Genomic DNA, 139,771 nt, shown 5'->3' with positions numbered 1-139,771 from the left:
GCCTCTTCCCCCCATGGAGGTGACCCTGGGTGAATCCAAAGGGAATGTCTGGTTTTGAGAGGGAGTAGATCTGGTTCAGGGGGACAGAAATCCTAAGGGAGATGTGGAACATCCCTAAGCCAGGCTCTTCAGGAAGAGGTGAGAACCAGGAATGCTCAGGAATGGAAAAAAAAAGGTGCTCCAAAGGTTATAAAAATATAGGGGTGGAGACAGAACAAGTGAATATTAATAGGACAGGAGTAGGAACATTTCTTCTAGGATTAATCCCTGCTTGAATCCAAGGATTTCTTTTATATCGTGGTGTGAAATGTGCAAGAGATGCACAAAGTTGTGGAATCACATCCTTGGAAGTGTCCAAGCTTAGGCTGGACAGGGCTTGGAGCAACCTGGAACAGTGGAAGGTGTCCTGCCCATGGCAGGGAGTGGGAATGGGATGATCCTTATATTCCAAGCCAAACCATTCTGGATTCAATGATCCCATACACAAGGTAATAATTCCATGGGGAAGGAAGAGAAACATCCATTTAATCCAAGCAGGATGGATCAGAGCAGCAGGATGGAGCCTCCTGGCACTGGGTGTCATTCCAGGAGTAGGGGCACAGAGTGGAAAACTTCCTAAACATGGAAACCTGCACAGGAGAGGGGAAAAATCTTCCCAGGGATGGATTGATGGATATCCAGCAGCACAGGGATCAGACCTGAGAGGGGACAGGACTTTGGAAGTTCTATTATGGCTTTTCCTTTGTATTGTTTTTGCTTAGGGTTCAGAAAAGTATGGGGGAAAAAAAAGTCTCTTGCAGGGACCTATTTAAAAAAATATGCAAAGTTTACCAAAAGTGTGACATATTATTGGAAATTTTAAGGGGTTTGGTTGGTTCTAGGCATCCTAGATTTTATTTAAATTGGATTCACTGGGGAGAGAAAAAAAAAAGGGAAAACTTTTTCCACAGATATGTGTACCTCCAGGTATTTAATCCAAGCTGTGCATGGATGAGAGGGGAATTTCTTGGGTTTGAGGCTTCCCAGACCCTTTTTCTCCTCACTTTGAGGAGACTGGGAAGACTGAGCTGGAAAATCAAGGAGGTAAAAGTGGGATAAACAGGGAGGGAAGAGGGGAATGATACAAGAAGCAAATCCAGGTCTCTGAGCTCCTTCCCTACCTTGGCTCCAGGGCCAGGAGGGGCCGATGCCAGGACATGAGTAAATCCAGGGAGAAGCTCGTAATTCCTATCGATTCTCCAGGAGGCAGCACGAGGTGGATAAAAATGCTTGTTCTATCATTTAGAAAAATGGCAATGTTATGATAGAAGGGATTGATTTTCCTCTTTAGGAATATTCATAAACACCGGTTCCAAGAACTGATAAATCCTTCCCCTGCGCCGAGTAAATCATTCCCAGGGCTTCCCAGAGCGCCGGGGGCAAGGGAGGATGTGATTTTTAATTCTTTCTGGAGGAGCTGGGAATGGAGGGAGTCTGGGGCTGCAGGTCACCCACAGCCAGACTTTCCTTCGGAGGGACATCAAAATCCCAAATTCCTCATTATTTTCCTGTTTTGAAAAGCTGGGAAAAGAGGCTGAAGGCTTCCCTCCCCATCCCTAGTTTTGATCCCACTAAATCAGCTGAATCTGGGTTTTTTTCTGGCTGAAAATTCCAGTTTTCTCCCTTTTTTTTGTGATGATATGGCAACGGGAACTCTATCTGGGATGTAAATCCTGATCCTTTCAGGAATTTTCCCTGGGATAATGCCATCTCATCGTGGCTTTTGTTCCTTCCCTTTACCCATTCCCAGGGACAGAACCACATCCCACATGCCTGGTGTGAGCCAATCCCTGTTTTCTTCCCAGAAAGGGCAGATAAAATCTTCTAGGATCAAGGAGATCCTCTCTGAGCCCATCCAGAAAACCCTTGGCACACTTGGCCTTCCCTTCCCACTTCTGGCTTAAGGTGGGATTCTTTCTCACTCCATGAATTTACAAGCCACCTCCAGGCTGCTGCCATCAACCAAACCCCACAGTTTGGCCTCTGGAGTGGTTAAGGAAGGCTGGAGCCACATTCCAGCTGCATTCCCACCTCCTGAGGTTGTCCAGGAGCTCACCAAGGAGTGTTCACATCCCTGGAAGTGCTCAAGGCCAGGGTGGATGGGTTTTGGAGCAACCTGATATCGTGGAATGTTGCCCATGGCAGGGTTTGAATTGGATGAGCTTTGGGATCCCTTCTAACCCCATAAGTCTGCAAGAAGGATTTATCCCAAGAAAACCTGGAAGAGCCTGATCCTGCTGTACAAAATTTGGTGGGTATGGGCATTGCAAGCTTAAATTAGCTTGGAATGGTTGAGGTGGATCTTGTCCATCTTCTTCCCTGTGGGAACATTGATCACCTTCCTGCTGGTGTTTCCAGGATTCTCCTGGCTCAAGTGCCCTGCATGTGGCCTTAAATTCCCACATTCTCTTGTCCCTTTTTTGTTCCATCACCTGTGGTTATGATCCAAGAAGCAAAACTCCTTGGAGATATCACTGGAAATTACCCCACAGGACCTATTTCTGATGGAAAGAAAGAAAAAAAAAAGATACAAATTAAAAAATCCTGTCTGTCTTTCTTCTGAGTATTTTGAGAAATATTTATAGGGGCTTGATGTGATTAATAAAACCAGGAACACTTTCATGGAGTGTCCATAGGAATTCCGCCTTTTCATAAGCTTTACCTTATCTCACATCACTCCATTGCCTGTGGAATTTCCTGGAACAGCAAAAGAAGGAAAAGGCAAAGCATCCTCACTTCTCCAGCTCACTCCTAACATCTTGCCTGGAGGGAAATACTGAAAATGTGGACATTTGCTGGATATTTGGATACCTGAGGAAGAGTTTTATCCACTGAGGGAAAAAAAAAAAAAAAGGAAAATCCATGTGTGTCCTGATAAAAAATATTAGCAATTTTTATTACCTTTTAGATTTTACTCCTGCACTAATCCATTTTAATGAGGTCAGCCCGCCTGGCTCCAGGTACCCGGACTAAGTGGAGCAGTTTAATGTCGGGATCAGGGATGAGGAGCACAAGGAAGGGGGGTCTGGATGTTGGACTTTATATCACCCAAAATTACGGCGTAAAAATTGACTCCGTTTGCACATTTTTAACTGGATTTGAAATCGACACCATGTGTAATTATAAAAAGGGATATATCTGCTGGGAATGGGATGAAGCACAGGATTTTCTGTAGGAAAAATTTGCTTATTAGTGCACAGGGAAGATTTACGGGATGATATAATTATTTATTGGGATGTATTTTGTGGAGAGGGGATCATATTATCCATATATTTCCTGCATTATGGCTCTGGACAGTCAATATTAATATTGCTGGAATTTACGATTGGATTTTAGAAAACCACTTTTCCCTCTGTTGTTTCACTCCTTTAGGGAGTAGTTACATGGATTGGGATATGGGAATATCAGGAAGATCTTCCTGAAAAACTGGAAATTTACAGCAAAAAAGGTTGGAAACAACCTGGAGACAGGGATTGGGGTGAGCCCAAATAGTTCCCTGTGACAGGAGCCCATCCCTCATCCTGTCCTGGAGGTGAAAAATGATCCATGGAATCATGGAATGGTTTGGGCTGGATCATCTTCACATGGGCAGGGACACCTTCCACTACACCAGGTTGCTCCAATCTCCATCCAGCCTGGCCTTGGACACTTCAAGGGATATTGAATCCCCAACCAGCACATGCTCACAGTTCTTCCATGGTCAAGAGGAAAACCAGAACTCCTCTGAGGGATTCCTGTTTCTCCTTCCTCCTCTTTTGCTCCCAGTTTTTGGAATTACAGCTCCTGGGGTCAGGCTTGGGTTTGGGGTCCACCTTGGGATTTGGGGAGCACCTGAGGCTTTCCAAGCAGCTTCTTCCAAACCTTGTGGGACAAGAAGAGGGTTTATTGCCATTGTCACATTGTATTTGTTGATACATCAGGCTGTCCCTCACCGTTGTCTGGTTGATATCTTGTGGGAGGGAGGGAGCCTGACAGACGTCAAATTTGATAGGGAAATTGATAAGCATCGATAGTGGAGATGGGAAAAGGCCTGGAGGGAGATCTGAGGATGGATAAATATGCTGGGGAGATGGATTTGGACAGAGCCCATCCGTCTCAGATAAGGATCAATACATCTATACCTCTTTGACACCCATCGGTTGTTATCAATGGCCACCCGACTTATTTGATCTTTTCTGTTTTGCAGGGTGCAGGAAATGTTTTCCCTGGATCCACACACAGGAGGAGGGAAGGAAGAGCATCAAATATCCAAGAGATTGCTGCTACAGAATCCCTAAATTGCATCTTTACCCACTCTCCTCTTTGCTCTGCTCCCCATCACTCTGAAAATCACCCTGAAATTCCACTGTCAGAGAGGTCCCCAAATCCTGGGACTGGGAGATGGGATCCATCTGTGCAGTTTTATCTGGGATTCTCAACCCTGGCAGCACCAAGTCTTGTTTTTCCTGTAAATCCCACGTAATAAACCCCTGGGAACTGTGCAACAAATTGCTTAAGTTGCTGTTTTCTCTCCAGCCTCTCCCCCTCTCCCTATCCATGATCCTCCCCCTGGCTTTGGCTGTTTATTGCCAGTGGAATCGATTCGGGATGGTTTCCCCCCCCTCCTCCTCTTCCCTCTGCCCCCATCTCCCACCCTCTCTCCTCGCTCCCATCACCTTTTCCCCCTCCCTCCCCACCTTCCCGGAGCTCCGGGGAGCCCGGTCAATCCATCACCGTGTCCCAGGCGTGTGACAGCCCCTCATAAATGCACCACAATGAGCCCAAATCAGCACCAGCCCAACCAATTTCGCAGAGCAGGAAACATCTGAGGAGCTGAATCCCAGCGTGCCGGAGACTGGAATTGGGAAATTGGTTCTACTCCTCTTCCGTGGTGCTTTTTAATTTTTTTTTTTTTTTAAAGCTTACCTATAGATTCTCTCCCTCTTTAGATACATATTTAAGGTAATACTCTCCCACTTAAATCTCCAGTGCTTATTCCACACGGACAGCGTGGCCCAGTTGCTCTCTCCCTCTCTCCCTCTCTCTCTCTCTTCCCTCGATTAGGAGAGGGTTTTATTGGGAAACTTGCTTAGGCTGCAGGAATGTGCTGCCTTCAGCAGATTGAGGCTGCAAGCGGGGCTGGGCTCCAGCTCCCCCTCCCAGCCATCCTGGGAGTCCCTGCTCTCTCCTTTCGGGGGCTCAGAATTATGGAGAGCCACTTTTCCCATGGGATTGGCCCATGTGGGGTGTGAGTGCTCATTCCCACCCGGAGAGGGTAAAGAACGGGGTTAATGCACATCCTCATGGAGTTATGGATGTGTGACCTCACTCTGGGAGTGCTCAGTAGTCAAAGGGCAGCAATTCCGTGGGGATTTTGTCATCCCAAAGAATATTTGTCCTGCTTGGGTGAATGATGACCCAAGCCCCAAGGACCTGGCAGTGGCATGGATGGATGTTCCCTTTTTTTGGAGGCACTTAAGGGACATGAATCCCACATGGAATTTGAAGGGGAAGCTTTGCAGATCTGGAATAACCTTCTGAGAGTGCCTGGTGTCACCTTCTGGTCACTGCTGGTGGGTGGTGCTGAGGTTTTGTGGTGCCAAACTGGGAATTGTTCCCTCTTCATGGCATGGAGGGGGTGCAGATGTTTGGGTTGAGGTAGCAGAAATGTGGAAATGTAAAATCACAGGAAAATTCTGCCTGCAGTCTGGAAAGCTCAAGATTAACACCCTCCTTAGAGGGAGAACTGTGTGTGGGCTCTTCCAGTGGAGGGACTGGAAACTGGGAGAGAAAAGGATTGGAAAAAACAGAAAAATGAGGTGGAGCTTCAAGAAACACTCAGTTAATGTTGGGATGATGTGGGTGCCTCACAAGGGTTAAAAAACAGGGAAAATAAAAACTGGATGGATGAAGCCGGGAAAAATCTGTGAAGGGCTGTGAAATACGAGACTGCCTCTGGCTCTGGAGTTGCAAACTGGACAGTTTGGAAAACAGGAATGGTATTTTAGGGAGTTCTCATTAAGATCATTTTGTGTTTTAGAGATCGTGGTGGGAGATGAGGTCCCAGGCCAAGCTGGTCCAGCATTTCTTAGGGAATAATGTGAATGCCATGAAATGTTTCTGAAGGGATCCAAAAGGAAAGGTTGATATAGATATATATAAAAACTATTTACTAGGGCCTGGAGTGACTGGAAAATGGGTGAATGACTTCCCACTGCCAGAGGGCAGGGATAAATGGGATATCAGGCAGAAATTCTTTCCTGTGAGGGTGGTGAGGAATTCCCATAGAAGCTGTGGCTGTCTCTGGATCCCTGGAAGTGTCCAGGGCCAGGTTGGACAGGGCTTGGAACAAACCTGGAAAAGTGGAAGGTGTCCCTGCCCGTGGAACTGGATGATTAAGATCCCTTCCAACCCAAACCCTTACAGGAATCCGTGAGCTGAATCCAAAATGGAATGGAAAAGCCTCCATCCATCTTTTCCTTCGCCAACTAAAAATAAACCAAATCATTTTGCAAATCATCCTGGGAAGTTGCTTAGGTGTGACATGGGTGGTTTTCCAAGGATATTTAGGGGTGGCCTGGGTGGTTTTTCAAGGACATTTAGGTGTAACCTGGGTGGTTTTCCAAGCACATTCACGCGTGACCTGGGCAGATTTCCAAGCACATTCGTGTGTGACCTGGGTGGTTATCGAAAGACATTTAGGGGTGACCTGGTGGATTTCCAAGGATATTTAGGTGTGACCTGGGTGGCTTTCCAACCACATCACAACCCCAAATTCCAGAGCAGCCTCTCACCCAAACTGCCGAATATTCTCCCTTCACCTCTTGCCACTCGAGCCATTACACTCGGAGCTTCCCTGAGTGCCCAAGGGCCTCTCCCTGGTGATCACTCATCCCAGGAAATTGTTACGAGGCAGATAATTAATTGTTGCGAGTCACTAAAAAAATGATCATTCTTTGCAGAAAATTACCCCGATGTTCTGCAGAAATGTTAATGCTCGCAGCCATAAAATGAATGGGGAGCTACAGCTCCAGCTGCCAGGAGAGCTGTGAGTTATAATCCCACCACTGGATGCGGAAAGCCCAAGCTTCCAGACGTTTCTGGAGAGAGGGAATGCATTTTCACTGAATAACAGTTTAATTTTATGATTATTTTTTCCTGCCCCAGAGTCCTCAGTTGAGTATTAATGACTGAAGCGGGGATAGGAACGGTTTTGCTGATCCCAGCTTGGCGTGGAGTGAGGCTTCATATTTATTTCCATCTGGCTACCGGGATTTTACTCCAAACAGTTGGATAAAAGGACTTGGGAAGTCATGGCAAGGCTGGTCAGGCTTTTAGGGCTATATTCCATTGCCTCCCAGGAATAAAGAGCTGGGATTTGGGAGCAGCAGGGAGACAAAATGAAAATGAACAGGTTAATTGCTGGGAGCTAAAAAGTCTTAATTTGCTCTCCAACAAAAATCCAGTGGGAGTAGCTGGAAAGGTGGTCTGGACATAGTCCTTGTCCCCATATCCCAATAAATCCAGCCTAGCGAGCCTTAGGATCTCTAAAGGTTTGGATTGGGAGTCAGGATAACTCCTGACAGTGCATCCAGCAGAGTTCCTGTGGCTCACAATGCAAACGCTGCTGATTCCAGAGCCCAGCTGAGGTGGGCAGGTGTAAGGAAGGACACAGAGTGGTTTTGGAAGGAATTTCTCCCATCCCTCTCCGAGATAAGACCTGACATTTTTATCGATTTCCATTTGTTCTGGAGCAGCATTTGCATCACTCACTCCCCAAATGGAATGAGGAGATGACTCAGATCACAGCTGCTTTCCCAAATGTGGTTTGGGTTTTTGGTTGTTTTTTTTTTTTTTTTTTTTTTGTTGGTTTTTTTTTTTTTTTTGGTTGCTGTTGCTGTTGTTCAAGAAATGTTCATTTCCCAAAGGATCAGCTCTTGGCTTTCTTCTTCCATGCTTGAATTCCAGTGACTTCACCTCCAAGAAATGGGGTGGGTTGGGTTTCCTGGCTGCAGGGGAGTCAGCAAGTGAGACAAACACCTCCTCTTCCAAGCTTTTATCTTCCCTGTTTTTCATGCAGCTGGGTTGGAATCCATCTGTGGACAGCAGGGTAGAAGAAAATTGTCTTTCTCTCCAGCAGGAGTCCAAGATCCAACAGATCCATGTCATATTCCAAGGAAAGCCACTAATCAGGGTATGTTGTTGGATAGATGGAATTTGCTGGATGTAGCACCAGGGGTGAGAAAAGGACAGGGAGCAGAAATGTTGGTGGAGAGTCCAGTTTGGGCAGAGGGGATGGATACCAAGACAGGCAGCTGGAATCAGGGAGTGACAGGGCAGGAACTTCAGGGAAATCCTGCAGGAATTCGGGTTGTTTCTGGGTGAGAGGAGAAATCCAGCCTTGGAATCCAATAAACAAATCAGCCGAGGGAGGGAAGGGTTTGGTGGGAAGGTTTAGAAGCTGACACAGCAGGAAAGATTTGGGTTGGACATTAGGCAAACGTTCCCAAGTGGAATGAGTGAAGGAATGTCTGGGAAGGAAAAGGATCTCCAAACACTGGGAGAGTTCAGGACCAGGTCAGGCAAAACCTTGGAAGGGCAACATGGATCCTGCTACTCCTCCCTGAGGAGAGGGAACGACTCCATGGAGTCATGGAATGTTTGGGTTGGGAGGGACCTTCAGGACCATCCAATTTCAGGGACACTGTCTGTTGCCCCAGCTTGCTCCAAGTCCTGTCCAACCTCTCCTGGATCACTTCCAGGGATGGGGCAGCCAGAGCTTCTCTGGGAATTCCATTCCAGGGCCTCCCTACCCTCACAGGCAAGAATTCCTTCCCAATATCCCATCTATCCCTGTCCTCTGGCAGTGGGAAGCCATTCCCTGTGTCCTGTCCCTTCATCCCTTGTTCCAAGTCCCTCTCCAGCTCTCCTGGAGCCCCTTCAGGCACTGGAAGGGGCTCTGAGGTCTCCCCAGAGCCTCCAGTTTGAACATTCCCTACTCTCCCAGACTGGATTGAGAGCAGATATTCCAGCCTTCTCTATGACCCTTTTAGTGACTATTCCATCCTCTTTTCCAGTTTTTTTTCCAGGCTGTTTTTGCCACATAACCAAAGCCCCAGCTAGAGAACAGTCACACCTTTGGTTTCTGCTGATCAAAGCCAGGCTCAGAGGGCTGATGGAGCTTCCTGGCTCCAGGACTGATCCCTCCTCAGTGCTTCCACCTCTAATGAGCTGTCTGGGAAGAGGAAACGGAGACAGGAAGGTGCTTTGCCATCCTGAGGTGACATAAACTTGTCACTGATGCCTCCTTTGATGGCCTCTTGCCAGGGAATGTTCCACAGGGATGCTCAGCTTGTTTGGGACTTGTGTTTTCTATCCCTCATCATTATCAGGCTTTGATGAGTGACAGCAACCAGTGCCACCCTTTGGAAAGAGAAATCATGGAAAGTTGCACTGGCAGAGGATTCATGCAGCAAGAAGCCCCCAAAATATGGTCCTGTGATCCATCCAGCTTCGTTCAGAGCGGGCAGGAATGCCCCAAAACCAGGGATATCACCCATGACATCCAATTAAAACAGACCTACTAAAAAGGAGCTTCTCTGCTTGTCCCATTCTCCCTGTCCAGATCTCTTCCCAGATGTGGCAACATTCCATGCAAATGTTGTATCCCTCTCTGCCTGCACAGATCCATGGGTATTTTCCAGCTCTGGATGCAGAGTCCCTGCTCCATCTCTGTCCAAAAAGGATACAGACACATTTGGGAGTGGAGGTCATGACTTCCACAGAATCCAGGAAACACATCACTCCTAAAAACTCAGGATATGCCACATGGAATTCCCCCCGGAATACACCAGAAGCATTTGCCAGTGAAAGTGATCAGATGTTTAATCAGGGACTTAGAGAAGGTGTGGGATCTTCATCCCTGGAGGCAACCAGATCTCAGCTGGAAGATCATGGGATCATTGAGGTTGGAAAAGACCTCCAAGATCGTTGAGTCCCACCTGTGACCCAAACTTGTCACCCAGACCAGAAGTGCCACATCCAGTCATTCCTTGGATACCTCCAAGGGTAGGGACTCCATCACCTCCCTGGGCAGCCCCTTCCAATGCCTGATCACCCTTTCCATGAAAAAATTCCTCCCATTTCCAAGCCTGAATCTTGCCTGGAGCAGTTTGAGTATTTTTTGTGTTGTCCTGTCCCTTATTCCCTGGGAGAAAAGGCCAAGTCTGAGCATCCTGTTCTAAGTCTAAAACTGAGTGTATCTTCAATGTTGAGAGCTTTAAGCAGAGCTTTGGACAGGAGATTGCCAGAGGTTCCTTCCAAATATGTTTTGGTTTCTACAATTTAGACAAAAAACTGTGGAAAATTCGAAACTGGCTTTTAGCTGTGAGATTAATGAGGATTTTGAGTGCTGGTCCTTCTCTCCAATCTCTGGGGTTAAAAACCATTCCCAAAACTCCTGCCTAATGCCACGTGTGATTCCATTCATCAGTTTCCATTTCCATGGGATGGAATCCCATTTTATTAATTTTAAATTGCCCAAATAATCATTACCCTCTTAATTGCCTGCTTAATGAAGACCCTGATCCCCAAGGGCTTATTGAGGCTTATCTATTCCTGGGTGACCTGGTGGGTATTGATTATTTGCTCGTTAGTCTTCATTAAGGATGGGTTTTAATCAACCATTGGAAGATAATCCAGAAGCCAGCAGAAGCTTTTCTTGGGACACATTTCTCAGCTCCAGATAGGACATCCCCAAAACAAATTATATTCATTTGCAGATCTTACAGGGAGAAAGCTGGATCTTGAATTTGATTTCCTGATATTTTTATGATCCCACCTTGTTTCTGCTTTGTGGTGTCCTCCAAAATGCACCAAAATCAGGAAAACATCCTTAAAATAGGACCTAAATTGCCGAGTTTGCAGCCTCTCAGAAAATTCAATTCACTTTCAGTGGGATCCCTGGGTTTTCCAGGCTGGATGTGACCAGAAATCACCAATTCCCTGTGTCCACAAGCTCTAATCCAATATTAAGGGAATACCAGTGCCCTTTGTTCCAGGAATGTTGTGGATGTAGAAAAATCTCCACCCTGGGAGAAAAAAGGAGCTGCTTTTCTGTGTCTCCCTTGGTCCCCAGATGGTGGGACAGGACCAGCATCCCTGAATCCATGGGACATGGAGGGAGGGAAGATTCTGCATAGGATTTGGGATGGTAAACACAGCTCCTGCCTCTGTTTTTCCTCCCCAAGGCACCTCTTTCTCCTTTTGCCCCCAGGATTCCAGTGTGGGCTCGGTACAGAAATATCAGTGTGAGATTTTTGTGGAATCTGGGACACCCTCCTGGGGCTGCCAGATGTTTTATGGGATCTGGAGGGAATTCCTGCTGGATCAGAAGCAGGAGGTCAGGCTGGGGAATGAGACTTTGCCCAGGTGAGGCTGCCAGGGAGGAGCTGGGCAGGTGTGGAGGTGTCTGAGGCCCCTCAAGAGAACCTTGTCAAGCTTGGTTTCCCACCTGGAAGAGCCAAAGATTTCTGGAATGTGGGTTTTCCACCCTTTCCTTCCCAATGGGAAGCACTGCCTTGCCTTGCTGCATTGGGGGGGTGATTTTAAAGGCAGAATGATGAAGAGGTGGGGGAAAAAAAGCAAGATTCTTCTTTTTCTTGGGGGCCAAATTAATGGAAAATCAATCCAGCCTCAAAAATCCATTAATGGTGGTAATGCACTGGTGACGTGGCAGGAAATCCAATAGTGGGAATTAAAGTGGGGCTCTCCCACTTTCCTGCAGGCACGGGAATTTGTGGGGATCGTGCTGGGGGCAGCAGATTCCAAAGAGTGCAGAAACCACTTTGCCTCTTTCCAAGATATCCTGGATTCTCACCCTGGTTTTCCATGGCAGCTCCCTCTGTGCCCAGAGCATCTGCTTGGAGGGTTGAAAATCCCTCAGGAATTTATTCCATGGGTCACTCAAGGCAGGATGGGATTAATTTTTAGCAAAAATCTCCATCTGGATGTGCCAGGATAGAGACAAACCCATCCTGATCTCAGTTTGGGGCTCTTTGGAATTTGGATCCAAGGTCTCAGAGTCCCAGAGTATCCCAGACACCCTCAGGAAAACAGGTCCTGGGCTGCCTCTTCTCCTCTGCTTGCCTTCCACAGGGATTGGATACAGCTTTGGGAAGGAAAAAAACCTTGGATCAGGGCTGGCCCTCTGCAAAGAGGTGAAACCACACAGGGAAAAGTCAAAATCCATGTCAGGAATCTCCGGGATAAACACCACATAGTGCCAGGAATTTCACCCCTCTGCCAGTTTTGGGACTAGATGGATCAGTCTCACCAGGGGTCATGGAGCAAATCCCAGTGTGTCCCAGCACTGTCCTACAAACCCAAGGCTTGGGAAGATGAGGTGGACTCTGGAATCCACTCTTGGATGAGCATCAGTCCCCACAAACATCGCATCCACATCCCCGCTCACTCCGTCGCTGATGGATCTTTCCAGTTCCACATGTAATGGAAGCTGCCTGGCAGGTCCATCCAGCCCCATGGAGGTTCCCCCTTTCCCCCTCCTTCCCCCAGCTCTGTCTGCTCCACCCCCAGCCCTCAGATCCCGGGATTTATGAGCCAGCCTTGCATTATGAGGTGAGTGACTTATCGCTCTGTCAGGGCCGGCGTTTTAAGACAGAATTATATGGGAGAGGGAAAAGATTTTTACCAAATTAATGAAAAATCAATCCAGCCTCAAAAATCCATTAATGGTCATAATGCACTGGTTCCAGATAGAGAGATAGCGGAGAATCCAATAGTTCCTGTTAAATACCTCTCCTGGAATGGAGCGCCTGGGATATAACTCATTCATTAGGCTGCCGATGTTTACTTTTTAAAGTGACACCAATCCCTGTCCCTGCAGGATTCCATGAAGAATTTATAAGCCCACATTCCCCCAGTGCCCATCTCCGGGGCCCAGCCTGGAGGAATTGATCCTCTGATCCCTTTTCTCCCCCTCCCTGGGACAATCCCTGCTGAGGCAGGGCTGGGATGGCTCCTTTCCTATATCTGATGTTTTCCAGGCTCCCCTAAATCCCAGGTTTCACCCCAAACTGCTCTCCCAGCATCTAATCTGAGCTGGGGTTAGAGTAGAGCTTGGCTTAATCTCCTGCCTGCTCAGCCTGGGACTGATCCTGCTCCCTGCCCAGCCTCATCCAGCTGTGGGGAATGGGGGTGGCTCCAGGGAACTGGGAATCAGTGCTGGTGCTTCCCCATTTCCCAGCTTTCTCAGGATGAACTGGGACCGCTCAGCCTGAAAAAGAGAAGCTTTGGGGTGACCAAGTTGTTGGTCCAGTTGGACCAAGTTGTTGGTCCAGTTCCTGAGGGGAATTTACAAGGAAGATAGGGCCAAATTATTCCCAATAGAAAGGAGTGACAGGAAAAGCAGGGGTGGGTTCAAGCTGAGAGTAGGTTTAGTTTAAATATTGGGAAAAGGCTTTTTCCTGGGAGTGTGGAGAGAAACTGGAACAACATTAAAACCTTAAAACCACCAGTTCATGCCATTCCTCCTCCATTGCTGATTCTCCATGCAGAGTTCCAGTCTTTTGGAGAGGCCTGATTATGGGAATTACATGCCACTGTGGTGTGTCCTGTTATCTTTAGGATGCTGAGCCCCAGAGATGGAAGAGAACACATTTTAATTCTGCAAAGTGCCTGATATTCCAAGGAGAAAACTTGTCTAAGGCATTGCTCAGCATGAGGGGGGGTGGATGGACCATTCCCACTGCCCAGCATATCCTGATCATGCACTGGAGTAGATGAGAATTCTGCTTTTCCCAGAAACTGAACCAAAGTCCAAGTGCTTGGCGAAGTGAAGTCAAAAAAGAGAGACTGAATTTACAGCTTTATAACAAAAATATTTCCCCTGAAGGGGGTCTCAGTTGTTGCTCACTAGGAGGATCCTTGGAGATCATCAGATGAAACTAATCCACCTCCAGCATCCTGCACTGGATGTTCCTGTTCTTTATCAGGCCTGAGAAAATCTCCTTGTCATGGAAAAGTGCAGAACTTTCAGTTCAGTCTTGTCCAGGAGCCAGAGCTGAGTTGTACTTTTGGATCTGCTCTGATCTCACCTCCTTTTGCTTTGCAGCTTTCCCAATCCCTGGGATTCCTGCACTGCCACAGATTCCTTCCTGATTTACACTGGGCTCGGGAAAGGGGGGGTCAGGACCTGGCACACTGGGATGCAGTGCCTGGATATAGAGTCAGGTCCACACATCGACGCTGCTAAATGTCATAATGCACCAGGCTTTTGTTTCCTTGGAATCTTTTAAAAAGCAATAAAAGGCCCCAGAATCCCGGGAGCACCAAACATCCAACAAAGTGACAGCCTGTCAAAGCTGCCTTCCCGAGAAAACCCTGGGCCCAGCAAATTTTAAGCAGGAAAATTTATTCCCGTGTCGCTCATCTCTCCGAGTGAAAAATGGCCAGGGCTCCTCTTTTGCATGAGGGCTGGAAAACTCCACAGTGCTCAAACAAGCGGAGCGGCCTCCAACAGGACCATTCATCATCCGGAAAAGGCAGCGGCGACAACCCCAGCGCCAAAAAAAATAAAAACTGGGAAAAAAATTAAGTTGTGGGTTTTATCCAAGCTTAAATGATCTCGGCCATTAATATGACACGACAGGCAGAGCACCACGCTTCCCTGGCTTCCCTGGTTTCCTTGGGATCTAACAGAGGTCTCCAGGACAGCGGCTCTATTACCTGGTCACCTTTGCTGCTGTGGTTTCCCGGTTCCAGGGGAGTTTTTCCAGGGGATTTTGGTCCCCAATGTTTGTGTTGAGCTTGTGTGGATTTCTAGGATGAGCACAGAGCAGGATGAGGAGTTGGGAAGGAGACAAGGGAGCAGTTTCTGAGCAGAGATTTCCACCCAGTTGGGAATGGATTTTTCTGGAGATGGTTTGGAGTAGGAACATCCCAGATTTGCTAATTTATTTTTTTTTCCACAAGCCACACTTCCAGCTTGACTTCTGTTGAACTGTCTGAGCTTTGGGATGTTCCCCCATTGCCAGAAGTGCTCAAGACCAGGTTGGACAGGGCATGGAGAAGCCTGGGACAGTGGAAGGTGTCCCTGCTCATGGCAAGGGTTTGGAATGAGATGATCTTGAAGGTTCCTTCCAACCCAAACCATTCCATGATTCTGTGACCACTCCTCAGCTTGGAGGGCACATTCCTTGTAAAGCAATCAGCTGTCACAGTCCCCTCTGTTTTCCTTGTTTGTATCCCATAGGATTAGTCCAAACAATCCTAGATCTTCTCTCCAAATATCCAGGGCTAAGATCCTTCTGTCTGTCTTGCTCTTCTCCCTCAAGATGCAGAATCCTGGAATTATTTGGTTGGAAAACACCTCCAAGATCATTGGGTCAGCCTGGGAGCAATCCCTACCTTGTCACCAGCCCAGAGCACTGAGTGCCTTGTCGAGTCATTCCTTGGATACCTTCAGGAATGGGGACTCCAAACCTCCCTGGGCAGCCCCTCACCACCTTTTCCATGAAGAAATTCCTCCTGATGTCCAACCTGACCCTGCCCTAAATGATCCTGTGATCCTGCATTTGGGAAGACGAATACGGACTTTTCCAGGAGGTGACAACGACACCTCCAGATGGTCCCAGCTGCATCCTGAAGGTCTGACCTTCCTGCTGGGCACAGGTGGGATTCTCCCTCCTCCTGCCCTGCTGGGACTTTTCCAGGTGCTCACATGGGACCCATCACGTGGAGCACATCCGTGACCACCTGCGGGACCATTCCTTGTGTGGCAGGAGGATGTGGATCAGGATTTTATTTAGAAACGCTGACTGATAAGAAGCTTAGATCCAGATCCCGTGGATCTTAATCCTCTGGGAGTTTTGAACGCAGAAATGAAATCAAAACCAGAAGAGGAAACTTTCACTTTCTTCTCTCTCCAGGAGCTCTTGGAATGGGTGGGATTGGTCCCTTGTCAGCATGAGGGAGCTGAGTTGATGGGAATTTCTGGTCACTCTGTGTCACCCTCACCCAGCTGATGTCATCACCAGGTCAGGGAGACTTGAGTGGAACTTCCTGGACTCAAAAAATCTTTTCCCAATCTTTCCTCATAGGCTAAAATAAGCACTGAGGTTGCCCAAAACCAGGGTCCTGCCCTTGTGACCCATCCTGTGCCTAGTGACAGTGACCTGAGGGGCTGGCAGGAGATTTGTCACCTGCAGGGCTACGTGCAGTGGATCTGTGGTGACGTTTTGTCTCCAAGCCGGCTGAGCTGTCCCACATTTGCAGCTCCACGTGGTGACATCACCCCTTCCACAACCCCACGTGAGCGTAAGACGCTTTCAGGGGCTTGCAGGGTGACGAAAATCCCAACAGGAGTCTGAGGATCAGTTTTACCAGTGGGACAGTTTCCTCTCCCTGGGTGGAGACACTTTCCCAACATTCCAAACATTTAGCTTTCCCACTTCCTCAAGCCCAGGGAGATCCCAGAGAGCTCCGAATGTTGCAGCCCAAACCTTGAAGTGCCACTCACAAGGGTGGAAGGAGAATCATGGAATGGTTTGGGTTGGAAGGGATCTTTATGATCATGGAATTCCAACCACCAACCATGAGCAGGGACGCCTCCCACTATCCCAGGTTGCTCCAAGCCTCATCCAGCCTGGCCTGGAGCAATTCCAAGGATGAGGCAGCCACAGCTTTTCTGGGAACTCCATTCCAGGGCCTCACCAATCTCACAGCCAAGATTTCCCTCCCAAAATCCCATCTAATCTCACCCTGTTCCAGTTGAAATAATTCCCTGTGTCCTGTCCCTCCATCCCTTGTCCCAAGTCCCTCTCCAGCTCTCCTGGAGCCCCTTCAGGCACTGGAAGGGGCTCTGAGATGTCCCTGGAGCCTTCCCTTCTCCAGGCTGGACATTCCCAGCTCTCCCAGCCTGGCTCCAGAGCAGAGGGGCTCCAGCCCTTGGAGCATTTCCATGGCCTCCTCTGGACCTGCTTCTTGGCCCACATCCTTCTGACTTTGGAGCTCCCAAATCTGGGATTATCAAGACTTCAACACCTTCAGGGCAGATCTCCAGATCTCTCTCTCCCTTTTCCCAGGATTTTACAGCTCAAATCCACAAAGGATTCTCTGTAGTTCAAGGTCTTTTCTTTGTCTGTCTGATCTTTTTGATCCCAAGGATTCCCTGATTGCTGGGAGGGCTGAACAGGGAACACTGGGAATGACATCATGATGAGATTGATTTTATATTTCTCTTCTGTTGTCTCAGATCACACAACAAAAAAAACACCAAAACCCAGCCCAGGTTTTCTATTTTAAACCAAATCTCTACCTTGGGCTTAGCACGCTTGAGAACACCTCATAACTTTTCTTTAAATCATAAGTGGAGCATTTGTCAAGACAAGAAAAAGTGGGAAAAAGTCAAAAGTATCAAAAATCAAAAGTATCATTCTAAGGTGTTGGGGAAGCTGAAAAGTTCCTCATTACTCAGTTATGGTATCAAACAGCCTTTTCCCCATCCTTATAAAATAATTCCCTGGATCTAAATTTAAACAATTTTAGGCCATTTTGTGGGAAATCTTGGGGAAAAAAATTTAACTGGTGTCTTATGAAAGTCAAATCGAGTCAGGTCTTTTTCTTTCTTTTTTTTTTTTTTTTTAGCTTTTCTTCAAGGTGATTTTCCCCTTTGGATTTTCTGGATCTTGGTGTTCTTCCTAAGGGAAGCAGGAACAAAGTCCTTGGGAACAGACGGAGCTCTTCCTTGGCTGCTTTCATACTGAGCTTAAATCTGAGGAGGAAATTCAAACAGATAAATTTATAGATAAGGATATGGGTATATGTGCAGGTATGTGAGCAAAACAGACTTAAGACAGGTCTTTGCTTTAGCTTAAAATATTAATATTTAAGCTGAGCTCCCTCTCCCATCCGCCTCATTCCCAATTTAATCCACATTAGACATGGGGGAAACTGAGGCACAGCCATTCTGCCCACATTCCCAGTGACCCTGATTGCTCAGCTCTTTGCCTGTCACCTTTTGGGGCTGGATCCTGGTCTTCTGGAGGATGAGCATCCTCCAATGACAAGGAACAAACCTTGGGAATGTCACGAGGCAGAACCGCTCGATGACGCCGAGCCCATGCTGGGAAGTCCCTGTGGCTCCTGAGGTAATTTCTAAGCAATTCCCGACCACTCAAGCATTTAAATCCTTTGCAGACTCAATTAAAAGGTTTTGGGGGAGTTGCTGGGGTGTTTTGGGAGGTTTTTTTGTTTTTTTTTTTTTCCCTAAAAGCCTTTTAAACACCACTAAAAAAGTCTTTCCTCATTTCTGCCGTGGGTTTGGCGGAGTGAGGACAAGGAAAGCCTGGGGTCATTCCAGGAGTCATTAATCCTGCTGGACAGGAGCTTTGTTGGCAATATTTCCCTCTCCAGCTGGGTGAGATCCCACTGCTCCCGAGAGCCTGGAGGAGTCAGGCCCAGCTTTGGGCCCAGGCTGGAGCAGCAAAGCTTAAAGTCACCCAACAACACTAAACTGGGCTTATCTTTATCTTGTGCTGTGAGGCACGACGGGGTAGAGACGGAAATTTCTCCTTGCTGAGGAAGAAATCTGTGGTTGGAGCAATCTGGGATAGTGGGAAATGCCCCTGCCCATGGAAGGAGGTGGAATGAGATGGGCTGGAAGTGCTTTCCAAGGTGACCCATTCCATGATTCTAAGACTTTTCTCCTTGGTGATTTAACTGGCCCCATAAAATGGGATCTTTCAGCTGTTTTGGCTTTCCTTCCAGGCTGTCATATCCATGTGGGAAATTCCCTACAGATGGCAGAAGGCAGGACACTGGAATGCTCTCAGCCAAACATCTCCTGGATTGGAGAGGAGGAAAAACTCTTCCCAAATCTCTGCCAATCCATCCTGGTGACCAGGCTGCTCCTTCATTCCCCCTCGTGGGATCAGTCTTGGAGCACTTTCCAAGCAGTGGGAAGATGCTGTGAGTCCCCCTTTGCTTCCTCTTTCCCACTTGGGATTGTTTCTTGCATTCCTGGCAGTTTTGGGTCATCTTTAGGAAAAGCAAAGCTTGATCCTTCTCCTCTTTCTGCTCATCACCCCAGTCCTTCCAGGATTCTGTCCAGAGCAATTCTCATCCTTGTCAATACTGCCTTGGATGGCCAGGTCAATCTGGTCAGAATCCACCCCAGAATAATTTCCAGGGATATTTATTTTTTATTAATTCATTATTTTATTAATTTATTAGGGATAAAATTATTTTATTAATTTATTAGGGATAAAATCAATCAGTCCATGAATGACTCATTCCCAGTTGACACAGGCTGGACCACCTGCATCCCATTGTGGGGTGACTTTTTGGGATAAACGAATTTTGTTTTTCCTTGCTCCACCTCAGTTCCCCCCCCACCCCTTTCCCTCCAAACATTCCTGTTTCCCATCCCAAGCCCTGGAAGGTGCCTCTAAGGAGCCAGCTGGGCTCCATAAGCCCTTAAGCAGCTCGGGGCCATGCCCACGTCGCTGAAGGCGCGGCTGGGATGGCTGAGGTGAGCAGGACAGATTTTCGGGAGCTCATCTCCCACCGGGATGCTCCAAGGCCGGGACAGACGTTGGATTAGGGGTTATTATCCCTCTCCAATTATAGCAACGCCTAATCCAGGGATGATGCTTTTGACAGGTGGAGATGAGGGATGGATCCATCCCTCCTGACATTAAGGAGCTTCCAGTGGCTCTGGCGCTGTCCAGACTTCCTGTTATCCACGGGGATCCCAGATCTGCTCCAGGTGAGGTCCTTGCTGCTGCTGGACCCTCACCTGGGGATAAAATTCCCCCAAAAGAGTTTGGAACAGAATTTCCAACAGGGAGAAACAGGAGGGATCAAATCCAGGCCCTTTTCCTGAGGAAAGTGGCTTTGGGACACAGCAGCTCCAAGGATTTTTCCTTCAGTGCAGCACCTGACGTGGCACTTTTGCATCTGTGTCCTAACAAAGCAGTGATTAATTAGCACTGGGATCCTCCTAAAAACAGCCAGCACATCCCAAACCCGGCCCTGGCTCCCTTGAAGCGGGGCTGGGCTCTCTCTTCTCTCCCTTCCTTGTTTTTCCACTCTGCCTTCCCTCTCCCACTAAATTAATCTCCATTGCTCCAAAGGTCTCTCTGGCACACGCCGCTGACCCAAGCTCAAATTGATTTTTTTCCCTCACCCCTCGCTGTTTTCTGCCAGCAAAGCACAGCGAGGATTTTATTTTATTTTCCCCACCTGGAATTATTTTGATTTTTTTTTTAGTTTTGGAGGGACTAAACTTTGACCCTTTAGAAGTGAAAAGGAATTATTTCCATTTGGGGAAGTGGGGAAGGAGCCTGGAGGGTGGGGGCTCTTTTTTATGGCTGTTTAAAGGGTGAAATTATCGAGGCAGCTCCTGGGGATTCATTTTTCCTGGTTTTTCCCTGCTTGTCCTCATCCAGCCGTGAGTTAAGGCAACCGATTTCTCCTGTTTCCAAACAAATCAGTGGAAAACCATCCTGTCCCGTGGCTCAGGGGTGTTCTGGTGGCCCTGGTTTTCCCTTTTTTTTTTTTTGGAAAATCTTCAAATTAGGGAGAAATTCCTTATTCAGAGGGTGGTGAAATACTGGACCAGGTTGCCCAGAGAATCTGTGGCTGCCCCATCCCTGGAAGTGATGAAATCCAGGCTGGATGGGAGTTGCAGAAACCTGAGATAGTGGAAGTGTCCCTGCCCCTAGAAAGGGGTGGAATTCCATCATCTTGAAGGTCTCTTCCACCCCAAACCATTCCCTCATTTCCATGACTTCACCATTCAAATCCTCTCACTGACAAAAATGAAGCTCCTCTGACAAATCCCTGCCTTTGAGGAGGCTTTCCAAACCTCTGGAAAGAGCTGGAAATGTTTCCTGCAGGTTTCCCTCCAAAGGTTCCCATGGGAATTTAAATTTTTCCATAAAAGAAGAAATGTTCCTGCAGATGTAGAGCAGGATGGTGGGATGGGACCTGATCCATTTCCACTTCCAATTTTTCCTCTTCAAGGAGGAAAATCCACCAGCATGGGCAGGAAATGTCTCCATGAAGGAGAAGGAAATAATCATTATCCCTGTTCCATAAATTAGGGATGAATTAAGAAAAAATCATGTTCATGGTGTGCCAGAGAATTCCCAGGATGTCCCTACAGCACCAGCTCCCATTGGGAACACAGAGACTGCCAAGGGAAAAGAGGTGGATGTAGAGAGCAGGAAAATCAAGGAATTACTCTGATCCAGTGGTCTCCAACTTGGATTTTTCAGCACTTTTCTAGGGAATTTTTCCTCCTGGGAAGTTGAAGAGGGATGGAGAGATGGATGTGGTGCTGGATCCAGCTTTACCTGCCTGGGATAGGCACTGGGAGAGGGAATACGCCTGCATTCCCAGGAATTCCTCCTCTTTTGTGGGGTCTCTCTTTCTCTTCCCATTTTGGAGTCTGGACACACTGCAGGAACACCTCTCATGGAGGAGCACGTGGGAGCTTTAATCCTGGATAAAACTTTCCAACATCCCACTTGCCGTGGCAGGGCAGCCTCCCTGCACAGCATTCCCAGGATGCTGCTCCTGGATGTGAGGCAGGGTGTTCAGGAATTCAGGAATGCGTTCCATGGGATGAGAGCAGCGTTCTCAGCCCTGGCATGAAACAGTGGATTCATCTTGGCCAAAACCCAGGAAAAATAGGACCCTATGGATCTTCTCATTCCAGGGGTTGGACAAGGAGCCAGCGATGCTCTTGGCAGAGGCACTGAGGGCAGTGTTAAACTGCATCAAAATCCAAGAACTTTTTGTCCAGGGAAGGGTCTTCCTGCTTTTTCTGGGTCTGAGCAGGTCTGAAAAAGGAGTGGGAATGTTTGAAATCTTGGCCTGAGCCCACCACGGGATTTGGGAGCAGCATCCTGGCAGGGACAGGACATTCAGCATCATCCCAAGGGTCAGCCTGGTGTTGGATTTCAGCTCCAGGGCCCAGGTGGGGAAGCTGCTCCCAAAATTCCTCTGCACAGCCAAGTCAGCAGCTCTGGAATTGGCTCCTCAGCAGGATCTGGGGGATGTCTCAAGGACAAGGCTCCCGCAGAGGCCACACGGGGCTGGGGACACCAGGATGTCACACACGGCACAGTGTGAGCAGGGTGGGATGGGTGGAGTGAAGGGAAGGCGAAAAGAGAGAATTTTGCAAGGAATTTTGGTTGGATTCATCCCTAAATTTGTATAGGACTGAATTTGGGATAGGTGGAACTGGGAAAGTGTCATCTCTAGAAGTGTCATGGGGACATTCGTCCTGCTGAGAAGCATCTTGGGATTGAGACATTCAGGAGACCCTTTCCTACATCCCTAAAGCAGGAATTCTGGGCAGAATCCCTGATCCAAGTGGTCTCCGAGATGGGACCTTCAGGAGGGGGAACCTTGGAATCAGCCATTCCCTAAATTGTGCTCCTTGCTGGGAGCTGGAAAATCCAGGTCTCCCTCCTGAGGTTCTTTACCCTTGACAGTTCACATTCCAGAATCTGGTGGTTTCAGAAAAGGGTTGAAACATCCAGATAGGAAATATTTTGGGATTCATCTCCCGGACAAAACAGATCCAGGTTTTGTGGTGTCCTCAGGAGCTGCTCAGGTTTCTTTGGCTTTGCTGGGCCAAAACCCCTGGAATGGAGGGCAGGAAAAGGGAGAAGTGGTGGCTGGGGAGGAGAATTCCCAGCAGGGCTGCTGAGAAATACTGGGATGAAAATTCCTGTGTAATCCTGGCCTGCAAATGAGGGGTTGGAGCAGCTGGGAGAGGATTTAGGGAAGGACTGAGACCAGGAGCTTCCCATGGGATATGGTGGAGTTGGAGGAATTTTGTCACCATCACATTTTTTTGGGATGTGCCCATGTCACAGTTGAGAGGATCAGTGCGGGGAGTCTCCAACAATCATGGAATGATCAAAAATAGACACAGCCCTGCTTCCAGAGACTTTGGAAAAGCTGGAAAATGGTGAAAATGGCAGCACATCCTGCCAGGTTAGAGCCGGGCCAGGCACTTTGGAATGATGCTGCAATCCTGGAGGAAAAAATCTGTGTAGGCATTTCCTCCTTGGAACAGGATCCCCAGGGAATGGTCACAGCTCCAAGGCTTCCAGAGCCCTGGAAAAGTCTGGAAAATGTCCTCATGGTGGAATTATTGGAGTTGTCCTGTACAGGGCCAGGACTCAGACCCAGTGATCCTTATGGATGCCTTCCAAATCCAGATATTTTCATTCTCCTCAGAAATTGGGGTGATGGAGAGATGGCAAACAGCAGTGAATTCTCCAAATGGAGAATCCCCTGGAAACCTGGCCTTTCCATCCCAGGAGAAGACACCTATCGCTCCAATCCCAAGGATCCCCACCTTTCCTGAGGTTTTCCATGAACTCATGGCTTGCTTTTCCATCACTCATGAGGATGTTCCTGGGATGGGTCTCTTGCATTTTTGGGAACAGGTGGAGGCATCACCCCCCCAAAGTGTCTCCAATCCCAATCCATCACCATCAACTCCAGGGATTTTGTGTCTCTTTTGCTGAGCTGGTTGGAATTCCAGGTGTGAGTTGGCATCAGGATCACATGAGCAGAGGGAAAACTTTCCTCTGGACATTGCTTCCCTTGGGTTTAGGATGGAAAAAACCAAAGTGGATCAACAAAAAAATTCCTCCTGCCCTGAGGAAATGTTGCTGTGGATTTTAATCCCAGCAAATTCCAGGCTGGATCAGGCCAGCCCCATTTTCACTCATTAATTAGTTAAAAATCCATTAATAAGGGCAAAAAATCTGTGGATTTACCTCAGGTGAGATTTTTTCTCATTCATCTTTATTTTTCCTGAGACTCTCTGTGTTTTCCATGAGAAAATGAAAAGGCCTCAATTCCCAAGATTTTCCTAAATGAAAACACTTCCTATCAAGTCACCAGAGGAAACCAGATGGTTTTTAAAAAATACACAGAAATAATATTATGGGATCATAATAACCTTGGAATGTCTGCAGAATTTAGGCTTTTAAAGTCCATCCAAACACCACTTTTTTCTGGGAAATTTCTTTAAACAGCAAATTACAATTCCCAGCTCTTTCTTATTCAAATTCTGGAGGGTTTTCACTTTTATTTTCATTTGTCTTTTCCTTTTTTTCCATTTAAAAAAAATTCATCTTTTCATTGGATATTCCTGAAGGAAATCCACCATGAATCCACTCAAATTCTACAACTGAGGGCCAGCAGGTGTGTGGGGACAATCCAGCAAAAATGCCACAAATAGATTCCTAAGAGGAAGTGAAAATCCTGATAAAATATTGGCTGTGATTCTCTTTCAGTGGACTTGGAATGTTTAACATCCAGGGAGGATCGTGGGGAAAATGTGGGATCATGATCTCGTTGCCATTCCATAAATACAGGACTGGGGAATGTGGTTGGGACTTTTCCAGCTGTGGATGTTTGGGATTGTAGGAACAGGAGCAGTGATGCTTGTGTGGAGATGTTGGGGAGCATCATCCAGACTTTTTGGGTGAAATCCATTAAAATCTGCTAGGGTCACAAAAATCCTTCCTGGTTATCACCAGTGAGACCTTCAGGGATGGGCACAAGGAAAATATTCCATGGGGAATGGTCAGATGAGGGATGAAATGAGTGGGAATGATTTGGGAAGAGGGAATGACTGTGGGATTCATTTCCCAGACTGGAAGGAGAGCATCTCCTGCTGCTGGAGGCTCTGGAATTATGGGATTCATCCCTACCTTGTGCCCGAGCTGCAGAAAGGATTTCAGATTTCTGGGATTTGCTGCAGGACACAGACCCCCCCACCCTCCCCCCAGTCTCCAAAATCCTGGATTTTCTCCCTCCAAAGCTGCTCCCAAAACAAAGCAGCTCCACGGGCAAACAGGGAATTTTGGGAGTGTGCAGATCCCCAGGATTATTCCTTACCATCCCCACCTTTCTGAGCCGGACCTCACTGGTCCTTCCCCTCCTAATCTGAGTTTTACACAGGAATTTTATATTCCAGGATTCCAAAGGATTCCAAAGGATGAGGAAAGTGTTTAGAGGACTGGGAGCTGCTCAGGGCTCCTGCTGTGGGGCCGGGAGTGGGGGTTGAGGACACTCCCGGGAATTCTGCCTCATCCACAGCCCATTTCCAGAGGCTTTTTCCAAGCTTTATTTACCTGTTCAATATCAGGGAGCAATTCCCGCTGCAGCCGTAACATTCCACGCTCCAAAGTGCAAACTCCACAAAATCCCCACTCCCTCTTAAAGGAGCACATCCCACAACGCCCTGCATCCCTCCGTGGGGCATCCATGCATCCCTAAAAACGCTCCATGAGGCACCAGCCAGCTGCAGGGACCATCTGCACATGGATTTGCACGCACAGCACTTTTCCAGGGAATTTGTGTGTGCTCGGAGTCAGATCCAGCCCCACTCTGCAGGAAAAGCTCATCCGTGGAAGCGAGGACTGAGCACACACAGGGAATTGGAGGGGTTTTCCTCAAATTCTGCCTGGGTGGGAATTCCAAAGTGCTCATTCCAAGCCTATCCAGCTCTGAATGTGTCCCTTGGAGGTTATCCAGGGAGATATGGAATTGGGATCCCACTGTGGTGTCAGGAAGTGAAGGAAAAACAAAGAACTACAAAGAAGGAGGGAGAAGAGGAATCTCAGAGCTCTCTGGGATTCTTCAGTGGGATCTGGTGAGTTTCAGGGAAAAAAGGGGCTGGAAAGGCACTGCCAGGATGAAGAGATGCCCCAGGGTGGAATTTCCATGTCCCCAGCAATATGTCCATGATCCATAGGGACAGACAAGGCTCAAAAGGCCTCACTCAGCCCTGGCTGCTGCATTGGGAACATCGTTCCCAAATCCTGTGGAAAATCCAGGATTCCTTGAGCCACCAGTGTGTGACATCCCTGTCCCTCCTCATCCCTGGATCGTATCCAGAGCAAAAAATCCCATCTCATCCCACTGTCACCCCAATTCCCATCCCTATGTGGGATCCTTGCTCCAGCTGCAATCCTTCACTGCAGCTCCATTCCCCAAACAGGTGCTTTTTCTTGGAAATCAGGATAATGGCAGGGTTTTCTTGGACAGGGATGTCCCCCCTGCCCTGCTGCCAGATGTGCTCCACAGCTGGTGGCTCCAGCTGCCGGTGGCTCCTCTCCTCGTGCCAGGCTGATGGATGGGTTTTCCCAGCAGGAAATTGCTGGCAGCAGCTCAGCTTGATCCATCAGCTGCTCCTTGCTCCCCATTTTTCCCTTTCCCAGCTGAGCTTGGCATCCTTGTCCTTTCCTCAAGGCTCAGAAAGGCCTGGGAATGGGGAATGGTGCAAGGAAAGGAGGAGCTGTTCCCAGGAAATTGGGACATCCTGGTGGGATTCGAGCTCCCCAAGGGCTTGATGTGGTTTCAGTGATTCCAAACCTGCCAGGAATCATCTTCACATCCATGTATTTATTCCCAGATTTTGGATGTGAAACTCAACACACCCCTGTTGTGTTGATGGGTTTTGCTTCCTTGGAAAACCAGATAAGAGGGGAGGGTTCCTTCTTTTCCCTCCATCCCTGAAGCTGGAAAATGGGTGGTGGAGAGGGGCAGAGGGGATGGAGAAGGGTTCTGCTGGGAGGATGCTCCCTGCTCCTTGGCAGAGCCGGAGCCTCAGGATTAATGCTTGTCCTTGCATTTCCGACGGAATTCTGTCTGCTCCAGAGGAGCCGGCTCGCCTGGTACTTTTCCTGCTGGAGCCAGAATGCTGGGACAGGGAAAATCCTTGCAAGGTGAGGGGGAAGGTGCTGGGGCTCCAGCTTGGATTCCTCATGGCATGGGAGAGCAGCTCTGGAGGTCGATGCAATGTGGATGCCAGCCTGGATTTGGAGGAGGAAAAGGGCAAATCCTTTCATTCCAAGGGAAAATGTGGAAGGGGCGGGATGAGGCTCTGAACAGCCAGATCTAGTGAAGGTATCCCTGATTATTGCAGGGAATTGGACTGGATGACCTCTAAAGGCCCTTCCCAAAACCATCCTGAACTCATGGAACAGGAATTGCACAAAATTCCAACCCAGCTTTGAGCCAAGACCCTCCTGTTCCCTCTGCATGAGGTTGAAGAGCCCAACTGGTCCTCCCAGTTCCCAAAAGCATCCTGGTGCCTCAGGAAGGGTCTCCCTGGAGAGGGAACTCCCAGCATCCTGCATCCACACAGAGATCCCTCTTTCCCACCCTCTCCCAGTGTTAGGATCAATCGATACCTCCGGATCTAAAGAGTCACAGGAGCGGAGTCCGTGTGGGCTTGGGCAGGGTAATGGATGGAAAAAGCCCGTTCAGTGAGAGGGAAAGTGGGAAAAAAGGAAGGAAAAATCAATGGGAAGATTGAGATGACATCATAGCACCATTATTATGTCATCAGCCCCACTCCAAGGATTTATCGCTCTGGCTGTGGTTTTCTTTGGAGCTTCCTGCCCTTCTCATTCCAGAGCTTTCCCAAAGCTGCTCTTGGCTTTAAAAAAACAGGGAACAGGGACATTCCAGACCTTGTGTGTCTCCCCACCCACTGCAGGTGTTCCCAGAGGAATTTGGGAAACAATGTTGCTGGTCCTTCCCTATTTTCCTTTTCACCTTTCATCCTTTGGGAATGAGCCTGGAAGCCTTCCTGAGCCTGACCTCTTTTCTCCAACCATGTTTTCATCCTTTTGCTTCATTTTTTCCTTCCTTTTCTTTTTCTGTGAAGAAAAACATGGAAAACAGAGCCCAAACCTCTTGGAATGGGCAGGTTCAGGGATCAAAATCCTTCTTTCCATCATCTGTTCTACTGTTCTACCTGTCCTGATATCGGGATAGAAATCCAGCTGGATGAGTTTCCCACTTTCCCAGTTTCTTTTCCCATTATTTTCTGCTCAGTTTTGCTGGGAAAAACCATCAGGATGACACAACACCTGCAGTGTTTCCCTGTGGATAGGGAAGGGAAAAGACTATTTTGGGATACCAAAACCACAGGAATATTGGTGTTTGCCTCGGCCTGATTTAAAGGAAAGATTAAAAAAAAAAATTAAAAAAAATCAGGATAAAATCAACACATCCCAAAATGGGTAATTAAGAAACCTAAGTCTCTGTAGGATCATTATCCGAGCAGCATTCCATGTGGATGGCAATTTTAATGGCTGTTCCAGCAATTTAATATCCACTTTAATATATCTGTGTTTTCCAGCACACAGAGCCAGGGCAGGGAGGCAGATTTGGGCTCAGCAAGGATTAAATGATGGGATTGTGTCCCATAAAAAGCCGAGGGAACAACTCCCATCCCTCAGCCTGGTGATTAGGGAAGATGAAAGATAAGGGGCAGCAGCAAAGCTGCCCCCCATGTGCCTCAGTTTCCCATCCCTATGGAGCAAATCCAAGGGATTTAGGGGGTCCAAGCCAACCAGGCATGGAAAAAGCCAAATTTTCTGGCAGGGCTGACCTGAATCCAAGGAAAACCCACCCAAATCCTTGCATGCCACAAAAACCTCCCTATTTTCTCCAAGCTTTGAGTCACCTCCCACCCCAACCAGTTCCCACTGTGGGAAGAGACACTGAATTCCCAACTCTCCCAGTCCCACATGCTGGAAATTTTTGATCTTTGCCAGGTGGCGACTCCCTGGTTTTCCTCACATCCCACACTGTGGGAACAGCTCCGTTCTCCCAGTTAAACCTGGATTTGTTATTTGATCCCGAAAATTCAGCACTTCCAGGCTGCTCCAGGAGGTGTTGAGGCTGCACATGATTTCCAGCAGGGTTGGGCAGCATCCAGATGTGCTGGGCTGGATTTGGAATCCAGATGTGTCAGGCTCTGGATTCCCATGTGGAGCTCAGCATCCAGATGTTCTGGATTCACTTTCCAGCTGTGCCAGGCTCCTCAGTCCCACACGAGACTCAGCACCAGTTCAGGATCAGCGCCCCCCATCATCCAGATGTGCAGAGTTCAGCATCCAGCTGTGCCAGAGCCATACCCAGCTGTGCCAGAGCCATACCCAGCTGTGCCAGGCTCCTCATGCCTGTGCAGGATCCATGCCCAGCTCAGCATCCAGCTGTGCCACATCCAGCTGTGCAGGATTTTCCCGGAGCATTCTGGCTGTATGAGGCAACAGGTTTGGAATTGTTTTGGATGTTTTTGTCAGATATTCCCACTAAAAAAGGACTCCTGGGAGAGGCAGAGATAATCCATAGCTGGTGACTGACAGGGATTCACTCCAGGGAAAGGGCAGGGAAAGTTTGGGGAGAGTGGGAATGTCTCATCCCCGAGATATCGTCAGGCTGAGATCTTTCCTCAGGGAATTTTCTTTTAACAAAACATTTTCCGAAGAGCTTTTCCTTGTCTGGAAGAAAAGGATACCTGCGTGTTGTGGGGATTGCAGTTTGGTTTTCCTTCAAAAAGTTGGGATACTCAGCTGAGCTGGTGGCTGGAGGTGACAATGCCACCACCCTGACCTGTCCCCCGGGCTCCGGAGGTGGGAATTTCCCCAGGGCTCGGCAGCACAAGGTTATGGACTCCGTGATTTTTAATTAATGCCATTGACTCTGAGCGTGTTGGGAAAGGGGAGGGCCTGGGATGGGAAATTGTCCCTTGGAGGGACAAAGCCTGACAACCTTGTCATCCCCAATTAGCAGCTAATTACCTCCATGACGAACATCTTTATTAATCCAATTAATAGTGCGGGTGGCGTGACCTCGGCAGAGCTGCTGACTCAGGGTGGGGCTCGCCAGCAGCGGGATGGGGGGAGGAAGGAGTGAATTCCTCCTTTCCCAACTCCTCCTCTTCACTAATTAATGGCTGATTCACACTGATCTCCCAGCCTGATCCCAAATATTTCCTCTTTCATTCCTCTTGTCTGTCCCTTTATCCATCCAACTTACAACATTTTTTTAGGAAAAATAACCCCATCTCTGGGTGTTAAACCATGGATCATGATGATCCAGGACACTGGGATGTCTCCCAGTTGGAATGTTGTGCTTATCCCTGGTCTCAGTGTGCAAATCTTCCCTGAGTGGGAAAAAGCTCGGGATAGATGGAGAAAGGGATGGAGCAATGGATCAGTGGAAGGATGGAGGTGTGTGGATCTATGGATGGATGGAATGATGGATGGATGGATGGATGGATGGATGGATGGATGGATGGATGGATGAATGGGTGGATGGATGGGTGGACGGATGGGCAGATGAATGGATACATGGATAAATAGGAAGCTGGATTGGTGGATAGATAACTGATAGAAGTGAATTAATGGATTGATGGATGAATGGATATTCATGGAGTTGGAGCAAATGGATTGATGATGTTGATGAGGATGGGACCAAGAATGCAATGGGAATATCTGGACACTGAAGGGTCACTGGAAGTCACGTGCAGGTCAGACAGGTGGGATGACAGATCCTCATTCCTCCTGTGAGGCCAGTGCTTCCCAGTATGGATGGAGGCACTTCCAGCCCTTCCCACTGGGCTTTGTGGATCCTCATTCCTCATCCCAAACTGAGATGTCCCCTCTCAGGGAAGGCACAATCCCACGGAGGCACCATTGAATGTTCCACATTCCCAGGGCCACCACCAGGGCTGGGAATTGCTGCAGGAATGTTGTTTTTTTCCCCCAAGCTCTCTTGTGGAGTGACCTCTCCTCCATCTTCCCCCACAGATGGAGCCTCAATTAAATTCGGGAATCCATTTTTTAATAGGACTTTCACCTCAGCTCCCTGCCGGGCCATTAAAGCCATTATGGCAGAGTTAAGTAAGGAATCCTGGGAGCCTCTGGAGCTGTCATCCCATGTTTATGGCCCAGGCAATGTTTGCTTTATTAAAGATTCAGGAGCCATTTCCGAATGCCTCCGTTCTGTCCTTCCCATTACAGGCTGGACCCTGGTGAAAGGGTGACTGCAGGGAAAAAGAGGATTGCTCCTGAGATGGGAAAAAAACCAGGATGGGGTTGCTGGGAGAGTGTAAAGGCATGGCAGGAGCTTGAGAAAAGGAGGAGAGGCGGGAATTTCACCCCACAGTGATGCTGGGTGTTGCGATGAAGCTTTTCCAGCTGCTGCAGGGTTTGGTTTTCCCTGGTTTCCAGGGGTTGAGCAGGATCCAAAGGCAAATCCCTACCTGGCCCAGCCACACAGGTTACCCAGAGAATTTGTGGAATCCCCATCTCTGGAATTGTTCAAGGCCGGGTTGGACGAAGCTCTGGAATAGGGCAAAGTGTCCCTGTTCATGGAAGGGGTTGGAATGGGATGGATCCCAACCCAAACCATTCCATGATTCTGTGATCCAGCCCTGCAGAGCGAGATGACACCACCTAGCTCTTTCTGAGCCATGACGGGGTCTCCACTGACTTCCAGGCCCCTAAAATTCCCTTCTTCCCACCAAAATCCCCCATTTCCCCATTCCATGACCATCCTCCCTCCTCTTTTAGAATACAGAGCACAGACCCTTCAAAGCCACCAATATCCTACAGAAAACAGGGATCCAAGGAGATTCCCCTTTGCACCCCTGTCTTCCTGCCAAGCCAGCTCCACCTGGGCCAGGCCTAACCTGATTCCATACGGGAGACATTTGTTCCCATCCATGGGAATATGATGAAGGGATGGGATGGGATGGGATGGGATGGGATGGGATGGGATGGGATGGGATGGGATGGGATGGGATGGGATGTGACAGGATGGGACGGGATGTTATTCCCAGGTTATCCCCAAGTTCCCATGCATGAGAAGCTGGTCAAGCACTCCCCATGGATCACACATAGGATGGGAAAAGGGGTTATCCCCATCCCAGCTTTTGTCCCCCATAGAAAGCAGCTGAGGATGAGGAGCCTCAGGGACAGGCAGGTCCCTGCTGTCCCTCTGTCACCCCAATACCAATTTTTGGAGCTGAGCACCCTTGGGTGCACCTGAGCCTCCACCTATGTGGCACCCAAGGGTGGCCAGAGGACGTGGAGCTACACCTGTGTCCCACATGTGACAATTTGGGATCAGAGTGGCTCAGGGTGATGAAGGGAATGTGGAGAACAGGATCCAGCGTGTCCCAGCTCTGCCCTCTAGTGCAGCTCCACCAGGCGCCATCACCACTCCTGAACCTGCTGGTGTCACCTCTGTGGGTCCCATTGCCACTCTTGAACCTGCTGGTGTCACCCCTGCAGGTCCCAGTCCCCCAGCTCTGGTGGCTCTGGTGGCTTCACACCCCCCTGGTGAAGCCCCTCTTGGTGGCCTGATGAACTTCTCGGTGTTTTCTGCCACCTGAGGTGACACAGAAGGGATTTTGTACCTCCAAGGTGTTGGGGGGACAGGGCCAGGAGGGGACTTGGTCCAAAAGGGGACCTCGGACCAAGAGTTGACCTCGGAAATCTCAGAAAGCACCTTGGCAAAGCTTTTAGAATCAGCCCAGGGGAGCAATTCCCTCTCAGGGGGATGAGGGATGAACGCTCCAGCTTTTAGGAGCAGAGTGGTGCTCCCACTGCTTCCAGGAGAATTCCAGCCCTTCATAGGATGGGGCTTGCTGTGAGCGCAGGGTGTAGCTGCATGACAAATGTTTGGTTTCACTCCTTGCGCGCTTCTCCCAGCAGGATTTTTCAGGATATAGGGACAAACCCCGCTATTTATGCCCCTTCTTTTTGGGATGCACCAGACTCCAGAGCACCCCAGGGACACCCGTGCCCAGCCTGGGGTGCCAGCGTGGGTGGGGGGTGCCCGGCTGGGCAGATCTGGGGGGGCTGTGGGCAATGGCTGCATTGCACAGGCTGCTGCTGCCCTCCAGTGGGCTCAGGCTGGAGAGGAGCCTGGAATTCCATACGGATGCTTGGGAAGGCAGGGGTGGGGCTGAGGATGTCCCTTCCCATGGGGTGGAGCAGGCGCCGGACCAGGGATGATCCCACGGAGAAATTCTGGAGCAGGAGAAATCCTGCTCTGCCCCATCCCTCTGCTCCTGGACCAGGAGTGGTTGGAGGCAGCTCCTGCCCCAGATCCCTCTAAAAAATTCCAAATTTATTTGACTTATTAGCAGTGAGAGCACCTGGCCCGGCTCCAGTGTCCCACCACCAACCCACATCAGCCCTCTTTCGCTCTTTTCCCTCTGTTATCCCCAGGGAAAAGCAGGAGCAGGGATTTGGAGCCAGTGACAGCTCCAGAGGAGCTGCTGTGTGTCTCGGTGCCAGCAGGATGTGAAGGGACAAGGACAACACAGGGACCTTCTCCTCTTGTCTTGTGTCATTAATGAAGGAAAGAATCAAATCCCCTTCCCACCAGGCTGGAAGGGCTGCTCAATGGGCTGGGAGATTTTTATTATGGAGAGTGAAGCTCCAAGAGGAGGAAAATCAGGAAATTTGGGTGAATCCCTGTGGTTTTCCAGGATGGGATTTTCAGGCTGTTTTCTGACTCAAAGGCCTGGAAATCATCAGTGATTTAAAAAATCCCCAAAATCCTCTTTCCATCTCCACTCTGGTCATAAGATCTGCATGAACTGGTCCCAGTCCAGGATATCCAAACATTCCTTGTTTGCTGATTCCCCTGGAGCTCCTCTCTGCATGGACAGAGAGATCTCCATTTCTTAGTAAGTGTAAAATTATTTTTGCCCTTTTTTTGGTGGTTTTGACCACGTTTCACCCTACAGAACCTCTCTGCTTCCTGGTCAAGCTGGAGAAGACAGGCATGGACAGATCCAGCTCCATGGATTTCAGGAAAGAGGGAAGGAGCAGCAGGCTCTTGCTGATGGAGCACAGATCCCATCTGAGCACACGTCACCAGAGCGGGGAGGCGATGCCAGCTCCGGAGTCACGAGTTTCCCACATCCACTGGACGTGGGTGGGAAAAGGATCTTCAGCAGCACAACGACTTCAGTGTGGGTGGCTTCTAAAACCTGGCACAGGAGGGTTGATGGAAGGGGAAACTCCTTCAATTCCAAAATTATGTCCCCCCAAAAAAAGCTGGATGCTGTTTTAACCCTGGCTTGGTAGACAGGATAAAAAAAGCTCCCACCACATTCCATAAATAAATTTGATTTTGAAATTTATGGCCTTGTTTTTTTCACATTTAAGGGGCTTTAAACCCACCTTTCTCCCGTGGGATGTGTGTTCCCATAATCCAGCCCCAAATCCATGGGTTTGGTCATGCTCCCAGGATGGTGGGGAGGTGGTGTCCAGGTCTCAAGGGAAAATAGGGGGTCCCCTGCCAAGGATTTGCTACTTTCCAGCCTGAATTCCAGTTGATGAACTCTTACAAAAAAAAGGAATCAGAAACCCTTTGTGGAAGCAGAATAGCAGTTTAAAACCTGCTGTGTGAAGCAAAAATTACTTTCTTGACCAATTCCCTTTCTTCTTTTGCAGGAAAAAGCCCCCACGGGATCCAACCTGAGCCCCACCCTCCACTTCCCACATAATTTCCATGAATTCACATGACAAAGCCACCATCTCCCATTGCATCCCCCTGGAAATGGAGACCACAGCTCAGCAAACTTAATTTGGATACTTGGGACCTTGGTTTTCCTTGGAGCAGCCCATCCTGGACCCAAAGGATTTCTCCCAACAGATTTGTGTAAAAATGACCCAAAATTGACTCTTTAGGAGGATCAGCCAGGGCTTGTTTCCCATCATGGGTGGTGCACCTGTAATTCCCAACAAAAATGCTACATATTGGATTTGAATCAGTGCTTTTTAATCCATAAAAGGTGAGAGTCCATGTACAAATTAAAAAAAAACAAAACAAATCAAAAAGCCAAAAACCCAAAACAAGCCCGACATAAAACCCTGGAATTAGGGAAATGACCCCAGTCCCACAAAACTCAACCCCTTTGCCAACGCTGGGGTTGGGTGATGCGGGCGGAAGGCGACGGCTTCTCCTAAATCAATCCCTCTTCCAGCTCGGAGACGTCCATGTGGCATCCCACGTTTTTAGGGTGGTGGGAAGATGCTGCTGGGATGTTTTAAGGGCAAGGTGGCCTTTTCTGTGACCCCACCCCCTCCTTCCCTTCCCGCTCCCACGCCGAGCAGCCGGGAAGATGACGTGGGAAGCTCGGCTGCTACAGATGGCCCGGGCTGGAAGGCGGCTCCGGAATCCGGTGTGGTGGATATGGAGAGGCCTCTTGGACAACAGCAGAGCTAAAACCTCCTCCTTGAGCTCATAAAATCCCAGGATGGGTTGGCTTGGATGGGATCTTAAAGCCCATCCTGTTCTAGCCCATGCCATAGGACAACTTCCACCACCCCAGGTTGTTCCAACCCCGTCCAACCTGGCTTTTCTTCCTGGAAGTTTTCCTTCAATAGAATCAGGGTTAAGAGCTTGGAAAATGGACAAGGAGCCACTAGAAGAAGTCACAATCCCAGGGGACACTGTGGCCACAAGATCCCATTGCTCCTTTAAACCATCCCTAAAAATTCCTTGAAAAGTACAAAAATACAATTTCATCTGTCCCAAGGGGAATTTCTACCTCCCAAGATAATTCAGGCACTGAAGACCAGACAGCTCCTCAGTCCTCAGAAAAAATAACAGGCAGAAACAGGATGGAGGACATTTTGCCAATCTGTTTTGTGGATTCAGAGTTTCCCAGTGTTTCCAGGACAATTACCAAGATGCCTGGATCCATCAGGCCAGCCTAGGAATGCTGACAGCAGTGTTAGGGAATTAGCAACATGTGCAAGATCCAACAGTAGCACAAATTTAGGAGTTTAATAATCTGGAGGAGATATCTTCCTGGAATTTTAATCTCCTCCCAGGAAAAATAAACCCCGCCCCCCAAGGCTCTTAGCTATTAATCTCCTCACAGAATATTTAGGGCAATCCACGTCTCCTGATTAAAAAAGCCAGACAACAACTGCATGTTAAGTCCTTCTCTTTTCTTCCAAAGAATCTGGCTGGGCAGCTGGGCTGGATTTTCTGAGTCAAGGTGGGGGTTCATTCCCCCCCAAAAAAACCACCCCAGAAGCACTAAAAATGATCAAACCATCCTGCTTTGTTGGGATAGCCCCACCTGGGAGATGGGGCCTGGGTTGGACCCTGTGATGGGACCACCACAAGTTATCGATGCCTGTGCTGTCCCCTCTCCCAAAAAATGGGAGTCTGGGAGGATTCATCTGAAGGATTCAACTCCTCCAGTAGCTCTTGGAGAGCAGCTCCATCTTGTACCTCGCAGAGAAAGCCCAGGAGATGCTACAGAAGGTGACACTTTTGCTTTAATGGCTGGGGCTGGCTTTGGCCAAGCAGAAGACACAAACTGGGCCCTGCTTTAGCACAGCTTCCCTCAAACCCCTTGAAAACAAAAAAAAAAAAATCATCCCAAAATTAACAATAAACCCGAGTTTCCCCCAGATTGAGGGGATCGTTGGACACAGGAGCTGGGAGGTTGGAGGTGCCTCGCTCACCTCTCGGCGCGGATCCGACCAGCGGCGCATTCCCGGGTCTGGGAGTCCTCACAGCCCAGCCAGGCTTGGGAAGCTTCCCGGGCAGGCAGCCAGTCCTGGAGCTCAGGGGACACCATGGAGCACGGTCAGTACATGGCCTCGTTGTCCCCCACGGCGGTGAAGGGGACACCGCTGTAGGTGCTCTTCTTGCTCCTCTTGCTCTTCTTGCTCCACACCAGCAGCGTGCTGGCGCTCTTGCTGTTCATCAGGCTCTTCCTGCTGTTCTCCTTGTTGCTCTTCAGCATCCCAGATCCCGAGGACATCACTGCTGCCTTCCTGTCCATCTGCTTGGGAAAGGTGGAGAGGGGAGTGAAGCCAGGGCAGCACCCAGAGAGCTCCAAGGAAGGAATCCCTGTGGGATGTGACTTACAGCTTTGGGACAATCCGAGCCCTGCAGGGTGATGACTCCAATGTCCACCCCCTCCTTCCCGGTGCTCTTCAGGAGCTGGACAACCTCGGCGTGCTTGGACCACTTGCAGTCCTTGCCATTCACTGAGATGATGTAGTCCCCCTCCTTCAGCCCAGCTTCCTGCAGGGATTGAGGGAAAATGTCCAAGAGAATCTTGGAATGGTTTGGAAAGGACCTTCAAGATCATCCAGTCCCACCAGGGACTTCCCATCATCCCAGGTAGCTTCTTGGACACTTCCAGGGATGGAGTAGCCGCAGCTTCTCTGGGCAACATCTGCTAGGGCCTCACCACCCTCACATCCAAGAATTTCTTCCCAATACTCATATAACCCTGCCCTCTGGCAGTGGGAAGCCATTTCTTCTCATCCTGGCACTCCATCCTTTGTCCCAAGTCCCTTTCCAGCTCTCCTGGATCCCTTTGGACACTGGAAGGGGCTCCAAGCTCTCCCTGGAACCTTCCCTTCTCCAGGCTGAGGAGAAGACACAACTCTGCTCCAGATATGGACCATATCCGGTCCATATCCCAGTCTTTGGGGAGATTTGAGTTTTCCAAAGAGGAATGAGATCCTGCTGCTAAGGAGAGTGTTCCAGAGATGCTGGGATTTGGATGGATGGGTTGGGAGTGGAGCAGAGAGACCCTTAGGGAATCTCATCAGGATTCTCCAGCATCTTCTGATGGAAAACAAAGCTACCCCTGTTTCTTGGATGTGCCATCCTGTTCCAGCCACTGTCACATCCCAACACGAGGAACAAGGGAGCTGGATGGGCTTCCAGCAGTTAAAAACTGAGCAAAATTCCATGTTTTCTCCTTAGCTATCTCCTAAAAATTAATCATTTCATGACGCCCACCTGCAAACCCCAGGCTGAGCTCCAGCAGGGATGAGTCTCCTCCTGAACCGTTTTAAGACCTAAAAAACACCTGGAATCCCTCCAGGCAGCTCCCTTGTGGCATTCCCATGGGAATAGCAAGAAATTGGGGTACTCACAGCAGCGCAGCCCCCCGGGATGACCCCGGCAATGAGGACGGGGGAGTCTCCTCGGAGGGTGAACCCAAAGCCGTTCTCTCCTCTCATCAGGTGGACTCTCCGAGCTGGATACCACTTGTTCTTGGCTGAGAACACGGACAGGGGGCCCTGGGATGAGGCAGAAACATGGAATGCATCTTTTCAGCTCCCTGGAACTGTGCACCCTTGTAAAATCCCAATTCCAGGGATGGGGAGGGGGCAGCAGAAGAAATCCTGTCTTTTGCAGGGAAAATAGTCCCTTCATCCAGGAAGAAATGATGGGGGCTGAGGCTGTCTGGATCTGGGGGATGCCACCAGGGGTTGGTCCAGGAGCAGGGTGGTGGGACAGGTCCCCAGTTCACGGTCACTTTTCCCCAGTGCTTTCCAATTTCCCCCTCTTTTTCTGCTTTTCCATTCTTACAGGAGCAGGGTATTCCTGCCTGCCCTGGGGCTGAGATGCACAAACTCTCCCTGGGGTACTCAGGGGATGACCCCACCACAGATCCCACCACTGTCCTGAATCCCAGGTCCCTAAAAACCTAAAGAGAGCATGGATAAAGTTCCAGTGGGATTTTCCTGGCGCCTGCTGCCACCAAAACCCTTCTTCCCAAGGATCTCTTGGGAAAAGCCCACCCAAAATTCCCGTGCCAGAGGAGCTTTGTGACCCATTTGTGTCACAGACACAGATCCCAGCCCTCCTCCTGCTGCTCCTCCTTGCAAAATTGCTGGAGACAGGGAGAAGAGGCTGCAGGAGGAAGGAATCCAGGCAAGCAGAGCATGCAGGGGAGGAGGAGGAGACGGCTGCTCCCTCGGGATATTCCCGTTCCTGGAGCTGTACGTACCAGCCTGTGGAAGAGGTCGGTCACCTTCACCTGGGAGAAGTTGGGGGATTTGATTTCGGGTTTCTGGTGCGTTTTGGCTGATGGGAGGGAGAGAAAAGCACAGACAGGGGGTGACCTCAGGCAGTTGGGGAAGCTGCTGCCATCCCAAAGAGGGACAGCATGATCCCATAAGAGCCAGGACCTCAAATCCTGGAATAGTTCAGATTGGAACTCAGAGATCATCCAGGCCAACCCCCCTCCACAGCACAATTCCCCATGGAGTCCTTCCCACCCACAAACCCCCTCCCCACCCACAATCCCAAAAACCCCCACTCACGATGGATGTCCGGAGCCTCTCCCGTCTCAAAGAAATCCTCCTCGTGGTCAATCTCGGAATATTTGCTCAGGGAGCGTTTGTGGGCAAAGGACAGGACCTCCTGCAGGATATCCATCTTCCTTAGGATCTTGCACAATCCATGGATCCTCATGGCCTCCTCGTGCTTCATGATGGCTTTTTTGAGGTGAGCTTTGCCTGCGAGGGAGCAGAGGGAGCTCAGCCCGACGGAGCGGCAGCTCCGGTGCCGTTTCCCGCTCGGCTGCCCACGGATTTCAGGAGCGGTGCCACCACCCTGCTGTGACTCAGGGACAGCCCAGTCACGTTCCCAGCCCTAAATGGGGTCGGTCCCAGCCCGATGGAGGGCTGGGAAGGGACCTTGAAGGGTGACCTACTTCGCTCCCCTGACGGCAGAGCTGGCAGATGTTCCTGAAAAACCACCCCCGACGTCCCTCCTCACGCTTAACCTCAATCTCCTGAGCAAATTAACTTCTCTCCCTTGCCTCAGATCCCTCGGGAATGGGAACACGGAGAACAAGCCAGCCCTGTCCTCCTTGGGAAGGTGCAACAAATCCCTGTTTTCTAGGCTAAGCCTTTTCCTTGTCCTGCAGGTCCTGCCCTCCATCCTCTGCTCTTTGCTCCTCTCCACTTGCCTTCAGCGCGTTCCCACCCTCGGGAAATGGAAGTGGTCGGGAAAGAGGAGCTGAAATTCCACTGACCCACGGATATCAACGCAAAGCATCTCCTCCGTGGGAAACTGCAACCAAGGCAGCCGTATCCAAGGCTAAACTCCCAGAAAAGCTCTCTCCGTGTGTGTCTCATGGAAACACGTGTGCCTGTGGCATTTCACGTTCAGGACACATGGTGGCAACAGAATCCAGGGAGATGAGGGCTGCTCCAGACTCCCAGAATCCACAGCCAGAGGAACTTAAATACCGAGGGAATGTTTTGGGCTTGGATGGAAAACAGGGAGGAGATTCCCCCCACTGAGAATTTTTATAAAATCTATAAATTGTGAAATGATGAAATTATGAAATCTAATTTAGGAAATTGTGAAATCTATAAATTGCGAAATAATGTGTAATTATAATAATAGAATCATGGAATGGTTTGGGTTGGAAAAGAACATAAAGCTCATCTCATTCCAACCCCCCTTCCATAGGGAGGGACATTCCCTCATCTCCCTTCCACCATTTCAGGTTGCTCCAAGTTCTTTGTGACCTGATCTTGGACCCCTCCAGGGATGGAGATCCACAACCTCTCTGAGTTTTTCCCCTCCTGTAAACCAAATCCAAGCTGAGCTTGGTGTCTGCACATGTATTTTTTACCAGGAAGGTTGAACAGAGCCTGTTTTCCCCAGGAAAATCAGGCAGAGCTGGAAAAGCTGATGCAAACCACATCTGAGGGTGTTGGGGTGCTGTCACCATAAACCACTTGGATTTTGGGGTTTATTTGAAGGTTTCCAGTGAAAACCTGGCTGAGCATCCTGAAGGATTTTGCTGAGGCCAAACTCATTCCTGGTGGGATCAGCCTCCTTCCACACGTGTGCAAGGAGGGAAAAGAGCTCCTGGGGGAGGCAACGCCCCAAATTCTGAGTGCTGAGTTTGCTTTTGGTGCAGCTTTGTTGAGGAGGGGCTGCCAAAACACGACTTCAGCTGAATAAGCAGCGTCTGTTCTTTCCCTGGAGCTGAAATCCTGCATGGGAAGAAGTTCTTGTCTCCCAAGAATTCGCTGCAGCTGAAAAAGCCACCCCCTGAGCATCTGCTGTGTCTTGTTTTCCAGCCAAGTCAGCCCAAACCAAGGAGCTTCCAGGATCTCTGTGTCCCTGTGGATTTCTCTGTAGTGTTGGGTGATGTTACCTGGTTTGGAATACCTGGAATTTTTCCTGTCAGAGCTGGACAGGTTGGGACAAGCACCACGAGTTGGTCCTCACATCCTCGTGGGGACTGTGATGATTTCCTACTTCCCAGGAGAAGAAATCTCCTGAGAAATTCCTCTTTGCATGGAGAGATCCCCCTAAAACCTCATCATTTGTGGGAATCAGGATGGGATCCAGAAATTCGTGCTCACCCAGCTTCCTCCTCTCCTCGGGATCCTGCAGCAGGACACGCAGTGATGGCCCCTCTGGCATGGTGACATGGAATTGCAGGAAAGCCTTCTCCTGCTCCAGCAACTCGGCATCCGAGGGAGCTGTGGGAAGGAAATGGATGGAGACGGGATTAGGGAGAGGTCAGGGCCACCCAGCCCCTGGTGGCAGTGGGGACAAGGAGGTCACATCCATATTCAGGTGGCCCTGGAAGCACCTTCCTGTCTTTCAACCACAGCCTGCAAGGAATCAGGGATGGGCCCAGGGATGATTCCAGTCAGGGATGCACCAGGATGTGAAGTTAAGGGCAGGATTTGTCCTGAACACAGCTTTTTTAATCCTCTTTCCTGCCTTCCTTTGCTCCAGTGTAGAAGCAGGACTGGGAATAGAGAGCTCTGAGAGGTCGCTAACAGGGAGACAAATGAGACAACAAAATCAGGGAATCATGGAATGGTTTGGGTTGGAAAAGCTCTTAAAGATCATCTAATTCTGACCCCTTTCCATAGGGAGGGACACTTCCACTTGGCTGCAAGTCCCAGCCATCCTGGTCCAGGATAATTCCAGGGATGGGGCAGACACAGCTTCTCTGGGAATTCCAGTCCAGGGCCTCACCACCCTCCCAGAGAAGAATTCCTCCCCAATATCCCATCTATCCCTGCCCTCTGGCAGTGGGAAGCCATTCCCTGTGTCCTGGCACTCCATCCCTTGTCCCAAATCCCTCTCCATCTCTCTAGGAGCTCCTTGAAGCATTGTAAGGGGCTTTAAAGTCTCCCTGGAGCCTTTTCTCTATCTCACAGTGCAACCAAGGAGGTCATTCCATGGAAAACCAGAGATGGATGCAATTTTCCCAGGCTCTCCAAACCCCACACTTTAAATCCCACTTTTTAAACCCATTTTTCTAGCCCAAATTGTTCCTAACCCTCTTTGGCTCACTTAGAGGCACAGCAGCCTCTTTCCCTGGACACAGATTGGGATAAGAAACAACCCAAAATATTCCTGGGAGTTTTGTTGCTCCAAACAGAGGATCTCAAAGCCTGGTGGACACAGGGATCCAGAGGGTTGGGAACTGGCAGCTCCAGGGCTGGCTCTCCCTGTGCCAGCTCCTGCCATGTCAGCATCCCTGAGGGATGAAACTGCAGGGTAAGGAATTTATTCCCAGCTGGTTATGGAAGCAGAAGATTTGTTATTGTGACAAGGGAGAGGTGGGAGCAGGAACATGAGATCCCAACAGCAGGCAAAAAAATTCCTAAATTAGGCATCTCCTGCAGATTTCTGCTTCCCACAGAAGCAGGACAACAAAAGGACAACAAAAATTTTAGGGGGAAGGTTTGCCCTGCCCCTTGGTACCCCATGGAATCCCATCTCCATCATCATCCTCTCCTGTTTGGATCTTTAAGCCCTTCCAGCTCCACATTATCCCCCCTCTCTCCCATCTCCTTGCTCAGCCCAGCTTCTGCAACGCCCACATGGCACAAGGAAGATTTTGGGCAGGCACTGGAGTGGGGGAGGGTGTGAGGACAGTCTGGCAGCCACTGGTCACAGCACTGGTTTTGGCAGCCAGCCCTCAAAAATCTTCCCAGCCACCCACCAGGTGACACCAAAGGCCACCAGGAGCATCTGCTGCCCACCCCCGGATCCTCTGCTCCATCCCAAAATTGCTCCCAGGGTGTTGGAGGTGGCAGAGATGGGGATCAAGGGTCACATCTTGAAGTCACGCTCCAAGTGACTCCATGGAGCCATGTGTACCTTGCTGCCACCACCCTGAGGTTCCCAGGACGTCCATCTATGAGGTTAGAAGTTAAATCCAAGGTATTTTTGGATTTATTTTTGGATTTTTGAAGGCCTCAGCTGGTCCAACACAAGATGACCCAAAGCAGGTAGGTGACTTCTCATTCCCCACCCAGCCCCAAAGGGGACAGCAGGTGACATTCCTCCAGCAGCTTTTTCTTCCCCTTCTTAAGGACTTTTCCCTGTGGAAACCAGGAGTATGGAAAAATCTGCCTTGGGGATGAATTGCTGAGTCCACAAAGAAGATCCTCAGCTCAGAGCATTCAAAAAACTTTGGTGTTATACCCATAACATCTTTTTTTTTGGGAAACCCTCCTCAAAACCCAGGAATAAAGTGGAATTAGTAGCTGGATGAGCAGGAAGCTCCCTCCAGGCTGGACACTCACCGGGGCAGTCACAGAGGGTGATGGCAGCGAAATAATGGGAGAGGGCTTTGAAATGCTCCGACTTGACTTGGACCATGGTGGTCCAGGAGAAGGGAACGTAGTCCTTGACATGGGGCTGGCTCATGGTCTGGTGTACCAGGGAATAAACATCTTGCACCTGGGAAGAGGAAAGGGAGAAGAGATGGGATGCAGGTTGTACTCTCTGGGAAGGTCCTGCCAACCACAAAATCCCACCAAATCTCCTCCCTCCTAAAATCCTCACCCTTGCTGCCTCCTGAGCCAGCTGCAGGCGGGCCAGGAAGTCGTTCTGGGCACGCAGCAAGGTCATCTTCTCAAAGACACACTCCTGGACCTGGGCCACCATCAGCCTCACCAGCATGGTCAGGGAGGCTGTGCTCATGTCCAGGCTGGGTGCGTTGGAGAAGTTTTCCTTCAAGTAGTTAAAGGCACCTGGAGGAAGAAAAAAGCTCTTGGAAGTGAGCTTTTGAGGGAGAGAATCAAACTTTGGGATCAGGCAGGTTTCCCTCCAAGAATAGGTTCCCCTCACCATCAGTGGTGGGTAAGAAGATCTAAGGTCCCACCCTTGCCATCTAAACCATCCTTGTGCCCAATTCCTTATCCAAAGCCCTGAGTGATCCCAGTTCCAGGCTCTGTTTTTTCTACAGAGAGATGGATCAGCATCTCTCCTCTCCACAGCTGGGACACCCTTTTGCATGCCATCCTTTTGGGGGACATCCTTTTTGGCTGTTGGACCATCCCAACTCCTCTTCCCAGCCCACACAACCAACGTGGAGCCACCTCACGCTCCATCTGTGACCCATTGGGAGCACCTCTTCTACAACTGCTCCCACCCCTTCCTGAGCTTCTGTGGATCATTCCCACCTTTGGGAAGAGGAGGAAGAGGGGAAGGCACTCACCAGCTGCCTGCTGGAAGGCATCAATGGCCCGGTTGAGGCCGGGCAGGGAGGCGCGGTCCTGCCGCGCTCCGATCTGGGTGTGCAGCGCTCCCAGGTTGAAGAGGACACTTCCCTTCTCGAAGGCCAGAGCCCTCTGGTGGGATGGGACCCCCGTCAGGGAGTCGTACCTGGAGAAGGGAAGAGCCAACAGCTGCCCATCCCCCGGTCATGGTCCCCATGCAGCCAAGCCGAAGTGTCCCTCCCCGTGGAAAGGGTTGGAATTGGACAGTCTTGCAGGTCCCATCCAACCCAAACCATTCCATGATTCCCTGTCTCATTTGTCTCCCTGTCAGTGACCTCCAGGTGGGGAAATCCCAGGGCTCTTCATTCCCAGTCCTGCTTCCACACTGGAGCAAAGGAAGGCAGGAAAGAGGATTAAAAAAGCTGTGTTCAGGACAAATCCTGTCCTTAACTTCAGATCCTGGTGCATCCCTGAGCCCATCCCTGATTCCTGTCCCTGTCATGCTCCACACAAAGTGTCCTTGCCCATGGAAAGGGTTGGAACTGGATGACCTTGTAGGCCCTTTCCAACCTAAACCACTCCATGATTCCCATGGATGCAGGAGGAGCCTGAAGGGTTTTCAGTGCTCAGGTGGGCTTGCAGACATCATTCCCATCATGGTACATCCCATGGGATTTGTGTTTCCCTTTCCCACGCCAAATTAACCCACCCAAGGCAACAGCAAATCCAGATCCTGATGTCCACCAGCTCTGGCAGAGATTCCATAATGGAAATTTGGATCCTGACTCCCTCCCCACCCGGGTGGGACAGGGAAAGCTGTACCCACCAGTGGAAGAAGACGCCCAGGGTTTTGGAGGGAGGGAAGAACCGGCTGTCAAGGAAGTAGAGCTGGTTGTAATATTCCATCAGGAGCTCCAATCCGGCCTCGTTGCGGCTCGGGGTGCGCATGGCCTGCGGGAACGGGAGAGGAGACAGGGATGGGAAAAGAGGGACAGAGGGACAGGACACAGGGAATGGCTTCCCATTGCCAGAGGGCAGGGATAGCTCAGATATTGGGAAGGAATTCTTCCCTGTGAAGGTGGTGATTCCATTCCATTCCTGGCATGGAATTCCCAGAGAGGCTGTGGCTGCCCCATCCCTGGAAGTGCCCAAGGCTGGGTTGGATGGGGCTTGGAGCAGCCTGGGATAGTAGAAGGTGTCCCTGCCCATGGAACGGGTTGGAATTGGATGATCTTTAGGAGCCTTTCCAACCCAAACTATTCCATGATTCTGAGTTTCATCCATGGGGAAAGTCTGGGTGCTGGGACACTCAAATGTGGAAGCAGCAGCCTGGGAGTTGTGCTGGAAAAATTCATGGAAATTCTGATTTTATAAATCCTAGGGAATAAACAGGATTTTTCCCCCTCCTTTCCCAGACTGCTTTAAACTCCCTCTTCTCCAATCCTATCCAGAGAGAGGGAAGTTGTTCAGCCTTGCCAGGGGTGAATTAACATCCATAAATAATGATTGTACTATAAATTTTATTGCTGCTCATTTGTAGGTCAGCAGGGCACTGAGGATAGGGAAAAATGAACAATTCCTGAATAATCTGTAATATTTTGGAACCTATAAACCAAGTCCAATAATATTATGGAACCTATAAACCAATCCAAGAACCTATAAACATTCCCAAGCGGGAATGCTGCAGCCTGAAATGCAAGGACAAATATGGAATTTGAAGAAAGGATGAGGGGATCCCCCAAAGGAAATGTGGCATCTCCAAGGAATGATCCTGGACAAGGCAAACTTTGGAAGCCAAGGGACACCAACCTGTCGCAGCTCCATGAATTCCTTGATTTCCTTTTCATATAGGACACCCTCCTCTCCATAGTGCTCACTGATGAAATCCTGGATTGGGAAACAAAAGAAAATCTTGATTTTTATTATTTAAAGGGATATTTCTGGCAATTTTGTGCAAGAATTTTTCACTTCTGCCCACAAGAAAACCTCCACTAAGTAACAATCTCCTTCCTTTCCTGCTCTCCAGCATCTCCAGACCTTCACCTCCCACTTTTCCATGTTTTAAGTCCAGTTCTTTACCATGCATTTATTTTTTTGGCAGCTTTTCCAAATGGGAAAATGAATTTCAGCCGCTTCAGCAACGATCCATGAAACCCCAAAGCTCACCTTGAGCGGTACCAGCAAATCCAGCTCCTTGGTCTCCTTGAGTCCCAGAGGGATCATGGGAACGCTGATGGATTCACTGGAAGAAGACAAGAACCTGTTTGGTGGTTGGATTAAAAATCTTGGATGGATCCTGTGGGTTGGAGATTAAAAGGAAGCAGCTCCTTGCCCTGGGCTGGTGCTGCTCCTATTAAGAGACTCCACATCGAAAAATGCTCTTCCCAAAAAGATTTGGGAATGGCAGCATAGGAGAAGAAGTGCTAAAACCCCCCCCCCCCCCAAAATCATCTTATTTTTCCAGCTCCTGATTTTCAGAGGAATCCTGGATGTTGGGTGGGCAAGGCAGGATCAAGCCCTCACCAACACAACAGCTCCCTCTCATTATCCCCCCAGATTGCTGGTAACCCATTAATCAATCATTAACTGGGGAGGAAAACAAGCAAAGGAAGTTATGAAAACCAGGAGAGCAAGGCAGGGAATTAGCACCCACATTTTCCTTGGAACAAACAGCTCTAGGAGCTATAATTAGTGCAGAAAGCCATTACTGCTCATTTCCTAATGAGAATTCCACTGGAATCCAATGTCTGGAATAAACAAAGGGGCATTTGTTTGGCCTGGGCAGGGTTTGGGGTTGTTGTTGCTGCTCCTGATTTCTTTTCAAACCAGGGCAAGCAAGTGGCAAATTGGGAAAACTGAGCAGCCTTGATAGGGAATGTGCCTGGAAAAGCATGTGGATGGACACAGAAATGTGGAATTGTGGAACTGGGGAATGGGTTGGGTTGGAAATGGCTTTAAAGATCATCCATTCTCACCCACTGCCATGGATAGGGACAATTTCCACAGGGTCAGGCTGCTCCAAGCCCCATCCAAGCTGGCCTTGGACACTTCCAGGGATCAGGGAGCCACAGCTTCTCTGGGAATTCCATTCCGGGGCCTCACCACCCTCACAGCCAAGATTTCCTTCCCAATATCCCATCTAATCTCACCCTATTCCAGTTTAAAGCCATTCCCTGTGTCCTGTCCTTCCATCCCTTGTCCCAAGTCCCTCTCCAGCTCTCCCGGAGCCCCTTTAGGCACTGGAAGGGGCTCTGAGGTCTCCCTGGATCCTTCCCTTCTCCAGGCTGGACATTCCCAGCTCTCCCAGCCTGGCTCCAGAGCAGAGGGACTCCAGCCCTTGGAGCATCTCCGTGGCCTCCTCTAGACCTGCTCCTGCTGTTGGAACCCAGAGCTGGATGCAGAATTCCAGGTGAGGTCTAACCTGAGCAGGGCAGAGGAGCAGAATCCCCATTTTCCACCCTGTGGGATGAGCCTGGGACAGGGGGAATTTTTGGGATGTGAGCACATGTGGATGAGGCATTTCCAGCTTTTCATCTACCAACACTCCCAAATCCTCCTCCTAAGGGCTGCTCTCCATCCCTTCACCCCCCAGCCTGGATTTGTGCTTGGAATTGCAATGAGGTTCATGTGGAGCTTATCCAGGTCCCTCTGGATCCCATCCCATCCCATCCCATCCCTCAGCCACATCACCCACACAACACCTCACCCTGCCATCCAACACCGTCCACCTCAGGAAGGGAAAAGGAGGAAAAGAATCCCAGCATCCCAGAATTGTTTGGGCTGGAAAAGATCTACAAGATCATTGAGTCCCACCTGTGACTGATCCCACCCAGCCCAGAGCACTGAGTGCCACATCCAGTCATTCCTTGGCCACTTCCAGGCATGGTGATTCCCATCACCAAAATATCCTGTTGGGAAGAGCTCTGGTGGGATTGTCAGGAAAGGGGATCAATACAAGGGAAGATGGTTCTTTCTTCCCTATTCCTCCTGCTTTGGGACATCAGTGTCCAAAGGATGCTCCATCTATCCCAAAACACCCCAGTATCCCCTAGGAAAAGCTGATTTTTCTCTCCTTGCAGCTCTAGAAGGGAATCAGAATGAGAATTTTCCAGGAATTCTGGCCCATGCCCAAATCCTCCCCTATCCTCCAGCCACCACCTTGTTGTCCCTGACCATGGAAAGTTTGGGTTGGAAGGGAACCTCTGAAGGTCATCCCAACCCTTGGCCACGGGACAGGATGGACAAGCAGGGTGGACAAGGTGAGACCAGCCTTGTTCCCAGAAAAATTCCATAATAGCAGAAAAATGAAATCCCAAGGGAACAGGCTGCTCTTCCCAGACCCACCTCTCATTCTGATACACATCCATGCTGCTGTTGAGCTCTTCCAGCTCCTCCTTCAGGAGCTGAAGGTTGGAATTGACGTAGCTCAGCTCCAGAGCCACCGTTTCCTTCACCTTGTGGTTGCTGGTGGCCCTGCAAGAAACCAATGGATCAAATTTCCCTCTTTTAATCCATTAATTTATTTTTTCCACTTCAAACTCAGTTACCCAGCAGGGCAATCCACGTCGAGCCAACCCTCCCACAGGATTTTGCCTCTGGTTCTCCAGGTGATGCTGGAAAAGTTTGGATGGGACCTCTGAGGATCATCCCATTCCATCCTCTGCCATGGGACACCTTCCTCTATCCCAGGATGCTCCAAGTCCCATCCAACCTGGCTTTGGACACAACCAGGGATGGAGCAGCCACAGCTTCTCTGGAAATTCCATTCCAGGGCCTCACCACCCTTACAGTCAAGATTTTCTTCCCAATATTCCATCCATCCCTGCCCTCTGGCACTGGGAAGCCATTCCCTGTGTCCTGTCCCTCCATCCCTTGTCCCAAGTCCCTCTCCAGCACTCCTGGAGCCCCTTCAGACATTGGAAAGGGCTCTGAGGTCTTCCTGGATCCTCCCCTTCTCCAGGATGGACATTCCCAGCTCTCCCAGATTTTCAGGATTAGGGAAGTCCAAACATCCAGGTAAAGGCTGAGCCCAGGGAAAATCCATTGCAGTGCAGCATCCAGGAATTCCTGCTCCAGAGCTCCCCTTGCCCATTCCCACTTCACCTCCAGTGCAGTTCCAGCTTGGGCTGTGACCAGTCCAGGTGCTCCCCCATCCCAAATAAATGATGGGATTTGAGGAGAAAAAAATCATTTTTGGGTGCAAAGAATCCTTGTGGAAAAGAAAGGATTTGTGAGCTCCTGCCCTCCCTTCCCGGCTCCGAGCAGGAGCTGTAAACACCAGGGATTGATTCCAGCTGTTCCCAGCAGGACAAGCTCCCAGGCTGATTATTCCCTGCTTATCTCCTGCAGAGGAAAGCAGGGAGAGATAACCCAGAGCTAAAAGGGGCTCTGGCTGCTGAACCACGCTGGGATCCAGGGAAAACAACACATGGACAAGCTCTGCTCCACCAGGAAACGGCTTCCCTCCTGCTTTGCCAGAGTATTGCCTTTGACATGGATTTTTTATGGATTAAATCCTTCTGGGTCCCGCCCTGCCCTGGTTCAGGGCAGCAGAAGGAGCTGCAGGCTTTTCCTTTGAAAATCTGGTGGTTCAGAGCCTCCTCCTGCCTCTCCTTTGCCAGGATTTTTTGATTCTAAACAAATGAAACCAAACCACAGCACATCCAAAGATCCCCATGGCTCTTCCATTGAAAAATCCTTCAGCATTCCTGCAATTCACCCTATGTTTCCATATAAACCAGTATTTAATTCATATAAACCAAGACTTAATTCTTATTTATCTCCCCCACATCCCAACACCTCCAGGACACTGTTAGTCTGATTTTCATCCCATATGGATTAAGGAGAGTTTTCCCTCCTTGTTCCCAGCTGCCAACAATTTTTTTTTTGCCCCTGATTATTTTCCAGGTGTCTTAGCACAGTTTCCAGAAGAATCTGCCCATGATTTTGTCAGGAATCTGTTAAAAGGTTTTCCTGGGGTACTTGCAAGTGCCACACACAGCAAATAATCCTGGAATGCTTTGGGTTGGAAGAGACCTTCAAAATAATGAAATTCCATTCCTCTGCCACAAGCAGGGACACCTTCCATTATCCCAGGTTGCTCCAAGCCCTGGCCAACCTGGCCTTGGACACTTGCAGGGATGGAGCAGCCACAGCTTCTCTGGAAATTCCATTCCAGGGCCTCACCAACCTCACACGGAAGAATTCTTCCCCAATATCCCATATAATCTCACCCTATTCCCCAGTTTAAAGCCATTCCCTGTGAACTGTCCCTCCATCCCTTCTCCCAAATCCCTCTCCAGCTCTCCAGAATTCTCCTTTTCCTGCTGCCCACCCTGTGGGATGAGCCCAGGACACTGGGAATTTCTGGGATTTATTTTGTGATTTATTTTTCTTTCGTTCCAAAAACCTGGGCATTTTTATCTCCCCTGTTCCTCCACTCCATCCCAGTGCTTGAACAGGAAGGAAAAGGTTTCCCCTGGCTCTTCACATTTACTTACCCAGCAAACAAATCCACTGAGCAAATACCGCATGGAATTTTTTTCACAACACCCCATTCCTGCCAACTTTTCCAGGAAAAAACATGGAAAGGCTGAACAGGATTGTTTTTACCAAGCATCAGGCCAGTTTGTTTTTAAGTTTAAAGGCAAAATTCCAGCAAATTCAGCTCCAAACTGCCCCAGGCTGGACAACCCACAGTTTTTTCCACCAGCACCAGGCTAAAGATCCAAAGGAATTTTATCCATGCACCACAAATCTTTAATTTTGAAGCAATAACCTTTAGACTTGCAACATAATCCCTCCCCTCCTCATCATCCTTGAATTTCAAGCTTGATTATTCCTTTTTCCAAAATTTCGTAAGCTCAGAGCACCGGAATGCCGAGAAATCGACTTTATTACTCAGCTGGATTTGTGGGAGGGCGGGAGGGAGGGAAAGTGGCTGCTCCGAAGGACACCCAGAGTGCTGAGCCAGCACAAAAAGAGCCCCCTCAGTGCATTTCCCTGATAATTAAGATGTGTTTTGCATCCCGTTTTTCCTCACTCCCACTTGCCACAGCTCCGACTCCAACCCAAACCAGGCTGATTTCTGCTGAGCCAGCACATTTCCCTCTGTTGTTTGTTTGGTTTTGGTTTTTTTTAATATAACACAGGAGAGGCAGAAGTTGGGTTCTGTGGCTTTTTTTCTTTAATTAAATGAGGCACAGCAGTGTGGATGGAGCAGTGGGATCTCCTCCCCCAGGAAAACACCAATTTTTTTATGGCTTAACCATTATCCCCTTCTTCCAGGAACACTCCATTGATGTTAAATGACTCCAGTTCCAAAGTGGAAAGTTAATTTTATTTTATTTTATTTGGGATAAAAACAATCAACAAGTTAGTAAAATATTCCCAAAAGATTCTATTTTAAGGCAGATTTATGGGATTTTTAATATCAATGACCTGTCCAGCCTGGAATGTGCTCCAAATATTAAGGAAAAACAAAATAAACACAAAAGATGCTAAAAAAAGTTGTTCTTGGGATAAAATCCCTGTGGATGTGGCACTAGGGGACAGATGGTGGCCTTGGCAGTGCTGGGGGAATGGTTGGACTCAATCCTGATGGGATTTTCTGAGCTATTTATGATTCTAAAGCTGGATTTCATGGAATGGTTTGGGGTGGATCTTCAGAAACCTCCAGTTCCACCCCCTGCCTTGGGCATGGACTTCTCCCTATCCCAGGTCTCTCCAAGCCCCATCCAACCTGGCCTGGACACTTCCAGGGATGGAGCAGCCACAGATTCTCTGGGAATTCCATTCCAGGGCCTCACCACCCTTACAGTCAAGATTTCCTTCCCAATATTCCATCTATCCCCACCCTCTGGCAGTGGGAAGCCATTCTCTGTGTCCTGTCTCTCCACCCCTTGTCCCAAGTGCTTCTCCAGCTCTCCTGGAACCCCTTTAGGAACTGGAAGGGGCTCTGAGATCTCCCTGGATCCTTCTCTTCTCCAGGCTGGACATTCCCATTCCCAGTTCCCATCCTGGTTCCAGAGCAGAAGGGCTCCAACCCTTAGAACATCTGGACTCACACCAAGAGCTTCAGATGCCTTTGGTTTTCAGACCAAAATTCTGCATTCCAAGCCCAACCTCAGCCACAAATTTATTGCCATTATCCCATCTGCTCCAATCCCCTTCCAACCTGGCCTTGGACACTTCCAGGGATGAGGCAGCCACAGCTTCTCTGGGAATTCCATTCCAGGGCCTCACCACTCTCCCAGAGAAGAATTCCTTCCCAAATCCCATCTAACCCTGCCCTCTGGCAGTGGGAAGCCATTCCCTGTGTCCTGTCCCTCCATTCCATGTCCAGATTCCCTCTCCAGCTCTCCTGGAGCCCCTTCAGTCACTGGAAGGGGCTCTGAGGTCTCCCTGGATCCTTTTCTTCTCCAGACTGGACATTCCCAGTTCCCATCCTGGTTCTAAAGCAGAAGGGCTCCAACCTTTGGAACATCTGGACTCACTCCAACAGCTGCATATCCCTTGGATCCATGTCCTGGGTTTTCAAACCAGAGCTCTGCATTCCAAGCCCAATCTCAGCCACAAATTCATTCCCATTATCCCATCTGCTCCCATCCTGATTTTTAACAATCTTCCACCAGCTGAATCTTGGATATCAAAACTCTATTCCTGCCTCCAACCAAATTCCAGAGCCAGGGGGATGCCAAGGGGGTCAGGACTCACCGGAAGAGGTTTTCTGCTCCCGCTCTCATCCTCATTTCTTTGTTGATCTGTTGGTTGATCCGGGCCCGGCGGTGCTGGAGTTTGCTGCGCTGGGTCTGGGCAAAGGGGTCACAGCCCTGCTGAGAAACAAGGGCAGGTTCTCATCCCAAATCCACATTTTGGGATTCAAAAAGTCCCATCAATTCTGTAAATTGAGCACTTTCAGAGCCCAGAGTCACGGAATGCTTTAGGTTGGAAGGGAGTTTAAAGATCAGGGAATTTCATCCCTTATCATGGACACCTTCCACAGGACCAGGTTGCTCCAACCTCACCTTGGGCACTTCCAGGGATGAGGCAGCCAAATTTTCTCTGGGAATTCCATTTCAGTGCCACACCACCTTCACAAGGAAGAATTCCTTCCCAACATCCCATCTAATCTCACTCTATTCCAGTTTAAAGCCATTCCCTGTGTCCTGTCCCTCCATCTCTTATGCCAAGTCCCTCTCCAGCTCTCCTGGAGCCCCTTCAGGCACTGGAATGAGCTCTGAGGTCTCCCTGGAGCCTTCTCTTCTCCAGGCTGGACATTCCCAGCACTCCCAGCCTGGCTCCAGCCCTTGGAGCATCTCTGTGGCCTCCTCTGGAATTGCTCCAGCAGCTCCACATCCCTCTGCAGTTGGAACCCACAGCTGGATGCAGAATTCCAGGTGGGGTTTCTGCACCTGAGCAGGGCAGAGGGGCAGAATTCCCATTTTCCTGCTGCCCATGCTGTGGGATGAGCCTGGGACAGGGGGAATTTCTGGGATGTGAGCACACGTGGCCAGGTCACATTGAGTTTCTCACCCCCCAGACCATCCCCTGCCCCTGGAATAACCATTTTATTCCCTAATCCCACGTGTTGGCAGCAGGTATTTCTTTCCCTGAGCTCTTCCTAAACTCAGCCCTGAACAAGAATTCCACATTCCATTCCCAGGCTCTGGACATGAGCCAAGACCCAGGGGGGCTGAAGATGAGCTCAAAACGACCCCAAAGCTCAGGAGGAAACGTGATCCCAAGGCCATGTCCAGGATGTGGAGCACAGGGAGTCAGGAGTTCAGGGGGATGCAGGAACGAGGGGCTCACGGCGCTAAATTGATTCCATCCTTTCCGCGGCTCCGGCTCGGAATTTCTGCAGACAGGGAAACACGCTGGATTCCCGACTTCAGGAAATAGCAGCCGCCTGATTTCCCTCTAGCTCACAGGGTTATTATGGGATGCCTCAGGGAATGGGGCGCCTCCAAATCCAGGGCTATTAAAGCTCTGCCCAAGTGGGGATGGCTCCCATTGAAGATTCAGAGGGATGAGCCTCTGGAAGATCCCTGGATAAAAAAATCCCTGGTTGGGAAGGCACAAAGCTGGGAAGTTTAAGAGTATGGAAAGTTCTGAGCCTGAAAATCACAGGAAGATCCCAAAATCATGGAATGGTTTTGGTTAAAAGACACTTTTAGGATCATCTCATTCCAACCTGGCACAGGTTTCCCAGAGAAGTTGTGGATTCCCCTGGAAGTGTTCCAGGCCAGACTGGATGGGGCTTGGAGCAATCTGGGATAGTGGGATGTGTCCCTGCCCATGGAATGAGATGATCTTTAATGCCCCTTCCATCATAAACCATTTCATAATTCCATGAAATGCCTGATCACCTCTCCAATGGGACCTGACAAGGAGGAAATAGAAAACTTTTGCATTTCCATGGACTTCAGCTTCCTTAAAATTAATTCCTCGTATTTGAAGTCCACCGAGCGCTGCTTCCTTTGGAAAAGGGTCTGGGATTAACAGTGGGATTTTCATTTAAGGGAAAGATTGGATCTTCTAATTGGTCCCTTGGAGACTGAGGAATCAGAGACACTCCAGCTGGTCCATAAATCTGTGGGATTAATGCTTTACAGTGATCCATGAATTTGATGAAAGGAACAAGCTGTAAGCATAAGACCACTGGAAAAGCAGTGGGATTTGAGGAAAACACCCCAACACCTCCATAAATATTGGGTCTGAGATACTCAGAAACACACAGAGGAAAGTTTGATCCAGAATTGTAATTTCTGGATTTCTCCTGGGGGGAATCCATCCATCTTGTTGGATCCCTAGGGGGAAAAAAAAAAATCTAGGAACCAGAGGAAAAAGGGGAAAGGATCAGAAAATCAAGACAAGATGTAAAGAGAAGGTGCTCATTAAAATTTCAAGGTTTAATTTCAAATTTCAAGATGAAATCTCAGAGCATGACAGATCCAGAGACAAACATATGCAAATATATGCAAATGAGACAGTTCCAGGTTCCCTCTCTGGGCCTCCAGAGCCACAGAAATCCATGCGAAGCTCTAGAGGTGGGAAGTTTCTCTTCTCCAACTCCATCTCTTCCTGCAAATTCCAGCACCCTGGAGTCCTTTCCACCTCTGGCAAAGATTTATTTAGAAGCAGCAAGAGGATTTTAGGGAATTTTTGTGAGGAAAAGGACCAAAAACCACCTGGAGACACAGGGAAGAGGCCTGGGAAGTGCAGGTGGGATGATGGAAAAGGCACAAGTAGAAGGATTATCCAAACCCAAAATAAAGATTTTTGCCTGGAGGGAAAGCAGGAAGGTAATGAAGGAAAGAAAGGAGTGGGATGCAGAAGACATTGGGATGGCTCCCCAAGATATTCCAAGAGGGGATAAAAACCTCTTCCCTGCAGGAGCCATGAAAAGATTTAGCAAATTGATTTGACTTCTCCTGCTGGGAAGCACTAAAGCTGTTTGCAGAGCTCAGGGTTTTTTTTCCTGGCTTCTCCATCAGATTTAATGGGATGAGTTCTCAATCCCTATCCAGGCTCCTAAGCCAGCAGCAAAAAGGTGCTGGAAAACCAGAAGCCCCTTGATATAAACCCAAAGCCTTGCGAGGTTAAGTCAGGAATTCAAGGATTTCTTGTCATCTCCACACATTTTGTTTTCCTCTACATTTATGAGGCTGGAAAGGTGCAGGAATGTGAGATTTCTGCACATCTTCCCTCAAAAGGCTCTTCCTCAATCCCCAAAAATCATCCCTGGCTTGCACGGATCAATAGAAACATCATTCCATGAGGAACAACCCAGCTCCATCTGCAGGAGCTCCTGGAGCATCACAGGAATGTTGTAATTCCACAAATCTTGGAGCAAGGAGGAAATTTGGCTGCAGGAAAGCATAAAAGGCCATCTTTAAATCCAAATATAAATGAGGAAAATAAGGAGTCAAGCAAAGAGTGTTCCACCGTCCAACAGCTCAAAGGATCCCAAAGCTTTTCCTGTCAGAGCTCCAATGAAAACTAAAAACCACAGAATGAATGTCCAGGGATTTAAACATGACTTACATAAAGGGGAAAAAAAAAAAAATCCCACCAAAATTCCACTGTTGGGTTCCAAAAGGGATTTTCCTCACTGAATTCTTTGCTCAAGCTCTCAAGGTCACCCCTGTAAGGTCAGAAGAAAGAGAGGCTCTTTTATCCAGGCTTTGGGGTGTATCCTGGGGACACCTGGAAAAGGGAATTTGGGGAGTTTAAGAAGGGGCTCTGGAGATACTCAGACTTTTACCTCCTGGTTTTAAGGTTTTAAAGGAAGAATGAGTACAGAACTCTTCCATAAATTGTGGAGGAGCCATGAACCAGCAGCTTTTGTTGGTACATAGGGAATGATGGATCAGAAATCCATGAAAATGAGTGAGGTGTGGCCAGCCCTGATGTTTATCACATGTGACAAAGCAGGATTAGGGACAAACATTGGACTCTGTGATCCCAACAAGTCCATTCCAACCCATATCTAATGATTTTATTGGAATAAGGCTCTTTAGGCCCAGAAAAATCAGGGGAAATCCCTCACATGGAAGTGACAATGGAACCAAAAATCCTCATCCAGCCTCTCCACATGAGGGAAAAAAAGATTCCCTAAAACCCTTTCCAGAGGGAATCAAGCTCCCCTGTGAGGGAGGGCAAAGATTCTCCAGCCTTATCTTTGCAGGGAATGTTTGGAATGACTCAAGGGCTTTTGTCACTTCCAGCCACCTCTCCCAGTTCCAGAGGGCCCATCCAGGGTGGCAATTTGGAGTCCTTAGGGAATGTTTACTCAGCGTGGACTTTGAACTTCCCACCGGCAGGAGATGAAGCCTTGGGTGACTCCTGGGTGACAGCCACACCCTGAGCGTGATTTGTGACCTCAGTGACAAAGACAAGGCACCAGGGACAAACTGAATCACCTGGAGGAAGATGTGGAAGCCAGTAATTCCATGGCAAAGGGATTGTTTCTGCTCCTTTGTAGCTGGAAGCAACAGAGGAGAAATGAAATTGAAGGATATTAAGTGAAATGTGGGAAGGGAAAAGCGGATCCTTGGAAGTCCTGTTAAAATTTCAAGGAATGGAGAAATGGAGACCCAGTTCCTGAAGATCAGGAATGTGTTGGTGAAATCCAGGCACAAATCCCTCCAGAGAAATGAGGAAGGGGGTGGTAACTGGGAGTTATACCTCCAGCAGGAATTGCAGGAAAAAATCTCCTGAAGAAATGAAACTTGAAAGTGAAGGATATTAAGTAAAATGTGGGAAGGGGAAATGGGATCCTTAGAAGTCCTGTTAAAATTTCAAGGAATAGAGAAATGGAGATGAAGACCCAGTTCCTGAAGATCAGGAATGTGTTGGTGAAATCCAGCACAGATCTCTCTACAGGAAGGGGTCGGTAACTGGGAGTTACAGCCCCAGCAGGAATTGCAGGAAAAATCTTCTGAAGAAATGAAACTGAAGGATATTAAGTAAAATGTGGGATGGGAAAATGGGATCCTTGGAAATACTGTTAAAGTTTCAAGAAATAGAGAAATGGAGATGAAGACTCAGTTCCTGAGGAGCTGGCACAGATCAGGAATGTGCTGGTAAAATCCAGGCATGGATCTCTCCAGAGAAACGAGGAAGGGGTTGGTAATTCCCAGCAGGAATTTCAGCAAAAATCTCCTGGAGATACCAGGAGAACCTGGCTGGATCCCAGAAGCTGCTCCACAGCTCAGCTGTCCAAGACTGGACCAAGCTGGGCCATGTCCAAGGCCAGTTTTGGCCACAAAGGAGTCGCCACCAGGATTCCTCCCAATTAGGGAGGCTGGGGAATGCCCAGAGAGAAACTGAGGAAGTTTAATTTGAGCAGAGACTCCAGACATCCATAATGTGGGAAGAGGAGTCATCAGCTGGTGCTGAGCTCAGCTCCACAGGCAGCCCCACCTCCAGGAGACACCTTCCTGATCCCAAGGACAGGGAATGAAGGAGAGCAGGACTCCAGCCAGTCTGGATCACTATTGTGGGTGTGAGCAAACACATAGAGGCACTTTCCTGACAGGAAAAGGGATGTTGAAGGGATGATGGAAAGGTTTGGGTTGGAAGAGACCTTCAAAATCATGGAATTCCACCCCCTGCCATGGGCAGGGACACCTTCCACTATCCCAGGTTGCTCCAAGCCCCTTCCAAGCTGGCCTTGGACATTCCAGGGATGGGGTAACCACAGCTTCTCTGGAAATTCCATTCCATAGCCTCAACACCCTCAGAGGAAAGAATTCCTTCCCAAAATCCCATCTAATCTCACCCTATTCCAGTTCAAAGCCATTCCCTGTGTCCTGTCCCTCCATCCCATGTCCCAAGTCCCTCTCCAGCTCTCCTGGAGCCCCTTTAGGCTCTGAGGTCTCCCTGGATCCTTCCCTTCTCCAGGCTGGACATTCCCAGCTCTCCCAGCCTGGCTCCAGCCCTTGGAGCATCTCTGTGAACTCCTCTGGAATTGCTCCATCAGCTCCAGGTCCTTCTGCTGTTGGGGAGCCCAAAGCTGGACCACAATCCATGATCCCAACCCCATCCTCTGGGCCCATGGTCTGTGGCTCCAACCTCAACCCCATAAATTTCTCCCACTGAACACCTATATCCCACTCCAAAAAAATAAATAAATCAGGGATTTATTTCCCTGCCCTCTCAGCAGCACCAGCACTTCCTCACACAGATTTTTTTCCCTCCAAACAGGAAGCTCCCAAGTGCACAGATGATTCCAGGCTGGAATAGGATAACTCTGAGCACCTGTTTTAATTCTACAACCACACTGATCTTTAAAGGATTTCCACAGAGTCACAGCTGTCAGCTGGAATTTTTATTCCTCTTTGGAATCCACAAGTTTTTGAGTCAGGCCAGCACAGCAGAAGTGGCCAAGTGACCCTGCTTTAGCCACATTATCCCGTGAGACAGAGAGGAAAACAAAAGCCAGGGAAGCACTCCATACACAAAAACAGGCTTGGAAATCCTCCTTTTTTTTTTTTTTTTTTTTTTTTTTTTTTTTTTTTTTTTTTTCCCAGGGTTATCCAGAATTTCCTTCCTTTTTTTTTTCCCAGCCAGAAGCATTTAAGAAATTAATATAAGCTGTTATAAGACAAGCAGGAAGTGACAACAAGTGGGTTTTTACTCCCTGAAAATCCATTTAGATAGGAAATTCCCTGCCATGGAATTAATCTCATGGAGCACCCTGGCTCCGAGCTGCATTTCTGTGGGAGACAGGAGCAGCTAAAACCTCTAAAACCTTTTATTGCGAATATGGTTACATCACAGAGCCTTTGAACAAATGAGGGAGGATTAAGGTTTTAAATTTCCCAAGTGGCCTCACTGGTGGTTCATGCAGTCAGCAAGAGGAAGGAAAAAAAATAAACCCAGGGTGGGAATAAAAAATCTGGGGGATTGGGGGTTTTTAAACAGCACAAACTGCAGTTAAAAATTGAATTTTCAGAGAGTGAAAGTGCTCTGAGGAGGTGAAGGAAGCAGAGAGTCAGGGCAAGGTGCCAGCAGGAAACAGGTGGATTAAGTCTTCACTCCTAGGACAGAAAACTTGGCAAAAAAACCCCAATAAGGATTAAAAAATCACTTTTTCAGCAGCATTCAGGATCCCCTGCAAGACAGAAAATATGGATCCACGCTCCTGATGTTGTCAGGGTGATAAAAACAGCAGGAAAAGACTGTATTGATAATTTCTTTTACATAACAATAACAAAAATAAAGTAATACAGCCCATCAGGTGTTCTGCTGCTTTAATTAAAAAATAATCATATTATGACAGAGGCTGCTGATGGCCCTGCCCAGTTCTCCCTCCAAAGCTTGGCAATATTTTCCATGTTTTTCTTTGTGCTCCAGACCCAAAGAGAAGAAATTGGGGAAAAAATTCCCAAATCCCTCCTGTTAATCTTCCCCCACAAGCAGCACCGGCTCCTTAGACAAGGCCCCGAGTTAAACCCCGACCTGGTTTAAGGTTGCAACCTCTTGAGCAGCAGCCCAGGCTCAAGTGACTCCAGATCAGATTGATCCAGGGGGAAAAAAAAAAGAAAAAAAAAAATCCCTTCCACAGCTTGGCTGAGTTCCCCTTTCTTGGTTATTTGGGATTTTCTTTTTTAAGGGTGTTTTAAGGTTTGGGACTTTTTGCAAGAAGAGCTCAGATCATGGAGTGAACTCGCTGCTGGTTTATCCTGTTGGATCTCAGGGGGCAAAACTAATGGGAAAAACACTTAAATAGATTTAAAAATTAATGTTTTCCACATTTTCTTGCTCCCTAAATCCTCCCTGACCCCAAGAAATCAGGGGCTGGTGGCAGCCTGAGGACAATTGCCACTGATTCCATCCCAAATGTTGGTCATTAAACAACAACCCCAGAAGAGCAATCAGCCCCATCTCTCCTGCACATCCTGACTTTCCCAGGGAACACCTGCCTGGATCAGCTTCCCAGGGGCAAGAAAGAGGAAAAAAAACCCAAAATCTCAGGGAATGAGGTGAAAAGCAGGTGCTGGGAAGCTTGGGGATGCAGCCAGCAGAAAAGATGGGATTCAGGAGCAGAGTTTTAGGGATGAGGAGCTGGGAGGGAGTTGCTTAGGGCTGTTTATGGGGCAGCAACAGCATTTCCAGCCCTGGCAGGGTTGGACATCCCTGTGCCCCCATGCAAGGGCACAGCCATCCCTAGGGATGGGACAGGGATATGGGGCCATCCTCACCTTGCGCGTGCTGCCGCTCTTCGGGCCGTGCAGGAGGACAAGGCCACCGTCCCTGTCCCCATCCGGGCTCTCCTCCTCGGGGGGCATCATCTCCAGGGATGCGACATCCACAGGCTGGGAATGGGGGGCTGGAGCTGGGGGGCTCCTGCTTGAGCTCACAGGGGGGTTTGGGGGCTCAGTGACCCCACCGGGGTCCAGATCCCAGCCCTGTCCTATCTAGGGGCTTAAACCCGTCCTAAGCCCTGCTCTGTTCTCTTGCAAAACCCCCTGCACTCAACATCTGGCCAGATGTGAGCCCACAGCTTCCCTCCGAGCAGAAATAGTTTAGGGAGAAGAGGGGACACAAACCCCCTTTGCAAAGCTACCCAAGGTAGGGGGATGTTAAATCCCACCAGACCCTAAATGGGGGAAGTTTAAAACTCCCCCAAAACCCGCTTGGATAAGGAGGATAAGGGAGTTATCCTGGGTAACTGGATAAGGGAAAGAGGGAGTTTAACTCCCCCCAACTCCCCTAAATAGGGGGGTGTTTAAACTCTTACAAACTCCCCCTAAAATAGTTATTCTAAATGGAACTGGGGAGGGTTTAAACGGAGACCCGGAATGAGAAGGGAGCCAAACCCTCTTAAAACCCCTTTACAGGGCTGCCCCAAATGGGGGCGAACCCTCACAACTCCCTTTTACAACTATCCTAAACGGGGGGGGGGGGGGGGGGGGGAGGGAAGTTTAAACCCTCCCAAAACTCCTTTTTAGAACTACCCTAAACACACCGAGTTCAAACCCACCTTATACAGCGATCCCAGACGGGGCGAGGGGTTAAACCCCCTTTCCCCTCACAGCGTAAATACCCCCAAAATCCCCCTCCCAAAGATGCCCCAGCAAAAGGGACCCTCCAAAACCTCCTTCCAGAGCCAAACCACAACTCCACAGCCCTGCCCCACCCCGGGGCGCCCCGGGACCCTCCGGCCGTGCCCCCGCTCACCCCCGGTGCCCCCTCAGGCCCCGCCAGCCCCTCAGCGACCGCGGCGGCTCCGCCGAGCGCGGGGCATAAGCAGGGCGGAGGGGCGGGGTTTAGCCGCCATGCAACCAATAACAGCGCCGTACAGCATTGATGGACAGTAGCGGTACCCAATAGATGCGCGGAATTGGGAGAGGCGGTAGGGGGGAGGAGCGGAGGGGCCGTTGCCCGTGACAACGGTGGGAATTAGAACGCGGGTGACGTCACGGGAGGCGGGGTTCTGCGCCCCGCCCACAGGCGCGGCTGGAGTCGGGCCGCCCCTCACGGCTCCGCAGCTGGGTGGGCTCCGAGCCCGGGCCGGACACATCTGGAGGATCCCAGCTGAAACAAGGGGCGCCTTCCGCATCCCGACCACATCTGGAAGGCCCCCGACTCCAGCCAGGCGATTCCAGCCGCGTCTGGGCCTGTCCGCACTCGCTGCCTCACATCTGGGTGCTTGTATGTTCCTACCACGGGCACATCTGGATGACTCCACTAACCACAAGGAGCCCCCAGCTCCCATCTCAGCCACATCTGGGCTGCTCAACTTCAGTCCTCCGACACCCCCCTGGCCACATCCCTCCCTCATTTTGCCCCTGTACCCTCCTCTCCCTGGCTGCCCCCTCCTCTCCTCAACATCTGGGCTGCTATGCCCTTGCCCTGTTGGTAGCTGGTCCACTATAAGCCATAGTTTAATATTAAATGTAACGAAAAAATGATGAAGAAATAAAATCAAATCCACTTTATTCCTTTTTGCAGGCAAATCCTGCCCCGTATTCCTGCTCTGAACCTTTGTCGCCAGCCACAAGAACGTCCCTGAGTTTTACGTGGGCCACAATGAAATTAGTGAGTGATGAATCCCATTCATATTAATGAGACACAGGGAATTCTGTGCGGATCCAGCTGCTTATTGGGTGGAAAATGTTAGCCCAGGATACATTAAATATTTTAGAGGGTGTGGATTTATTTTATAACTGCAGTTATTATGCCTGTTCTGCCTTTCCCAGTTATTTTTTCTCATCAGGGCTGTGTGATCCCAGGGAAGGGCTTCTCTCCCTCCAGGATTTTCCAATCCAAAAGGAACAGATGTAATAGAAAAGTGGAATTACTGATTAATCTGAAATATTTCATGGATACATCCCCCAACAGCTGCCGTGGAGTCACCAAACAGTGCAGGGATCCCATTCCACTTTGGTTCTCCCTAAGGATGAGCTAAACCCACTTTGTGCTCCAATTTTCCCAAGCAGAGCTCCGGTTGGAGCTCCCATTCAAATTCCAATTCCAATTTCCCATTGCAAAGAGCATCTACAAAGAGAAAAATACACAAAAATACACAAAAACTCAGCTTAATTTTTAATAGATTCATCCCAGGTTGTGCTTGGGTGGGACTGAGGAGCAAACTGGAGCTGCTCCAGGCTAGGGCAGGTTTTTCCCAGCTCACATCCCTGCAGAACCCATAGTGGACATGGAAAACTTAGGAGAAAGCTGAGTAAATCTCACGGAACTCAGGGAAAACGGGAGAAATCCAAACCCAGGCTGCCCTTGGAAGGAGGCGGACAAGGGCGAGCAAGCCCCGGCTTGAATTTGTCCTTCCCTGCTCCCTTCCCCGGGGCTGGCTCCCATCCCTGGACAACCTCCACTCATCCAGCCAGAAAGGTGGCTTGGATGTGTTTTTTTTCCTGGGATGGCGCAACAGGGATCAAAGAGGCTTTCCCAGATCCAGCCCTTCCTCCGGGGGTTTCCGCTCCCGGCCGCGAACCGGGCAGGACCTTCCCAAGGGAATGCGGGGTCCCCCCTCCTCATCCTGGCTGGGGATTCCACATGGAGCAGTGCCCTTCGTTGACCCAAATCCCTGAGTTTTCCTGCAATTAAGGGATTGGTTTGTGTTGGAATGGGATTGAGAGGTCATCCAGTACAGAGGGCAGGGAGACCTTCCACAATAACAGGTTGATCCAAGGCCTTGGACATTTCCAGGGATGAAGCAGCCACAGCTTCTCTGGGAATTCCATTCCAGCCCCTCACCACCCTCACAGCCAAGAATTCCTTCCCAAAATCCCATCTAATCTGACCCCATTCCAGTTTAAAGCTCTTCCCCTTGTCCTGTCCCTCCATCCCTTGTCCCTAGTCTATCTCCAGCTCTCCTGGAGCTCCTTTAGGCGCTGGAAGGGGCTCTGACCTCTCCCTGAATCCTTCCTTTTTCCCCTAATTTGGGGAAAGCTTTTGCCCATTATCCCTATTTCCCCCATCCAATTCCCAGGTGTGCTGCTCACACCTGGTTTGGGATGGATGAGGACATTGGGAGGCTCAGCTGGGGTGAGTTTCTTGATGACATCAGGGGCAGGTTGGAAGCAATGGACTCATCCCATGAAAAGGGCTGGAGAGGAGTGGGATGGGTTTCAGGATGAGGGTTCTGGGCAGTAGGACCCAGTGGGATCTGAGCTTTGTGCCCAGATTCCTCTACATGCAACCATGGAGCTCTGATGAATGAGAGGCAGCTGAGAAAAGTTGGATTTGGGGATTAATTTAATTATGTAATTGAAGAGGAAGCATCTCCTGCCAAGTAGGTTTTTCCTGATTATTTTTAAATCCATATTTTCACCCCCATTCTCCACTTGAGTGGTCCAAAGTATTTCCCTGCTTCCCAGGTCTCCTTGCTGAGGAGCTGCTGGTTGAGGGACACTCCCAAAATTCAGCTTTTGGGCTAAAACTTCATTTCCCAGGGTGCATCCTGGGCTGGGAGCCTCCAATCAGGATGAGGGACACTTTTAAGGAGTTTCCTGGGAGAGGGGGGACTTCCCTTAGGGAAGCAGGTGGGTGAGGAGTGAGGTCTTCTCCGGGCTGGCTGGGATTGGGAATGTTCTCCTCTACCAACTGAGCTTCATCCTCACTGCAGCTGCAAGTGCTCTTGGCACAGCAAAGCCTGGTAAAATAAGGAATTTTTCTAAGTGTTTTCTACTCCCAAAAACTTTTCCAGGGTATTTCAGACTGTTTTTACTCAATCTTTGATAAATACTGGGGGTTTTTCCTTCAATGTAGACGTTTTTCATGGATGGGGACTAGGAATATGACCTGTATTCCTTGCATCCTCTAGAGTTTCTAGGGAAAACAGGGATTTAGGAGAGTCTGGCTGCTCCATGAGAAGAGGAGAGGGGAGAAGTGGTGGTGGGGACTCAATATCTCAATTTACCCAATTTCTCTGCTGTGCTTAATTGTTATTAATTGTGGTGGTGGAAGCTGTGAATTCCTGAACTATTTTAGGGAATTTCCTCTTTTTTTTTTCCTCTTCCTGCCTTTTATTTTGCCACTTCCAGCAGTAGTTCAGGGACTGAGTTTAAGTTTTTTTCAACATGGGTCCTCATTAAATCTGAGCTTGGCCCTGTGGGCTCCAAACTTTGGGATTGAGCTGTTGGGGTTTCCTTGGAGATCAAAACTGCGATGGCACCAACTCTGTGCTGTTTCCATCTCATTCCAGTGACCATCCTTGGATTCTGTGCCTTAGCACTCCCAAGAAATTGTGAATGACGGAGCCATGGGGGTGTCAAAAGCCAGCGAGGTGAAGAGCAGCAGGTGGGTACCATGGGGCGTGGCAGGGAATTTTGGGGGGGCTCCTGCTTTGTTATCCCACTGGTTTTCCTCGGAGTTTCATGCTCAAGCAGAGAAATTGCTCCGGAATTCCTTTTGGGAAGCATTTTTTGGTGCTGCTGGGCATAAGGATTAGGAAGTATGGCATCATGCCATGGCTTGTGGTTACCACCAAGGGGTTGGTTTCAGTGGGATCAATTCTTCCTTATCCCAGGAAGCGAAAGAATGACTTGGAAAATGGGCAGGACAAGCCAAAGGAGCTGGAATGCACAGAGAAGGTACCACACCCCCCTCTGTGCTTTGGGGTGACCCTTGTACTTATCCAAAAAAAAAATCTGTGGGATTCAAACCCATGGCATGAACTTCCTTTTCCTTGATCCTGCTCTGTCCTGGTGCGAAGCCTTCCACAGTAAAAGGGAAGAAGAAAGAAAAGTCAAAAGCCAAGGAAAAGCCACTGCAGGAGAACATCATCAGCAGGTCAGTCCTTGGAATGGGCTTTTCCATCTGGGATATCCCAGAGTTGTGCATGGGAATGCCACAATGTCCAGCTCTGCTTTCCTTGTGTTGCTTTGATTATCAAATGAGTTTTTAATAGGGAAAAATAAAGGGCATGCAGTGATGGGAAAAGGGGAATCACCTTAAGGTGAAGGATGGAAGGTTTCGATTGGATATTGGGAAGGAGTTCTTCCCTGGGAGGGTGTTGAGCCCCTGGCACGTGCTTCACAAAGAAGCCATGCCTGCCCCATCGCTGGAAGTGTCCAAGACCGAGTAGGATAGAGCATGGAAAAACCTGGAATAGCAGAAGGTGTCCCTACCCATGGAAGCAGCATGGAACAACATGGTCCCTTCCAACCCAAACCATGATCCTAAAATATGTTTGTGTCCCTTCTCTGTCCCCTTTGTGGCCAAGAAGCTCCCTGGAGCAGGAGGCTGTGGATGGGAACAGCCTTGGCTCGAGCCTCTGGAATGGGATCCAAGCCGAGGAGGGAGCTGCACCCTCGGTACGTGGTGGTGGTCGCTGTGCTGAAGGACTGGGGAGCATTCCTGGGGTTTGTTCCCAAGGGAATTGGGAGGGTTCTGTCTTGTGGTCTCCTTCCAGCTCCTGGAAGGAGCTTTTGAGCACCTGGAATTAAATTAAGGATTGAATTTCCTGGTTTTGGGGTTTAATATGTCACATTTTGGTGGCACCTGTGGGGGGCGTCAGGATATGGGTGATTCTGATGTCCTAAGCAGAAGGTTGGGATTGGGAATCTCTTCCTCAGGAATTTGGTTTTCACTGCTTTCCTTGTTCATACACCCCCTGGAAGTGTCCAAGGCCAGGTTGAATAGGGCTTGGAGCAACCTGGGATAGTGGGAAGTGGAAGTGAAATGAGATGATCCTTAAGATCCTTTCCAACCCAAACCATTCCGTGATCCTTTCCTTGTGCTGGAGAACACAAATCCCAGGAAATCCCCGCTATATTTTGCTTTTTCCTGTGTTAATTTGTCCTCTTGGTGGAGATCATGGATCTGGACACTCTTTGTCCTGTTGTGTAAATCCAGCAGAGATGCTTTTCCTTTTTCCCCTCTTTCCATCCTTCTCACAAACAGGATCCCAAATGTCCCCAAACTCTCCTGGATGGATCAAATTAATGGAGAAGCCTTGAAACCCCCTGTGGTCCCAACATTCCCAGTACAACCATCAGGCATTTTCAGGCAGGAATGACTTTGGAAAGCCATGCCTCTTCCTGAATTTCCCAACAGCTTTTCTGAAGGATTGTGAATCCAAGAGCAGGCGTGTTCCCAGGGAATGAAAGTTTATGTGGACCTAACCTGTAATTAACTCAGGGTTTTATTTTCCCCTTAATGAGTTCACCCAGCAGCTTTCAGGAGAAATCCCTCTGTGGTTTTGGCTTCCCTTGAAAGCCTTGGGAAGAGAAACTTGGGGAAGTCGGGATTTAGAGTGAGAACCTCGGAGCTTGGCAAGCCCTGGATGAGGCTGGGATGAGTTTTGGGATGCCTTGTGTGGTCAGGAGCAGGAGAAGATGGTTCCAGCTTGGAAAACAAGTGTAAAACCAGTGGGATGGGATTTCTGGTGGCCTCCAAGGGACAGAATTTAAGTCTCTGTGTCCCCTACAAGCTCGGTTTCTTTTAGGTTCTCATTTATGTTTTGATGGTTTTTTTTCCTTTCTCTAGGATTTCTGGTGGCCTCCATGGGTCACATTTTAGGGCTCTGTGTCCCCTCTGTGTTTTTTTAGTTTTTAAAAATTTCCTTATAGGTCCCCATTTTCCCTATATTTTGAAGTTTTTTTCTTTTCTCCAGGATTTCTGGTGGCATCCATGGGTCAGATTTTAGGGATCTGTTTGTGTCTACTAGAGCTCATTTTCTTTTAGCTCCTTATCCCCATTTTCCATACATTTTGATTTTTTTCCCCTTTCTTTAGGATTTTTAGTGGCCTCCAGGAGTCAGATTTTAAGGATCTGTTTGTGTCCCCTCTGAGCTCATTTTCTTTTAGCTCCTATCCCCGCCCCATTTTCTCTATTTTTTTTTTCCTTGCTTTCTGCTCATCCTTATTGTATTTCCCACCCCATGGCTTTGCTCCCCACCTCTCTTTCCCTCTTGCCATCTGCTGCAAGGGTGATTTCATCTTCCAAGCACCTGGAATTTGATCCATCTTTATTTTGGAGCCCTCCCATCCCTTCTGTTCCCTGGATTGCTCTCCCAGCAGTGTTTCCAATGAGCAGGTGGTTGAGGAGGGAGTTTATTTCCTTTATTTATCTATAAAATTTTTTTATTGTGCTGTTGGAAGGAAACCAGGGATTTCCTAACCACGTAAAACCTCAAAACTTGGGAAAACCTGGTATTTTGGATTCCTGGATTCCAGCCAAGGGGGCAGGGAGGGAAAAGTGCTGGTTTGGGGGTGATGCTGCTTTGGGGTACCTGTGCCAGGGGACCTTTCCCAAATCCTTTATATTTTCCAGGAGGAGACCAAAGCAACCTCCCCTCAAGGGCCAGCAGTGGGGCTGGAAGGCCCTTCCAGGTGAGTTGGGTCATTTTTTGGATTATTTTTCTTCCAGAGAACTGGAATTTTGTCCTTTTTCTTCTCCTCACTGTGGAGCTGCACAATCCTGGTTTTCCCTGCTGAATCACTGGTGCCTTCCCGGAGCATCTTCTCCACATCCTGGTGTTTTCAGTGACTTTAAACCTTTCTAAAACCAATCCCAAGTGGGATTTGAGGCTCAATCCTGGGATTTGAGGGTGGAGAGGGAAGTTTCAGCCCCATCCACCCTCCCCAGTCCAGCAGGGTGTGATCGCTCAGGTGCACATTCCTACATAAATTTGGGAAAGTCCTGGTAGGAAAGGAAGTCCTGGGGAAAGGCTGTTCTTTCCCTCTAGATCCTGGCAGAGATAACAAACAGAATTCCTAAAGCTGGTTAGTCCTCTCTGCCTCATAAAAATTCCCAGTTGAGAGGCCTCTAATAAAACCTGGGGAGGAAGGAGCTGATCCCAAAAGGTGCTGGAATTTTGCCTTCTGAGTCATGGATCTGCTCCCTGCCAATGGGATTGGAGGGGCTGAGCGTGTTTTGCAGGATGCTTTTCCCTAAGGAGTTTAGTGGGATTGTGTAACAGGGAGCAAAAAGCATCTGGCTCCTGGTTTTTTGCTTTTTTTTTTTGGGAAACTTGTTTCCATCCCAAGCCAGCTCGAAGGTTTTCCTTGCTTTGATGTCCCACAGTCTGGTAATTAATTATCTGCCTAGATTAATTTATGCAAAGGGACCAAAATTCACGCTTTCTGTTGCAGAAATTTTGGCTAAAAGCAGGAATTGTGGCTCTTCTTTATTTGGAAGTCCAGGAAGAGAAATCATTATCCTGCTTGGGAGGAGGAAGCTGGATTTCCAACTCTTTTTTTGGGAAGGATCAGGGCAGCTGGCTGTGCTTCCTAAGGGATCCTGCTGCAGGATCCAGGAGCTGAGAAAAGCAGGGAATGGATCTGATCTGTGGCTTGAGCTTAGCTCCAGGCTTAGCTAGGATGGACCAGAGGATTTGACTGGGAGGTGACAATGACTCAGAATGGAAAGGGACACCATCACCTCAACATTAAACTCATGGAGTTCTTAGGGATGGAAAAAATATCCAAGATCACCATTAAACCATGTCCCTAAAGCACCACATCCACAGGGTTTTGGAATACTTCCAGGGATGGTGATCCTACCTGGACAGCCTCTTCCAGTGCTTGACCACCCTTTCAATGAGGAATTTTTTCCTAATACCTCACCTAAATCCACCCTTTGGAGTTTAAGGCTCAGCCTAGGAGACATAAACTTGGTTTAGACTCTGCTGCTGTTTCCTCATTCTTATTTTGCTTGATTTTTTTCTGGAATATGCACATCTGGAAGACTCACAACTCCCTGCCTTGGGAGAAAATATAGGGGCAGGTTGGTGCTTTATAAGGGTTGCAAATCCCACAGAATTCCCAAAGATTCACCTGAACTCTCTCTGAGCTGAGCAGGGAAACACTCCTGGGTTCCTCACCCATATGGATGGTGCAGATCATGGATGCAGATCATTGTCCTGTTGTATTGATGAGGCTCCTTCCCTGCCCATTCCCCACTGGAATCATCCCCAGGAATTGTGTCCCATCTGTCTCCTTTTCCAGTGTGTCCATGGTTGGCCTGATCCCTTCCTTTGTGCTATTGGTGCTGCCAAACCTTTTCTCCTGAGGTTTTTCTGGGAATATTTCCTTAGGACTTCCCCTGTTTTGTCAGGAGACCTTGTGGTTCCGCTCCTTTGAACTTCCTCATCCCATAAAATCCAGCTTGGGGTCATTCCCTGCTGCCTTGGGATTTCTCCATCCGTGATGCTGCCATGGTTGAAGGGAATTGAGGGAGCAATTCCCTAATTTGGGATGGAAAAGGGGAATGCTGGTGGTGAGAACTGGCTGTGATGTCGTTGTAGGTCCCAGGACCAATCCCAGGGAACAGGACCTGCAGTGGGAGAGCAGCACTTGGAGACCCAGAATGGAATTGGGGTAGGAAAACTGGGGGGGGAACGTCACCCCTTGGACCTAATCCTGCTTCTCCAGCATTCACTTGGGATTTGGGATAACCTCTCTGTTTTCCCAATATCTCTTCCCTTTATTCCTGCTTCCCACAGGTCCCAAGTGAAGGTGTTGCTGGTGGGGTTGCATCCCCCTCTGGAGATCCTTTGGAGAGGGATGTGGGGCTCACAGCTGTGAGGGAGAGTGAGGAGAAGCAGCTGGATCCCCCTATCCCACAGCAGGAAGAGGATTCCCAAGCCCCAGAAAGAAAAAGAGGGAAGAAACAAGAGGAAAACAAGCAGGAAAGGGGATTTAAGAGAAAAGGAGGGAGGAAACATGAGAAAAACAAGCAGGGAAAGGGGTTGAAGAGAAAAGGAGGGAAGAAACATGAGAACAACAAGCAGGAAATGAGACTGAAGAGAAAAAGAGGGAGGAAGGATAAATTTGAGGATTTGATGGATGGCATTGAGGAGGAGGATGAAGGCAGGAATTGGGAAGGGGGATGGGGAAGAGCCAAAAAACAGAGAAGCAACAGCAGCCAAGGATGGGATGAAGGGAAAAGAAAGCGGGAGAAGGGGAAAGCAAAGAAGCCCAGCAGGGGGAAAGTGAAGAGGGTGGAAAAGGTGGGGAAGAGGAAAATAAAGAAGGAAAAATTGCTGAAAGAGGAACAAGAGATGGAGAAAGATGAGGAGGGAGAGAAAGGAGTGGGAAGTGAGGAGCAGAGGGTGGGAAAGGGAAGTGGAAGTGGAAAAGGAGTAGAGAAGGAGGAAGAGGTGGATGAGAAAGGGAATGAAGGATTGGGAGAGGGCAGGAGTTCAGAGATGGGGCAGGAGGTGAAGGAGGAAAAGGATGAAGGGAAGGGAGATACTCAAGTGGAAGAGAAAAAGAAGAAGAAAAAGAAGAAAAAGCCAGAGGTGGAAACAGAAGAGATGGAGAAAAAGAGTGAGGAGGAGGAAACCCCAGGGAAAACTGGGAAAAGGAAATCTAAGGAAGGAGAAGAAAAGAAAGAGGAAGAGAAGAACAATAAAAAGACTAAAAAACAGAAGGAAGAAGAAAAAGAGGCAGAAAACAAATGGAAATGGTAAGTTCCAGTGTGCCTTTGGCAGGTCTAACCCTGGGACTGGGATTTTAATTTTATTTTGTGGGGCAAAACAGTGAAAATTCCTATTTTTTTTCTATTTTCCTATATTCCCTTGAGCCTTGAACTCGCCACTCTTGGAAATGGGTGAGAGATCAGGGAAGGTCTGGAATGCACATCAGGATTTGTATAATTATTTTTACTTTAAAATTTATTTGTAATATTTATTTCTCCTCCAGTGTTTTTCCTGGTGCCCATCCTGGGAAGGGAGAAACTCATAATTATTGGAAGGAAGTAATAATAATAATAATAATAATAATAATAATAATAATAATAATAATAATTCCAAGACAGCAGCACCTCTATCAGGGAGCTGTAGAGGGTCTGAATTCCTTCCCCACTTCCTCCTCCAGCAGATTTGGGCTGATCCAGGCAGGTATTTTATAGGAAAGGGTGTGGAATGTGGCTGCTGGATTATTTTTTGGAAGTGTGACTTCAGCCACTTGGTGTCACTCTCTCCCAGATCTCCCCAAGACCTGGGCCAGAGCAGGAGGATTTTTAGGATTTTAGCTTTTTGGGAGTCTGTGACAAACCCTGATCTGGGAGGAGCCATTTTCCCGGAGAGGGATATCCCTGGAGCTTTGAGGTGGCCCTTGAAGGATCCAGGGTGGCGTGAAAAATAAGATTTTATATATTTTTTTCCTAATCAATGCCTTGTTTGGAATGGCTGGATCCTGGTTGGTATGTAGGCATTCAATCCCCAAAAAATTATCCACAACTACATTTCCCATGAGGAAATGCCCTCCTTTGCCTCTGGGTGGGTTCATGGGGGCTGTGCAAGGTGAGTGTGGGGGATGCTTTGCAGGGATTTGTGATCCCAGAATTTTGGGAAGAGAGATGATCACAGAAATGATCCTGACACTGCCTTTCTCTGAGGCTTTCAGCCCAAATTCCAGAAGTTTGTTGGTTTTCCTTGACTATTTAATTTCCTCTGTTTTTACGGTAAAATGCACCTTTGGGTACCATGAATTTATTCCACTCTGCTTCCCATGGGGAAGAAAAAAAAATCACAAATAACTTCTGGGGCATTGTTGAGTGAGAAACAGGAATTTTGCTTTCTCTGTGTGGAATCTTGCTGTGTTTTCCCAGAAATCCTTGGCTTTTTTTTTTTCCCTGGAGATGCTGGGATTAAGGGACCAGTGCCAGCCTGGCTGTGGGACACAGATCCTTGCCTGTCCCCTGCTGTCACCAGTGCTCTTCCTCTGACCCTAACCTGTGGTTTTACCCTTCTTTTTAGAGTCCTGCTATCCCAGTTGGATTTTTTTACATGATTTTTTGTAATTTTTAAATTTAATTTTACTGTAATTTTTGTTGCTGTTTTTTAAATCTTCCCAGTCAAAACTTGTAGTGGCTTTAAAATCCCATTTGCTCTGACAGGGGGAAAGATTTTTAAGGTCTTACTCGTGTTAAAATTTAAGTTTTCAATATTTATGAGGCATAGCTTTCCCAGAGAAGCCCTGGCTTCCCCATCCTTGGAAGTATTCCTTGGATTGGATGGGGTCTGGAGCAACCTGGATTAGTGGAAGGTGTCCCTGCCCATGGGAATGAGTTGGAATGAGGTGACTTTTAGGATCTTTTCACTCCCCCCCTGAGTTCCTCCATGTCACCACACCTCAATTTCATGGATTCCATTCCAGTTTTCCCTGTTTTAAAGAACAGGGAAACTGAGGCAGCAGCGCAGAAAATGGGATTTCACCTGGAATTTTTATCAGCTGTCTCTGCTCTGAGCATTCTCCCAATGTGACCTTGGGAGGTGGTGCCAGGTGTCAGATTTGGGATGTTCTCCTGGACTCCTGTGTGTTTGTTCCAGGTGGGAAGAGGAGAAGAAGGAAGATGGAATCAAATGGATGCAGCTGGAGCACCGAGGGCCTTACTTTGTGCCCCCCTACGAGCCCCTGCCCAAGGATGTGCAGTTTTATTACGATGGTACAGCTGTGGTGGGACCTGGGCCTTGGGGTGCTGTCCTCTCCTCAGGGAATATGAATATCCCATTGGAAAAGCCATGGGTTGAAGCTGGAGGATCTTACACGTGGTTGGAATTATGGAGGTTTTTGGGGAGCTGTTCCTAATTGCTGTTTTTTCTCAGTAAGCTGCATTTTGGGTTTGAGCTTTGTCATCTCATCCATGCTTTCCAAAGAGCTGGAAAAATGGGATTTTACTAATCCATGGCCTCAGGGACTGACACATCCAAGGATTTTGGCTGGGCTGCTCCAAGCTCCTGATGTCCCCAGGGTCACCTCACATCACACTCAGGGTGTCACTGGCAGGACAGATCCAGGCTTTGGCTGCCTCTGTGTTTTCCTGACATTCCCGTTTGGTTTCCTGCCATTCCTAGCTTTCAGTTCATCCCTGAACTCATTTCTGATGGATCAAGGGTGGGGGAAATCAGGACATTGAGGGTCAGCCCAGGGATGCTGGAGATGGAAAGGGATTGCATTCCCTTGGTGTTGCTCAGTTCCCTGGAGATTCCCATACTTTTTTTGCTGTAGGAAAAAGGCCATTTTGGGAAAAGGAGGTGCCTGGCAGCACCAGTGGGCACTGCTGGGACATCCATGGGGCTGTCAGGGATTTTGGCTCCATGAGGAGGAGCCTTGAGCAGGGTTTGGACCTTCTCTGTGATCTTTGAGGTGTTGTGGATCTGGGCTGGTGGCTTTGGAATTTGGGATCTTTGATGTTGACTTTTTTTCCCCAAAAATATCACTGTTCCTGGATGGAAAAGTGTTTGTGGACAGGCAACAACCCCAAGTAGGACGGGCCCATGGATGAGCTGGTGTTTGGGGATTGTCATGGAGCTGCTCCAGAGCTCCATTCCCTTCAGTCCAAAAATCCCAAAAAACAGTGGTTCAAGTAGGAATCAGCCATTCCCTGGACATCTCCAGAGGACTTTTTCCTAAAAAAAGTTATTTCCAAGTTATTCTTAGGATGATCTAAGATATTCCTTGGTTTTGTTGTATTTCTCCAGCCAAAGAGCTCAAAAGGGGATAGTGGGTTTGCCTCCAAGAAATGATTCGAGATCCTTAGAAAATCTAAGAAATAATCCAAAATTCTGCCCAGAGAAGCTGTGGCTGTCCCATCCCTGGAAGTGTTCTGGTTGGACAGGGCTTGGAGCAGCCTGGTCTAGTGGAATTTGTCCCTGCCCCTCTTTTCCCAGGAAAACCCTTGAAGCTGAGCCTGGCCACAGAGGAAATCGCCACGTTTTATGCCAAAATGTTGGATCACGAGTACACCACCAAGGAAATCTTCCAGAACAACTTCTTCCATGACTGGAGGAAGGTACCTTCCCTGGGAGGGCTCCTTGGTATCCATCAAACCTATCAGCCCCAGGCTGTGGTGTGGGATGGAGGGAATGTGGGGGTTTATTCCTTATTTAGAATTATTTGTAATTGTGAGGGTCTAAATCCTGATTTTTTTCTATGGGGGTTTTGTTTGTTTGTTTTTTTTTTGTTTTTTGTTTGTTTTGTTTTTTGTTTTTGTTTTTTGGACTGGGATTTGCTTTCTGTGCTCCCTCTGAGTTTTAGTGATGGGTACAGGTGGTGGATCTTGCAAACAGCTCCAAAACCAGTTTGGTATACCAAAGATTAAAGGAATAACCTTTGATCCCAAAACAACCCCACACTCTTTCTAGGGAATGTTTACACCTCCCAAATATATTTGGTGCTGTCCCTGCAGTTGTGTTTGGGGAGTTTTTCTCATATTAGTTTCTTCTACCCCAGAACTGGCTGTCTTTGTTAAAAAAATGAGTCTCTATTCCCTTTTCTAAGGACAGGCACAAGCAGAAGCTCCATGTGGAATTAGTTTTCCCTTCTGCCTTTTCCCAGCCTCTCTCATCTCTTTCCCAGGAAATGACCTCAGAGGAGCAAGAGATAATCAAAGACCTGGACAAATGTGACTTTGGGGAGATCCACAAATATTTTGTGGACAAAAATGAGGCTCGTAAAGCACTTCCCAAGGAGGAGAAGCAGGTGAGGACTGGTTCCTATGACACGTTTTGGGAATTTTGTCTTCCTGGTGTTGTGCTCTGAGCTTGGATTTCTTTAATCCGGCTCTGTCTCCATGGCCATTGCCCCTCTTTGCCTGAATTTTATCTGCACATTCCATGGCTTTTCAGGGTGCCAGTCATCCTTGGATCATGCTTTGGAGTCCTTCCCTGTCCAGAGGATTGTGGATTTTGCCAGGGGAATGATGGCACTTAGACTTCTTGGTTGGAGTGTTAAAGCTCCTTTCCAGTCCAAACCATTCCGATTTATTTTTTTGGTGGTGTCCTGGTTTCAGAAGCTGAAGGAGGAGGCGGATAAGATCCAGGAGGAATACGGGTACTGCATCCTGGATGGGCACCGGGAGAAGATTGGCAACTTCAAAACTGAACCTCCAGGGCTCTTCCGTGGCCGTGGGGAACACCCCAAAATGGGGATGCTGAAGAAGAGGATCATGCCTGAAGATGTCGTCATCAACTGCAGCAAGTGGGTTTTCCTTGGAAGTGCTGAGCTCCTGGGGCTTCCCTTGGGATTGGGGGGAACTGGGAATTTCCTCTACCCAGAGCTGGGGTCTTTCCATCTTCTAAAATCCCTGTTTTCCACATCCTGAGAATGTTTTTCCCTCTGAGTTTTGTGAGCTGGAGTGGTCTTAGCCACCCATTTGAAGACCTTGATTCAAAGCATTCCCCACCAGTCCAGCAAGTTTTCCTGTTGTTCTCAGCATCCAAATGATAAACACCTGATTGTGGGAAGGGTCTGGAGCATCAGGAGCAGCTGAGGGAGCTGGAAGGGCTCAGACTGGAGAAAAGGAGGTTGAGGGGGAACCTTCTAAAACTCCCTGGACAGGAAGGTGGAGCCACATAGGGCTTGGCTTCTTCTTCCAGAAAAAAAATGACAGGAGAAGAGGAAATGTTCTCAAATGGTGGGAGAGGAAGTTTAGGTTGGATATTAGGGAAAACATCTCCACAGAAAGGGTTGTCGGGCACTGGATTCCACCCAGGGCAGTGGTGGAATCACCAGCCCTGCAGGGGTGTGAAAGCTGTGTAGATGTGGCACTTGGGGACGTGGTTTGGTGCTCCTGGCAGTGCCGGTTCATGATCAGACTCAGTCTTGGAGGGATTTTCCAACTTTAATGATTCCATGTTGTGAAGTAATTCTAGGTGAATTCCATGCTTTCTCAATCTTTGGCTCGCTGGAAACTTCATGGTCTGAGGGCTCTAATCCTGCTCTTCCCACAGGGATTCCAAGATTCCCGAGCCCCCAGAAGGCCACAAGTGGAAGGAGGTGCGCTTTGACAACACAGTCACCTGGCTGGCCTCGTGGACGGAGAACATACAGAACACCTTGAAGTACATCATGCTGAATCCCAGCTCCAAGCTGAAGGTTGGAATAATGCCCTTGGTCAGGTGAAAAAAATCTGGGGAAGCCAGGATGTGGAGTATCAAAAAAAAAAAATTTTTTTCCTGACTCTTCTCTTAAAAGTGGATAAAAAAAATGAGGGGAACGACAGATGATTGTGAAGCATCAAACTTATTCCAAGGAATGGGTTGCTCCTGGCAGAGTGATCCTGGTGCCACGTTGCTCATGTGTGTCCAGGGAAGGCTGTTGGAAGCCAGATGAGGGATGAAAGGATCCACAGGGACTAAGAAGATCCACAGTGACCAGAGTTGGGTTAATTTATACCAGGAAATGGAGGGTAGGAAGAGATGGGATTGAGCTCTGTGGGAAGAGAAAGGGGATTTAAGGCTGTTTCCAAGGGCTCGGGGGAAGTGGGAATGCTGTCCAGGTGTTCACAACTGAGCAAGTGCTCTGTCAGTCCACTCTGGTGTCCAAGGAGCCACCTTTGGCCATGTGTTGACTACTTGGTCCTTGCCATGCTCTGCCTGGTGGAAAACATCCTGACTTGGCCGGGATTTAGATCCAGCACGGCCAGCAGAGGGCACAGAAACCCTGGATGAGCTGTTTCTTTTCTAGTTTATTCCCTTCATGGATTTTTTTTTCCCAAGAAAACAGTGGGATTTTGTGGGAATCTACTAAATCAAGGGTTTTGGGAAAGCTTCAAAAGGCAGGCCTCAGAGACAGCAGAACTGTGATTAGAGCTAAGCAGTAGCCATGAGATAGGTCAGCAGAAAAATTATTTAAAAAGTAGAAAAGCAAGGACAAATAGAACAATGGTCTGTGTATTAATGCTTCTCTAGAATAACTCCCTAAGTTACAGAAAAGTTTATCTAGCAAGATATCAGGAAGTTTGAAGCTTAATAATGGAGCTCTGTGCATTGTGTTTTAAGGCTTACAAACAGGTATTGTATTTGAAATAAGCAGGTGTTGTTTTAACCAAAGGTACATGTGCTTATGGTGATTAGATAGAACTACTATCAATATGCTTTTGCTTTGTGTGATTGGTCAAAGAACTTATAAAGTAAATTGTAACATTAAATTCTTGGTCTGCTGCCTGGGATGTGAGCTGATGGCACCTTCCCATTGTCATAACCGTGTAATGAGACTGGTGCTGGGAAATAAAACAGATCAAGGCATGTTCCACAGCAAGTCCCATCCTGGGAGTTTGTGATTTGTGCATAGACCCCAGGCCAGCAATAGGGCTTGAGCAGGACTTGGATGCTGGAGGTGTTTCTAGAGCAGAACTTGACTGGTAGGGGTAGAATAAAGATTGGGAATGGAATGGAAAATATCCTGGTTTCCATTCCAGGGGGAGAAAGACTGGCAGAAATATGAGGTCGCTCGGCGCCTGAAGGATGTTGTCCACACAATCCGGGCTCAGTACAGGAAAGACTGGAAATCCAAGGAGATAAAGAAGAGGCAAAGAGCAGTGGCCCTCTACTTCATTGATAAGGTATTCACAGCCTCCCCCCAGGTCCCTCAATCCATGTGGAAATTGGGAATTCACTTCCCTGATCCATCCCACCGTGTAGTTTTTTGTTTTGGCTGGTTCTGCCACCCAGGGTGGCTCCACATGAAGAATCTGGGGATGATTATGGAATCCTGGAATGGTTTGGTGGGCTGGACTTTCAAGATCATTTTGATCTTGATCATTTGAAGGTTGGACCTTCAAGATCATCTCATTCCAACCCCCTACCGTGGAAAGGGACACCTTCCACTTGACCAGGTGGCTCCAAGCCCCATCCAGCCTGGATTCAAAAATTTCCAGAGGTGTGGAAAATGAAAATTGTCCCTAGTTGAAGGTGTCCCTGCCCATGGCAGGGGGTTGTAATTTGATGATCCTGAAGGTCCCTTCCAAATCATTCTGTGACTCTATAGATGGAGATGATCCATCTCCTCTAGTCCCGATCCACTTTATCAACCTGGCAAAGGGGAATTGAGGTGGAATGGCGCAGGATGGAGGACTCCTTACTTTCTTTCCAGCTGGCCCTGCGAGCTGGGAATGAGAAGGAGGAAGGGGAGACTGCGGACACGGTCGGCTGCTGCTCCCTGCGCGTGGAGCACATCCAGCTGCACCCTCAGCTGGATGGGCAGGAGCACGTGGTGGAGTTTGACTTCCTCGGGAAAGACTCCATCCGTTACTACAACAAAGTGTCCGTGGAGAAGCCGGTGAGTGGGGCAGGAGTAGAGGGATTGCTTGGTTGTCTGGGTTCCCTCAGTGTTTATCAGTCCCAAATTTCCAGCCAAAACCTATTACCAAGTTGTGCTTTGAAGCTGGAGAACAGGAGAAATTTTGGGATAGAGCTTCCAAGGTTGTTCTGCTCCGTGAGAGAGGAGTTCCACCTCTTGCTGGAGTACCCTCAGATGGGTTGTATGTGTAGGACTTGAAATGTCTCCATTTATATTGAATAATTTTCCTTTGTCCATGGGAAAGAAGATTTTAATGGTGTTTGTGGAGAAACTGGAATGTTGGAGATGAGAAAGATGGGGGGGAACACCCAGTGGCACCTTGAAGTTGAGAGGGTTGGTGGGATGTGCCAACACGAGGGTGAATCAGAGTCCTTCTGGAGGAGGAGAGAGATGAGGGAGATGTCTGGCAGCAATTCATTCCTTGGCCATGACCAGGGCTGTCCTTTCCCCCTCCTCAGGTGTTCAAGAACCTGCAGCTGTTCATGAAGAACAAGGACCCCAGTGATGACCTCTTTGAGCACCTCAATGTGAGTTGTCACCTCAGAGCTTTTCAAACAGTACTGGTGGCCCTGAAGGAGGAGAAGCCAAGCCATGACACCCTTGGCCACCTTTGGTTGTCGTCTCTTTGCCTTATTTTACCTCTCTGCTTTCCAGGGACCTCATTGTCACTGTTTGAACATCTTTTGAGGTTTTCCAGCCTCTTTTTGCGCTGCTTCCATATGTCCTTGTTGAGGAGCTGGATTCCTGCTCCTTCCCTCCTCCAACTCACCCACTTGGGCTTTTTTTTTAGCATAGGAAGGTCTGCCCACATTTTGGGGAATTACTCGAGGTGCCAGACTCAGCTTTTTGTTGCTTTTGCACCTCATTAGGGCTCCACAGAAGTGGGAGAGGTTGCTGGAGGAATGTGCTGCCTTCCCTCCTGGAAAAACCTCCTCCCTCATCTTCCTCGGGATGGGATATGGGATCGATGAGCAGCTCCATGTTCTCTGTAGAACAGGGATGTGATATTGGATGTGAGGTCAGGAATTATTGTTTGGAAAAGACCTCTAAAATCATCAAATCCAGGCATTAACCCAGCACTGCCAGGTGCAACACTAAACCACGTCCCCAAGTGCCAACGTGTGTCCTCTTGGACACAGGTGGGCAGAAGTTGTTGACTTCCAGAGAGATTTTTTGTGGATTTAGGTAGAATTTTTAGGCTAGTTTTGGGTAGATGATGATCTGACCCCACAAGTAGCTCTACAAACTGCAGGATTTAATTTTTTGTTAATGCCTAATTTTGGTTGCTTAGGCAGAAAATGGTCCAAAAAGAGATTTGTCCCAGCTTCTGCTTTTTCTGTTACTTCATGGAATCATGGAATGGTTTGGGTAGGACGGGACCCTAAAGACTGTCAAGTTCCAAATCCCCACCATGGACAGGGACACCTTCCACTATCCCAGGTTGCTCCAAGCTCCATCCAACCTGGCCTTGAACAATTCCAGGGATGGAGCAGCCAGAGCTTCTGTGGGAATTCCATTCCAGGGCCTCACCAGCCTCACAGGGAAGAATTCCTTCCCAATATTCTATCTAACCCTTTGTCATTTTAAAGCCACTCCTCCTTGTCCTACCACTAGAATTCCTAATGGTGAGTTTCCCTACACTTTTCCCTGTTTTTCCCTCCTCCAGACAACCTTCCTGAACAAACACCTCCAGGACCTCATGGATGGTTTGACGGCCAAAGTCTTCAGGACCTACAACGCTTCCATCACCCTGCAGGAGCAGCTCAAGGCCCTCACCAACCGTGAGTTCCAAGGCTGTGGTGTCTCCAGAGCATGGCTGAGACCAAAGGGCTCAGGAATGCCCATCCATTGCTGTGGGATCCCTAAAACTGCCCATGTCCCACCTGGGCAAGTGATGTTCCACATAGTGGGGTGGGAGTGACATGTGGGGGTGAGCAGCAAGTTGGGGATGTTGGTAAGTGAGAAATGGTGAACTCGGGGATACTCTGACTAACTGAGGGCCAGGATAGAGATATTTTCCCTCTTTTCCTTGTGTTGCTGGTTGGTTGCACTGTTTCTGCCTCCTTGGGTAGGTGAGGGATGAGTCACAGCACCAGATTGTGATGCTCAATTGTCCTTCCCCAATTCCCACAACCATTATTGCTCTCCCTGGAGAGAGAATGTGACAGCAACTTGTTTGCCTTTCCTTTTGCTGTATTCCCTGCTTTTCCCAGCTCCTGGAATGGAGTCTGAGTGATGTTTTCATTTCTTTCCAGCTGAAGACAATGTTGCAGGAAAGCTCCTGTCCTACAACCGAGCCAACAGGGCCGTGGCCATCCTGTGCAACCATCAGAGGTCTATACCAAAAACCTTTGCCAGGTCCATGCAAGTCCTCCAGGAAAAGGTGAGATGGACCCAGCTGAGAGATTCCAGACCTAATACATCCTTTATATTTTATTTTTGGGCTGGGGTGATACCTGAAAGAATCACCTTGGTCATGAACATCAGGGAATGTCCTGGGAGTAGTGGATTGCAACCCAGAGGTGGAGAGGGATGGGGTGACCTCACATACTGGGGGAAGCAACTTAGCACAGAATTTGGGTGAGTTTTTATGAGTTTGGGGCATTTTTCATCACTCTGTCTTCAAACCAAGCTGGGGGCTTTTTGTGATGGCAGCTCTGGCCCAGTTGGATCAAGATCAGGGAAATTGTTTTTTCTGTCTTTTTTGCAGGAGGAGTAGCTTGAAAATACCTTTAATTACCACTTTTAGTTGTCCTCAGTTTTTGCTCACATCCCACTGAAGGGCTGGGACTTTTTTGAGCGCTCTGGTGCTGACACAAGTCCCTCAGTCTCAGGCAGGTGTAGAAGATAGACAGATTTAGGAGCTCCAAGTGTTTGTGGCATCTGGGCTAGGATGATATTTTAGAAGATGCTAAAAAATGCTAGAGCCCAGAAAATGCTGCAGGGACAAATTGGGAAGTAGGGTTGGTAACAAACTGAGGAATGGTGTGTGAAGTAAAAGAGGGAGGAAGCTGAAACCTTCAGGGAGGTTGGAAATGTAGTCTGAGTTTTCCACCTTCACAGATCGACGCCAAGAAGAAACAAGTGGAGGAAGCCCAGGAAGAAGTGAAAAAAGCTGAAGATGAGTTTAAGGACACAAAAGAAGCCAAAGCAGAAGTGTGAGTGACTTTTCCTTGGAATCCTCCCTTTTAGAGGCATCCAGAGGGCCCGTGGATGGGGCTGATGTGTTCCCATCAGAACAGAAATGCCCATGTTTGGGATTGGGTCCTTCTTGTCCCATGGACATTTGGAAGATGGTTAAAATCTTGTGGATGGTTCCCTTCAGGGACACCTCCCACTCTCCCAGGTTGCTCCAAGCTCTGTCCAACTTGGCCTTGGACACTTCCAAGGATGGAACAGCCTCAGCTTCTCTGGGCAACCCATTTCAGGATGCTGGATTTTATTTGCCCACCTTTGATGGTGGAAATTACATTTTTATTGTTAATTTTTAATATTAAGAAAGCATCTCACCAGATCCAAACCCTTGAGAAATAGGTTAGTGCTGAATGGCACCTTTGACTCTGCCACTCCAGAGAATTTCTGGACTTTGGGACAGTCTTTGTTGTTCCTTCTCTGTCCTCAGGAACGTGGAGAAGAAGAAGAAGCTGTTGAAGAGGCTGGAGGAGCAACTGGCCAGGATGAACATCCAGGCCACGGACAAGGAGGAGAACAAGCAAATAGCTCTGGGCACATCCAAGCTGAATTATCTGGATCCCAGGATTACTGTGGCTTGGTAAGTCTGGGGTGTGAAACCATGGAATGGTTTGGGTTGGAAAGGACCTTAAAATTTGGGGTGTTCAATGGGCAGAGACCTCCCATTGTTCCAGGTTGCTCCAAGGTCCATCCAACCTGGCCTTGGAGACTTCCAGGGATGCAGTGGAGAGGACACTGCTGGGTAACTGGTCCCCACTTGTGTCTTGTGGTCTTCACAGGTGCAAGAAGTTCGGGATTCCCATCGAGAAGGTCTACAACAAGACCCAGAGGGAGAAGTTTGCCTGGGCCATCGACATGGCTGGCGAGGACTTTGAATTCTGAGCCGGTGCCTCCCACGTTAAATCCCAAATCCTGCTCATTTGGTGCTGTTGGGAAGCTGTTTTGTTTTTTTAATTTGCTGCTGCTGGTGGCTGAGGGTTGTCTGAGTTTGGTGCCCTTTTTTTTGGATGGAAAAGCAAGCACCTGGATTTCCAGTTGAAGCAGGTATTGCTGATTGGGATGTTGGACTTTGGGAACTCTTAATTCCTCTTCAGAGTTTCCATGTACTTGGCCTTCTCCTGGAGTCCTGGAAGGAGATTAAAAAAGAGCCTTAACTGCGCTGATCAACAAAATCATGTCTAATGCTGTCTTATTGGTGTAGTGGAGCTGTGCTGTCCTTTCCAGACTGAGTGGGATGGATGGGGAAACATGAGGTGATGACAGCAGGAAAACAGGAACTGCAATAGATAACCCAGGATTGTGTTAGGGATGCACTGGGGGAAAAGGAAAAAATCTCAAGGTTTTACATTTCCAGGGACTTTGTGCTCTTTTACCTCCAGGAGAGGAGAAAGTTGTGCAATTGCAGGGATATTAAATGGAAAAACCATGGGAGAGAATTTGTGTCACATCAGGAGAAGGTAGAAGGGAAGATTGGATTTAAAAGCAATTTCACATTGCAGAGGGTTAAAATTCACCTTGGCCATGAACAAAGAGCATTTTAAGCACCCCCATGTGGTAAAATTTTGTCTGGGTGAACACATCTAAGTTGAGGCCATGGTAATTTCCTTATTTTCTTCACTTGGCTGTGGCTCAGCTCCTGTATCCAGAGCAGGATTGCTCTGTCCAGACAGGGGCTTAGGAAATGGGGAATTTCCTGGGAAATAGGATAATGCTGGGCCAGGCTCTGTGGGATGTGTGGTGGGGAGTGGGACCAATATTCCTGGAGCTGCTCCTGTGTTGGGATGATGCCTTTGGCATCATCCTTCCCAGTCCAGCTGGGAATGGAGCAGGCAGGGATCAACAACATAAACTGGTTGTGTTTGCTGCTTTATGGGCTGCTTTCCACATCCCCAAAAAAGGCAGTATCAGCTCATTCCTGGCAGAATTCCCACGTCCCAGTGAATCCTAGGTGTGAACAAACTTGGCATTGGCAGCAAAACCTTCTTGCACCTCAGGGCTGATGCCCAGGGCTCTGTATTCCAAAGCTCCTGGTGCTTCCCATGTGTTTATTTCCACTCATTCTTGTGTTGAAATTGTTGCTGTTTCGGTTGGAAATTGAGGTCTTGGAATGCATTTCATTAAAACCAGGAGTGATTTTGGAGGTTCTTTTGCAACTCATTCCACGTGTGGTTCTGGGTGTTCCATCCCTGGAAGCGTCCAAAGCCAGGTTGGATGTGGCTTGGAGCAAACTTGGATAGGTGTCCCTGCCCATGGCAGGAGCTTTAAGGTTCCTTTCAATCCAACCATTCTGGAATTCTATAAAATAAAGGAGTAATTCCAGAGAGGCTGAGCTGTTGCTGTCCCAAATAGTCCTGTCCATCCTCACCCTGTTTTTCCTGGAGTCCTCCAAGTGTTTCTGGCAATATTCCATAACCTTTCCCATGGCCTAATGCCAAGGAGCTTTTCCTACTGCTCAGAGCCCTGTGGAGCAGGATCATGCTCCCATCCCAGAGAGGAGGATCCCTCTCCCACCCCAATAATTTGGGGTTATTTGGTGGCTCCAGGCAATGCTGATGTGCTCAGATGGCCCCTTCTCACTTTGTCCCTTCCAGGCATGGTTTCAGCTCTATTTTTCCAATGTTTTCCTGAAACATTGCACTCCATCACTGGAAATGCTCATTAAAAACCTCTGGAAATGGCACTTGAGGATATGGTTTAGTGGTGAATGTGGTGGTTGGACTTGATGATCCTAAAGGTCTTTTCCAACTTTCTGTGGTGTTTCAGGCAGAGGAAAACCTATGTTTGTTTTGGTAACCCAAGATCATGACAGCATTTGGTGAAATTCAAAGTCAAAAGATTAGCATGTTTCCGTTGTGATTACTTCCTCTTTTTATTTAAAAAAGGGAGGTTGTGGTTTGTGACAAAACCAGAAATGACACCTTCCCATGTGATTTCTGGTTGCCTAATTTGCTTTTCATAAAAGCCTTCTTTTTCAGTGTGGGTGGGAGGAGACCTCACCCAAAATCTACCAGGGATTAAGTTGACTGCTCAGGCTGGTACTAGAACTTAGGGCTGTTCTAGGTATGTAATGGAGTGTTAATAAACAAAAAGAAAAAATAAATAACAAAAAAAACCCCAAAAAAACAACAAAAAAACCCCCAAACAAATTTAAAAAATCCCCAAAAACCATGTGAGGGTTGGGAAGCTTATACCCTTCCTGCAGCCTGGGGATGTCCTACACTGATGGCTCTGGGCAGTGTTGGTAGAGGAGCTGTTGGAGAAGATAAATTTAGGGGTGGGAGGAGGTGATGAGAAATTCCTCTTGTTTTGTTTCGGTATCTGCTGCCCCTGCCCAGACTCTTCCCAGAAAATCCAGTGTTGGGAGAATCTCTGGAGGGCTCGAGTTCAACCTTCTCCTCAACGAAAAGTCAAATCTGGCTGGGTTGTTCTGTGTTGTCTCAAACATAATTTCAATGTTTCTGTGCAGGGAGATTCCTCCAGCATCTCTCATTGTTTTGGAAATGAATCACTGCCCTGGCAAAGCTTTTCCTTCCCTGTGTCTGGTTGGAATTTCCCTTGATGCTTCTTAGAAGCAGCTGCTTGTCCTTTGTGCAGAGACAGAGCCAGATTGGACATCAGCTCCCTAATTGTCCCTGTTAAAGGCAGCAACTTCATCCCCCCTCAGCCTGTCCTGTTCCATGGGATCACTTAGCCCCAAATTCTGGGACTTGGAATTTAAAACCAAAGAATCATGGAAGGGTTTGTGTTGGAAGAGACCTTAAAGATCATGGAATTCCACCCCCTGCCATGGGCAGGGACAACTTCCTCTATCACAGGTGGCTCCACGCCCTGTCCAAGCTGGCCTTGGACACTTCCAGGGATGGAGCAGCCACAGCTTCTCTGGGAAACCTCTGCCAGGGCCTCACCACCACCACAGCCAAGAATTCCTTCTCAGTATCCCATCCATCCCTGCCCTCTGGCAGTGGGAAGCCATTCCCTGTGTCCTGTCCCTCCATGTCCTTGTCCCAAGTCCCTCTCCAGCTCTCCCGGAGCCCCTTTAGGCACTGGAAGGGGCTCTGAGGTCTCCCTGGATCCTTCCCTTCTCCAGGCTGGACATTCCCAGCTCTCCCACCCTGACTCCAGAGCAGAGGGGCTCCATGGAATATCTCCATGGCCTCCTCTGGATCTGCTCCATGTCCTTGTGCTGATGATCCCAAAATTGGATTCAGTGCTTCAGCTCTGGTGCCCCCAATCTGAGGACAGCTCTACAGGCAATTCCTCTTCCCACAGACGCTGTTTGAGCAGCTGGAAGCTCCAATGGGATCCATCCTTGCTCGTTGCTTCTGCATCAGCATCCTGGAGATTCAGGAACATAAATCCATTGGCCAGAGCTGTGCACATCATGAACCTGCCCACGTCTCTCTCAGAGGGATGAGTCAGAATCTTGCTCCGTGTCCAACTGATTATTGGTCCTCATGGATGAAAAAAAGCCTCATCAGCCTCCTGTTTTCCAGAGCCGCATTCCATACTTTCAGGCTGGCAGGGCTCCCCCCCTCCCCTGGCCCATCAGATGATGTAAATCATGGAATCCTTTAGGTTGGAAAAGCCCTTTAAGTTCATCAAGTGCGGCCGTTTAATTGCTGTGTTCACCACAAGTCGATGTCCCCAAGTGCCACATTTCCATGTCTTTTACATCCCTCCAGGAATGGTGACTCAGCCACTTTGGGGAAGGGAACTCATCAGCTCTGCTTGGCTGCTCTCTCATCTGCTTAATGATGGGGCCTTCAGACTTGAGGAAAAGTGGAATTTTGACTGATTTATCTTAATTAGTGCTGAGAGGGGAGGTGATGGAGCAGTTGCTGCTCTGCTGCTGCAGTCCCTGGAGTGATGGGATGATGGGAAAACCACCCACCTGAAGCCTGTCAGACTCATAAAATATGGGAAACCCCAGTGGAGTTTTGAGGAAGAAAAAGGTGAAGGATTTCCAGAGGGTTTTTCCTCCCTGCCCTTCTCCCCACGAGGTCTGATGTTGTAAAAATGAGGAGGAAAAAAAAAAAAGGGAAATATAGAACAGAGACTTTGAAGGGAATGTTTTGTCAGTTTGAGAGGAAAGGGAAGGACATTTGAGGCTGTGGCTGCTGGGATTCAGATGCTGTCTCTGAGCTCAGTGAATGGAGACGTTTCCTTTTCCAACCTTTTTTAGTGGGAGACAAGAGAGCGTGGCTGTGGTTTGGCATAAATAAAACATGTGCTGAAAGAGCTCCCTGGATCTCTGTCCCTTTACACTCAGCCAGGCTCAGATGGATGGAAAATCAGCCCCAAGTGCAGAGCCATTATCCCAGGCCACGTGTTGGGAAGCGCTGATGCCAAGGAAAGTGGCTGCAAGGAAAGCAGCCTGGGAGAAATCGGATCCCTGGGTTAAATTGAAGGGCAGAGGAAAGGCTTCCAAGGAAGGATTGAAACTCCAGGATCTCAGGTTTTTACCCTTTGAAAGAGCTGACACTGGCTGTGGGGTGAGGGTGGCTGCACATCCTGGGTTTCCCACTAGGAATGAGTGGATAACATCCAGCCTGGCTCTTCCTATGCCTATTTTTGGCCAGTGGACACCTCTGTTACTCAAAACAAAATGAAGAATCAGGAAAAGCTCAGCTGAGTTTTCCCAAGCCCTGAAATTGGCTTCTCCAAACTTTATTCCTGAGCCATTGCAGGCTGGGGCAGGAGAAATCCCAATAAATTACTTTGTTAATATTCTTAATCCAAGCGGGGATTAAGCTGTAATTGTGATTTGATTGGCTTGGCTCAGGAATCACCTTTGGGATAAAGGCTCTCCCAGCTGCAGGGAGGCTCCTAAATTCCTTCCGCTGCTGTGAGTCTGGAAGGAAGAGGGATTGTGGAATCATGGATTGGTTTGTGTTGGAAAGGATCATAGGATCATGGAATTCCATCCCGCTGCCATGAAGGGCTTGCTCCAAGCCCCATCCAATACTTCCAGGGATGGGGGCAGCCACAGCTTCTCTGGGAATTCCATTCCAGGGCTTCACCACCTTCACAGGGAAGAATTCTTTTCCAATATCCCATCTGACCCTGCCCTGTGGGAGTGGGGAGCCATTCCCCCCGTCCTAGTGTAAAAAGTGCCTCTTCCAAGTGACGTGATGTATCTCCAGACTGTAGGAACTTCCAGAGGTTCCATGGGATTGCCCTGTGTTGCAGGAGGCAGACAGCTGATTAGTTCCCAAAATATTTCCAGGTGGGTGGGTGGCATCCAGGCTGCCCCTCCTCTTGGAAACAGGGCAGACAGATTTTCCTGGCAGGATGGGACAACAAAGAAGTCTCCAATCCCTTCCCAGGGTCACTTGGGAGTTGAGTGAGCTCATTCCGTGGAATCTCTTCCATCTCTTTCTCAAGGTTTTTTTGGGATTTTCTACTTCTGAAGGCTGTATTTGACAAGGTGGAGGAGAATGGGGTGGCAATTAACTCAACCAGCCTTAATTTGGGCTCCTGTTCCAGTCTGGACTCTCCCCCAGGCAGAAACAAATTCTGACTTTCCCACAGTTCATTCCTGGTGCAGGAAGCAGCACTTCAGTTGGAGGGGACACCTGGAGGGCTCAAATCTCCACTTCCACCCCTCTTCTGAGCATCCCTCGATCCAATACTGGATTTCTGATAAAAACAGGCATGGAATGAACTCAAAGGCCCTCAAAGCAAATTCTGCTGCTGCTGGGGCTGGGAGTTGAAGGTGGTGAGGGGAGATAAACTGGACCCAGAAGGTCTGGCTGCTCTTCCAAGCCCAGGAACTCGGCACAATCCCTTTTTTTAAAATTTGGCTTCTCTTCCTTTGCCTGTGGGACCCTCCACTGGATGGCTACAGCCACAATTTCATTCCATTTTTCCTCCAGCCACTAGGGCAGGCTTTGGTGTGTGGCCCTTTCAGCAAAAATCTGGCTGAACTGAGGCTGCATAGCCCCTGACTCCCTTTTGTTATTAAAGAAAAAGCTCTATGTGTTTTTTATTTATTTTATTTGTTTGATTTTCCTCTATGTTCTCACATTTGACACAGCTCCTCCAAGGGGCTGTGCTGGGTCATCCTCGCAGGGCCCTCCTGTGTGCTGGGAAAAATAAAATAACACCACAAAAACGACAAAAGCAAGAGATAAAACTCCAGAAATAGAACAGAGAATTGTTCAAGCCAGGTCTTTCTCTTTTGAGTCTAAGACAAGGTTTCTCGTTATCCGTTTAATTTGGGATAACAAATTTTATTTTCTATGGATACTCCTCTGCCCGCTCAGGTGAGACCCACCTGGAGCACAGTGTCCAGATCTGGGATCAGAAGGATGTGGAGCTGATGGAGCAAGTCCAGAGGAGGCCCTGGAGATGCTCCAAAGGCTGGAGCCAGGCTGGGAGAGCTGGGAATGTCCAGACTGGAGAAAAGAAGGATCCAGAGAGACCTCAGAACCCCATTCAATGTCTGAAGGAGCTCCAGGAGAGCTGGAGAGGGACTTGGGACAAGGGATGGAGGGACAGGACACAGGGAAAGGCTTCTCACTGCCAGAGGGAAAGGATAGATGGGATTTTGGGAAGGAATTATTGGCTGTGAGGGTGGTGAGGGGCTGGGATGGAATTCCCAGAGAAGTGGTGGGTGTTACTGGATCCCTGGAGGTGTCCAAGGCCAGGCTGGGTGGGGCTTGGAGCAACCTGGGACCAGTGGAAGGTGTCCCTGCCCATGGCAGCGGTGAAACTGGATGATCTTTAAAGCCCCTTCCACACAAACCCACACAAACCATTCCCTGATTTTACTACCAGGTCACTAGCTTTGAGTTTGTAAAACCTCTGGATTGAGGCTTCCTAGATTTGCTCAGACTGAGTTTGTCTTGACCTGCCTGCAGCTTTTTTTTTTTTATTTATTTTTTAATCTTGGCTGAGTGGGGAGAGCAATTTTCCTGATTGATCAAGTGGTTCTGGCTAATTAGCTCTGCTTTTGTTTAGCTTCGCATGGAGCAGCTGTAGATTTGTATAAATAGCAGTAACAAGCCATAACTCAGTGCAGGATGAAGGATTTGTGCCTCTGATTCAAGGACACAGAATAGGGAAACTCTGGCTTGGAGGCCTGGAGGAGGGGAAATGTGGGATGGGAGAGAAGAGCAGGTATGGAATGATTGGATGGGGTGAGGCCCTGGCACAGAGAGGCTGTGGCTGCCCCATCCCTGGAAGTGTCCAAGGCCAGGCTGGATGAGGATCTGAGTAACCTGGGACAGTGGAAGGTGTCCTTGTCCATGGCAAGAGGCTGGATTGAGATGATCTTCAACAACATAAACCATTCCATGATTCTATGAGTTGTCTTCAAAACAGGAGTTAACATTCATGGAAAAGCCTCAATCCAGATTTCTCCCTGTTGTTCAGCATAGGATTAGTCCTTCTTTTCCTGGAGTGGGCAGCACTTGGATGATCCTTGAGATGCATTTCCACCTTAGGATATTCTGTGGAGTCACAGGAGAGAAATCCACATGGGCACAGTGGGAACAAGCCCTTCCCAAGGCTCCAAGATTGACTCCAACTGGAAAATCAAAACTGGGGTCCTGGTCCTCACAGAGTGGTTTCTCCTGGCTGGATGCAGCGCCATGGAAATCCAGGAATTCCCATCCTGGGGTGTTAGGAAGTCAATAAAGAGGAATATGTTAAGAGCTGGGCTAGAGATTGATTTTCCTTCTCCTTGCTATCACAGCTCTCAAAAAAACTTGGCCTACATACTTGAAGTGCCCTTGGAAGTTTCTTGTCCCATCCTGATTCCTCAGAATCATGGAATGGTTTGGGTTGGAAAAGCTCATCATGTTCCATCCTCTGCAGGTGGGGACACCTGCCACTCTCCCAGGTTGCCCCAAGCCCCATCCAACCTGGCCTTGGACGCTTCCAGGGATTCCAATTTATGTGGAAAACCTGTACCAGGGCCTCACCACTGTCACAGGGAAGAATTTTTTCCCAATATCTCATATAAACATTCCCTCTACATCTACCATTAAAAAAACCTCAACAAACCAATTCCAAGATGTTTATTGTTTATTCTCTTTTTGTGGAGAGCTGACTCATAGCAGGGCTGGTGGCTGGGAACAGGTTGTTCATGGAATTACACAGGGAATATAACAAATGGAAGTGAGTAGGAGGAAGATGCAATCCAGATCAGCACAGCTCCAGCTCTCTGCGTGTCTCAGCCAGATGGAAATTTCAGGAGGTTTATGGCAAAAAAGTCTTGAAAAATAATGGATTTACAGCTCCAGTGGTATTGTTCCTGTGTCTCTCTGGAGAAGGTCTGGGATTTTGGATTTGAGATTTTCAGGGATGGTCTTACTTGGTCAGGTCAAAGCCAAGCTGAGGAACACATTAACAATTAAAATGTGTGGACAGCTGTTTGACAGCCCTTGGAATTGTGCATGGATTTTCCACGTATTATTGGTACAGATTCCATGACAGCTCCTCTGCAGTGATTCCAGCCCCAGGGAAGCTCAAAGTGCTGTTGGATCCCCCCATTAAGCCCCAGGTATAATCCTTTTTGGGACCTAATCCAGATCAAGCTGGGATTTGGGCAATACAGGAGCACCAAAGACACCATAAAATCACGTAATATCCATCACCAGGGATTTGGGATGGCCCCGGGGCACCATTTTCCTGCCCTGCTTGCAAGAGAGGAAGCCAAAGGGCAAAGTCTCAGGATTTCAACACCTTGCTTGGTTCCTGATCCTGAGCGTCTCTTCCCCATGGAAATAGACATGGAGAGCATCCAGGAATGGGGAAAAGTGTTGAGGATTGGCAGGAGCAGCCACAAGGATCAAGTCCTCCCATGATTTAGGACTTAAGCAAAGGACTTAAGCCTGTGTGGGATGAACTCCAAGCTCCTCTTGGTTTCCCTGGAATCTGAGCACCTGTGAGGGTCTGAGGTGAGGCCAGGTCTGTGTTGGGGGCATGGTGGTGGCAGCTCACCTCGGTGTCCTGATTTTGACAAGGTCACAACCAGGCAGGATGAAAAGAATGAGCCTTGCAGAATCAGCACAGAGAAATCCCTGTGGAGAAGGGATGGGAAAAAAGAGGGTGGGAAAATCACTTTTCACTGTTGTTGGGTTGAGGAGGGGAAGAGCTGGAGCTCTCACTCATCCAAGAGATGCTCAACACACACAGTTTCTCTTCTCCCAGGGCCACGTGTCCTTCAAAGTGCTGCAATTCCTGGCAAAAAGTGGTGCCATATTTGGCCTCTTCCCCCCTCAAAAACTGCACAAAAAAAATTAAGGATGGGGAGAAAGACTCTGCAATTACTTCAATGGGTTTTGTTTAGGGCTGGAATATCCCTGGAGCTGAGAATCAATTCCATCCTGTGACCTCTGATGTGCTAGGACTGGGTGGGGAATAGGAACAAAGAGGGACAGATGGAATTATCTGGGAATCCACCTGAGAAGGGATGAGGCAGATGTGTCACCCTCTGACCACAGGGGAGCTGAGTGGGTCAAAACTTCAGGACATATAATAGGAAAAGGTCCCACAATGTTTTTGTCCTTCCTCATCAGTGGATTTCCTATGTGGAGATAAAAAAACTTTTCTGGGGCCATTTTTTAGAAGAACCTTGTATAAGGCTCCCAAAAAATGAGCAGATCCCTCTTCCATGACTTCCAATCTCTGTTCTACATCCAGGAAGATTCAACAGCCAGAACATTCCAGAGAGTCAGGCAAACAAAGCCACATTTCCATGGCTCCAACACAGGCATGTAGTGCAGTGTTGCAGAGCCAAGAGTAAAATCCAGGATCGAGTTCTCATCCTGAAGGATGTGATTCAAATGCCTGCAAGGGCCTGATCTCCAAGGATGAACCTGAGCTAGGGAAATAAACAGTTGCTAGGAACATCCCTGTTCTAGAACATCATCCACAGCATTTAATTAGTTGGTTTAATTGTTGGCGGCACATTCCCTGGCAAGGTTCTAGGATGGATCAACCATCATTACTCCGTGGAATACCTGGAATTAAACAGAAGAGGTGGCACAAAGCAATGATTATTCCCAAGAGGCTGATATCCACCTCTTGGCCTCTGTGCTGGAAATGGTCCTGGAAAAGCTGAATTTACTGCCACAGCTGTAGCCTGTGGATACTGGGACACCTTTTTTCCAGATCTTTGCCCTGACCCAGTCAAGCCTTCCATGCTCCAGTCATGCTGCTTCCATGTGCTGGCCATCCAGGGTGACACCACCACCCTGAGGAAATGCCAGCCATGGCAGTGCCACACCTCACTCCTGCATCACACATCCCCAAGGCTGGGATGGTAACTTCCCAAAAATCTGGTTCAGTGGGCCGCTGGCAACCCCCAAAATGGGAATTGACCCATTGTGCACTTTTGTCCATCACCCCACTTGTCCCTCAGGCCATTCCTGCCAGTGGAGCTGTGGTGGACCACTTCCCATGGCCTTGGAGAGCCTCTTCTGGCTGTCAGTGAGGAGCAGATTTTAATGTGGATTTGGTGATTTCTCTCTGGATCTGTGTCAGGCAGGAGATTATTTGTGTCATCGCTCCTTGGAACGGAGGGAATAAACGTTGTTAATCGTGGAATGGTTTGGGTTAAAAGGGACCTCAAAGACCCTCTTGTTTCAACCCCTTGTCATGGGCGGGGACAATTTCCACTATCTCAGATTGCTCCAAGCCCTGTCCAACTTTGGGTTAAAAGGGACCTCAAAGACCCTCGTTTCAACCCCTTGCCATGGGCAGGGACAACTTCCACTATCCCTGTCCAACCTGGCTTTGAACACTTCTAGGGGTGGAGAGTCCACAGTCCTGATCAAACTGAAGAGTAACACAATTATTTTCCCATTTTTTTCCTCAAAAAAATAGCCAGAACTGGTGAAAACAAAAGGATAGAGCTTCTCCAGGCTGCTCCCACCGCTGCAGGACGCAGAGCCTTGCCTTCCCAGGCTGACTTCCAGACTCCCCCAAAGAGTCACCTCTGATGCCATGATGAATCAGGCTGGCCAATCCTTATTCCCTGGAACAGGTCCTGCTCTTTGGTCACTGCCTTGTGACACCTGGACACATGGACACACCTCCGGCATTCCTGGGGCACACCGTCCCCGAACCTGGCATGGCTTCATCTCTTGGGCAAGAGATGTGGTTTATCCTCCCCACACCCAGGTGTAGATCCATGGGTGAGGATTGGCCAGTGCTCCTGAGGCTATCAGGCATGACTTCCCCATCCTGTTGATCCAGTGTTACATCAGCAGAGCTGGTGGTGTGAGAAACCTCCAAAATATCTGTGAATTGAGCAAAAAAAGCTCTCTGCAAGATTTCCCCCAGCTTTTGTTTCCTTGAAAAGGAAGATGTGGTGGGTTTTGGTGTCTCTGAACTTCCTCCGGCCGTGCCTTCACTGTGGTCAATGATTGATCCAGTGATGGATGTTCTGAATGTCTTAGATGAGCATCTCCTCTGTTTCAGGGAATTTTGCTCATCTCATTTGGCTCCTGACAAGAAAATAATGTTGACCCCCAATCATTTTAACCCTTGCCTCATCCATCTTTCTTCCACGTGTTTTTGGACCCTCTGCCTCTTCTGCTTTCCCATCTCCTAAGTCCCAGGCTGTGTCAGTCTCTGCTCTCTTTCCAGGGTGGAGAAGGAAGGGATAAGCAGACACCTGATGGCCCAAGTGGCTTCACTCCAAGGGGCTCCTCCTGCTTCACCATCTCTGCTCCTTGGTGGCTTGGTGATTCATGGAGGTGTCAGCTGATGTCCAGCACTAGACATCCTCATAACTCCTTCCTTGGAAGCACAAGTGTGACAGGCAGTTGGATTGAAGCCCCAGAAGGGATGAAGTTATCAGCTCCAGCTCCTCCCCTTTCGTGCTGAGAAATTGTAAAGGCTGGGAATGTTTTTGTCTGACTGGTATTGAGTGGGACTTTGAATTGGATGCTCCATGGAAAAGGGGACAAAGATGTTTTTAACCCTTGCTGGAAGTGTTCAGAGCCAGGTTGGGTGGACACACTGCAAGGCGTCCCTGTCTCTGGCAGGGGTTTGGAATGAGATGGTCTTTAAGGTCCATTCCAACCCAAACCATTTGATGATTTTATGATTTAAGACTTTGTAAGTAACCAAGTGAAGCATTTCCTGTCCCCATGTATATCCAGCTTGGTTTACCCTGCCTGTAGATATTGGGAATTCTCCAGGTCTAACCCTGGAAACGGACTTGGCATAATCCACCCAGACAATTCCATTAACTAATACCATTTGTTCCCATTTTCCTTGGAGAAAAGGAAATAACCTGGCCAGAGATGCAATGATCAGAACAAAACCCCCACTCAGACATCAACAGCACTGCTGGCCTGACCAGAGATGAATTAAAGGATTAATCCCAATACATGGTGTGAATTCCCAGAGTGCTTTCACTGCTCCCTGGAATCACCAGCCCAGCCTGAAGGCAAAGCCGAGGTGAGAAAACAACCCACAAGCATTCCTGGCCTCTCATCTAATCCATGATCCCTGCCCACTCTTTCCAAATCGTTGGCTTCCTCATCACCCCGTCCAAAGGCAGGGGAGATTTATATCCTGTCCCCAGGTGAGGGTGTTTTTCCTGGGCTGCGGAGACGACCGGGAGAAGATGAAGTTCTCCCTCCTTGCGGTGCTGGCTTTGGTCCTATTTGCAGCTCAAGGTGAGGTTTGCTCCTAGATAAAGTATAGCTGGGTGTTTTGAAGTGAGGAATGCCTCATATCCAGGGAGACAAATCATGGAAGAGAGCTCCTCAACTCTTGGAACGGTGCAGGTGAAGGATACAGTGCTTGTCTTGAGGTTGTTTATCTAGAATCTCAATCTGGGTGTGTGAAAAGTTTAATTTTTAGTTGGAATTTTCCTTGTCCTGTTGGATTTTTTATGGAAACAAGACAGAAAAAAGGAGGCAGTTCCCACTGGGCTGCCTTTGAGAGACTTTGCAGGGTGTTGTCCTGTCGGGGTGGTGCAAGGCTGTGGTTATTCCTAAATCTTGATGAAGACAGCACAATGCTCTGTGTTCCTGGTCCATGAGGGCCACACCTCCAACATCTGGCCCTGTGCAGCTGTTTATACCCATCTACAAGAGCCCACAGCTCACTGACTTCAGAGATTTTGGGACAAAATTGGGGAATTAGGGAGAAGTTGGGATGTGGGCTGAATGGGTAAATGATGGTGGGTATTTGCATAGTATTTGTGTTGTAGATGGTGCATTTTATTTCAAGGAGAGACGGTAAATTAAATCAGAGCCTTCTTTAAGGAATATGATCCTATATCCTCTACAGAGCAGAGAGAATAAACCTTTTCCTCATTTTGGAGAGCAGGACATGCTTTGCCAGTGCTTGGAACTGTGCCACACGTCTAGTGCAGAAAAAGAATTCCTTGGAATAGTTATTTCTGGCTCACTGTGGCCTAAGAATACCTTTCTGCTATTTAGCTTTGTTCACTCACCAGAACAGTGATCCTGACAGATTTCCAACTGTTAACAAGGCCCGGGAGACAGGGAGGTTGTCCTCAGTGCCAAAATGAAGCCTGGCCTAATCCACATTGGATTATCCAGGCAGTAAAAATTAAGCATTCATTGTATGTGTTTTCGGGCTGAATTCTCACAGCAAAGAGTAAAAATTCCTTCTCCTCATCTTCTCTGCCCTTTAATCAAGGTTCTGGATTTATTTTTGGGGGCATTGATGTCCCATCCAAAGACAAAGGCGGGGGAGCCTGGCTTTTCTAAGTCATGGAGGTCCCAATTAACCCTCTTCATCTGCCAGTGCTTTCTGCGTAATTAGGCTGCAGTTTAATAGCCCCCAGGAAGTAGAAAAAGTGACCCCAGGCCTTGGGACATCCTTGGAAACTCCTCCAGGAGTCCCTGCCCTTCCCTGCTCCAAGCATCTCACTGAACTTGAGGCCCTCGGCCTGTCAAATTGAAGGAGGGGAAATTTAGGTTAGATACATGGAAAAATTTAGTTTGGATATATGGAAAAAATTCTTCCCTGTGAGGGTGGTGAGGCCCTGGCACAGGATTCCCAGAGAAGCTGTGACTGCCCCATCCCTGGAAGTGTCCAAGGCCAGTTTGGATGTGGAATTGGAAGTGTGGATTGATTCTTTCAGCCCCATGGCTTTTATCAGACCTGCACCTTGTGTATTTGGGATTCCACGAAAAGTAGGGGATGATTTTTGCTGGCGTTTCACAGAATCTAGAATCATTTAGGCAGGAAAAGACCCCAAAAGATCCTCAAGTCCAACCTTTGACCACTACTCTGAGTGCCATGTTCAGCCATTCCTTGGACACCTCCAGGGATGGGGACTCCATCACCTCCCTGGGCAGCCCCTTCCAATGCCTGACCACCCTTTCTGTGAAGAAATTCTTCCAGATGTCCCACCTAATGTAGATTGAGGCCTTTTCCTCCTTTCCTGGCCCTTGTTCCCTGGGAGCAGAGCCTGACCCACACCTGGCTGCACCCTCCTGTCAGGGAGTTGTGGAGAGCCAAAAGATCCCCCCTGAGCCTCCTTTTCTCCCTTTCCCAGCTCCCTCAGCTGCTCCTGGTGCTCCAGACCCTTCCCCAGCTTCCCTGGACACGCTCCATCCCCTCAAAATCTTGTCATGAGGGGACAAAACTGGACACAGGATTTGAGGCATGGCCTCAGCACAGAGGAACAACCCCTGCCCTCCTCCTCCCAAGCCTCAGCACAAGCCAGGATGATTCCATCTCCCCCTTCCCTTGTTTTGTGTCTCTTCCTGCAGCAAATTCCCTGTACTGCTACACCTGCAACTGGGAGCAAAGCAACTGGAGCTGCCTGAAGGCCGAGAAGTGCTCGGACAAGGATGAGTACTGTGTCACCAACGTGGCCTCCGTAGGAATCGGTAGGTGCTGCTTCTGGATCCCCACCTGGGCACTCAGGAATGGGATGTGAGGTCTGGGCTGGATTTGTGAGGGGCTGAGGAGTCGTTGGGAAGAACAAGTTGGAGGTGGAGGCCTTTCTAACCCAGCCTGGTGGTGCTGAAGGTTTGGAATTCTCCTCCTCATCACACATGGAGATTTTTCTCTTCAGCTGTTGTTTTATTCCTGCACTGAAAATCAGGGCATATTGAGAAAAGAAGAAGGATCCTTCAGAAGAAGAATAAATAAATTTCAACATTGATTCCTTGTTCCCTGTGAGCAGAGCCTAAACCAAACCTGGCTGCACCCTCAGGGAGTTGTGGAGAGTGAAAAGGTCTCCCCTGAGCCTCCTTTTCTTCAGGCTGAGCCCCCCCCCCCCAGCTTCCTCAGCTACTCCTGGTGCTCCAGACCCTTCCCCAGCTCCATTCCCTTCTTTGGACACTCTCCAGCTCCTCAATTTGTTGCTGTGAGGGCCCAAAAACTGATACCAAGATTTGAGGTGTGGCCTCACCAGTGATAAGAAAGGGGAAAAATCACTTCTGTTGTCCTGCTGGTCACACTATTTGTGATCCAAGCCAGATATAGCAGGAAACAGAATTATTTTCTTCAAGCAGAGAAGCTTTGAAGTGTGATTTAAATCATGAATGAACGTTGTCATTGTACACCTAAAAAAGTCTTGATATGAGGATCCATGCTGGGAAGTACGGGATGCCCAGCATGGATATGGAATTCCTTGTGTAGGAGGTCACCAACAATTCCTAGGCTGTGGTGGGACTAGGATGGGTCTCATGCTGATCTCTGGGGCTGTGGGGGGACTGTGGGACTCATCATCCCAACTCCATCCTGCACAAGGATCCCTCAACAAACCCCGTTGCTAATCCCACTCTCTCCCTTCTCTGGGCCAGGCTTTTTGTCCATTTGGAAGAGGATCACCAAGAAGTGCTCCAGCACCTGCCCACACCACAACTTCCTCCTGGGCCTGGCCACCTACACCTCCTACTGCTGCCAGAGCTTCCTGTGCAACCTCAGTGCGTGCCCAGGGCCCCGGCTGGCTCGCCCATGAGGTGCCAGGGTGTCCCATTCCGTGTCCTTCTTCACCTGCTGGGAGAAAATGGACCCTGAAGGACTGAAGAGCTTGGCCAGATTCCCCCAGGAGGGTTTGGACATCAAACATGAGGAATAGATAAAGTATTGTGGTCATTGTCTTGTCCTGTGGTGCCTCCCAAGCTTCTTCTCGTTTTCTTCTCATCCCTGAGCTCTGCAGCTCCAGCTTCCCCACCAGAGCTCTGAGTGCCACATCCAGGAGTTCCTGGGACACCTCTAGGGATGGGGGCTCCACCACCTCCCTGGGCAGCCCCTTCCAATGCCTGACCACCCTTTCCATAAATAAATTCTTCCTGATGTCCATCTTGAACCTTCCCTGGAGCAACTTGAGGCCTTTTCCTTTCATTCTGTCCCTTGTTCTCTGGGAGCAGAGCCTGACCCAGCCCTGGCTGTCCCCTCCTATCAGGGAGTTTTGGAGAGTCAGAAGGATCTCCCTGAGCCTCCTTTTCTCCAGGCTGAGCCCCTTTCCCAGCTCCCTCAGCTGCTTCAGGTCCTCCCTCAGCTCCATTCCCTTCTCTGGACATGCTTCAGCCCCTCAATATTTCTCTTGTCATGCTTTGTCCTGGAGCTTTGGGAGGGAGATGCTCCTTCTGCACCTCCTGCATCTCCAGAGGAGTTTCTCCTGGAATTTTTTCTTATTTTGGGTGCAGCAGGAGTTACAGAGTAGAAATTTCTGGGCAAAAATAACAACCTCTCTTATGTGCACATCTGTTTCCACCTGCACTTCCAGCATCCCTGGGAATCCCTTCCTTCAGGTTGCTTTGCTGTTGTTGGAGCCACGTGGCCTCACCCAGGGCCAGCAGCTCCCTGGATTCACAATTTCTACTGCTTGGAATTGTGTCTTCCACACATTAACTCACCATCCATTAACTCACCTTTTCCTCAGACATCCTCCAAGGCAACAGCAGGATAATCATGGAATATCCTGAGTTGGAAGGGATCCACAAATATCATCAAAGTCCAACTCCTGGTCCTGCACAGGACAAACCCAACAATCCCACCCTGTGCCTGAGAGCTTTCTCCAGGCACTTCTGGAACTCTGTCAGGCTTGGTGCTGGCACCACTTCCCTGGGGAGTTCCAGTGCTCAAACCCCCTCTGGATGAACAAGCTTTTCCTAAAATCCAGCCTAACCTTCCCTGACAGATCTCCAGTTGTTCCCTCAGGTCTTGGGCACCAGAGAGAAGAAATCGGTGCCTCCTCCTTTGCTTCCCCTCATGAAAAGCATTTGCAGCACTTGGGTTGAGCTGCTGAGAAAACTTGGAGAGGTTTACAAGGAAAAGAGATTCCAGAGAGGTCAAATATTTGATAGAGATGTTTCCAGAGGCTGCAGAGAAACAAGGGTAAAAAGAAGCTGGAAAAATAAACAATGACAAGACAACAGAGGTTTTTCTTTGCTAGATGTGCTCTGAGTGCCTCTCCTTTCTGCTAAACAACACTTTTTGGAGGAATTTCACACTGGAAAAATCATGGGAATGCTTTAGCTCGAGTCAAATCTCCCAGATCTGCAAAACATTGCTCAGCCAACGGATGACACTCTGTGTTGTGCTTCCAAGCCCAGCCTGGTAAACAACGGGGACAAAAGGGGCTTTGAGCTGTGCTGAGCCAGGCTGCCTCAGGCTGGAGCCTGGGGCTGCTCAGATTGGAGGATTTCTTTCCAAATCCTCCAGAACGGGGAATTTTCAGGGGCGTGTCTCTCTTTTATTAATCAATTTGTGCTTTCCTTCACACCCTCCTGCCATGTGAAGGAACCTTTTCCTCTTATTTACAGCACGATCTCTCCCCAACCCTCTTGGGGAATTTTTATTTCCCACCCTAAAGCAAATCAAGCCCCCTCCCTTACCTCAACCCAAAGCTCTTAATTTACTCATCGCACAATATTTCCTCACAAACACAAAACAAAACAACAACAAAAAGGGATTTGTGTGGTTCTTTTCCTGCGTGCCAGAATTTTTCCACTCTCTGAAAGCACTGAGGAATCCCAGTTGGACAGACGCTAATAATTAATATTTCATTGGGTTGGATTTATTCTTCCTGCAGTCGTGGAGACAGAGGCTCCCCCAGCCTGCAGGAAAACACAGTTGGGAAATTTTTTTGCTGCTTTAAAGCAAAACTGGCTGGGTTTTTTTCCTTGATTTGCTGTGCCTTTGCTGCAGAAAAACTTCCCTGTATCCATGGATAATAGAAAGGGAAAATAAATCATCCTGGGCATGGTTGAAGAATAAAGGGTTATTTTTTTTTACAGCATTAAAAATAAAGTAAAAGAGAGGAGGTTTAGATGGGATATTGGAAATAAAATTTTATTGGGAAGGGAGTGAGAGCCTGGAATGGATTTCCCAGGGAAGCTGTGGCTGCCCCATCCCTGGAAGTGTCCAAGGCCAGGCTGGAGAGGGGTTGGAGCAATCTAGGACAGTGGAAGGTGTTCCCATGGCATGGAGTGGCACTGGATAATCCTCAAGGTCCTTTCCAACCCAAACCATTCTGTGATCCTATAATTCCCACTGCAGCTCAAGGATATGGAAATCCCTCCTCCCGTAATGCCAATCAACCCTGGTGGCAATTACTCCTCTCCAAGACATCTGAGATGCACAGGAAGGAGAGGAGGGTGTGATTCCCAGCCACTAATTTTGGCCAGGAATTAGGGCCAGTCGGGACCACGGAGAGATGGGAGTCATTCCCCCACGGATGAGGCTGCCCAGAAAATTACCCCGAGCTGTGTACTGTAAGGCAACATCCACCCCTTGGATTGGGAAGGTGTTTGGAGGATCCTAAACAAAAAAGGGTTGTAAAAAATGTTTTATCCTTGCTCCAGACCGCTCTGAGCTTCTCTGACCCCATCCAAAGGGGTGACAGGGGTGAAGATGCTCCAGAGGCTCATCCCCGTGTCATTGCAGGAATCTGGGGAGGGAATACCTAAACTGATACACATAGGGACAAAGGAGAGGAGGAGATATTGTCCTCAAAGGCATGGAAAAAGCTCCCTGGAAGAAGAATTCCCTGAGCATGGCACTGAGAGAGGCAGCACAAAGCAAACACAGAGCCCTTTCAGCGTCTGGAGCCGGCAACATCACGTGGAATTGAGATGGAGCAACACTTCCAAATGGAATGATAAATGCCTGGCTGTGGATAATCATCAGTGTAAATACCTCAGAGACGTGTTGGATGGAGTTGTGACGTGGTTCCTTCATGTCCAGGATGGTTGTCACCCTTCATCTCTGCTATCAGAGCCACCAACAGCCAAATCCCATGGAAAAATTGATCCCTCTGCTGATCCATGTGTGTGGGAGAGGCTGAGGAGTGCTGGGAGGGAGGAGGAAATGAGACAGAGACATCAAACCTTTAAAAAAGAGGGAGAGGAATTGCCAAGGCAGGGATCCATGATGAAGGGTCATCAGATAGTGGCATGTGACCAGTGGCCACCCCACTGTCCCCCTGCCACCCCCACCATGAGATGAGTGTTTGCCAAGGCAGGAAAACCCCAAACCTCCTCTCTAAGGCACAGCAAGCCCAGAGCTGTTTCCTAACTTTCTGTAGGGTTCAGGGAAGGGGGTGAGGTCCTTATTTGGTTTTGGGATAACAGAGTGACTGGCTGGACCACAGAAACCAGGGAATATGGAGAGGGGAGAAGTGACCTGGCTGTTCCCAGCCAGGGATGGATAAACACATCTCTGAGCTTGTGACACTTTTCTGCTGGGAGTTTGGGTGGAAAAAGTGCAGGAAATTCAGCTTTGGGGGAAAATTCCAGCTTTTTGGGGAAACCAGGAGTTTTCCAAACCAAAAGCTGGAAGCTGGAACCTCTGGAGCTGTTTGCGGTCAAGATGGAACGAAACAAAAAAACCAAACCAAACTCAAGCAAAACAAAACAAAAAAGCAAACAAAAAACCCCAAACAAAACAAAACAAAAAAACCCCCCATAAATAAAAAACCCACAAAACAACAAAAAACAAACCAAACCAAACAAAAAAAAAAAAAAAAAAAAAAACAAAACAAAAATGTGTTTTTAAAAATTCTCATTCCTCTTTTTTGTTAACTTTTGGATTTCCAGCATTCCAAACTGAAATAACTTTTGGGGATTCGTTTCCTGGCCTTATTTCAATGCTGGATGCCTCAGGCTGTGTCTGCCCCACAAACTGCAGATTTTGGGATGACTCCCCCTTGCCAGGACACCTGAATGGCTCCATGGAGACCCCCAAATCTTTCCAGAAGTGAATCCGAAGGATCAACCCCTTCCATGCCTAAATGAGTTGTTTTGAATCCCAGACTGAGTGAGGAAAATAAAACCAATTAAAAAAAAAAAAAAGGTGGCAAAACTATAACAAGCTCACCCACCTACAAGGTGGGATTTGATGAAAATTGGCACTTTTCCGTAAAATTTCCATGCCTGGGGAACTAATGAATATTCTGAATTGCGGGAAGGCAGGGGGAGGACACACAGCAATAAAAAACCCACTTTTTTAGAAAATTCTGGCTGCTTTCCAGCACGAAGAGCCAGACAAAGCCCACGAGAGGGAGCTGCTGCCTCTGTCCATGGGATGCTCAAGCCCATGGAGAGCCGCTGATCCTGGAGCAATTTCCAGGGGAAAAAAGCGAGCAGCCGTGCGAGGGATGAGCTAGCTGGGCTGGAAGCAGCCCAGGCAAGGATCCGTCCAGGCTGTGTGTCCATCCTGCTGATTACACCCGAGCTGACAGCAGGTCCTGGCCATTCTCCAGCGTCTGCTTGCTCCCATGCCGTTGGCAGTCCGGGATGTGCCTTGCTTTGGACTCCGGGATAATTCTGTGCTAGAATAGGGGGAGTTTCCATCCGAATCTCAAAAGCCCTGCAAGGTTTTAATCCAGAGTTTGGGCAGCTTGGAAGGGGGTGTGACCCTCTGTCCCCCTCTTGGGAATGCCCAAAATTGTCGGGATGGGCCTGGAAGCATGAAGGGAATTTTATTTTCTTAGCACCTATGAAGTTTTGGGGAGTAAAGAGGGATGGCAATCTGGGATGTGCCTTGCTTTGGACTCCGGAATAATTCTGGAGCACCCTGTGGTAGAGCAGGGGGAATTTACATGCAAATCCCAAAGACCTGCAAGGTTTTAATCCACAGCTTGGGCAGCTTGGAAGGGGGTGTGACCCTCTGTCTCACTCTTGGGAATGCCCAAAATTGTTGGGATGGGCCGGGCAGCGTGAAAGGAATTTTATTTTCTTAGAACCCATGAAGTATTGGGGAGTGAAGAGGGGATCAGATTGGATGGGGCTGTACTTTTTTAGCCCCATTCTGGGTGATTTTTCCTGATTTTCCTATGCATTCCCTCTTTGCAGTGACTCCTTGTGCAGCTTCCTGCCCCTCCAAATTCCACTGGCTCCCTCCAGGAATGGTCACAGCCAAAACACGGGGCAACCATTTGGCCTAATAATGGAAATTCCACTTTTCCCCTCCTTTTCTCTGAGCTTTCACCTTGTCTTCAACCTGATTCCTTCAGCAACTCCAGGGAAGTGGAGCAGGGAAGAAGTTCTCCCAAGTTTTTTGGGGGACCATGGTCCTGGTGAGACTTCAAGCTTTCCCACCACTTCCCTGTGTCCAACGTCAGGAGAGTCACTCTGTGTCTGATTCATGTGATAAAAATGGAGATAACAACTCCAGGTGACCTTAGGCATCTTCAGATCTCCGTCCCTTGGGAATGTTTCATCCAGGAATGACCTTAGAACAGGATCAGGAGGGTCAGGTGCCCACTCACAGTGTCTGGGCCTCTCCCAGGCCTCTGCAGCTCCGTGCTGCTCCAACTGCTGGGAACGCTCCTCCTTCCCACAACCTGTCCTGGCAACGCTCCCACGTCGCTCCCTCCTCCAGAAATGCTGTTCCTTGACTCACTGGAAAGCTTTTTTTAGGAGTTCTCTTAGGAGCCAGGCCTGCAGAAAGACATGCCAGCCCTCCTCCTTATCACAAAGGAGCTCGGTGTAGGCCCAGAGGTGAAGATAAGGGTGTGGCCATTGCTCAGGGCCTCTTTTACTTGGCCACTGCCTGGTTTGGTGCCACCAGGGTGACAGGGTGAGGTTGCCCAGCAGGTCTGGTGGGTTAAAGGACCCTTTGTTCCACTTGGAGGGTCCTGATGGTGGAAACAGAGGAGCTCTGAGACCAGGATTTGGTCCCTGGAATGTGTTGTGTCCTGATGGTGGAAGCAGAGGAGCTCTGAGACCAGGGTTTGGTCCCTGGAATGTGTTGTGTCCTGATGGTGGGAACGGAGGAGCTCTGAGACCAGGATTTGGTCCTTGGGGCGAGGTGGGTTCCAGGATGGGATGCAGAGCCCCGTGTCCTCAGAAAACCTTGCAAAGCTCCATTGATCTGCTTCCCCCTCCAGCAGCTGCCCACGCCCAGCCCTGTCACAGGTTTGCCACACAGCAAGGAGGAGCTCAGGGATCAGCTCCACCCTGGAAAATTGGGAAACCTGCTTGTCTGCTCCTCAGCCAGCTCCCAGCTGGATGTCAGCAGGGAGAAAGGGAGCAGCTGGGGCTTTACCCCCTCCCCACAGCAGAAAAACCCCAGAGAATCCCAGAATGGTTTGGATTGAAAGGGACCTTAAAACTCATCCTATTCCACTTCCTGCCATGGGCAGGGACACCTTCCACTATCCCAGGCTGCTCCAGACCCCATCCAAACCGTCCTTGAACACTTCAATGGACGGGGAAGACACAGCTTCTCTGGGAATTCCATTCCAGGGCCTCACCACCCTCATAGGGAAGAATTGCTTCCCAATATCTCATCTAAATCTCTTCACTTTTAGTTAAAAAATGTTTCTCTTGTTCCTGTGCTTACAATTCAAAGCTTTTCCTGGACACGTGGTCCTTGCTGCAGGGTCGGATTATCTGCAGACTGATGCTCTTCCCAAGGTTTGCTGCCTGCTCTGGGGCTCAGAGAGGTTCAGAGGAAGCAGAGCTTGGTGGTTTTCTACATTTAACCACATTTCATTCCCCAAAATACTCCCAGCCCCACAAGGTTTGGTGGCAGTAACACAGAGCTTCCCCAGGATGCAGTCCTGCTTCCAAGGAAACCAGCAGCAGTGGTGTTCCACAACTCCCAGGCGTTCCCAACATGTTCTTTCCTCTTCTCTGCAGCAAGAGGGAGCCGGGTTGGAGGCTGTCCCATCAGTGTCCCCACAGATCGTGTCACCTCCCACCCCAAATCTTCCACCCTAAATTTGGCACTGCAGGAATGGAAAGAGGCAAGCACGTGAGAAAGGTCCTGAGGTTAAATCCTACAGGGAGAGGCTCCAAACAAGCAGATAAACAGCACAGGGCAGGAGATGTCCCCCAGCTGTGAGGACACGTGTCACAGCGTGCTGGTGGCACCCTTCCCTCCCCAAAACATCCAAATCTGTGCCCTGGGCACGGACTGGGAGGAGTTTCTTGGCACAGGGAGTGTTGACAGTGGGAAAATGCCAAGTTTTTGACTGATTTACTGGTGTAGAAGTTGATTCACAGCTCTTCTTCATTATCAGAGTACTTTGTGAACCTGCCCAGTGGCTGAGAAACCCAAAGGAAGCAATTCCTGAGGATTCCTGAGGATTGCTTGGATGGCATGGTGCATCCCCCTCTTCCCCAGGGGAATGAGATGGATCAGATGGGGTGGGCAGGAGCCATCCCAGCATCAGGACTAGGTGGCAGTGAGGACAGAGGGGATGCCATGGCTGGATTTTGGCTCTGGAAGTGCCACCAGAGGCACTTGGTGCTGTGGAGGAGAGGGCATTCCCAGGATGTCGCAGTGAAAGCTATTCCCAGGGAACTGGGGCAGAGCTTTTGGCCTCCAGGTGCTCAGCCAATCCCAAATTTGTTTCTGTTGGCACTTCCTTCATCCCATCTCCCTTTCAGCTTGAAGGAAAGTGGATTTTCTTCCACGTGGGGAGTCAGGGAGCAAAACCTGGGCCCGATGCCAAGAAATGGCATTCCAGAATGTTGTTCCAAAAATGGAAGGACAAGTTTCTGGAAATTTTCATGGACCTTTATCTCCACTGGAGATCCTCTTTCCTTCCTCCTCCCCTGCTCCTTGAGCAGTAATTGGGCTGCAAAGCAAAGCTGGAGGAACCAAAACCACCACTGTTCCATGCCTGTGACTTTGGGAACAAAACTCAGGGCTTTGGAAATTCTTTGCTGAAACATTTTAGAGTCCCCTCAAGACCTGGTTGTGCTTTCCCTGACAGTTTAATAATTTGGGAATGAGTCAAACACAATCAGCACAGGGCGAGTTTTTCCTACCGTGCCCTTTCCTTGGCATGCAGGTGGTGCCTGCAAAGCCAGGGTGGATTTGGAACACTTCTGTTGTTCCCTGGATCGTGTGGGTGGATTTTGATTCCCATGCCCCTCCCAGGCTGCCATCCATGAGGTTTCCAAGCCCTTGTTTCTCCTCTGGGCTCAGAGGGGATCATCTGCCAGTAGATGGATTTGATTTTGGCACTTGAGCTGCCCTCACCAAACCCCAGGGCTGGTGGGAAGAAGCCAAACCCAACTGAAATGTGCAGGGATGCACCTGAGCTGGACTAATCCCTTCCCCTCCTTCTGTTCCACCCTCACAAAACCATTCCCTGCCTTCCCAAAATAATAATAATTAAAAAAACCCCTAAACCCAAACAACAACGCAGCCTTGAAATTTTGGCCAACCCTCCTGGGAAAATGCCCATTATCTCTTCCAGTGGAGGACACGATTGAGCTCTCAGATAGGACTGTTTGTTTCTGTGCCCTGGTGGCCACACCCTTGGGGTTGGGATGGTTTCATCCAAGATTTTTTCCTGGCTCTGGAGCTCCTCCGCCAGCGTGGGCTCTCCATGGAGACATCCTTGCTGTCCCTGGCCGTGGCTGGGGAGGTTTCAGCAGGGCCATTACACGAGGTGTGACAAGTTTCTGGACGTAACAAGGACCAGCCCAAGCTCTGGTTCTCACCACCCAACCAGGCTTTTGATGCTGTGGCAGTGGGAGTGGGGCAGGAGAGAAACCGGAGCATCCGGATCTTCCCACACGTGGGCTGAGTTTTTCCACTCTGGTTGAGTTTTTCGGCTCTCAGTTGGGATCTTTCTCTTAATTTATTCCAACTTCTCCCGACTCAGAGAAGTTGGAATAAATTAAGAATAGTGATAGGATGAGGGGGAATGGATTAAAAGTGGAAAAGGGTGGATTTAGATGGGATATTGGGAAGGAATTCTTCCCTGGGAGGGTGGTGAGGCCCTGCACAGGTTTCCCAGAGAAGTTGTGGATATCGCATCCCTGGAAGTGTCCAAGGTCAGATTGGAAGGGACTTGGAGCAACCTGGGATAGTGGAAGCTGTCTCTGCCCATGGCAGGGAGCTGGAATTCAATGATCTTTAAGTTCCCTTCCAATCCAAACAATTCTGTGATCCCACGAAGAACAGACAGGTTTTCTGTGGAGCTCATCCCACATTTTCCACAGATAAAAATGAAATTATTTATCTCATTTGATTCCCAGCTTTCACCCCAACCTTGGAAATTCCAGCTCTTGGCTCCAGAATGGAGTCAGGGATCATGCTCCATATGGAGCAGAGGATCATTTCCATGCTTGGAACATCCATCATGGAAGAGATGAATCAAGAACCCAAAGCACATGAAAATGGGCAGACATGGAAAATGTTGGTTCTTGTTGAAGATGACCCAAAATGCAGGAGACTGAAACTTTCTTGGAGGCCCTGTAGACACGTGGGGATGCCCTCAAAATGCCACCAGAGCCGTGTCACACCAGCCTGGCAGGTTTGAGCAACACCCTGGATCTTAAGGTTTAATTTAAAACCATGCAGAAAATAAACACAGAACCCCCACAGTGCTCACAAAGGTGTTGTGAAGAAAAACACAGCAGGTGCCACCAGCCTGTCTTCCTCAAACCCCAGACAAAACATTCAGTGGCAAAGATTTTGGGCGTTTTTTGTAAATATTTGTCCTGGCATGGTTGAGATCTATCAGAGGCCAAGATTAACAAAGAGGGATCAGAACTTGTCAGGGCCTGTGGGATCATGTGGTGAAGGGGACAATCCCATTTTAGCTCCTGCATGTTGACTCCTCGTGTTATGAAACAGGATCAGGAGGGTTGGAATCGGACAAGGGGAAATTCCAACCTTCAGTGAAAGAAACAATGGCAAACATGGGATTTGTCAGGGAGAGGGGTTATTTCTTTCCAAATACTGTTGCAGCCAGTGGTCCCCTCCTTGAGGGGGACTGGAATTAATTATTTTTGGGGAATTCCAAGAAGATGTTGGATTTTTTTCCCTCTCTTTTCTTCTTTTGCTCCTATTCCCCACCACCCTTTTCACTGCCCTTTTCCTCTCAGACCCTGCAGGTCTCCAACATTCCCAATCCTGGCTGTGGAGATGCCACCACCAAACAACAAACCTGGCTCTGAGGAGGATGATTCACATCCATAACTCCACAAACAGGGTGGTTACATCCAAGTGGCTTCCAAGCACCAGCCCCATGCCAGGGGACCATCCAGGCTGGGGTGTGCCCAAGCCATGCCTGGTGGCCTGATGGCTTGGGTGGCGCCCAAGCCATGCTTGATGACAGAATCTGGATTTGGCCTTTCTATCAGGATTTTGCTGGGGGTGTGAGTCATGGAGGGTGACTCTAAGCATGATGGAGCTGTTTGATGTCACTCCAAGCTGATGGGGCTGAAAAATCCCTTAGATCTTGGAGGCTGAGGGAATGTGACGGAATGGATTTGGTTTCCTGTTGGCTGCAGACCCAAACTCTTGCAGCCCTGGTTCCTGCTGGGAATTTTAGACTTTCTATGCTGACAGGCACTGACCCCCATGAGAACACTGCATTTGACCTGAGGGCATGGAGAAGGCTTCCAAAGTTGAATTATAGATTCATTATAGAAATATTGATGGGATTATGGGTGTGTAGTTTGAATGGGAATGTGTAATATCACATGGTAGAAAACTTAGAGTTCAAGGTTTTAGAATATAGTATTATATATAAAGCAAGATAGAGGTTTTAGGGTGGAGGCTGGTCCTTCTTCTTGCTTTATATATATTTCTATATTGTAAAACCTTAAACTCTAAGTTTAAGGTTTTAGACAGAAAGTCTAAAATTCTCAGCAACCAGGGTTCCAACACCAAGGGACTCAAGTTCCTCAAGTCTTGAGATCAACAAGGAGGTTGATCCTGGTGCAGATCACAGCTGCTGAGTTGGACGTCACAGAATCATGGAATGGCTTGGTTTGGAAGGGATCTTAAAGACCATCTCATTCCAACCCCAGCTGTGGGCAGGGATGTCTCCCAGTGCCTCGTGGCGCTCCAAGCTCCCTCCAGCTGGCCTTGAAGCCAGCCTTGATCACCTGGTATTTCATCCCCCCATGGTGGATTTGGGCTACTCCTGTCCACCCCAGCTGTAAATTTGGTAGCCTCTGTCATCTGCTGTCAATAATCTAAAACTACTCCTCATAAGTCTTGTTGCAATACATCTTTCATGTAGTTCTGTTTCTCTAAAATATCTAGTCTTATTTACAAAACCATCTTTTAAAACTTTTTTCTAACTCCATTTCTCTCTCAACAATATCTATCTTATTCCATAACATTTCTAAATCAACATTTCTTAATTTAAAGTTTACATATGAATACATACTGTATAAACCTTCTATTAAACCCCCAAAATTCTCTACAAATCTGTTTCCCACAATCTGCCATGGGAATGACCTGAGGAGCTGTGTCCTGCTGTTTGGAGCCTGCCAGAACAGCTGTGCCAGATATGCTTTGGGAAAGGGAGGAACAGAGCAGGCTGCCTGCAACAGGCCTAAATGGAAAACGCAAAATGTCACACTTATCTTATTCCATAAGATACCTATCTTAACATATCTATCCATATCTATTCCATAAAATATCTATCTTATTCCATAACATATCTATTCCATAAAATATTTATCTTATTTTAAAGTTTACATACAAATACATACTGTATAAGCCTTCTATTAAACTCCCAAAATTCCCTACAAATCTATTTCCCAAAATTTGCCATGGGAATGACCTGAGGAGCTGTGTTCTGTTGTTTGGAGCTTGCCAGAGCAGCTGTGCCAGATGTGCTTTGGGAAAGAAAGGAATAGAGCAGGCTGCCTGCAACGGGCCTGAGTGGAAAAGGCAAAATGTCTTGCTCAGCTTTTCCTTCTTTTCTATGTGTTTCTGAACCCCACAATCTCCCACTTCTGCTTCTTTACCAAACCCTGCTGCTACTGCAGGCCCAGATGAAGCAACCCAGCCTTCCCTGACCCTCCAAGGAAGGAGGAGATGAAACAACCAGAGCAGCCTGGTGTTGTCTGGAGTCAGGCTGGACCTCTTGCACCATCTGCATGACTCAGGGACATGGGGAGCACCATCCCTGTCGTCCACCCTCCCACCTTATCCATGGCCCTTCTCCTTCCCTCTTGGCTGCACTTCACAAGCCCGAGCTGAAGCAGAGATTCCTCCCTGCACCATTGAGGGGAGCTGAGGCTGCAGCCACCCTCCAGAGAGAAAAAAGGGGGGAAGTGTTGACATTGAAACATCCCTGGATCTGCCTCCATCCCATCCCCTCCATCCCGGGTTGAAACCACACTTTGTCTGGCTCCAGTTACACAAAAGGGCCTGGCCTTGCACAAGGCATTCCTAAAGTCTGGCACAAACACCCTCTGTGCCTGCCAAGACCCAAGTGGGTGAAGGTTTCTTTTTCCTGAAACTTCCAGGCCCTGTTAACTGTTTAATTCCCCTTGTGACACCCACTGGGTGATGCCCAGCAGGTGACACCCACCTGGCCCAGCTTCTGCTGCCAGCCTCACCCTGCTGCCCTCCCCTCAACCCTGCTTTTTTCATGTCCCTGGGAAATGGTTTTAACACCTCCCTGCCGTGTTCATCTGGCACCATTTACACTCCCACTCCCTCAGTTGTCTTTGCCCTGGATTTTCTTCCAGCTCTCTTCACCCCTTGCTTGGAAAAAAACTGGATTTTGCTTCCAAAGGCACCGTTCCCTCCGGTGTCATGGTGCTGCTTGGAGCCCAGAGCCCTTGTAGTGGCCCTGGGCGTGACTGCAATGCCAACAGGGCCCAAGAATAGCTGGGATTTGGGACCTGGCCAGAGCCTGGGATGCCTCCCAGGGCCTTGGCAGCCTCCCCTGGGGACACAGGGATAGGGGTCAGGTGATGCTTTCCCCATCCAGGTCACACAGGAGCCCCCAGTAGTTGGGATTTGGGGATTCCGCAGGTTCCCAGCCCCTTGAATGGCTGTTTTTAGCACCTGAACAGGGTCTGGACATAAGAAAAATGCACATTTTCCACACAGCAGGGACTTCCCTCCCATCCCATCTTATTCCTTTCCCTCACTCTGCCTGTCCTTAATTATTTCCCCCCAAGCTTTGTGTGTTTGTCTTGAATTATTTTGCTTTGCACCAATATTTCTCCGCTCCCTGCTTCTCTCTTTCCACTTCTGTCTGAAATATTAATCTTGTTTATTATTATTATTATTATTATTATTATTAACCTCTCCTCTCTCCAATCTATTTAAAAGCTTTCTCACATTCCCACTTCCCACAGCCCATTTCTCACTTGACATTTTTTCTATTCAGCTGCACTTTGTTTTAACAGCCTCATTTATTTACTGCTCATTTATTTGTTTTAATTCCAAAGCTTTTCTTCTTTCTTGTTTGTGGGCTGTGTTCAAGCCTTGTTCCCTCTTCCTGCTGAGAAGCTGCATTTTTCTGCTCGATTGGCTCTGAGATGAGCTGGATTTGGGGTGATAATTCATTTTCATTTTGGGATTTTTGATGGGATGAAAGGGAAGGAAGTCTCATTTTCCATTTTTCCAGCTGACTGAGACAATTCTGGTGTTATACTTTAAACAAATGTGGATTAATACCTGTTTTTTCCCCTCCCTGCTCCAGCAGATCCCATTTCCTGCCTGATGTTTTTCATGCCTGCATTTATAAAGAATCTTGCTCAGAGAGAATGTTTTTTTTTCCCCAGATTATTTCTGAAATATTGTTGCTGCATTATCTGTCACGTGGGCCTTTCACATCCTCGCTAAAAGATGAAATAGTTCAAAATTCCTGCTCAAGGTCAGACCAGAGAACAGAATAGAAAACTTGGAAAACTGGGGGCTCATCCCCCTCCACCCTCTGGACACTGAGACAGAATCACTGATGGTTGAAGCTGCTGTAGAAAAAAAGGAGGAATTGGGCAAAGAAAGAATTATTAAAAGCAAAAAAACTCCTAACAGGGGTTGGGAATGGGTCCAGCTTCCCAGAATTATGCCTGAGCAGGGCAGGAATTGGCCTCGCTGCTCCTTTTAGGTCCCTCCCAACTCAAGGCATCCCGTGATTCTGTGACTAATTTGGGGAAAACAAAGAGCACCTGGATGTTATTTCTTCTGTTTCCACACCATTTGTGACCTTACAAACCTTGACCCTGAGCTCCCCTTGCTAATTTCTCTCTCCAAAGGGCCCTGCCAAGACTTTTTGACCACAATTTCTTTTATTTCTCAGTCATTTTCACTGCCATTTGTAGATTTTTAACTCCTCCATGCGCTTTGTCCCTCTCCTGCAGCCTGAGTCATTTGGCTCCTCTGCACCCTGAGTCAAGAGGTGGTGTGGGAGCAGAAGGAGGGAGCCCAGAAAGACTGGAAAGGTCATGGGGGACTGGAAAAACCTGACAGAGTCCAGAGATGGTCTCCAGGGAGCAACAAACATTGTCACCTGGAAACCCCGGATGGTTCTGGAGGACAGGAGAACAAAACAAAAGCATCAAACCCCCATCCCTGATCCCTGCCTGGGCTGTTGGAGCCTCTGAGTGACATCTCCAGGGAGAAATAGTGGGATGAGAGTGGAACAGGAGGAACTTTACGGTCCCTTTCAGCCCAAACCTTTCTATGATTCCATGATTGAAGGAATGCTGCTTCTTCCTGCCTAAAGCATTTTGTACAAGGGAGATAGAAATTCTGAATGGCTCTGGACAGCCCAAAAATCTTTCCTTGCCTCCTCTACCACTTCCCAGAGATATTAAAGCTCCCATTCCATGGCAGAGAGAAAGGATGGAGGGTGCCAGCAAATGCCCTGACTCACTCCAGGTTTTGTGGCTCAGCCCAAAAAAGGGACTCCCGTGTTTGGATCAGCTCAATTACTCCACAAATTAGCAATGCAGACAGGGGCAGGCCTCGGAAAAAAAGATTGGATGGGAAGGAGAGGTAAAAAAACATTGCTATCTGCAGCCTCATAATAGGTCCCTACGCACAAACACACCCAGCACTGATCACACCTTGGGTGCTGCCACTGCCCAAACCTCAAATTATTGCAATCAAAGGAAGCCAGGGACGAGGCAGGGCTGGTATAAAACCTTCCTGGGGTGCATCTTCCCACACTGCTCCAGCTCCGAGGGCACGAGGACCAACCATGAAGGCTTTTCTGGTGGCCCTGCTGGCTGCAGTCCTGTGTGCCCAACAAGGTAAGGAGGCTGGGAGAGCCGGAGGAGAGGAAAAACAAGGAGATAAATGAGGGACGAGAGGGTTTGGCAGCTTTTGTTGCAGCTGCCGAGGTCTTGGCGGGGAATTTTTGGTGTCAGCCATGGCCAGAAATATTTGGTGTGGTTGAGTCCTCGCTCTTGGGTGGGTTCTCTTGTGACCCAGAGGAGATGAATTCTGGTTTCTCACACCCTCAGATATCCAGCTCCAACCACTCACAGCTGAAGACACGACCTGAAAAATGCTGACAGGAATCAAGCAGGGCTCAGGGTTTTTGCCTTTGCTTTGATTTTTGTTCCTGAATGAAACTCAAGGAGCTGTTGTGGACGAAAGCTCGGGCTGGTCTTGGCACCACATCTCCTGCCAGCATTTCACTTTATTCCCCACAACTCCAATTAGGTAATGAGGCTGCTGGCAGGTATTTGAAAGCCTCAGAGCTCTTTGCTCATAAATTGGAAGAGCTGTTAAGTGCCTGGGAGTGTGTATGGAATGGGATGCACAACCACGCTCTGCTCTTGTCCTCTTTAAAAAAGGAGGCCCAGCCGTACCTGGATAATTGTGGGGGAATATCCAGTTGGGAAATCTTGGCTCTGGGCACGGATTTGCCAGCCCGAGGAGCACAATTTGCACCTTTAAGGTTTTTTCTGGCTGCATTTGCAAAACTCCAGCTAATGGAGGGTGGAGGGCAGACGCAGGAAAGGCTTTAGAGCAGCTCTAATGGTTTGAGCTGTTATTGCTTCCTGGCTGGAAGGGATTTTCCTTGGATCACTTAGGGAGCATCAGCACTTTCAGTTGCTCTCAGGCACATGTTGAGAACTCGGCTCCATCTGCAGCAGGAAGTGGTTGGGGAAATCTGGCAGAAAAGCAGATCAAGGAGAGCTCCAGGGTCTGTAAACTGCAATAATCCTCGCCAGGTCTGGGTTTTGCTTTGCCTGCAGAGGGGCAGGAGCCCCCAGATCGGGGTGGGGAAACTCCACAGGAGAGGTGGGAGGCTGAAAATTCCCAAGTGATGGAGAAATAGTGAGAGATGGAGGGGAGAACTTTAATACAGTTTGCAACAATACAGATTTAGCCTCCTGCTACAGAGAGCCCCTGAGCTTCCAACACCTGGCACTGGAAAAGAGCAGAGAAACAGAAAATTATTAAAGGGTTTGGATTGGAAAGGACCTTAAAAATCATCCTGTTACACCCCCTGCCATGGGCAGGGACACCTTCCACTGTCCCAGGTTGTTCCAAACCCTGTCCAACTTTCCTTGAAGCATCTGGGAAGGTTTCAGAGCAAGCCAGTCCCGTGATGAGACACCCAGAGCTCCCCAGGTCACAGAGGGAAGGCCTTTTTCCCTCCTCCTCAGGATAGTTAGAGACTAAAAGGGCTTTCAGTTCTCTTTTAAAACTGCTTCTGGAATTGTTTAACCAAGTGTCATGGGCAGAATCAGCCTCAGATGCCAGCTTGAATCGAGAACAAACATTGAAGGGCCACTGGGAGAGGTTTTCTTGCTAAAAACAAGATCAAGTTTGATTGGAAGGGGTGTTCTGTGAGAAAAAAAATAAAAATTAGCCTCCCTGGGCTGAGAAAGCCAGGAAAAACAGAACCAGGGAAATCTCAGCCTCATGGAGACCCCTGGCTGGTTTGTAATTTTTGTTCTCCTTCAACCAAGAGCTCTTCACTGCTGGTGACAATGGAGCAGGATTTCCTGGCAGCAGCCCAGCTGCCCCAAAATGAGAAGCATTTCTTGGAATTTTGGGCAGGAGGGAAACAATTTCCACCAATTGTGGATCCACCTCTGGGGAACGAGAAGGCACATCTGTGTTCAAATGGCCAGCCTGGAAGTTTTACTCAATTTACTTCAGTTGTGCCCAATAATATCCCACTTCTTTTCTGGCTCTGGGATAGACCTGGCTCGTTCACTGAGGAAAAATTATCATGGAGAACACCCTGTTCCATGTGCTGATAGGAATAATCCATCCATTGTCCAGGGCAGCCTCTTCCAGGGAACTCCCTTTACTGTGGTGCCTCAATTTGGCTCCCATGGGTGTCACCAGGCATTAATTAATTCATGTCTGGGCAGGGTTTTGCAGATGTAGGGTGAAAATATTTAAAATTGACCTCTAGAATTGGGCCAGTTCCTCCTCTCCTTGCCAGCACTTTGCTTTTGGAGGTTGGTTTTTCAACAAGGCCAATGTGGATCCTGGGGGAAGAAAAAATGCTGCTCAGGCTGAAAAATGTAAATTTAACCCCTTAAAATCTCCAGTCCAGAAAGAAAACTTGATTTGCTCTCTACATTTGTTTTCTCAGCTCCATTAATCAAACCCAAACTTATTTCACTTGCTGGGAAAAGTTGTTCACAGCAGACTTTCCCCCTTGTATTTTCCAAGGCTTTTGACACTTTTTTTTCCCAGGAGAGAATTGCTGGGAATCACTAATCTGTGTTGTGGGTGTTTTTTTCCAGCTTCCTCCCTGTTTTGCTACATCTGCGACAATGAACATTCCAACTGGAACTGCATGAAAACCTACAAGTGCGAGGACCATGAGAAATACTGCACAACCACGTACAGCACTGTTGGAATGGGTGAGTCCTAAAAATGGGATTTTTTTTTCTTCTAGAAGTTGGTGGGCAACTTTTTTAAAGGGAATTGATGGAAATCGATGGTTTTGTTGGAAAGAAGTGATGATTTTGAGGTTGAAGTGTCTCAATGTGATGAGTGTGAATATTTTGAGATAGAAGGGACCTTCAGGATCATCTCGTTCCACGGACAACTCCCACTAGACCAGGTTGCTCCAACCTGGCTTTTGACACTTCCAGGGATGGAGGAGCCACAGTTTCCCTGGAAAACCTGTGCCAGGGCCTCACCACCTTGCAGGAGGGCTGGCTGGAACACCCAGATTTCGGGAGCAGCCTCTGTTTTGTTTTGGGATGGAGAATAGAAAAGGGTTGGGTGCCAATAACTTGGTTTTAAAAAATGCACTGGAATTGGAATGCATTGAAAAAATGCTTTGGGAATGCATTGGAATTGCTGTCCTACAGGAACCACAGAATCATTTAGGTTGGGAAAGACCTCCAAGGTCTTTCCAATGCTTTGGGAATGCATTGGAATTGCTGTCCTACAGGAACCACAAAATCATTTCGGTTGGGAAAGACCTCCAAGGTCTTCAGGCCAAACTTTGACTGGCCACCACCTGGGCAACCAAATCTGTGTGGGTTTCAATCAAGGAGTTCCCAGCATCCCACACTTGATCCAGGACTTGTGGATTCACACCCAGCCCTGTCAAACTCCCTGAGAGCTTTAACTGAGTGGAAAATTAAGGAAATTGCAAATCCCTCTCCTCTGGCTGGCTCTTCCAACAGAATCCTAAATCCCAGCTCTCCTTTTTTCCCCCTTCTCCACCCAGGCAAGGACGTGGGGCACCGCATCACCAAGAAATGCTCTGCGGACTGTCCCGAGACCAACGTGGATTTCGGGATGGCCGCGTACTCCACCAAGTGCTGCAGAACCTCCCTGTGCAACTTCAGCGGCGCCAACAGCATCCGGATCAACTACGCCGTGGTCCTGCTGGGAATCCTGGGAAGCTTGATCTGTGTGCTCAGGGTGGGATTGTGATCAGGCCTGGCAGGAGATTGTGACCACCCGAGGACCCACGAGAAATTCCCCAAGTGAGAAACCTCAAGCCGAAGGTTTCCAGCAGCGACCCTGTTGTATTCCAAGACGTTGCTTCAGATCCCAACATGACACCTATTTTTCCCCCCCCTGTTGTTTTATACTAATTTTTCCCCTGGAAAAGCTGTTTTGATAGCACGTGTGTGATAATTGTCAGACAAAATAAAGATTTGTGTTATTCTAGAGTGTGTTGTTGCATCCGCACCAGAGCCAGCCTGAGAAATCAGAATTCCTCTTTTTAGCACTTGGGAGCCTTCTCCAAGCTGCCTTTTCTAACTTTCTTCCATCCAGCAGCTCCAGACACTCCACAGAGCTGGATGATCTCCCAGATCCCTCTGAGATAAGGAAAGGTCAGAGATGTTTGTGTTGTTCCCATTGCAAACATCAGTGGGAATTGTCTTCTAGATGCTGAGACACGACCAGGAATTTGGCCCTGCAGGTATTTGCACTGGGAAGTTCTCCTGGGATCTCTGCAAGGTGGGTTGCTCCAGATTTTAAAACAGGTAAAGATCCCACCCCAAGATGCTGTAGATGCCCAAGGTAAGGAAAATACTGCTGGAATCTGGAAAGGAGACCCCTGTGCCTGCTTGGAGAAGCTGCTGGGTGATTGCTCCTGGTTTTCCTGTGGGAAATGGACAGGAAGAGCCTGGAAAAGGTGATGGTGTCTGAGGTGACTGGGGAGGTCTCTGCTCTGTCCCTTTCCAGGGTTTCTGGTGCATTTCCAGGCTTGGAAATGGTGGGAATGGGATGGAGATCTTGGAGGAGCAGAACTACAGCTAAAACAGGCAAATGAAATAATCTTGGTGCTGGACAGTGAGGAAAAGTGCAGCACTGAATTTTGGGAGGGTCTTTATAGTGGTACTTGGAAAAAAAACCTCCAGCCCTGTTTTATTTGAGGGGAATCTGGTGCTAGATTTGAGGGGAATCGTGAGCTGGATTTGAGAGGAATCCTGTATTGGATTTGAGCAGAATCTTGCGCTGAATTTCAGGGGAATCTGGTGCTGGATTTTAGGGGAATCTTGCTCCAGATTTGAGAGGAATCCCACACTGGATTTGAGAGGAATCCTGTGCTGTATTTAAGGGGAATCTGGTGCTGGATTTGAGGGGAATCTTGCTCCAGATTTGAGAGGAATCCTGTACTGGATTTGAGAGGAATCCTGTGCTGGATTTGATGGGAATCCTGTGCTGGATTTGAGGGGAATCCTACTCCAAGAGCACTGCAAATTCCATGTGTTTCCATGCAATGGGGAGAAACCGCAGTGCTTGGTGAAAGTTGTAGAAATGGGATTAGGCTTAGTCATCCTATAAAGATTTAATTTCTGGTTGGGAAGGATGTTCTGGAATTTATTTCAATGGAGTAACTGAAGGGGAATTGTTGCAGAATTTCTGAGGGGACTATTTCCCCAGAAATTTAGGGCTTTGCACTTTTAAAAATTACTTTTAACATAAAATCACTTTATGTTAATCACAATAGTTTCTGAGATGCTTCTCGAAGCTTTCAGCCAACTTGAAGTTCTACATTTAGTAACAACATCTGAGTTTCACAGCTACTTTTGCATTTCAGCACTTGTTTGATGAAAATTGCATTTTCCACCCAAAATAAAAAATTGTTTGCCCTTCTCATGTGACGATTTCAACCAGGTTTAGAACAATATAAGCAAAACATTCTCCTCCTTTCCTCCTCCACTCCTCTGTGCCAAGGGAAATAAATCTTTCCACCTCACCTTCCACTTTCACCTCCAGTTAAATCCCCTGTTGCTTTTTACAAAATCGTCCTGAATTTCATGAATTTCAAATTCTTGTAAACTGGGATTTTAACTTCTCCTTTTTCTCGGTTCTTCTCATGTCATCTGTGTCCTTCCTGCCCTCATGGGCTCCTCTCATTCTGTCACCTGGCCCTGGTAGGGACAAAATATCAGAGGGCCATATGGACCAGCTGGAAGATTTCAGGAGCATCTCGTGGAAAATCTGTCAGGAATCCTGCAATAAAGCCTTGAAGAAATCCATTCTGTCCCTCTCCAAATCTCAGCAGCTTGCAGGAGACAGGAGATATTTTAGGGTTTGGCATGGATGAGATTTTGAGGGAAGAGAAAAAAAAAAAAGCAGTGCCTGAGCTGCTATTTCTGAACCTGTCAGGGGATGCTGCTGGAGATAAACCCCAACGTGGGCTGGCTCTGGGATGGAACAGCATCTCCTCGGGATTGGAGCCTTCCAGATAGGCCCCAGAAAACATGGATTTACCAGTAAAACCTCATTAAATCTATCCTGGCTTGGAGAAAATAAAATATTTTGCAATATTTTGCACTGGCATGGAGGGAGCTTTGTTTTCCTCCTGCTGGCTGCCACGAGGAGGCCGACAGAGCCAAACCTCGCCCTTCCTTGGAGCTTTTCTGGCTAATTGCCACCCCTGCTCCAAATTAGTTTCATGCTCTGCCTATTGGGAAAGCCAAAATTCCCTTACTCACGCAGGGCTGCAGAGGGACAGTGTTTATAAGTCCAGCTTGGAGGTGTTGGAAAAACTGACATCACTTCAGGAAAACTGGCGTGTTTTCCTGGTGAGAGGAGGGCTGGAGGTGGGGCATGTCAGAAGCCCAAAATATTCCATGGGAGATGGGGATCTGGGCGAGTTGGAGAGGAGGAGAGAGGGGATAAAGCAGATGGAGAGCAGCAAGGGCGCTGGCAGAGGATTTGGGGCAGCTCCTGCAGCTCCGAGGGCCACGTGAGAGGATCCAGCTCGACTTTTCTGGGGTTGTGCCTCTGTTCTGCGACTCGATGGCAGAAAGGCAACAGTGGGAGGGAAAAACAACGGCAATCCCCAAGAAGGTGGGAAAGGTTCTGGTTTTATTCATGGAGATTGGATGAAACATGACTTAAAGGAAAAAAAAATTTAAAAAGGAGGGATAAAGAGCGCAATGTGGGAATCCAATGGAATAATCCTGTTTGGCATTTCACAAATTTTCTTTTTCTGAAGACTTAATGAGTTAAGATCGTTTAGTAGCCAGCCCCTCCTTCTCCATGCTTTAATTAGTTTGTGTTTTTCTCCCTGACTTTTTATTTAAATGAATTTGTGAAAAAATTCCCAGCTTGTTCCATGCCATGGGAGTGGGTGTTATTTCTATTTGTTAACTTACACAGACATTTTCCTTTGCTCTGTGGAATTTATTTTTTTATAAGATAACATTTTCTCCTCATAAAAAACATCTCAGAAATATTTCTGATTTTGAACTTAAAAAGGAGACAGAAAATGATGCCTGGCCCCCTATGAAAAGCAGTGGAAGGATTCTGCTCTTCTGATCTCACTGCCTTTACAATCCTGTGAGACATTTGGGAGAAGTTCCCATCCCAAATTCAATTTTAAATTTAAATTCCCTCCATTTCCATATGTGCATGGACACGATCTTGGAGGATGCAGCCCGCTCCGAGACCTGGAAAAGAAACCCTTATTCTTTTGCAGGGAAAATTGCTTTGTTTTCATGTTTTGCTTTTCCCCCACTTCTCCAGAATTAGAAACTGTTGCAGAGTTCAACGTCAGCTGGAGCAGCTGCATTGTGAAACAACCAGGAAAAGGAGAAGTTGTGGTGGAAAACACACCCCCCCCCGATTTCCAAAAAAACGCCCTTCTCCATACAAGCCCGGACACGCTGCTCCCAATTATCCATCATCTGACACAGCAGCCTCTGGTTATTATCTCTGGATCAAAGCGAGCACTGCAGAGGTATAAAACCTGCCCTGCCCGAGCCCTGCTTATTTTGGAGACTCCCAGACCTCTAAAGGATGAAGCTTTTCCTCCTGGTCGTGCTCGGCGTCGCCCTGTGCACGGAAAGCGGTGAGTCCCGAAAGGATTGGGGAGACATCCCAAAACTTTGGGGCATGGCTTTGGTATTCCAGGATTTTTGCAGTGTGGACGGTGAAGCTGGAGGGTCAGGAAGGAGTTATTCCAGGAGAAAGGGGACAGGGGGTTTAACCCCACCTGGAGTTGGAGGGGTGATGAGGAGTGGGGGGTGAGATTCCCACCTCAGATAATTCCACAGACCCAGCCCAGCCCCTGGGATGGCTCCATGGGAATAGGGATATCCCTGAGGGATATCCAGGGTAATATGTGCAGTAAATCTCTGGATTTGGCACTAAAGCCTGATTTTTAAATTTTTTTTTAATTGGTTGCATCTCAAACCATCATTTCCTAAATTGATGAGGTGGTTGAGCCACAAGAAGGTGCAATTCTGGCTCCCAGCCCTTCCTTGTTGCTTCCAGGTGCAACTTTGCTGATCACAGAGTCCCTAAGGTTTTAAAAGACCACTAAGATCATGGAATCTGATCTATTAGGAAAAAATTCCATCATGGAAAGAGTGATCGAGCATCCAGGCTGCCCAGGGAAGTGTTGGGATCACATCCATGGGAATGTTCTGAAAATCCGAGGATGTGGTGCTCAGAGCCAGGGTTTAGTGCTGAACCTGGATTGGAGGTCTTTCCCAGCCTTAATGATTCCAGGATTCCCAGCTGATCCCAGGTTTGGGATGGAGACAGAGAGTCCCATTCTCACTCTGTTAATTGTCTGGGGGATTTTTTGGGAGAGCACTGGGAAGCTGCACCTCAATTTTCCTGGCTGGACTCTGCCAGTGACCACACCTCGTGCTCTGGGACAGGCAGGGAATATCAGCTAGGGGGGCTTTTGCCTTTTTGCAAACTGTATTTTTTCCTACAGGATTTGACCTGCAAATTTTTAGCCATTCTGGTCCTGGACTAACAGATCTTTTTGGCTACCACTCAATTTGAGGAGGGAAATGTTCCTATTGATGGATTTCACAGGCTTGAAACTTGGAATTGTGCATAAGCTCAGGATGTTAAGGCAAATAAAAGGATCTTTTCCTGCAGCTTTACTCCCATTTTTTTTTAAAGATCAAGGAATGAGACAGCAAATTCCTTGAGGAATGTTTTTCTCTTCAGTTAGAGCAGAGCTCTCGGTGAGTGTGGAGACATCCCAAAGTAGCCTGGATTAACTCAAGGTTTCATCTGGAAGAAATAAAATTTCCTCCCACTCTCAGCCCTTGTTGCAACAGACACCTCAAGAAATAAAATTATAGTGTTTTTCTCTAGCTTGACCAAAATTGTCCTCCCTGACTTCAGGGTGTGCCAGTTTAGGAGCCAATCCCAGAGTTCTGGATTAATTGGTGAGTCAGAAATCTCTGGAGCATAGAGAGTGGTGGAAAAATCCATCCTTGAGTGGTGCTTCTGCCTTCTCCCGCCAAGGAGTCTCCGAGGGCAACTGGAGTCTGAAATTAGGAGTTTTGGGAGGTTGGGATGAAACAGGATTTGGGCGTGGAACCAGCTCCACTGTTTCCTGCACTGATTCAGGAAGATTTTCTGGGAATTGGCCTGGATTAAAGATGCTGCATTTATTAAGGATTAAAGTGAGCTCTGTGTCTGGAAAATCCAGTTTGGGAGCTGAGTGTTTCTGTAAGGAAAGGGTGGTTCCCAGTGGGGTGGAGGTGAAATATCCCATATCATATTCCATATAAGAGAATTTTGCATGAGAAAAGAGAATGAAACCAAAACACTTTGGACAAGGACAATTTAAAGGAAGGTCCCAGATTTGAAAAAATAAATTTGTGCCTGAAAGGTCAGGACTAGGCAAGAGCCAGGTAGGACAAATGGAGCTTCTGGAGATGGGTACGACCACGACAGGAAGCAAATTGAAAAAGTCTGGATATGAAGTCAAAGAGAGCCGGGTGCCAAGTCTGAGACTTTTGGAACGACCACAGGAATGGTGGGAGGTGAAATCTGAGTTGTCTGGTGGCCTCTGCTCAGTGCCAGCCAGTGAGGGACAACAAAGGAAGAGTAGGGAATGTGAGGGCTGTGGGCCACAAGAGGAAAGGCCATGGGGATGTTGGCTGGAGTGGGAGAAGAAGGCAGAATTTCCACACAGGCAGAGGAAGAATAGAGAGCTAAAAGCAAAACAGTGATCCTGCAGTCATGGGCTGAGCTGGAGCCAGATCTGGACCAGCAGGACACTCAAGGAGCCAATTCTGGGCTAGCAAGACACTCAAGGAGCCTGTTTGGGCCAGAAGGACTTGTCCAAGGTCAAATGAGGGCAGTGGTGAGGTTGGGACATCGCTGACAAAGCCACAAAGAAACCTGGGTGAGGGCGAGGAGTGAGGAAGATGAAGAGCAAGGAAGGCAAAGCTAAAGGACAAAGCTGCCGCAAGAATTAGCGCGGCATTAACTTCCAGTAGCCAGGGATATTCTTGAAATGAGGATGAGTTTAATCCCTGGAGGGTGACATTGCAGCCAGATAAACAGATGAGGAGGAAATTCCCCTTATCATGCAAAGAATCCTTCCCCAAGGATCTCTTTGCTCTCAATGATGCTTCAGCCTCGTCGAGTGCCAGCTGTTCTCATTCACTGATTTCAGCAAAGCACTTTGCAGATGCTGAGTGTTCCAGATGTGCACGTTTTGTGGAGCAAGGAAGTTATTCCCCCATGGATGGCTGGGAAAAGGAATCTGCTGCAGCCAAGGCAGGGATTTGCTGAGCCTGGACTTCTGCAGATCCAAGATTCTCCCCCTGGCACAGGAGAGCTCTGAAAATCAACCCAAATCATAGAAAGGTTTGGGTTGGAAAGGATCTTAAAAACCATTTCATTTTAGTGTTTGGTATTCAGAGCAAGTCCTGGACAGTTGCTACCTTTGAATGTTTGTCTATATTGTCTTTTTATTTTTAATTTTTTGGTTTTTTTTTTTTTTTTTTTTTTTTTTTTTTGTTGCTTGTTTTTTTTTTTTTTTTTTTTTTTTTTTGCATGGCACATGTCCACACCCCATTTAAGACACAGTTTAGACAGTGACAGTAATCCTAACTCAAATTTTTCTGGGGTTTTGCTCAGGGTTTCTGGGGTTTCTCTCAGGATGACCTGAGAGAAAGAACCATTCTGATGCCCACATCGAATAAATCATAGAATCCTGAAATGGTTTGGGTTGGAAGGGACCTCAAAGATCATCCAGTTCCACCTCCCTGCTATGGGCAGGGACACCTTCCACTATCCCAGGTTGCTCCAAGCCTCATCCAGCCTGACTTTGGACACTTCCAGGGATGGACCAGCCACAGATTCCCTGGTCCAGTGTCTCCATACAAGAACCAGTGGCCAGAAACTGAGGCTTGGAGGGGCCAGGTTGGAAAGAAAACCCAAGAGCTTCACACTACAGGTGGTGGGACACTGGGCTGCTCTTCCCAAAAACACAGTGGAGATGTCAGATGTTTTAATGGATTCAAGGAAGAGTCAGCCAAACATCCAGAGGGAAGATCCCTGAAGGTTCCTAAATGAGCAAACCACAGCTGTGGCAGCAACTTGAGCTTAATCTGGCTCCTGGAGAGTCATTGGGGCCAAGTTTAACCCATGCAGGAATTTTTTGCCTGTGGCCACTGGGCTTGATGGATCCTCCATCCATCCACCCCTAGTTTTGTGCTCCTGAGAACATTCCCAGAAGTGCCTGATGGATGTTTTTATGCTCCTGAGGATATTCCCAGAGGCACCTGATGGAGGTTTTTGTGCTTCTTTTGCAGCTTTCTCCCTGACCTGCTTCACCTGCAAGGATGCTACTTCCAACATCCATTGTCTCAGCACCACCAAATGCTCGGATCACGAGAAGTATTGTCTGACAACCTATTCCACCTCAGGAACTGGTGAGTGTGGAGCTTTCCCAAGGCCCTGAGGACAAGGTGGGGCTCAGGTGGGGCTGACACTCATCCTCCTCCCATCAGGCAGTACAATGGAGGAATTAATGAGGATTTTAGTGTGCAGAGAACAAATCTTGGGAAGGTGGGAACTTGGCCCTGGTCTGTTGCGACATATCGTAAAAATACTTCTGATTAAACTCAGAAATTAATACTGCTGATTAAACACTCTCAGGACAGGGAGATGCTGGAATAAAAATAATTATTTTTTATTATATTTTTTATTATTAAACTCCTTGTCTCAACTCCAAGCTCAAGTTTAGGCCCATGAAGTGGTGGAAATGGAAAGTGCCGGATGCTGTGGAAGAAGCAATCCCAAGGCACGGTGCCAAAGTCTTGCAATCTCACATTGTACAAATAAGTCCCAAATTCTTGCCCTCAGCTGGCCCTGAAACCAGCAAAGGACTTGTAAGGCCTGGAGAGGCTGTCCATAGGTCACACATACACAAATAATGATGGAATGTGATGAAACCCAAGGGAAAACCCAACGGCATCAAGACAGAATAATAAATTCCCCACAGGACTGCACAGCCAGGCTATGACTGAAACCTGCCTAAAAAAAAAAAAAAAAAAAAAATTGAGATGAAAAACTGAACTACTTTTCCTGCTGTTTTCTCTCCCTCCCACTCCAGGCAGTGACCGGAGCCAGCGAATCACCAAGAAATGTTCTGCATTTTGCCCAACAATTGACCTGAACATTGGCATAGCCGGAGTCGCCACCAGCTGCTGCGAGAGCTCCTTGTGCAACATGAGTGGGGCCAACAGTGTGAAAACCAGTTCCACCCTCCTCACCCTGGGCGTCCTGGCCAGTCTTGCCTGCATCCTCAGGATGGGTTTTTGAGGGTTTTTTTGGGGGGGAAAATGAGCTGCTTGGCTTTGCATGGCATGGTTCAAGCTGCGATCCATCAGGCGGGAATGCTGCCCTGTGCCTCCCACTTGGAAGGTCACCTCCCATCAGGAGGGTTTTTTTTTTGCTCTTTCCACGCTCTGATGACAACATAAAATGATGTTTGGGAGAGAAAGGGGTAAAATGAAGCCCTGCACGTGCAGAATGGCCCCATGTGGCCACCATCTCTCCTACTCCTGGCATTTATAACTCTGTGCATTTTTTGCCTTTCATTCTATCCCCGCCATTCTCTCGTGCCAATATTTTTTTTCCCCATTTTCGACCCTGTATCATTTTGCTCTGAGAAAGCCTTTAATATTCCAGTTGTTAAACAGAAACTGGGCACAATAAAGTGTTATTTTATTCTATTGTGTGGCTGCATGGTATGGCACACTGGGTGTAGCTGCTGGATGTATCCATGTTTTGGGATAAAAGCGGAGGCGTTTTCGCCTGCAAGTTGAATGGGAATAATGCTGAAATATATTAAAATTACTCTGCATTCACTTCAGGAAGCCTCTCCCCAGATTTTATTTTTTCTGCACTGGCAGAAATGGCATTTTTGTGACTCCATTTTGGAATAAACTGAATTCTATTTAACTTCCTTTCAATTCCTCTCCTCGGTCAGCTGCCTGGAAGGAAACAGCTCTTGAGCTCTCCTGGAAACAGGGAACAAGGCAGGGAAGGGATCTGGAGCATTTTCTTTAAACTGGTTTAAGATCTGCCAGTGGAAGTTCCTTTAGAAGCATTAGGATTATTCAGAAAAGGGAGAAAAGTATCTTGCAACATGCTTAAAGGAAAATCGTAGGAAAAGACAGATGGTTTCTGGAAAGAAACCTGGAATTTTTCATACTCATCTGTGAAAAAATATTCACACTGCAAATAAACCTTTTATGTTTGCTCATCAAGGTAAAATTGAGGGGACTCATTACCCTGCTCTGACCTTCCCTGTGGATAATCTTAGGAATGAGAGGTTTGCTCCCTTGGACCCTTCCAGGGAGGCTGAACTTTCTCCTGGGAGGAAGGAACTCTGCACAAGGATCATCCTGAGGGAGATCTCCCAGGGAAACCAGTTGGGTGCAACTCACCCAGCTGGTTTTCTTTCCCTAAGTTCCTTGCACAGCTCCATTTGACAGGCATTTTCTGGGATTAGAGGAACAACAACACTTGGGAAAAGCCACATCTTTGTTCTTTCCAACAGCTGTGCTGAGGAAACCTGGGCTTGTGGCTCCAGCTCATCCCAACCTGGTCTTACCCCTTCCTCTTCACCTTCCTCCCATCCACGTCCAACCCCAGCTCTGCATTCCCTGATTGTTTTCTCTCCCAGATTTCCTTGTTGGCTTCTTCCTCCAGTCTTACTCTGGGTTTTTCCATCCAAACTCTATTTTCTTGCCTCAACACATTGTTTCCTCCTCAGTCTAAATGGAAGATTGGCCAATGATACTTTGATTTTGGGCATGAGTCTCCCCATTCTCCCCAATAAAATCCAATAAGGATTTTATTGCCTTTTCCAGCTGAGCTGGCTCCATCCATCTGCCCGATTTCTTCTCCTCACCCTGCATCCCTTCCTGTCAAATCTAGGGATCCAAAAACCCCAAACAAGCCAATTCCATGACCTTGGCTGGCCATATTCTGCCCCACATCCTTCTCCTAACACGGTGACAACTGAACTATTTGGAACAATCTTCATCCCATGCCATCCACAAGTTCAGGACTTCTTAGGGACAATGGCTGGCACAGGGAAGGGCCAAGACGGGGCTGGTACGGCCTCAGGTCTTGTTCTGCTAAGCTTGGGAGTCCAGACCTGCCCTTGGCAGCCAGGTTTAAAATTAAGGTCATGTCTTGAGCTGCCTGGACTTGGCAGGTGCCTCTGTTTTGGGATGGGAAGGATCCTGGCATGGCAAAGGGGATGGAAGCATGTGGGGCACCCCCTGGAGCTGTTGCATGGAAAAGTTATAAACAACCCTGGAAATCCAGAAGTGCCATCCCTAAGGGAGTAGCTCCATCCTGGCTGCCTCCTTCTTGCCTAATTTCCCCTGACCCCACAGGTTCTTCCCTGGTGCCCAACAAAACGCATCCATGTGCTCCAAAGCTGACCCATGTCCCAAAGCCCTTATCTGGAGGCGGGAGCAGCAACTTCCCTGAGGCACGGGAGGACCTAAAAACATGAGAGCTCCTGTGGTGAACCCTCCCCTTGGATTGTTGTGTAAGAGGAGACTCTGCCAGCCTTCCCGAGAAATCCTGATTGGCACCTCCCACGCGGGCGCTGCTCCCTAATTCCAAATCTTCCCATCACCCCGGGTTTCTGGTGCCTCCCATGGCTGCACACTCCTCACATGGGAGCATTCAGCTGCCCCATGAGCAGAGACATCTGTGATGCCTGGAGGGCTTTTGGGAAGGAGATGGGAGCCTCATTCCAGTGGCTGGGATTGATCCTGCGAGGTAACTGCCTCTCTCTCCCTGTGGATTATATAAAAGTCATTTTTCAGAGCTCTGAGTCACTGCACCAGGACCTGGATCAGCCAAGGAGGCCTTTCCCTGCCTGAATGAGGCATCTGCACAAGGTGCTTTAACTTTGGCCCTTGGGGCTTTCCCACCATTGGTTTTGAAGGATCTGTGCTGCCTGCTGCTCTCCTTGAATAATTCCCCTGCCTTTTCCCCCACAACGTGAAATTTCTCCCACTTTTCCCTGTTTATTTGCCCGGATCCAACACAGTGCCTCAATGCCAAAGCATGAGACAGGATGGAGGCAAGAGGTCAAAGCAACACCCTCAGTGAGTCTAAAAATCTTCTGGAAGCCATGGAAAGGGACAAAACCAACCCTTTTTCCAAATCTGACTGCTGCTTTCTTGTCACAGAGCCAACCCATGGCTCCAATTTGAGCCCACTGCCAACTCATGGCTCCAATTTGATCCACTTTAATTTTCCTGTATGGATAATAAGATTACTCCAGAGAGGTGACTCAGCTTCCTTGGGGATTTTTTCCCCCCAGTCTTCCTCAATTTACTCCTCACTTGGTGTCCCTGCTTCAGCCCCCCTTCTCCAGGCTGTGATCCCGGGTTGCAGGAGACACCCTCTCCATGCTGGATCCTTGAGTGAAGCCTCTGAGTGCTTTTGAGTTTTGTAATCTGCCCTGTTGGGAAATAAATATTTTTTCCATGCTCTCCATACACTGGGAAGAGGGAATACTCCAGCATTCCGAGGTACCTCAGAACCACAGTGCTAAGGAAGACATTCACGTCCCGGAGACAGCTCCCAGAAAACTCAGCAAATTTTCCCATTTCCCACCCAAATTTCTCTCCTTGGTACATATTTGTTGGATGTGCCGGGAATGTTTCAGTCTCACTGCTCCTTCAAAGTCAAAGTCAAAGTCAAAGTCAAAGTCAACGTCAAAGTAAAAAGTCCAAGTCTAAGTTTAAGTTGACTTGTGCTGATCCTATTCCCGGAAGATTCATGTGGGAATAAAATGGATGTTGGAAAAGTCAACAAAGCCAGGTTGGATGGGGCTTGGAGCAGCCTGGGATAGTGGAAGGTGTCCCTGCCCATGGCATGAGGTGATTTTTAAGGTCCAAGGTGGTTTTTAAGGTCCCTTCCTACCAACCCAGTCTATGATTCTATGGAAATCAACAGGAGCTGGGATATGGAAGGGGAAAGCAATAAACAGAACAAGTCTATGGGATAAATAATACCAAAAATAGGGGAAAAAAAGGTTCTTTCAGCCCTATTGCAAAATGACAGCAAGGAGCCACACCCACTAATGAGGGAGAAAAACCTGTTTGCAAAACACTGGGGGAAAGGACCAAGTTGTCCTGTGTGAAGCACAAGGCTCAATTTGATCATCACCACTGACCTCACCAACCTCCAAAACCCAGGGAATGACTGTTTGGACACAGGGCTTGGACAACTCTGGAATTCACCACCTGATGACATCATTCTGGGATCAGGAGGGTCTGAAAAAGTGTCAGAAAATCACATGGATCGGTAAATCATCTAGGGTTGGAATGATTCATGTTCGAAACAGTCAAAAATGCCCTGCTGATTGCTACGTGCAGGGAATTGCCAGTTAAGTTATTCCAAAATTGCCAGAAAAAGCGGAGTTTGACAATATTTTCTTTCTGCTGTCCGGGACTAATCTTGTTTTAGAAGAAGTTCTGTGGACTTGGCAGCTCGAGCTCTTACAAGATGCATCTTGAATGAGGGTCTCTATCCCAGACTGTCATGAACACATTTTAAGGAATTCAGAGGAGAGGAACAACACAGAGGAATAAAAGCAAAAGGGTTGATTTAAGAGGAGAGTTTGAAAAAATGACACTTTGAGGGATGGCTCTTTCCAGAGCAGAGCTGCAATTCCAGGGTGCCAATTTGTGGGCTTGGAACTGGAAGCCTGATTTCGAGAAACTGTTGGGCGTGGAAAAAAAGCAGCTCCTCTACAGAATCCCTGGATAGCAGCAAAACTTCATTAAATCAAAATTGTACAAGGTACTGGAGGATTGCAAGCAGGAAAAAGAGCGAGCAGAGGGATTAACCAGAGAAAAATTGATAAAGAAATGAAGACTGACATGAAAATTTGAGGAAAATCTTCTTTTTAACCAACGATTAGCTAATTTAATTTAGTGTAAAACACACTGATTTTGAGGTAAACCAGCTTAGGCCAGCTCAGAGGCTGAGTCTGGTGCTATTGAATAATTAAAGCCAATGAATGGTGCAAACCCTGGAACATCACGTGCTGTCCATGCAAAGGGACCAGAAAAATTCATTCCTAGGACAATCTCCCCATGCCTCCAGGCTCTGCTTTCATCAGAGCAGCGGCTCTGGAAAGGAGGAAAGGAAAAAATTCAGAGGAGGAGAGAGCAGATCCCGACTTCTTATCACTCACACGACCAGAAGAGCAAGAAATGTGTGGCTGAGAGGGCTTTTCCCCAAGGTGCCAGCCCTTTTCCAAGGGCCCTGGTGTGGAAAACTCCCACACACGAACATTCCACACCCTCGGGTTGATTTCATGTCCACCTGGAACCTGTAAAACTGCTGCTGCTGTTGGGCTGGGGTATAAAACCTGCCCTCCAAGCAGCTTCCCAGTGCTGCTGGGAGGATCTGCTGGAGATGAGGACTCCTCTGGTCACCTTGCTGGCTGCTGCGCTCTGTGTGGAACAAGGTGAGCCTCTCCTGCTGCTCCTACTTAAGACAAGGATTAGGGGGAAGGTGGTGTCATTTTTCCACGTGGCAAAATTCTAGAGGGTTGTCACCATCTTTGCAGTGTTGTGATGGTGTCACCAATGTCCTTTTGCACCTCAATCAGTGATTTGATGCCTAAATAAGAATCTGATTAATTGATTCTTCTTTCCAGTGCTGGAGCTCTGGTGGTGCTCCAGCCATTAAATCCACACTGTGGTCCTTGGGATCTTTCAGAAGAAGGCAAGCTAGAAGTGATAGAAAGCATAACAAAATTTTCTTTTTTTCCCTTAATAATTTCAGTTTTTGAGTATTTTAGAGACTTTTCCATCCTGCTGCTTCCTCCCTCGTAGTGGTTTGCCACGTGTCTTCCTAGAAAATGCAACACTGGGAATTTTTGTAGATTAAATCAGCGGCAGAGGTGAAAGAACTTTTCATGTTAAAGGCATCCTGCTCCCAAGTGTTGTCCTCCTTCTGGGAGTGAGACACACGCGTTGCTCCATCGCTCCTGGCACGCGGGAATGATGACCAGAGTGCCAAAATTTCCCCCACACACGATGGTTTCCCAGAAACCACGATACAAATCTGGTTGAGAAAGAGGCATCTAATTAATAAATTATCACTGATGTATCAACCCCCTACTCCTACATCCTTTGGAATGGTTCTCCAGCCTGCCTGGAAGAGCAGGACCTTTGGCCGGTTTTGGGTGTGGGAAAATGACTATTCATTATTTTAAAAAAAAATTTGATTTGGTGCCCACAATTCCTGATTGAAGCAAAGTAACATGGGCAGAAGAGGAGAATTTTCAAAGGCAACATTCTCAGTGTGACCCAGGATGAATTGGAAAGCTCACAGAGATCCAGGATCACAGATTCATGGTGGGATTCCTCACCAGTGACATTTGATATTGGCAGCAGATTCCCAATGGATTTAAGGACTTTTACACAGCACATTTCTGTGCCCAGCCTAGACCCAGAATAAGAGATTTCAGCTTTCTGGCCTAAAAGTGGGACATAAGAAAATGTGGAAACTGGCATTTGATCCTTCTCAGGTACCCTGGATCTCATCCTAGACCCTAATGACCAAATTTTGGTCAAAACTCGATCTCTCAGCCGATCAAAGAGGGTTTTTTGCCTTTTCAATCCATAAACTCACTGTTTTGTGAGTTTTGTGTCCAGCAAAAATCATAAAATGTCTTGACCCTCCTCGCAGAATCACATTAAGGGTGGAAAAGACCTCTAAAATTGTCAAGTCCTTGCTGCAATGCTGGACAAGACCAGGCAGATATTTGCTTAAGATGTCCCTGAGAGTTTCCAACAAGGAAGATTCCTCAGCCTGGAATTGCTCAGAGACTGTGATCCCTTTAGGAATTTAATTTTAATATCTCTTAGCATCTGTGTTTGTTCTGTTCTCCCATATTTCCACCACAGGGCACATAAATTATTTTATTACTTTCTTCTTTGCTGCGTCATTTTTCTTGCATCATGAAGAAGATTCTTGCGACTTTCTCAGCATATTCTCATTTTCAAACAAACAAGCAAACTAAAACCGTTCCAACCTTTCTGACAAGGTCACATTTCCAGGATCTCTGACATTCTCTCCTCCTTCTCCTCTGGTCCCTCTCCAAACGCTCTGCATTTTTGGAAGTGCTGCGGAGAGATTTGGGCACCAGGACTCCAGATGAGGCTTTGCCAGGGTGGAAAGGCCACTTTGTGTATCTTGCACATGACATTTCTGCCCGTGTCCCCTTGGGTGACGCCTGTTTCCGTGGCTGGAATGTGACACTGTAGACTCCTGATGTTGTCACTGTGGTTCTGTGTCACAGACATCTTTTATGAAAAATTCTTTCCTTAGGATTTTTTCTCCTGAGAAGCTGAGAGGTCTCAGGAAAAAAATGTAAATAATGGTTATCTGCTACTGTGGAATGCAACAGGTGGATCTGTGATTGGTCTCATGTTGTTGTTTCTAATTAATGGCCAATCACAGTCAGCTGGCTTGGACTCTCGGTTTGAGACACAAGCCTTTGTTGTCATTCCTTCCTATTCTATTCTTAGCTCGCCTTCTGATGAAATCCTTTCTTCTATTCTTTTAGTATAGTTTTAATGTAATATGCATCAAAAAATAATAAATCTAGCCTTCTGAAACATGGAGTCAGATCCTCGTCTCTTCCCTCATCCTCGGACCCCTGTGAACACGGTCACAGTTGAATTGTAACTGAATTGTAACTGAACCAGTTATTTGTCACCCTACATTTAAGTGTCTAAGTTTTATCTACTGTAATTTATTTATCTTGATTTAACTGCATCCAATCTTCTTGTTCACTCTTTTATTGCATCCATCTGTCAAAATCACTTAAAATCACAGGGATGGTTTGGGTTGAAAGGGAGATTTAAGATCATCTCATCCCAACCCCTGCCATGGGCAGGGACACCTTCCACTATCCCAGGTTGCTCCAAGCCCTGTCCAACCTGGCCTTGGACATTTCCAGGGATGGGGCAGCCACAGCTTCTCTGGGAAACCTGTGCCAGGGCCTCACCACCCTCACAGGGCAGAATTCCTTCCATTGCTCCAGTTGGTTTCATCAATAATCCTCGGGAATTACCCTCTGAGTGTGTTTTCATGCCTAGCTTTGTACCCATTCCCTGGAATTTTCAGCAGCTCGAGAACATCATCATTCAAAGTTGTGCCAAAAACTCCATAAAACCTCCTTGAATCTCCTCTACTCTGCACACGAAAATTCAACTTCTTGTAGAGGAGAGTGACACAAAAAAAGCTGCACAAGATCAACAGCTGGGGACTTTTTCCTTCCTTCCTATTAGAAACTTCTTGTTTCATGGTGTGACCTCTGCTGTCCTTCCACCTTCTCACTGCCAACCTCTTTTCGGGCAAAAGTGCGCCCACAGGGATGTGTCCTTTAGTTGCTTTTGCCCTTTCCAAAGTGACAGACTGGCCCCAGACTCAGCAGGAATTCAGCCAGCATTTGGCTTTGTTTCCCTCCAAAAATTAGCTTTGTTTTTAAAGGAACTCAGTCACAAAACCCCACACTTCGCTCTGGGTGATTCACAAGCTCTGAACTCAACCACCAGTATTAAACCTTTCCATCTGCCTGGCTGGGGAGTGCTCTGCACATATGTTGGGGTGATTTTGTTCTTCTTATGATGCCTCAGGTTTTAGATTTTATGTTTTTCAGATTCTGTGCTGCTTTAGTGTGTAGTTCTGAGCTTCATATTGGGGTATGGTGAGCTCTCGTCACAGAGCAGAGAGACAAAACAATTCCTGCTGTAGCTGAGGACCAAGGACAAACGATCCAAATTTCAGGCCCAAGAGCATAAACAATGAGGACTGAAGAGAGAAAAACAAGAAGGATGGGACTTCATAACCTAAAGCTGTAACTGGACAATGAACTCCAATATGCAAATGGACCAGAACTTATAAAAGTGTGAGACCCCGTGACTGGTCGTGCATTTTGTGACCATTTTGGGTTTATCTTGGGTGTAGCCCTGGCTGGGCTCTTGTGCTGCCCAAGGCATATCCATTAAAGCCTTCTAATAAATCCCTCCTTTATTCTTTATCTCTGTCCAGTCTCTGTTCTAGGTCAGCCTTCACAAGGCATCATTTCCTTTTTTTTTAAGTACTTTCCAGAGGTCTGGCCTACCACATTCTGGTTTTGAGGGCAGACACAGACATTCTCGGCAGGAAACGCTGTGTAACCTTCCTGCCAATCATCTGCCACTGCTGCAGCTGTAGGAATTATCTCACCAAATCTGCCTTCAGCACTTAAACCAAGCTTTTGGTTTAGATTTTCCATTCATTCCCGATTTTATGCTAGAAACAGGAGTTTGACAGAGCATCTGAGGGCTCTCACCAGACCTCCTAGAACTGAGGTTAGGCCAGTTCAGTGATGTTCAAGCACAAAAAAAGAGATGTGACAGCAGTCCCTGAGCCAGATGAAAGAGAAGTAGGACACTGGGCATTGTCCACCTCCTCAAAACGCTACGGGCATCTTTAAATTCTCCCTGCCAAGCCCTGCCCAGGAGAAACCCTGAGCAGTAATTGGCAATTCCCGTGGCTGGGCCCTCAGGACTGAGCTGCTATGGCTCAGCAATAATCTCCTTCATAAAAGCCCCCAAATCCTTGAATTCTGCTCACATCTCCTGCTCCCAGGGATTGCAAACAGATCGATAACACTTCTCAGCCTGAGCCAGAGGAGACAGAGAGGGATTTAGCGCTGCTGCCACGGGTCAGGAGATAAAGAAAGCCACTGGTCATTCCCACAGAAACATTCCTCAGGCTGTAAGGAGGGAAATGGAGATCTCTGCAGTGGGGTTTTTGTAGCCTTTAAACCTTGTAATGTCCTTTTTTACTGGTTTTTTTTTTTTTTTTTCTCCAGTTTATCCATTCATGTGCTACACCTGCCAAGAACAGGAGTCCAACAAGGACTGTTTGACCATTTCCATGTGTGCCAAGGAGGACAAACACTGCGTGACCATCCGGAAGGATGTCAGGACAAGTAGGTTTGGGAACAACACCTTGTTTGTTTCGTAGGAGAGCAGTCCCAGGAATGGGATTTCATCCCAGTATGAGAACAACAGGCCTCGGTGACCAACTTTTAGGAGACACTGACCTTGTGGATGCTGCCATGTCCAGACACCCTTGATATTCCTTCTGGAAACTGGGGAAAGGATGAGGACACAGGGAGCAGCACCAGGGAGTGGATTCACACCTGGAGCTGGGTGTGTTTCACTGCCAGAACTGTTTTGAGAAGTGTTTTGGCCAAACTCACCGTGGCTGACTCCCTTTGCCAAGCACAATCCTTCAGGTCTGTCCTGGTGACTCTGTGCCCTCAAAGACCTCCATGTGCTCTTATCCCAAATCTCACGTCATGCAGAACATTGTATTTATGTTGAAGGAAAAACCATCCTGGTGGGAATGACCCAGCCTGAGCATCACTTCAGGCAGCTGGAGCTGAGAGCCACCAGTGTTAACTCCACGTTAGGATTGACAAAACCTAAAACCACGTAGCCCAGAGAAGTCCTGGTTGGACTTGATGATCTTAAAGGCCTTTTCCAACCTTAACAGTTCCAGGATTCTATGGCACTGTGGCTGCCCCATCCCTGGAAATGTCCAAGGCCAGGCTGGATGAGCCTCTGAGCTACCTGGTCTGGTGGGAGGTGTCCCTGCCTGTTGGATTTTTCCTAGCTTTTTTAGAAACTGGGCAACTCAGAGGCATTTTAAAAGATTTTATTCCATTATCAGTCTCGATGAAGGGTGAGATATAAGAGATGTAAAACTCAGCACCATTCTATCAAAAGTCAACCCATTTCCTGGTTACAATATTTTATAAATGGTTTTTTGCCTATTAGCTTTTGCCACACAGTGCTGCTAATACTTCTAACACAAATCACCGATATTTTTTCCACACATGGTCCTGCTACAGTGCATCTTTCACAGTTCTAATTCTCTAAAACATGTGGGCTTTTTGCAAGGCCATAGTTTGAAACTTGTTTCTAGTTCAGTCTCTCTCTCTGCCTGGTCTGGTGGAAGGTGTCCCTGCCTGTTCGATTACTCCTGGGTTTTATAGAAACTGGGCAACCAAGAGGCATTTTAAAAGATTTTATTCCATTATCAGTCTCATAGAAGGGTGAGACATAAGAGATGTAAAACTCAACACCATTCTATCAAAAGCCAACCCATTTCCAGGTTACAATACTTTATAAATGTTTTTAAGCCTATTAGCTTTTGCCACACAGTGCTGCTAATACTTTTAAAACCAATCACCGATATTTTTACCCCACATGGTCCTGCTACAATGCATCTTTTACAGTTATAATTCTCTAAAATACCTGAGTTTTTTGCAAGGCCACAGTTTGAAACTTGTTGAAACTTGTTTCTAGCTCAGCCTCTCTCTCTCAACAATGTCATCTCTGTTCCATGGCCTTCCTAACTCAGCACACTTTATCTCAGTGTTTGCATACAGATGCACAAGACTGTGTGAGCTTTCAGTCAGGTTGTGAGAATTCATTACAAGTCCATTTCTCACATATCTCCCTCATTTTTTGGATTGTGAAAACTTTTTTGATGGTCTCACTTATCATTTGTTGTACATAGTGAAGTATACAAGTATACAATTCATTACAAATCCACTTCTCACGTCTGCCCATGGATAGTTTTTAAGGTCCCTTGTAATCCAAGCAATTCCATAATTCTATGGTTATTCCATGAAATTTGCCTTGAGGATTAATACCTGGCCTTCCTTTATTCACCGAAACAGATTTAGCCACAAAAACATTTAAATAATTATTTTTCATCCTCCTTTTTCTCTTCTTTCCCCCACTTTTTTTTCCTGCACTAGAGCCCAACAAGCCTAAATACGTCATCTCCAAGATGTGTTCTCCAACGTGTCCAGAAACAGGCCAGCAACAAATCCAAAGCTCCCAGAATGTTTCCTGCTGTGAGAAACCCCTGTGCAACGTCAATGGAGTCAGCAGCAGGCAAAGCAGCCACGGAATGATGTCCCTGGGTGTCCTGGCCAGCGTCACTTACATCTTTACATATGGATTCTGATGGGTTTGGAAGAGCTCCCCGTGATGGCTGAAATAAAAGTGTTGGTCTGGGATAATTTTCCACTCTCAAAGATTCGTGTTTTGCGGTTGAGCTTCCCCCTGGGATTTTTGAGAGAGCCTGGATAAGTCAGGTGCTGAACTCTCATTGATTTCCTGAGCCTGCCTGAATCCACAGTGTCCCCAGACATCCAACTCACCTAAGAAAACATATAGAAAATGGCCTTTTTGACATGTTCAAGCCTCAAATCATTATTGCTCCGAGGAGATCCTTGAAGGCATAGTTTTGTCTCTCACTTTCAAAGCTCTGTGAGATATAACATCCCACCCTGCAATGGCTCCACAGTTGTGTCAGCACAGAGGATGATCAGTGAATTTGTTCACAGTGAGTCTGGGTTATCAAACATCTGTTTATAAACGAGCAGGTGGAAGTAAAGCTGATTTGTGGCAGTGTTGTGGACTTTTCTCCGGCCTCAATGGGGAGAAATTTCTGCCTCCTCAGGGTCTTTCCTCCCATTCCCATTTTGAAATTAGCTTCTCTCAGCAGAGAAAAGGGGGAAAGGCAGAGGGGGAAATATGTGGCTGACAAAGGAAAGGCAGTGGGACTGTGGGAGGGAGAAGGGAAGGAATGGGGGCAGCCCGCTGAGCTGGGAGTTGCTCTCACACTGCCTCCTCATGGACCTCATCCAGCTGGAAAAGACATCCCCAGATCCATTCCCTTCTTTCTCCCCAGGGCCAAAACAACCTCACACAGCTGTCACCAACCCCTGTCATTCAGAGCTTGTGAGAGGCTTTCTACAGAGCCACGTTCCTGGCAGAGAAACCATCGATTGTGTTGAGCTTTGTTTGGTTCTGCCCTCCACGCTCTCTGCTCCCTCCTCTCCCCACAGGAGCTGCAGCTGAGGGGACACAGAAAAGCTCTGTGGGAAGCCTGGGGGTGTCATAGTGAGAAGAAGAAGAAGGGCAGTCAGCCAGGGACTCACACAAACAGCTCAGAGCTTCTTGGGTC

At 48.2% G+C, this 139,771-nt stretch overlaps 6 protein-coding genes across 7 annotated transcripts; 5 read left to right on the top strand and 1 right to left on the bottom strand.

Moving 5' to 3' along the window:
- Positions 1–34,669: 34,669 nt before the first annotated feature.
- On the bottom strand, positions 34,670–61,465 carry RHPN1 (rhophilin Rho GTPase binding protein 1). The gene is made up of 15 exons (XM_058808131.1): positions 60,881–61,465; positions 52,884–52,999; positions 48,513–48,641; positions 46,335–46,410; positions 45,978–46,055; positions 44,995–45,119; positions 44,168–44,334; positions 43,513–43,700; positions 43,251–43,407; positions 41,061–41,180; positions 38,994–39,188; positions 38,678–38,754; positions 37,818–37,964; positions 36,793–36,951; positions 34,670–36,706 (listed from the first exon to the last, which is right to left on the bottom strand). Exons 1-15 carry the CDS (start codon positions 60,968–60,970, stop codon positions 36,509–36,511), a joined length of 2,022 nt encoding a protein of 673 aa, XP_058664114.1. The 5' UTR covers positions 60,971–61,465; the 3' UTR covers positions 34,670–36,508.
- Positions 61,466–64,342: 2,877 nt separating this feature from the next.
- On the top strand, positions 64,343–83,371 carry TOP1MT (DNA topoisomerase I mitochondrial). Of its 2 annotated transcripts, XM_058807420.1 has the most exons (21): positions 64,343–64,434; positions 65,347–65,441; positions 65,671–65,734; positions 65,857–65,933; positions 66,370–66,457; positions 68,418–68,476; positions 70,393–70,465; positions 70,591–71,555; positions 73,423–73,538; positions 74,764–74,885; positions 75,452–75,574; positions 75,885–76,072; positions 76,825–76,969; positions 78,294–78,437; positions 78,968–79,153; positions 79,633–79,701; positions 80,841–80,955; positions 81,430–81,557; positions 82,238–82,332; positions 82,797–82,946; positions 83,146–83,371. In XM_058807420.1, the coding sequence occupies exons 2-21, from the start codon at positions 65,404–65,406 to the stop codon at positions 83,246–83,248; spliced, it is 3,048 nt and encodes a 1,015-aa protein (XP_058663403.1). In that variant the 5' UTR covers positions 64,343–64,434; positions 65,347–65,403; the 3' UTR covers positions 83,249–83,371. The 2 variants fall into 2 exon arrangements, with proteins under 2 accessions (XP_058663403.1, XP_058663412.1); XM_058807429.1 differs by lacking the exons at positions 64,343–64,434; positions 65,347–65,441; positions 65,671–65,734 and having other exon boundaries at positions 65,919–65,933; positions 66,367–66,457.
- A 12,577-nt stretch (positions 83,372–95,948) lies between these two features.
- On the top strand, positions 95,949–99,305 carry LOC131567932 (lymphocyte antigen 6E-like). Its single transcript, XM_058819746.1, has 3 exons — positions 95,949–96,006; positions 98,083–98,202; positions 99,124–99,305. Exons 1-3 carry the CDS (start codon positions 95,955–95,957, stop codon positions 99,279–99,281), a joined length of 330 nt encoding a protein of 109 aa, XP_058675729.1. The 5' UTR covers positions 95,949–95,954; the 3' UTR covers positions 99,282–99,305.
- Positions 99,306–114,567: 15,262 nt separating this feature from the next.
- LOC131566153 (lymphocyte antigen 6E-like) lies at positions 114,568–118,577 on the top strand. Its single transcript, XM_058817367.1, has 3 exons — positions 114,568–114,753; positions 117,220–117,339; positions 118,161–118,577. Exons 1-3 carry the CDS (start codon positions 114,702–114,704, stop codon positions 118,367–118,369), a joined length of 381 nt encoding a protein of 126 aa, XP_058673350.1. The 5' UTR covers positions 114,568–114,701; the 3' UTR covers positions 118,370–118,577.
- Positions 118,578–121,026: 2,449 nt separating this feature from the next.
- Positions 121,027–127,404, top strand: LOC131561353 (lymphocyte antigen 6E-like). The gene is made up of 4 exons (XM_058810636.1): positions 121,027–121,249; positions 121,928–122,252; positions 125,980–126,099; positions 126,783–127,404. The coding sequence occupies exons 2-4, from the start codon at positions 122,201–122,203 to the stop codon at positions 126,989–126,991; spliced, it is 381 nt and encodes a 126-aa protein (XP_058666619.1). The 5' UTR covers positions 121,027–121,249; positions 121,928–122,200; the 3' UTR covers positions 126,992–127,404.
- Positions 127,405–132,133: 4,729 nt separating this feature from the next.
- LOC131567918 (lymphocyte antigen 6E-like) lies at positions 132,134–138,778 on the top strand. The gene is made up of 3 exons (XM_058819720.1): positions 132,134–132,185; positions 136,593–136,712; positions 138,555–138,778. Exons 1-3 carry the CDS (start codon positions 132,134–132,136, stop codon positions 138,764–138,766), a joined length of 384 nt encoding a protein of 127 aa, XP_058675703.1. The 3' UTR covers positions 138,767–138,778.
- Positions 138,779–139,771: the final 993 nt, after the last annotated feature.

This window comes from Ammospiza caudacuta, chromosome 1 (genome assembly GCF_027887145.1).
Source record: "Ammospiza caudacuta isolate bAmmCau1 chromosome 1, bAmmCau1.pri, whole genome shotgun sequence".
In the NCBI taxonomy this organism is placed as follows: Eukaryota; Metazoa; Chordata; class Aves; order Passeriformes; family Passerellidae; genus Ammospiza; species Ammospiza caudacuta.
Note: the sequence above shows the minus strand (reverse complement) of the source record. Positions and strands in the feature narration are given on the sequence as shown.

Coding starts and splice junctions, on each gene's coding strand:
- RHPN1 (XM_058808131.1), bottom strand. CDS start 60,970: ATGATGCCCCCCGAGGAGGAGAGCCCGGATGGGGACAGGGACGGTGGC. Junction 46,411..48,512: donor GATGTGTATCAGAATGAGAG/GTGGGTCTGGGA, acceptor GTCTTCTTCCAG/TGAATCCATCAGCGTTCCCA. Junction 45,120..45,977: donor AATTCATGGAGCTGCGACAG/GTTGGTGTCCCT, acceptor CCGTTCCCGCAG/GCCATGCGCACCCCGAGCCG.
- TOP1MT (XM_058807420.1), top strand. CDS start 65,404: ATGGGGGTGTCAAAAGCCAGCGAGGTGAAGAGCAGCAG. Junction 78,438..78,967: donor CCCTCTACTTCATTGATAAG/GTATTCACAGCC, acceptor CTTTCTTTCCAG/CTGGCCCTGCGAGCTGGGAA. Junction 82,333..82,796: donor AAAGAAGCCAAAGCAGAAGT/GTGAGTGACTTT, acceptor CTCTGTCCTCAG/GAACGTGGAGAAGAAGAAGA.
- LOC131567932 (XM_058819746.1), top strand. CDS start 95,955: ATGAAGTTCTCCCTCCTTGCGGTGCTGGCTTTGGTCCTATTTGCAGCT. Junction 96,007..98,082: donor GGTCCTATTTGCAGCTCAAG/GTGAGGTTTGCT, acceptor CTCTTCCTGCAG/CAAATTCCCTGTACTGCTAC. Junction 98,203..99,123: donor CGTGGCCTCCGTAGGAATCG/GTAGGTGCTGCT, acceptor TCTCTGGGCCAG/GCTTTTTGTCCATTTGGAAG.
- LOC131566153 (XM_058817367.1), top strand. CDS start 114,702: ATGAAGGCTTTTCTGGTGGCCCTGCTGGCTGCAGTCCTGTGTGCCCAA. Junction 114,754..117,219: donor AGTCCTGTGTGCCCAACAAG/GTAAGGAGGCTG, acceptor GTTTTTTTCCAG/CTTCCTCCCTGTTTTGCTAC. Junction 117,340..118,160: donor GTACAGCACTGTTGGAATGG/GTGAGTCCTAAA, acceptor TTCTCCACCCAG/GCAAGGACGTGGGGCACCGC.
- LOC131561353 (XM_058810636.1), top strand. CDS start 122,201: ATGAAGCTTTTCCTCCTGGTCGTGCTCGGCGTCGCCCTGTGCACGGAA. Junction 122,253..125,979: donor CGCCCTGTGCACGGAAAGCG/GTGAGTCCCGAA, acceptor CTTCTTTTGCAG/CTTTCTCCCTGACCTGCTTC. Junction 126,100..126,782: donor CTATTCCACCTCAGGAACTG/GTGAGTGTGGAG, acceptor CTCCCACTCCAG/GCAGTGACCGGAGCCAGCGA.
- LOC131567918 (XM_058819720.1), top strand. CDS start 132,134: ATGAGGACTCCTCTGGTCACCTTGCTGGCTGCTGCGCTCTGTGTGGAA. Junction 132,186..136,592: donor TGCGCTCTGTGTGGAACAAG/GTGAGCCTCTCC, acceptor TTTTTTCTCCAG/TTTATCCATTCATGTGCTAC. Junction 136,713..138,554: donor CCGGAAGGATGTCAGGACAA/GTAGGTTTGGGA, acceptor TTCCTGCACTAG/AGCCCAACAAGCCTAAATAC.